The sequence below is a fragment of the Lutra lutra genome, chromosome 6, assembly GCF_902655055.1.
Source record: "Lutra lutra chromosome 6, mLutLut1.2, whole genome shotgun sequence".
Lineage (NCBI taxonomy): Eukaryota > Metazoa > Chordata > Mammalia > Carnivora > Mustelidae > Lutra > Lutra lutra.
The window spans coordinates 83,445,672-83,557,748 of record NC_062283.1 but is presented as its reverse complement, the minus strand read 5'-3'; the positions used below and the strand labels follow the sequence as shown (position 1 = coordinate 83,557,748).

The 112,077-nt window shown below is 39.0% G+C and overlaps 1 protein-coding gene across 1 annotated transcript; it reads right to left on the bottom strand.

The window, feature by feature from the left end:
- Window positions 1–29,750: 29,750 nt before the first annotated feature.
- On the bottom strand, window positions 29,751–106,077 carry ENPP3 (ectonucleotide pyrophosphatase/phosphodiesterase 3). Its single transcript, XM_047734475.1, has 25 exons — window positions 105,934–106,077; window positions 101,521–101,596; window positions 95,581–95,712; window positions 93,202–93,327; window positions 91,026–91,086; window positions 86,315–86,412; window positions 78,190–78,269; window positions 74,835–74,954; window positions 74,176–74,285; window positions 72,865–72,930; window positions 72,075–72,147; window positions 65,693–65,801; window positions 64,580–64,708; window positions 63,892–63,923; window positions 60,102–60,229; window positions 54,581–54,647; window positions 52,477–52,564; window positions 50,360–50,538; window positions 48,925–48,976; window positions 47,667–47,821; window positions 40,942–41,077; window positions 38,585–38,662; window positions 37,823–37,955; window positions 36,064–36,220; window positions 29,751–30,017 (listed from the first exon to the last, which is right to left on the bottom strand). Exons 1-25 carry the CDS (start codon window positions 106,009–106,011, stop codon window positions 29,847–29,849), a joined length of 2,634 nt encoding a protein of 877 aa, XP_047590431.1. The 5' UTR covers window positions 106,012–106,077; the 3' UTR covers window positions 29,751–29,846.
- Window positions 106,078–112,077: the final 6,000 nt, after the last annotated feature.

Here is a 112,077-nt window from a genome sequence, read left to right as displayed (position 1 = left end):
AACCCTCTCTGGCCTCCCTTCCTCTCCAGGAGCTTCATACCCTCACTCAGTAAACTCCGCTCTGCTGCCCACCAGTCTTTGTCTGGCCTACCTCTTCATTCTTGTAAGCGGCAGGACCAAGAACCGTGGGCACTAAGGGGACACAAAACCTGTAACAATTTAACCCTCACCTTTAGCTTTAAAGAGCCTGATCCCTGATGGACACAAGCATCTAACATCTCTCCTGGAGAGCAGGTAGAACATTGAAAGGCATCCCTTCCGGTAGCCAGTCCCACCTTCCCAGGGTCTGAATGACGGCTTTGGTATTATTAGCTGATTGTCATTGTTTGTAGAAGTTCCAAACAGTTAACATCAGGGACGATTCAGAAAGGGAAAAAAAGTATTTGACCTTGGGGGGGGGGGGCGCGAATGTTTAACTAAGAGATAGAGGTGAAGGAACCACTCCAGGAATCGTAAGTGACTTTGCAATCTGAAAGGACACGAGGAGTGCAGCCGGAAAGGCCACAGCAGCCTAATTCCATAGAAAATCCCACAGGGTATTCGGGGGCCTGCGCAGACACAGTGGTTGGCTGCCTTCCTAAATGGGACATGGGGCCTTTTGAAGTGTCTACTTGGAAAATGAGAGAAACTGGTATGCCTGGGTGGGAGAGTCCACTGGACTTCTGCACTTCAACAAACATTTCTGAATCAGGCTTCTATTCCTTCAAGAACCAGACTTACCTTCAAATTCATTTTGGCCTATGGAGGCCCTCCTTACCCGCTATGCTCACAAAGAAAGGAATCCTTTCAGGGAGACCTCAGAAAATATATGAAAAAGGTCTTTGAAAGCTGTCGCAGTTTGAAACTGACTTTCAATGAGCTACTGCTGACTGCTGTGATCGGTTTAAGTAGATTCGGTGGTTTTTCTTTATTTTTAGTATTTAACAGTACATTTTTTTTCCTACTCTTCTCAAATAACCTACATATTCTGAGCCTCCCGATGATCCCTTTACAAGGAAACTGACAGCATAAGGAGAAGCGTTCATTTTCCCTGGTAACGTTCCCGGCAGATTTCTGCACTGACGGCAGACCACAGTTAATGGGCATACATCTATAAGCATGACTTTAGGCACTATTCAAGAAAACGGACTTTTTACTACTTTTTACTGAAGTAGACGCCTAGGTGATTCTGGGTGGGTGGGGATCACATCCCCAGTGTGGCCCATTCTATTCATAAACTCCTCTTCCGTCCTTCCTCAGCACCTCTCACCAGAAGCAGGGCCAGCCTTAGCTCCCCAAACGGTTCTGTGCTTGTATTAACTTTTATTAAATATTTACTACACGCCAAGCATTGAGAGTGTGAAAGGCAAAGTAAAATAGAGTCACTTAAGTCAAGGAACATTTTTTTTTTAAAGTCAAGGAACTTTAAAATGGAGCCAGGAGTCCAGTAGAAAGTGGGCTGTGTCTGCCTTTGGCTCAGGTCATGATCCCAGTGTCCTGGGATGGAGCCCCGTGTCGGGCTCTCTGCTCAGCGGGGAGCCTGCTTCCTCCTCTCTCTATGCCTGCCTCTCTGCCTACTTGTGATCTCTGTCTGTCAAATAAATAAATAAATAATCTTAAAAAAAAAAAAAAGTGGGCTGTGAGCACGTCTTCACCAGATGGAACCATGAACTTTTAACCTGGGCCAAACCACAAATACTCCAAGGACTCTGCTTGAACACCTGCAGGTCGCTACAGGAAGGGACTTTTGCTTACTGATAGCCTTAGCAACCAATTATGTTTAGCTCAGATGAGTTTTGTTGCCAACCCGATCAAAATTCTTTGTAAAAAATGTATCCGAGTCTTCCTTTTTTGCTTTTGCTTGACTTTTGCTCCCTAACTGGGACACTATGACCCCGAATTGTAATTCTTTGATCTCAGATGAATGGTTTTGCTTCATTATTGCCTCCCAACAATTTTAGGTGGACCGAGAACACAATGCAATTTAATTAGCACAGGAACCGCTCCAATGGGTACGATTTGTATTCCTGCTTTACAAAGACAGAGGCTGAAGCTTGTACCTTCTGCTTAAACAATTGGCTGGTAAGTGGTGACTCAGGCTCGGAAACCTGTTCCTTCAGGCTGCACTGAAACACTTCTCTTTCCCAGTTCCTTCCACCTGGGATGGGTCCCTAAGTGCCTACATTTAATCGGAAGTGTCAGAATGAGAAGGATAATCCCAGGTAGGAAGTGAGTTAGTGGGACCCGGAATCTCTGGCCATTGGAAACGAAAAGGAGCAGGAAACAATAGGGGGCGTTAGGTGTGAGATTTGTTATTCTGGCTCGTTCACACCCAGCCGTGCAACAGCCTCAGCCTGGAAGAAGAGGTCAAGACTGGCCACACAAGCACAGAGGGGAGAATCTAATGCTTTATTGTTCTTTTTCTATTTCTACCTTTTCAGACTTGTGGGCCTTGGAAAAACATCAGAAAAGCCTGAGAACAGCCTTAGGTGAACTGTTGGCAACACCCCTAGGAGTTGTTAGCCAAAAGCTTCAGCCTCCCCTCCTCATCACTGAGAGAGAGAGAGAGAGAGAGACGGAGACGAGAGACCCGTCTGTTGGGAGCAGTTCAAGATATTCTTTCCACCAAGATAATTAGTTTAACAAAAAGGAGCCATTGTGGTTTAGAGAGCTCACCATTGATTACTAGGTCAAGATAAGGATTATTCTCTCCTTTTTCCCTCGGAGACCTTAGATAGTAAAGTACTTTTGACCTTGTGCAATAGAGATTTCTCTGTCCCCATTGAGAATAATGTGGGGAGGAGGGAAGAAGTCAATATCCATTGTACCACTTCTCTGTGCTCTTGTGTACACCGTCAGCCTTCGCTCAACCCACAACCCTGTGGCCCTCACCAGTGGAATCAGGACAAAAACATAACATTCCTAAGACCAGCAATGGCCCTGAAGGGGTCAGAACACACCACCCTGAGCTATGCTGCTTTGGCATAGGGACTATCTTGAGCTGAAGGCACTTGACAGACAGGAGGTGCAGGAAGCTCCCCCCTCCCCCTTTCTACCTGAAAGCATATCATAAAATTTACCATGAGAAGGATGTCCTCCCTGCACCAGGAAGAGAACATTTTTATCACCAGAGATGAACATACAAGCAAACCTACTAAAACAATTCTTATCTTCCATTAGTTTCTTCCATATATTTTTTCATCACTGCCTCACAGTTTACTGCCCTGGGCCCAAACTCCTTTGTCTTCTCACATCCCCACAATTTATCATTCATTGTTTAAAAAAATAATCTGGGGCACCTGGGTGGCTCAGTGGGTTAAAGCCTCTGCCTTCGGCTCAGGTCATGGTCCCGGTGTCCTGGGATTGAGCCCCACATCGGGCTCTCTGCTCTGCGGGGAGCCTGCTTCCACCTCTCTCTCTGTCTGCCTCTCTGCCTACTTGTGATCTCTGTCTGTCAAATAAATAAATAAAATCTTTAAAAAAAATAATAATCTAAGCTTCAGGACCTAATGGTTTCTTTTGGACACCATTTTCATTTTAAAGACTCACGTGTACAGATAAAAATATTAAATAAAATGTGTATGCTGTTCTCCTGTTGATCTATCTTCTGTCAGCCTATTTCTTAGACCCTGCCACAGAGCGCAGGAAGGCGGCAGAAAGTTTCCCCTTCCTGAGAGCCCTCCTGGAAAGCATGGAAACTCGTTTTTCCAAATAACTTGATGACAAAACTAGGCAAACTGGTGAAATGCCTCTTCAAAATACTTTTCCTCCTTTTTTGTTCTCAAACATGCTATTCACAATCACTGAAAAAAGTCTAGAAAATACAAACAAAAACAAAATGGGTAAATCAAAACAACTCAAAATACCACTGTGCAGAGGTAATTACCGTTAATACTTTAGTACAGATTCTCCCAAGCTTCTTCTGTTTGAGTTAAAACATACACTCCCTCATATACACGACATCATTTGTACATTTTTGAGTACTTGCCCACCATTATCTCCAAATCAATCACCAGAGCTGAAACCAGCATTTGTTAAGGTTTCTAAGACACTGTCCTCCAGAAAGATGGTATCCAGCAACATTTTCTGGAACCCACTGTTCCCCTAAGGCCCTTAGCACACCAAATCACCAGGCTCCAAGGATAATGCCAGAAGAGGGAAGAGACAGTTTTACCATTCAGCCAGGAGGCCCCTCCCCTGGGGCTCTTAGGCTTCACCAAGATTGTCGCTCTGTTGCCCCATCCCAAACATGTAAAATGAGACAGCTGCAGAGTCAAATTGGTATCCCAGAACATTGGAGAGTCCCAGGGCCTTTGGAGACGGCATTGTGGTGATGTGCAACGTTGTCAAGAAAACAGAGCAAAAGCCAGCCTTGGGTGTAAGGGGCTTGTCTTCCGCAGCTGGTAAAAGCGGCTGTGTCAGAGGAGCAGAATTTACTTATTAATCCAATATTACACCGCACTTACTAGGTGCCAGCCACTCTAGGTGCTTTTGATTCTTCTAACAATCCTGTATGAAGGCAGATAGCACCTTTAACCTCATTTGTACGTGGAGGTTAAGTAACTTCTTGGGATTAGTTGTAGAGTATGTGTGTCTAACCACAGAGCAATGTTGTCCATCAGGGAATGTCCTTGATCAAACTAAGAGCATCCCCATCCTTTCCCACATATACAGCATAGTAAATGCTCATTTTTTCCAATCAAGCAGAAAGCACCATTTAATTGGTATTGGAAAAGTAAAAACAATGAAAATGGAAATTTGCGCACAAAAAGCTACATAATACCCAAAATCACTAGAATGATTTTAGATAGTAACATGCTCCCTGCCCCTGATTTGGCCCTGGTTTCATCTGTCATTCATTAATTTTAACTTTTTCTTTTCTGGGGCAGAGTCCATTTTTTTCCTCAATAAATCAAAATTGGACTATTTAAGGCTGTATTTTTCCAAAACCCTGTGACATATCTCATCTTATTGATGAGAAGGTATCAAGGCTTAGAAAGGCTAAGTGATTTATTTGTGGTAACAGGGGGCAGATCACGAACACACCTTCCAACTATTTCCCCAGTCCATCATGTGTCCTGCCCTCTGTAATCCTGTAACGGGCATTGAAATCAAGCAAAAATGTGAAGAAATGTGCGTTATGTTAACAGACATAGGTAGTTAGATAGACAAATAAATATCTAGACACACGCACAACCATAATATTTCATGTATCTTGAATTCAACCATCTGGTGAATTCACCTCCTAGAACTCAAAATCACCTAATCCTTTTACCTGTGCATGCACGGATGGATGGATACAGTAGGTATGGATTTGTTCACTTCTAGTCCTCTTCCTCCTGCATACCTCACAGAAGGGTTTTTTTTTCTTTTATTTCTTTTTTTTTTTAATCATGGTAAGTGTACTCTTTAATCCCCATCACCTATTTCATCCATCACCATACTCACCTTTCTTCTCGTAACCATCAGTTTGCTCTCTATACTTGAGAGTCTATTTTTTGGTTTGTCTCTCTCTCTTTTCCCCTTTGCTTGTTTCATTTCTTAAATTCCACATATGAGTGAGATCATATGGTGTTTGTCTTTCTCTGACTGATTTTTCCTAGCATTATACTCTCTTGCTCTATCCATGTTGTTGCAAATGGCAAGATATTATTATTTTTTTTGGCAAGATATTATTTTTTATGGCTGAATAATATCTATATACCTATATATCTATATCTATGTGTATATCTATATCTATCTATATCTATATATCCATAGTTTGGCTATTGTAAATAATACGACAATAAACATAGAGGCGCATGTATCCCTCTGAATTAATGTATTTATATTTTGGGGTAAATAAGCAGTAGTGCAATTACTAAATCATGAGATAGTTCTATTTTTGATTTTTTGAGGAACCCCCATGCTCTTTGTCACAATGACTGCCCCGGTTTGCATTCCGGGTGACAATGCATGAGCGTTTCTTTTTCTCCACGTCCTCATCAACACTTATTGTTTCTTGTGTTTTTTTATTTATTTATTTATTTATTTTTAAAGATTTTATTTATTTATTTGTCAGAGAGAGCGAGGGAGAGAGAGCGAGCACAGGCAGACAGAATGGCAGGCAGAGGCAGAGGGAGAAGCAGGTTCCCTGACGAGCAAGGAGCCCGATGGGGGACTCGATCCCAGGACGTTGGGATCATGACCTGAGCCTAAGGCAGCTGCTTAACCAACTGAGCCACCCAGGCGTCCCATTTCTTGTGTTTTTTTATCTTAGCCCTTTTGACAGGTATGGGTGACCACAGAATTCCACAGGTCAAGCCCTCCTGCTTCTTTTCTCTCTGCAGTTGACAGAGAAAACTAAGGCCATCTTTCATTTATGTATTCATTTGTTCACTTATATGCATGAAACTGCCCTGGGACCTTCTACATGACTTACAAAAACACCCTCGGTCTCTTCCAACATAAACACACACACACACACACACACACACACACACACCCAGGCATGCATGCCTACACATACACACTCACATGTGTACCCATGAACACACTATGTTCTGCAGTCTTGAATTCCCTCTGGTTTCTAGAGCTTATAGATAAGATGTCAAATTCTCCTTTCATTCATTAAATATTCTATTATTTCAAGCAAACTCCAAGGCCCCATATACTAATTACCTAGGTTTGACAAATCTTAACATTGTACCTTATTTTTCTCTTTTACTGAAGGAATACAGCATTATCAATACTACAGGAGCTCATCTATGCCTCTCCTTGACCCCTTTTCTTTCTCTTCCTCATTGAAGGCAACCACTAACATGACTATATCCTATAGAGGGTGCACCTTTTATTATTGATCCATGCATTAATTAACACTATTTAATCTTTTGTATTCTTAAAATTTCCTTTAAAGGCAATGCTGTAGAACCATTCTGCTTTGGAAACGTATTCACAGTGATACATGTACTCATAGTTGGTTGTAATTGCATTTTAGTAGTGTGCTACCATATGTACATGTCACAATTTGTTCATGCTGTTGCCTCTTCATGAATATGTAAGTTATTTCTAATTTTTTCTTAATTATAAATTCTCATCTCCTGCTCCTTCATGGAAATGAAGATACTGGCCCCAAAGCTCGTAACCTCCCCCGAGACCGCTACAGACCCAGTTTACATGCTCCCTACCCCCGTGTTGAGTTATTTTTGGTGTATGGACCCTGGGGGTATCTCTTATTTTTTGCAAATTTAGCTACACATTTAAAGCCTGTTTGTCATATTTTATCCAGCATATTAGGTGTGACTTAGCAAGGGTGTTTTCTGGTTAGCAGTTCCTTCCCATTACCTGAAAGGGGAAAGCCACTCTTCTCTTTTCTAAACTTTCCTTTTCATCAGTGTCATCACATTCTATTGCTTCTCTCTCTTTTTCCCCTCTTCCCATTTCTTGTCCTTTAGATAACAGAATTATCATAAGGTTTGTCCTGACTCTTCTCACTCTAATGTGATCATTTTCACAAACTTAACTAACCCCTGTGTACTGATGACTCACAAATCAGGAACCCAGAATTCTCCAACCAGGATCTTCCTGACTTTCAGATCTGTATGTCCAATTACTTCCTGTTTATTTTCACCTGAATGGGCCACTGGCATGTTAAATTCAGTACTTCCAAAACTTAACTCCTTCCTCTCCCCAAATCGTCTCTGTTTTTTATCTCTAAGAGACAGACAATGTCATCCACCTGAGCCATGAAATTGGTCACTCTCAACTCCTCCCTTTACCTCAAGTCTTGGTTTCCTACATCCCACCAGAATCATTAACCACCAAATCCACTCACGTCCACCTCCTTTCTCCTCTACTCCGCCCTCCACTTTTTTTTTTTTTTTTCCTTTTTGGGCCTTTGTCATCTCTCTTTGAGCACTCATAAGAGCCATTTATTTCTGCCCTTGTGTTTTCCAGCTAGGGTTGTCAAATTTAGCAAATAAAAGTACAGAATGGTCAGTTAAATTCGAATTTCAGGTAAACAACAAATACTATTTTGGTGTAAATATTTCCAAAATACGGATGGGAACCAGAATTTATCTGGTAGCCCTACAAACACATCTTTAACATTGCTGTCAAAGTGAGCAAAAAATTTTACCATAGTATTTCTGGCCTCATGTTGTCAACGTTTCCTTGTTGTCCACAGACCGTCTTTGGACAAATCTTGACCTGGCACACAAAACCTTCCATGACTGGGCTACTCTATAAGTCTCCAATTTTCCTTACCTCTCTCCCTCATAGACTGTGTTCCAGGCACACTAGCTCTTCTCCTGGAATACATGGAGCTCTTTTCTGTCTCAGGAACATACAGGCCCATCTACCTGAATCACTGTTTCCCAGACTCTCATTTTTCAGAACTTAGCTAACTGTTACTTCTTCAGATAGCAGTGCCTGGTTACTCTTTATCTCATTCTTCCCCCTCCTCTTCTTCCTCTTCTTCTTCTCTTTCTTCACCTCCTCCTCCTTCTTCTTTTTAAGATTTTATATTTACTTATTTGTCAGAGAGAGAAAGTGAGCACAAGCTGTGGGGAGTGGCAGGCAGAGGGAGAAGCAGGCTCCCCACCAAGCAAGGAGCCCTATGTGAGACTTAATCCCAGGACCCTGGGATCCTGATCTGAGCCGAAGCCAGACGCTTAACCCCAACTGAGCCATCCAGGTATCCCTCTTCATCTCATTGTTGTTTCTTTTCTTTTCTTTTCTTTTTTTTAAGATTTTATTTATTTATTTGACAGACAGAGGTCACAAGTAGGCAGAGAGACAGGCAGAGAGAGAGGAGGGGAAGCAGGCTGCCTGCTGAGCAGAGAGCCCAATGCAGAGCTCGATCCCAGGACCCTGGGATCATGACCCGAGCCAAAGGCAGAGGCTTTAACCCACTGAGCCACCCAGGTGCCCCTCTTGTTTCTTTTCTTAATAACACTTTCACAGTCTGAGAGTATCTTGTTTGTTTGTTCATCAGTTTATTATCTAACTTCTCATTAGATCAAAAACTTAACTTGTTCACCACTGTACTTCCAAGGTTTAGTAGAGCTCCTAACACATGGTTGGCACCCAATTAAATATTTATAGAACAAATAAACAAATGAATAAGTGAATCAATGAATCAATGAATGAACAAGCAAGTGAAAAAATGAATGAATAGTTAAGCCCTCTAGCCATGAGTTCCTTTTGAGTCTTTGCTTATGCCCTATGCTTCATGCCCTATCTTAGTTTGCCATAACAAAATACCCTAGAGTGAGTGGTTTAAACAGTAGATATTAATAGTCCCACATTCTGGAGGCTAGAAGTTGAGATCAAGGTGTTAGCATGGCCAGTTTCTGGTGAGGACTCTCTTTATGACTTATAGAGTGTTGTCTTCTCACTGAATCCTCTCACAGTAGAGAGAGAGATAAGCAAGCTCTCTAGAATCTCTTCTTATAAGGGCACAAATCCCATCATAAAGGTCCCACCCTCATAACCTCATCTAAATCTAGTATCTTCCAAAGGCCCCAACTCCAAATACCATCTCGTGGGGTTAAGGGCTACAATATCTGAATTTGGGGAGACACGATTCAGTCCACAGCATGCCAAAAGTGTAGTGCCCACTCTTCCCTTCTGTGTGCTCAAGAATCACCATCTCCATACAGAGATTCCAGGTGAAATAAATCACTCCTTCCTTTGAACCTCACCAACATCCTATGTACCTGTTGTATTTTATTGTAACTGTTTCCCTCTCTGAGACTGTAAGTTCCCTGGGAGCTCTACCAACGCTTCAATGTACCATGTCTGGCATAATGTCTGGTACTATATTCCCAAATTTCAATACAACTCAACAAATATTCATTAACTGCATAGATAATTGGATGAATGAACAGTAGCATCTAGGAAGGCAGTATAAAATAATTTGGGTTAGATAGCCAATATTCATAAAAAAGCTCATAAAAAACTGCTCAAGAACCCAAGAACATAGAAAATATGTTCTTGGACTCTCAAAGTCTATTTATAGTTAGTTTCCATGGTATTCATTAATTTGGTTACATGATTTTCAAGTCAACTTGCATTAGTTTGCTGGGGTGGCCATAACAAAGTACCACAGAGTGGGTGGCTTTAACAATAGAAATTTATTTTCTCACAGTTTTGGAGATTAGAAATTCTAGATAAGGTATTGGCAGGATTGGCTACTTCTGGGGGCTCTGAGGGATCTGTTTCAGACTCTCTTCTTGGCTTATACATCCTCCCTGTGTCTTCACCTCCTCTTTCCTCTGTATGTTTCTGTGTCCATATTTTTGTTTCTTCTAAGGACTCTAGTCATTTGGATTAAGCCTACCCTAATGACCTCATCTTAACTTGATCACACTTGCAAAGGCTCTATTTTCAAGTAGAGTCCATTCTGAAGTTCTGGGGATTAGAACTTCAACATATAAATTTGGGGGGGGGGCATAATTCCGCCCATAACACAATCTCTGTAATGCAAACGAGAAAAGTGGCAGGCAGTGCTGGTCTAAGCGGTCACATATCTTCAGAGAAAGAAGTGACAACCAATCACCTGAAACCAAAAGACAGAAAATGGTGGACAGGGGGTGGGTGAGGTGTGGCAGTGGAAAACACATCAAAAAGTAAGCGCAACCTATATTTAAACTATATTTAAAACAAATATTAAACTATTAAACTATATTTAAGACCAAAAAAAAAAAAAAAGGCCGACCGAAAGGCAGAGTGTATTGCTGTTCAGGATAATAGAGTCTGTAGGACAATATCTGGTTCTGTATAGAACTTAAAGGGGCAGGAAGGGCTGTAATATATTTTATTTTATTTATTTTATTTTTTTAAAAAGATTTTTATTTATTAATTTGACAGAGAGAGATCACAAGTAGGCAGAGAGGCAGGCAGAGAGTGGGGGGAAGCAGGCTTTCCGCGGAGCGGAGAGCCTGATGCCGGGCTCGATCCCAGGACACTGGGATCATGACCTGAGTCGAAGGCAGAGGCTTTAACCCACTGAGCCACCCAAGTGCCCTGTAATATATTTTATAAAGTGGTCTTTCAAGCACAGTTACATTGTTTTAAACACTGCTTCTTAAATGTAAACCTCCAGGCACATAAAAAGTTTCATTATTCAGCCCTCCTGTGATCCCAGTGGTTCCTAATAACTCCCAACTCCAGGTGAATCACCATAGATCGTAGAGTAGAAATGAGATAACAAAATATCAAGTAGTTCCCAAAAATGGGTTAAAATACAGGAATATGTATTCAGATGAGAAACATCATGTGTACAATAAGACACTTTCTATCATTTAATTCTTATGCTTGCTCTTAATTTCTCCTTTGCCACCCACCTTCTGGAGGATCCTGGAAGAATGAATCACCATGTGTGAAGGAAACTCAGGAGTATTGGTTTCTTGGAAGTCTGGCAGGTGACTCATATTTCATAGATTTTTCTTAAACAATTTCATTTGGAAAAAAGCTTTCACATTTCCCAAATATACAGTATGTCCGTTAAAAAATTTAAATATAAAATAAATACAGATAAAATAATACCTAGCTTGTTAAAGCTGGGAAGTATTGTATACTTTCTGTAGTATAAGATAGTCTCATTTCATTATGTTGTCTTCTACACTAATGATTTTAACCATAACTACAATCAATAATTGTGTTAATTAAAGTAATGCTAATTGCTTTGGCAAGTACATGACCAAAATTATGTTTCTGTTCAAACACAGCCACCTTGAATATTTTACTGGGGACAACTCAGCTCTGTCTTTGGTGATTCTATCACTTCTATATTTGCAAATAAGTCAAGTATGAGGATACTTTCTATTATATTTCAATCAATAGAGAACTCTGTACATTGGATATTCCTGAATTCTTTCTTCTCTAAATTAGAAGGTTTAGTTTTGGTCTGGATTTCTCTATATTTCTGAAATCTCCTGGTGGAATTTTTCAACTTAGGCCAGTGTCTGGACTGAAGTAACAGTGGAGCTTACCAATTTAATGCATCACATGCCATAAATAGAGTGTTTTTGTAGCACTCCCAAAGGAATTAATTTCTACTTCTTTAAACAGCCAAGTATATTCACAAAAATGAGATAGCATTGATCTCCTGGTATAAAAAGAGGTTTAATGAAATACTGTATGTAGAGCATTTAGCACAGTACTATCATCTGCAGGAAACAGCAAATAGTTAATGTACAGAATATGACCTTATACAAGTGGCACTTAGAAGGATATGTATCCAGATGTCAGCAGTGATCTGCTCTGCTTGTTCCTATTTTGAGTGTTATTTCTTTTTCCTATCTGTATTTCTCTGCTATAAAAGCATTTACAGCTTTGTAACAAGATTAATAAGTGATTTTTTTCATTTTTAAGACAATATTTTAAATTCAGTGCAAGTATTTATTTATTAATTTTTCTACATCAGAAATTCCCCCATTGATTGGTTAGTCCAAACAACCCATTTGCAAAATGTGCCTTATTTCTCCATTGAGAGTCATGTGTTGAAATTTTTGTTAGTGGCATAAAGATACAATTGTAAGCATATATGAAAGGAAATGTTTTCTTGCCTACGAAAGCAGTCATCTTTTTCCTTCATGAGGCTATATTTGGAGGAAAAGTATTAACACCAGATAACCTGATAATCATAACAGCATTTCCAATTAAGATGAGTTGAATCACTGCAGGAAAGTCGAAATAACCAGATGTGCCTGAAATTCTGTGATGGCTCCCATTCTCATCCTGTGTCTACTCTGAAGCCAAACTCAGCTTTTTGCCACATCCTCAAAATAAATCCAACACTACAATGCATTCATAAGTAATACCAATTTTACTGGTGATTTCTGGGGGAAATGAGGAAAAGAAATTACATCGCCTATCGCCAAGAAAAGCTCAAAGGAAGTTAGTCTTCACTCTTTGTTCCCACATTCCCTTTCCTTACCTGCCAATCAAAGAATTCTGTTGTCTTAACATTCAATTCCAGCCTTTGGCTTGAATTCTTGATTATCAGAAAGAAACCCAAACAGGTGACGAGCAACGCCCTCCACAGACTATAGCCATCACCACCACAGTCAAAAAACAGATCAATAGTGTTAGTGAAGTCTCCCCTGGGGATGTTTCATGCTCCATCCCAAGCACTTTATCAAAATATTTACCCACCAAAGCCAGTGTGTGTGTGTGTGTGTGTGTGTGTGTGTGTGTGTGTGTGTGTGTGGTGGAAGTCGTCGTGAAATTCTACAGGCAAGAGAATATTGTTTCCACCAGGTAAATAAAAATGCAATATTGTCATAGATCCACAAACACAGTATGAAAGTGACAAGGATGCTTTCAGTTTTGCTCCCGACCTGTCTTTTCCCCCCAGCTTTGGCTTCTGATGAGAATGAGCTCCTGGTGCTGGGATGAGGACTCTTTGAAGGGAAGTTCCCTCTGTGTTGGGAGCTTTCTGGATGCCCTTTCAGAAAGAACATAGCAGTGGCTTCTGAGGACACATGGAGCCTCCCAGGGCAAGTACTTTTTAAGAAAACTTTTTTAAAACCTAAAAAAAAAAAAAGTTTTCTCTATACTTTTATATAACACACTTGACTGATCAACATGAATTTTAATTTGACATTTACCCAGCAAACTTCTTCTCCAATAGTCATGTGTCCTGTTGGAATACAAAGCTGTCTATAACATAAGAGTAAGAAATCTTACCTTGATAACTGTCATGAATCCAAATTCAAGCCTTTTTCCAACTATTGACGCCATCACTCAGCAGCCATTTACTAATTGCCTAGTTACTGTTTCCAAGTATGTGGGCTTTGGCTTGTAAGGTCACAGTGGGAAAGGAGGAAAACTCAGCCTACAAAGTTTCCATCAAATAAGTCTAAACTCCAGACATGTCTTGAGTCACTCTGACTCTACTTGGTTATTGAAATTATATGGAAACTTTTTCTACCCATTGGCACCGCTAAAACCTCCAGACAACTGGTTTCCAGCCTTATGGTACACAGTACTCTTTTTCCCTAATTGCTTTTTGAAACGTAAGAGAGTCTAATTCTTCCACTTTCTTCCATGCTGTTTTGAGGTTTCCAAATTTATGCTTGCATATTATCTAAGCTATTCTTATTTTGAAGTAAAGATGACTATAATTTTAGGTTGTTTTTTTTTAAGATTTTTTAATTTATTTACTTGACAGACAGAGATCACAAGTAGGCAGAGAGGCAGCAGAGAGAGAGGAGGAAGCAGGCTCCCCGCTGAGCAGAGAGCCCGATGCAGGGCTTTATCCCAGGACCCTGAGATCATGACCTGAGCCGAAGGCAGAGGCTTTAACCCACTGAGCCACCCAGGCGCCCCTATAATTTTAGGTTTTAATGTTCCCCTTCTTCATTTGGTGTTGCTTCTCAAAATCAAAGTCACCTGCCAGTCTAAGCCGGCCACATTTCATGGTTGTCTCAGACATCCCTGATGAACACAGCTTTCCTGCAGTGATCTGGGAACGGAAGTGCCTTTTCCCTGCCTGGCCCCAGGCTCTCCTTTTATGGATCCTTTCCCATTATCAGCATCTTACCCTCCAAGTTTTACCTAGAGATCTCAGGCAACAATCATCTCTAGAGATCCCCCCAAAAATACAATTCAAAATAAAGCCCATAGATTTAGGATGAATTTAACAAATCTTTGGTAGAAACAGTTCAGATTACAAAAGGAAAACATTTCAGGGCATACTTTTCAGAGGGGGACATCATACTAGAAGAGGAACGGTACTCTAAATTCTCTGAATTTCACTTGCTGCACCTGTACCTACTCTCAGGAGTGTGAAGAGAAGTGAGATGGTATAAGTAGAAATAAGTAGTATTGTGTAAATTCGTGTAAAAAGTTGTGAGATCTGAATATAACCAATAGGCTAGTTAACAGTATTATACAATGACATTTCCTGATTTTGATATTTTACTACAGTCATGTGAGATGTTATCACTGGGGAAAGCTGGGTGAAGGATATACTGGACTCATTGTTCTAATTTTTCAACTTCCTGTGATTCTCTAATTATTTCAAAAATACTTTGAAAAAGGGTGATAAAGAAATTTAAAGTCTTCCTAGAAAGGTACTAGGTGCTAAAGAAATAATACTAAAATCATACCTTACCTGCCTCATTTTCAGTTATCTTTTATGTCCCGAAGTGCAATGCGTATGATTTTAAAGTAACTAATAACTGGGAAACCTGGGTGGCTCAGTGGGTTGAGTGAGCTTGACTCTTGGTTTCGGTTTAGGGCGTGATGTCATGGGTCCTGAGATGGAGACCCAGGGCTCACTCTGTGCTCAGCGGGGAGTCTGCTTGAAGATTTGCTCCCTCTGCCCCTCCCCCAGCTTGTACATGGGGGCTCTCTGTCTCTCTCTATCAAATCAATCAATCAATCTTTAAAGTAACCAATAACTACCCCCTCAATACAATTCATTCAACAAGAAGCATCTTCAATCCTAAAAAAAAAATTTTTGGAAAACCATTAATGTGGTTTTTCTCTTTTGCCTGTTTTAAGCACAAGTATTCATCCTGACTTGCCCAAAGATGGAAGAGAGTAAAGTGAGGGAAATCAATATGTTTTTTTCATTCATTCACAAATATCAAATGAAACACTGAGGTTCTGATGTTCAAAAATAGGACTTTTCCGGGGCGCCTGGTTGGCTCAGTGGGTTGGGCCGCTGCCTTCGGCTCGGGTCATGATCTCAGGGTCCTGGGATCGAGCCCCGCATCGGGCTCTCTGCTCAGCAGGGAGCCTGCTTCCTCCTCTCTCTCTGCCTGCCTCTCTGCCTGCTTGTGATCTCTCTCTGTCAAATAAATAAATAAAATCTTAAAAAAAAAAAAAATAGGACTTTTCCCAGAGACCGGGTTCTTTCACCACAGATTATTATTTGGGGAAATGAGCACCTACATTCCTTGATCTCCCCTTCAACACACTCAAGAACTGACCTGACTGCCAAGACACAGAGTTTTCAGTGCAGGGGATTCAGAAGAAGGAGGGAAGGCTGCTCTTTATTGGCCTCATCAGACTGTGGAAAGGAGAAAACAGAAAGTGGTGACAGTCAGATGTGCATATCAGTTTTTACATCGCTGGGCTACTGACCAAATGTGTTAGGTTCATGACGAAATAGCTTTCAAAGGTACAGGGCAGGTGGCCAGGCACTGTGGCCCCAGAGAGGAAGCTGCCCGGAGCCCACGTAAGGCAATAGGGCATGGTCACCGAGACAGGGAGGAGAGGGAGTTCCTGAAGCTCACTTTCCTGAGCCACTCAGTTTCCCTGTGGCATGGATCCTGGTTTAGAGGCCACTTGTGTGGGAAAGGAAATCCCACATTCGGGGGTGGGATTGGATTTCCAGGCCAACTAGATGGAGAAGATGTGGTAAGAGACTCAGAGGCTGAGGTGTCTAAGCCAAATGGAAGGACCTCGAGCTCAGCACTGCTAGAGTTCAACACTGGGGACCAGTAGGGCAATTCCTCAGCAAGGCAGAGAGGAAGGTACGTCTCAGCACAGAAGATGTCAGCCAGAGCACACTCATGGACGATGGGAAGCCAGGGTTCTCCCCGCATAAGACCACAAGGCCACCAAGTCCACCTTTCTTTTGTTTAAACCTGGACATCATCCAAGAGAGGAAAAGAGAATGAAATATTTTCATCCTAGAGTGTCCCAACACCACCCCAAAAGATTGCTTTTACATTATAAGGTCACACAAAGCTTTAAACAGGATGAGGCTTGGGTTCAAGTTTTTCCCTGTCAGTCAGCAGATGGTGACTTCTCTGCACAATAAATTAAAGCATAATGAGTTATGAGGTAGATTTTTTTTTAGTCTGCTATATGCCTTGTCAACAACAGGAACTCTACAGGGTATCTGGGAAGCTACAGAAAAGAAGGAAGACTAAAGCTGAGCAGAATTTGTTCCCACTGGCATTTAACTATAGGGAGGACAAATCACGTTATTGCATCCTTATGTGTAAGATCTCTCTTAAGCATAGTTTAGTACAGCCAAAGTGGTTAAAGCTTTCCTAACAAGTTTAAATGGGCGCTGACAGTTTTGCTTAGCATTTAACGAGCCCCTTCTCGACCAGACAGCCTGATCCTGTACCAGTTGCTGGTATAAAGGTGAACGAGATAAGATTTCTACTCACAACTTGCTCACAAGCATATAAGTAAATAATTGTGATATCATGAAAGTTGGGACTCAAATTACTTTTAAGAGCAATGATGCCAACAGAAGTTCTGAAGTGAACAAAGATCCATCAGCCAGCCTTTCACCAAGACTCCAGTCAGCCATGTTATTGAATCACTAATATGTCTAGTAATAGCACCATCCATAGTGGTTCAAAGAATTACATTTTAAAATGTGCTGATTTGTATATTTTTAAAAAATGTGTTATTTTCCTGCAAGCGAATACTTAAGACTAGACTAAGTTCTTTCACATGGGGGTCTATAGTCCCAGGGTAATTTTCAGAACAAGTAACAGAGTATAGTAATGGCAGTTTTCCCTTTTTTAAGCATGTTTCATGTGTTAGCTCACTTAATCTTTACAGCAGGTATTAAACTGTCCAATTTTAGCAACAAAAATGAACCACACAGAGTTTGTGCCGTATGCTACAGGGGCCCCGCCTTTTAACTGGCGAGCTGTACTTCCCGTTCCCTGTCCTTTCTCCAAAGCACTTGGCAGGCCCTTCCGTGTACTACTTGTTTTACAAATTGGCTCCATCGCTCCACATTTACTAAGGATATTCTTCAGAACGCTAGCACTTTACGCACAGGTTGCTGGCCACCTTTTGTTTTAGTTACAAAGTTTTGTTTCTGTTTTTTTTTTTTTTTTTTTCTTTTACTGAAAAAACTCCTTGGAGCCTTTGATCTATTAATGAGCACGTATAGACTTCCAAAGGACATGATCGTGTTTAATGCTTCCCAAACATATAGACCATCTGGTAATAGATTAAACCTTTAAATCAGGTTTCTCCAGAGATATAGAATCAATAAGATACACATACCAATACACACACACGAATACACACACACATATGTACCCACACATTATATATTATATATATAATAAGATTTATTTTAAGAAACTGGCTCACATGGGGCACCTGGGTGGCTGAGCCAGTTAAGCATCTGACTCTTGATTTCAGCTTAGGTCATAATTCAGGGTCATGTGATTGAGTCCTGGATTGGCCTCCCTACCGGGTGGGGAGCCTACTTAAGATTCGCTCTCTCCCTCTCCCTCTGCCCCCAGTCCCTTTCCTCTTCCCCTTTCCCCTCCCCAAGCTCTCTCTCTGTCTAAAAAAAAAAAAAGAAAAACAAAGAAAGAAAAAAGGAAAAGAAAAACTGGCTCGTGCTGTTAAGGAAGCTAGAGAATCCAAAATCTGCAGGGTGTTTCTGGAAACCCAGGGAGGAGCAAGTTTGCAGTTCAAATCCAAAGCACTAATGTTGTAGATGAAGTCTGAAGACAGTCTTTTGGAGAATTCCCTCTTGCTTGGAGAAGTTTCTGTTCTAGTCAAGCCTTCAACTGATTGGGTGAGGCCCACCCACATTACAGAGGGCAATGCGCTTTTCTCAAAGTCCACCTACGTAATGCAAATTTTATCCAAAAACACCTACACAGAAACATCCAGAATAGATCCAGCCATGTTAACACATACAGTGAGACATCATACCTGAGTAGGATTCCACAGATGTTACCTTAGAAAACCCTGCCTCAGCTAGATTATCAGCTAGAAGGCAAGACCTGAGCTTTGAGATTCTTGTATCCTTCAATATCATGATTAATTGATAGTAATAGACTGTAATTATGGTAAAAATGGAATAAGCACTGAACTTGGAGCCAAAAAAAAAAAAAAAAAATGGAGTCCAATCCTGGATTAGCATTCTAGTAAATTTGAGGTCTTGAGTAAGTAATTCCAACTCCATTCTTACCAGGTTTGGTATATGTGAACTGGGAACAATCACAACTGTGTCAAAAGATTGTGGAATTAAATAGCGAGACAGGTGAAAGTGTGTGGTGCTTTTTATGAATTAGAAAGTGTTTCATATGGGGTGCCTGGGTGGTTCAGTGGGTTAAGACGCTGCCTTCGGCTCAGGTCATGATCTCAGGATCCTGGGATCGAGCCCCGCATGGGGCTCTCTGCTCAGCGGGGAGCCTGCTTCCTCCTCTCTCTCTGCCTGCCTCTCTGCCTGCTTGTGATCTCTCTCTGTCAGATAAATAAATAAAATCTTTAAAAAAAAAAAAAAGAAAGTGTTTCATAAAGCAAACAATTATAGCTCATGACAAAAGACTATGTCAAAATATGGCAATGCCAAAGCACATCTCTGAAAATCAAAACATTCCATCTTATTTTATTTCAATGTCACCAAAGCAGGGAAGGGGTTAAACGATGTGAAATTGTCAATGTTTAGCAGTTTTTTAAACTGAATGGCAATTTCTTAAGGCTTATCCTGATACCATAATATGAATAGAGTATAAAATGCAGAGTTATACTTGGGGTGATTGCTAACAGACTTGTTATTGCAAACTAGAACTTGATACACCCTATTCATTATTGTCTCTGCCTATAAGGAGATTTTACCCTGGAACAACGTGACTTAGAGTACCTATTAAACACAACAAAAAGAAAAAAAACTTGATCACTTTTTTTAGTTGGTTGCAACTTTAAAAATAATTTCCTTTATCTTCTTTCTTTCTTTCTTTCTTTTTTTTTTTTTTTTTTTTGGTAAGGTGGATCCCAGGAAATGGTGAAGAGAGGTTGTGGAGGTTGTGAAAGTTTTCCTAACAGCCACACTGGATTCCTACAGCTCCTTGAGCACACCAGTCATGTGCCTTTGTAACTTCCCCCATGAATCTGCCTGGTTAATGCCTTATCTCATTCAAGTCTGATTATATCTCACCTTCTCAAGGAAAGGTACCCTGACCACCTTATTTTATGTTTTTAGCAACCTGCCACCACAACCTATTTTCCTGATGCTTTTTCCTCTGACTTACTTTTTCTGTTTTTTCTTTTCTAGCACATATCACTTCCTCACACATATAATTTAATTTTCTTATCTGTTGTATCTATTATTTCTTGTATTCTTTGCTAGAATATAAGTTTCTCAAGGGCAAGGGTCTTTGTCAAGTTTGTTCATTGATCATATAAAGCCCCGGGAACAGCGCCTGGAACATAGGAACTCAATAAATGTTGGTTGAATTAATAGATTTAATGAGAAGATCTTGAATAGGTAAGACATGTTGTCAAATGACTAGGAAAAGGTAGTTGGTTCCAGATTCAAAAGAACAGTCAAGAGAGGAAGGTATTTAGTATCAAAGTCATCATTAAAGATTTGATTCTAAATTTCTTTTTTTAATTTTTGAAAAAACTTGCTAGACTGCCATAAGAGGTGGAGTTTGGAATCTGAGGGGATTCTTGATGAAATCTCTGTAGAATAAGCTTATTTTCTGAGATGAGATCCACAGAAATCTGGCAGAAACTCATGAAACTACCGCCAAGGCCAGTTGATCTGAGCCACTGTGGTCAATCCATTTCCTTTTTTTGTTTTTTGTTTTTTGTTTCTTCCCCTTTCCAATATCCCAGAGCAACAGGATTAACAATGCCATTGGGTCTTCTTCTCTCCCCTTAAATTCCTTATGTGGCCATAACTTTAAAAAGTATTCTTGGACTTACCCAATGGATAGGGATTGTAATAAAAGCAGGCCAAATTTAAAGATCAGGGCAACCACTAACCATGATGGGGGATGTTATTCATGTGACTAACTCATTCTGGCAGGAAATAGAGGAGTCAAAACTGCAAATCCCAGCCCAAAGAACAACCTGACACAATCCACAGATCTGAGTCACTGAGGCTATGCCTAAACCCAAGAGAAGCAGAAGCAATTGCCTGGTTAGTTCAAAATGAGTGCTTTCTATTTCCTTAGGAGACTAACAAACCTCCTAAGCACCACATTAAATAGACAAGACACTTGTAATCGTTAGGCAAATGTTCTTAGTTTCTAGAAACGGGAGAACTTTTTTATAAAGTTCATCCCTTTGAGACACAGAACATTATTCTTGAATTGAGTATACCTTAAAAGAGGGACTAACTGGCCTCTCCAGGTGTCTTCTAGATCCACACGTCTTTAATTTATCCGTGGACAAACATAATATTGTAGGAGAATTGAAGGGGCGTAGCTCTAAGTCTTGGTCCTGCTTTATTAGTTATCATCCAGCTGCCTTTATATTGTGAATCTGGGAGGCACAGTTGTACAAATTCACTGTCACTGGAAGACTGAGGTTTGTTCCTGTTTGGAAGTTTGTTCAAGCGTGAGTCCACTGATTGAAGCAGTGATTGTGGTCTGCCAAGGGTGCTGTGTAAAAAGGAAGTCGTTTCTTCCAACAGCCTTGTTTGTGTTTTCAAAACTGTTTCAGTTTATGTTCTGTTTCCATTCCCATGCTCAGCCCTCCCAAAGTAAACAGATGACAAGTAGTGGTGGTGGGATAGTGGTAAGGCAGGGGTGGGGATGGAGGTGGAGGAAGGAAAGAGATGTCCCCAGGGCAAGAGGATTTTCAAAGAACCCAAATGTAATTTGGAAATAAACTCAAGTGCCAAAAACCAGATGGGATTTATAGCCTCGAGATCAACCCAACAAATACAGACTCCTAGAAATTCCATTTACTTATTCTAAAATGACCAAACACTCCAGAACATTCTTTTTTTTTTTTTTAAAGATTTTATTTATTTATTTGACAGAGAGAGATCACAAGTAGACAGAGAGGCAGGCAGAGAGAGAGAGAGGGAAGCAGGCTCCCTGCCGAGCAGAGAGCCCGATGCGGGCCTCGATCCCAGGACCCTGAGATCATGACCTGAGCCGAAGGCAGTGGCTTAACCCACTGAGCCACCCAGGCGCCCACTCCAGAACATTCTTATACTAAACTGCAACTAAACTGGTGGCTGAAGATGAATCTTTGACATAGCAGTAGGTATACCTCTTTCTTCCATTCATCCCACCCATCCACTTCTGCTAGTCCAGAAAACTCATTCCTTTCTCAGACTTTCTAGAAGAATAGAGCATGAACTCCCTTAATTCCAACTATGGCACTACAAATTCTGAAAGTTTAAAAAAAAAAAAAAAGCTAAAATAGAAAAGAAAAAAAAAAAGGAAACAAATGCATTGAGAAAATAAACTTCCAAAATTTTAACTAATTCTGAAAAATAAGCCAACATTTAGAATTTTCTTTCTTTCCAAGTCTACTCCCAAGACCTTAGCTGACCTCACTTGGATTAGAAAGTTCTCTTTCTGCAAATGAAACTAATTGTAAACCTTGATTCAGTAGCACTGGAACTGACAAAAATCTTCCTTTAATGTACCTGTCTACCAAAATACATACAACTAAAAATAGCAGTAATATGTGGTTCCTCTGTTTAAAGGCAAATAATTCTATTGTATTAAATTATAACTCACATAGAAAGCACTTGTCAAAAATTAGTTGATCATGTATTTCTATGTCAGCAGAATAAAAAGAAAAGACAATTACATAATGTGAGATGACGTAGTTCTTTTGTCCAAGAGTAAAAAAATAACTATATATATATATATATATATAGTTATACAATTTATATAGTATTACAATGAGCATGTGTTACTTTCATGATTCAGAAAGCATAAATTATATCCATTTTGGTGGGGGAGAACTATATCTCATTAAACGTGGATTTTGAATATACCAATTTAGAAATCAAAGTTGTGCCAATATAGTACATTTGATTTTAGAAAATAAAACTACAAAAATATATGTTTGCCCACCTCCAGGAATTTTCCCAAAAGATCTACTTCCAAAAAAATTGCATGTGCATAAGATTATTCATTGCTGTATATTTATAACTACAAAATATTGGAAAAATCTAAGAGCTCTTACATAGGAGATTGGTTTAATAAACTATGGTAGCCCACAAATTTGATGACCTAGATGAAACAGACCAATTCTTTGAAAGACAAAATCTGCTAAAACCCACACAAGAAGAAATATATGATCTGACTAGACCTATATCTATTTTAAAAATTGAATCAATAGTTAATGACCCTTTAAAACATCAAGCACCAGGCCTAGATAGCTCACTGGTAAATTCTACTTAAAGAAGGTTTATACCAATTCTCTATTGTAAGCAACAGAGAATCTCTATAGAAGCACATAACATACCTCTAAACTCATTTCATGAGGATAACATTACCTTAATACCAAAACTAGATAGAGATATTATGAGAAAAGAAAGTTAAAGACCAATATCTCACATGAACATAGATTCAAAAACCCCCAACAAAATATTAGCAAATTGAATCCAACAATGTATGAAAATAATTGTACTCTATGACCAAGTGGGATTTATCCCAGGTATGCAAGGTTAGTTAAACATTTGGAAAACAGTTAATGTAATCCATCACACCAAAAGGCTAAAAAAGGGAATATTAATAATCATGTCAATGAATAGGTATTAATAGAAAAAAGAACTGGAATAGACTAGGAAAAAAGCATTTGACAAAATCCAATTTATGATGAATAACTCTCAGTAAACTAGAAACAGAGAAGAACTTCCTAAACTTGGTAAAGAATATCTACAGAAAAGCTACCACTAACATCATATATAATGGTGAGAAACTCAAAAAACTTCCCCACTAAGGTCAAGTACAAGGCAATGATGTCCCCTCCCCCCTCCCTTTTCCAACACCACACTGGAAGTTCTACCTAATGTAATAAGGCAGGAAAAAGAAATCAATTGTATACAAATTGGGAAGGAAGAAATAAAACTGTGTTGGTTCACAGATACTTTGATTGGCTATGTAGAACATCCAAGAGAATTAACAAAACAACTCTTGGAACTACTAAATGATTACAGTAAAGTTGCAAGATACAAGATTAATTTGCAAAAGTCAATCACTTTTGGAGGGCAGGGGCAGCAAAGCAAAGTTTATTGAGCAATAAACAAAGTGATAGGACAAAGATTCCAAGGAGGGAAGGGACCAGGAGGAGTTGCCGCCAGAGTTTTCTACATCTAGTGGTTTTTATAGGCTTGTTGGCAGACTGTTTTAAACTGATTAACTCTCCCTGTCCCTGTCATCCAATCAGAGTTTTGTCACGTGAGGGCTTCCTCCAGGGTGGTGTAAAATCCCTTTGAAGGTGGTTTCCTTTTAGGGCAGGGGGTGGCCTCTTGTCACTGCTTGACTCCCTTCCAAGTTTCCTTCATCATTTGCCACTCTGAAGAAGTAACCCTAACTGCTCTTAGGGAAGAAGGGCGACAATCAATAGTAGCTACTTCCTGCTGGTCAGGGGTGTTGGATGGGGCAGTAGTCAGCATTCCTCTCATCCAGATCCAACAAGGGGTCCCCTGTAGATGTCTGGTTTGACTTCCACATGAGGCTCAATCTGAATTACCACCATTTGGAGTTTGATGACCTTTATTGGTTAGTTGTCCTTAATGATGGTGAATATCCCAGACAAGCCACCATAAATGTTGCAGGATTTTTTCCCCATTGGTGCCTGCAGTTCTTGGTCACACCACTTCAAAGAACGAAGAGGTAGACCAGAGAGAGTGGTGGGCAGCAAAGCAAAGTTTATTGAGCAATAGCAAAGTGATAGTACAAAGCTCCAAGGAGGGAGGGGACTCGAAGGGGTTGCCCTCAATCACTTTTCTTAATGCCTGCAAAGAATGAGTGGAACTTGAAATTAGAAACACAATACCACTTACATTAGCAACCCCCAAAATGACATACTTAAGTATAAATCTAACAAAATATGTACAAAATCTAAATGAGGAAAACTATAAAAGTGGGGGATAAAACAAAGAATTAAATAAAGGAGAGATATTCCATGTTCATGAATAGGAGAATTCAATACTGTTAGGATGTTAGTTCTTCTACTTGTTCTATAGATTCAGTGAAATCCCAGTCAAAATCCCAGAAAATCTTTTATGGATATCAACAAACTGATTCTAAGTTTATAGAGAAGCAAAAGTCTCAGAAGAGCCAATATGATATAGAAAGAGAAGAACAGAGTTGGACGTTTGTTGCTATCTAACTTCAAGACTTACTGTAAAACTGAAGTAATCAAGACAGAGTGGTATTGGTGAAAGAATAGATCAATGAAAGAACAAAGAGCCCAGAAATAGACCCACATAAATATATTCAGCTGATCTTTGAAAAAGGAGAAAAGGCTATACAATGGGCAAAGATAGTCTTTTCAATAAATAGTCCTGGAACAAGTGGACATCCACATGCAGAAATATCAATCTACACAGACCTTACACCCTTTACAAAAGACTAACTCTAAATAGATCATTTACCTAAAAATGTAAAACTATAAAACTCTTAGAAGGTAACATAGGAGAAAATTTAGATGATCTTGAATTTGGTGATGACTTAGATACAACATGAAAGTCACAATCCATAAAAGAATTGGTTAATAAGCTGGACTTCACTACTGCTCTACAAAAGACAGCACCAAGAGAATTAGAAAACAGGCCACAGACTAGGAGAAAATATTTGCAAAAGATACATCTGATAAAGGACACTTATTCAAAATATACAAAGAACACTTAAAACTTAACAATAAGAAAACACTCTGATTAAAATATGGGTTGAAGACCTTACCAGACATTACACCAAAGAACATAGCAAATAAGCATGTGAAGGTTCTCTACATCATATATAATCTGAGAAATACAAATTGAAATAATAATGAAATACAACTACATACTTATTGAAATGGCCAAAATCCAGAACACTGACAACACCAAATGCTAGTAAGGATGGGGAGCAACAGGAACTTTCATTTTTGTTGTGGGAATGCAAAATGGTAGAGCCACTTTGGAAGACAGTTTGGCAGTTTCTTACAAAACTAAAGATGGGTGTCTGGGTGGCTCAGTGAGTTAAGTGTCAGTCTTAGGCTCAGGTCATGATCTCAGGGTCCTGGGATCAAGCCCTGTGTTGAGCTCCCCATTTGATGGTGAGTCTGCTTCTCCCTCCCGCTCTGCTCCCCACTTTCATGCTCTCTCTCAAATAAATAAATAAATACAATCTTAAAAAAAAAAATCTAAACATAGTCTTACCATATGATCCAACAATAATGCTCTTTGGTATTTACCCAAAGGAACTGAAAACCCAGGCCCACACAAAAACCTATATACGGGGGTTATAGCAGTTTTATTCATAATTGCCCAAGCTGAAAAGCAAACAAGCTATCTTTCATAGGTGAATGAATAGATTGAGTATATCCAGGCAATGGAATCATGGTTTTTTGTACACATAGTTGTAAATATGAGTAGAGACACAAATAGAGAGATCCTAGACAAGAAGATGTAGATAGAGATTGTACTTTTGTTGACTAAAGGGACATAGATTCCAGAAGTAATTATAGCACCAGTTCCCGCTAAATGGAATCAGGGCTCCTTGGAGAAATGGTTGATTTCAGAGTTAGTACAGAGAAAGTATAAGATGAGCCTAAACATTTTTTTATATCAGAAAGTAAGAAAGTGCCCTAAAAATGATGAGGATATGTCAAAAGACCCCATTGTACTTAGAAGAGTTCCCATAGGCAAAATCTGGGGCAATTTGAGTACCAAAATAAGTAACAATTATAGTGTATTTTAATTCATTGGAATAAAAAGAATTAGTGAGTTTATACAAATAACAAATAATGAACAAATAAACACATAAAGGAAAACTTTTCCTTACAGTAAAATGCTAATAAATGTAGGAGGAGTAATGGCAGTTTAAGAAATCACCTATCTGCAATTATCAGTTATCATAAAAATTTAATCAGCAAGAATTATTAATGTAGTTAAGGGCACTTGGGTGGTTCAGTCAGTTAAGCATCTGCCCTTGGCTCAGCTCATGATTCAGGGGTCCTGGGATCAAGCCCTGCATGGGGTTCCCTGTTCAGTGGGGAGTCTGCTTCTCCCTCTCCCTGCCCCTCCCCTTGCTTGTGCTCTCTGTCAATAAATGAATTAAATCTTAGAAGAATTATTAATGCATACTAAAGACAGTGGGTGATTTAATGAAAACCAGGGAGTTTATAGGGTCTCAAGTATCCCACACAGATAACCTATAAATTATAAATGGGAAAATACTATCTTTACAGAAGGGAAGCTGGGTGAACACCAACCTAACCAATTGATCAAATTTGGCATAAGTAACCATGGCATAATTGAACATCATGTACTTCCTGATACGAAGCTGAGAACACACCATGACCGATATCGTGTTCCTGCCAAAAATATAAAAACATCGATCTGATTACAAGGAAATGTCAGAAAACCCAATTTGAAGGACAGTCTACAAAAGAAATGACCTGGACTCATCAGAAATGTCAACATTATTTGGTAAAGGCTGAGGAACAGTTGTACATTATAAGAAACCAAAGTGGACAGAAAACAATGCAATGAACAATTCTGTTTGGGATTGCCAAAAATATTATATAGGTTATCACAGAAAATATGAGAAAACTTGAATTAGACCTATAAATTAAATAGTGTGATTCACCAACATTAAGCCCTCCAGCTACCATTGTATTAGTTTAATGTCCTTGATCTTAGGAAATACACATTTAAGTTTCAGGGGGAAATGGGTGTGAGGTCTAGCATGTACTCTCAAAGTTCACGGGAAAAAATGAGGAAATTAACAATTGGTAAAGCTGGGTGAAGGTTATATAAGAGTTCTTTATACCATTCTTGCAATCTTTCTATATCTTGGAAATTCTTTCTAAATAAATATTTTTTAATTTAATTTTTTCAGTGTTCCAAGATTCATTATTTATGCACCACAATTTTTCAAATGCAACTAACATTATTGTCTATATTTTCAGATTTTTAAATTTTTTTTTAAAGATTTTATTTATCTATTTGACAGAGAGATCATAAGCAGGCAGAGAGGGAAGCAGAGAGAGAGGAGGATGCAGGCTCCCTGCTGAGCAGAGAGCCCGATGCGGGGCTCGATCCCAGGACTCTGAGATCATGACCTGAGCCGAAGGCAGCGGCTTAACCCACTGAACCACCCAGGCGCCCCTATTTTCAGATTTTTAAAAAATAAAACGAGCTCATTGTAAAAAAAAAAAAAGTGACTATATAAAGTTGTAAAGTAGCAATTTCAAGACAAGGATAATTCCGTGTTTGCCAAATAACTGGTGTCCTTCCCTCAAAATGATTTCATAGTTATGTATTTCTTTTTAATAGGATAATGATTATACAAAAGGAAGGTATAGTATCACACAACCTCTACACAAGAAAAAGTAATTTTAATTTTTCTCTGACTGAAATTTGTATTTCTATGTTGTACGCCCATTTGACCTGATAATAGAAAACAACTTAGTTACCTTCAGAGAAATTCAGAAGCAATGAGGACATTCAGAGTTAAATTCAGTTCAGGGGTATAACCATCCTCCATTTGTCTCCTTATGGTGGAGTCTAAATTCAGGTGATCTTATCTAATTTCCAGGTTATGACGGTGCAGAGGAACATGAATTGGAGGAATTCTGTTTATATTCAGGGTATTAATGTTTCTGCCATGTAACTGGAAATGGTTTTCCATTTGTGTGTGCAGTTTTCACTGCATGCATTTTTAAACTAAATCTTACAAGTGGAGAAAATATCTAAAAAAAAACAAAAACAAAAACAAAAAACAAAAACCCAGTGGCATTTAAACTAACATTTCATTAGTTGTAATTAATGGCCACATTTCATTTGATCTCCTAAGAGAAATAGTTTATTTTTTTTAAGCCATGACTTTTTTTTTTTTTTTTTAATGTCACAGGATTTTTCATCACTAGCAAAGCCTTTGTCCCCTGGATCAACTGGTCTTTATATCAGAGAATCATTTGGAACATTGCTAGTCTAGCTACCCAAAAATCTGATCAATGGTATTGCCCCTCAGAAAGTATAGGATCTCCTTGATTAATAAGTTTTGAAAAATGATAAATAGACACAAAGTGACTTTTTAAAATTTTAAACAATGCCAAAGGTCACAAAACTAAAAATATATCTCCCTCTCTCTTTACCATTAATTCCTACCTCTCCCCACCCCAGCAATATTATATAAATCAGGCGTTGACAAAGGATAGCCCATCCATGGTTTGTTTCTTGATAAAATTTATTGTAGCCAAATCTAGCCCTCCATGTGTGTTTGCTTGTTTTTTTTGTAAATAAAGTTTTATTTGAACACAGCCACTCTAATTTCTTTTACATATTATCTATGACTACTTCCTTGATGTAATGGCAGAGCTAAGTAGTTGCAATAGGGACTGTATGGCCCAAGGCAATTTATCATCTGGCCCCTAAAACACAATAGCGTGCTATTTTACCTACTTCTCTGTTTAACAATAGACATATTTTCACTATATAGGTCTACTTCTTTCTTCACAGTATTGGAATAGCATTCCATCCCATTCTTTGTTTAAACAAATTCCATAATTTGTTCAACCAGCCTTTTAGGTTGTTTTCTGGTCTTTTCTACTGTAAAGATTTGTTGACAGTTTTTATAAGTGAAATTACTGAATGAGATAATGTGCTTCTTTTAATAAATATTGTCTAATTGTCAATGTTAACAGTTCTCGGTATAATGTTCACCAAAGTGACACTTCTCTCGGTCTCCCTTCTGTTTAGCTAATGCTGGGCATGAAAATATAGCTCAAGATTATAAATATAATAAGGCAGGTCTCACACAGCACAATCTCTGTGCAAAAAAAAAAAACATGTGACTTACAAAATAAAATTCACAATTATAGAGATGAAAAAGCAAGAAGGAAATAATGAAATTATGCCACATGGCTTTTTAAGGAGTTAAGGAAAATTGAAAACTTTATTTTGTGATTGTTTAACAGGGAAGAATCATTTACGTTCTGCCAGAAATCATTCATATATTAAGTTAAATAACAGTTTCAAATGTGGGTAAATATGTCTTTAGTTGCAAAATTTCAGAGACAGGCCGTAATTTTTCCTGGTAAAAGTCCAGTCCAGTAAGAAGTTCCACATCACGGACCCGAGCAATGTGGGCTTGCCATCTTTCTTCAATCCAAACAGCTTCTGGCTTATATTCCTGTGAAAGAGAAACAAAAGACTGTTTTTCACAGGGCATTATTTTTCATTAACAGAAAGATCTTTTATGATTTAGAAGTTTGCCTTTTTCCTGGGATTTTTATTGCCTTAAATCTTCACTTGATATACCTATATTTTGTTGTTTTCAAAAATATAAGGAAAACAAAAGTACGAAGTACATTAGAACAAATACCACCAGAAAGTCATAAAGTTTAGCTATTTTAATATTTACTTTATGGAAAAGAAATAAGATCTTACAGATGAAGCTAAATTCCCAATGTTCTTCTACTCAGCACTGAGCATTATCACGAGTTCACATGAATCTGGTCTGTGTTTTTAAACCTGCTGCACATCAGTATACAATACATAGCACTGACTTACGAGTTTCCAAATTTATATAAGTGATATTACAAGTGGCATTCTATAGTTACTTTCTCAATCAGTACGTTTGCAGTATATCCAAAGTGATATATCTAGAGCTAGTTAAATCTTTTGTTTTTAGCTGTGGTTTGTGGTAGCAGTTTTTTTTTTTCCCCACTGCCATATTGATAGTATTTTTGGCATTATAAATAATACCGTAATGAACAACTTGGCACATACCTCCTGTATTTGAGAATATGACTTTCTAAGATCTACACATGCGCTTGCTGGATCATAGAGTACATGCAACTTTAATTTTACCAGGTATCAAACCTTGCACTCCTCAAGGTGCTCATAGCAATTTACACTTGGCATTGTCAGTGGAAGATAATAACTGTTTCCCCACATCCTTGCCAAATCAGTGTGAAAGGTTCCATCTCTGTTTGATTTTATTACCCTGAGTACCATTATAGCTGAGCATCTTTTCAGACATTTCTTGGCCATCTGATTTCTTTTTAATTGCTTTGTTTTTTGTTTTTTTTTTTAAGATTTTTATTTATTTGACAGACCACAAGTAGGCAGAGAGGCAGGCAGAGAGAGAGAGGAGGAAGCAGGCTCCCCACTGAGCAGAGAGCCCGATGCGGGGCTCCATCCCAGGACCCTGGGACCATGACCTGAGCCGAAGGCAGAGGCTTTAACCCACTGAGCCACCCAGGTGCCCCGGCCATCTGATTTTTAATAGGTGTTTTACTATATAAAAATCAATTCAATCATTTAGAGCCATGGATTTCTACATAATCTTTTATTTTTTATATAACAGTTTTCTGATATTCATATGGTCTTGTTAATTTTCATTTCCATTTTTTTAAAAGGAAGCAAATTTGAAAGTTTAATTAGAAGAGTGTGTTCTGATAACTGTCATTTGATTTATGATGTTCTATATTCTGGCTAACTGAACTTAAAAAAAAAAAAACCTGTCATTTGACTTCAGTGTGGTAGTTAGCTTGTTTTTTAAATATGCAGGCTTAAAATAGGAAGCTATTATTTGAGCTAGAGGAAGTGTAAGAGGGAACTACGTCTTGTCTCTAACCCCCTAAGTACCCCTAACCTCCTAAGGGCTAATGATGCATGTTAATTTTTTAAAATAAATAAAATTTTAAAATAAATAAACACTGTATTAATTTGAGCTCAGATAGCCAATGGGAATCTAATTGATTAATTCGTTTTTCCCTGCCTTTACTAGTTTCCATTTCAGCAGCATTTAATGTTTCTTATCATGTTTTTCACAAAGTTCTCTCCCACTTGATTTATATTGCTCTGCTCTCTCATGACTTCCTTGGTGTCTTGCCGACTAAACGTTTACTTAACTCAAAAGGTCTATTCTCTTTTGAAATTGCAATTCAATGAACCTAATAAAGCACAACACATAACTCTATTTCGGCAGGGGGACTACTCGGTACAGGGTAAGGTCACCTGCACCGACCAGTGTGAACAGAAGCTACCCATAGACAATGTACGAGCGCATTCCATCGGAAGAGCAGCCTTGCATCCATGCTGTTCTTATGAGCTGTATTTAAATACCATCGACCCTTGGACAACTTGGGCTTACACTGTTAGGATCCATGTAGATGCAGATTTGTTTCAGTAAATACAGTACAGAACTGCAAAGGTCTTTCCCTTATGATTTTCTTAAAAACAACTTCACTTCTCTAGCTTACTTCATTGTAAGAATGCAGTACATGATACAGAGAAAATAAGTGCTTACCAGCTGTTTATGGTATTGTTAGGCTTTCAGTCGACAGTAGGCTATTGGTAGTTTGGTTTCGAGGGGGTGAAAAGTTATACATGGATTTGCAGCTGTGTAGGGGGCAGCACTTCTAACCCCCATATCATTCAAGAGTCAACTGTGTATGTGTTACAACTATTAGATGCCCCTAAAATATTACTCGCGTCGTTAGGTTTTTGAGGCAATATCAGTTTCAGTATTTTTCCATTCTAACTACTTCCTTATTTTCTCCCCTTAACCACATACAGTCTGGTTATTGCTGCTACCACACTAATGGAATCACTTTGGCAAGGATAACTTGAGTGGATTTTTTTTTTTTAAGATCCTTCACTTATTTGGTCACTCCACGCTTCTAAAATTTCCTTTTTTCTAACTTCTTACTTGTTCATTGACACTTTGTTTCCTCAACTGCTTCTGATGTTTTCTATCCTGGAACTATAGACATTTTCCTCAGTTTGATCTTTGGATCTCTTCTTTCCACTTTCTTCCCTTTCGCAACTTTATTTCACTCCCATAATTTAATACCAAATCTGTCTCCACAGTTCTGGTTTCTCTTCCAAGTTCCATACCTGTATTTTCCAGTATCTTTTGAACAAGCCACAGTAATAATTGCCACTTGGACTCATGACAACATACTCTTTCATCTGGCAGGAATTTAACTATATAAAGTTGAGAGTAAAAAAAGAGAAGTGAAAAGAAGGACAGAAAACATGGGAAAATAGGGAAGGAAGAAAATAAATAAGGCTATATAAATCTAGTCTCCTGGAACAAGTGTGAGGTAAGAGTTGTGAATCTATCATTTCTAAACTGGTGTCAGTTTCTTCAGGTCTCTTACAGTGGGGGTACCTCCCGCACTGAGTGGTTAGAATATTTGAAAGTGCAGTTTCCATACAGCATTCCCCTTAAAACAAGCCAACTATTTCGCTGAGTGCTCAAGACACGATTACCTTTCCTAATGCTAAGGGAAATACTGACTGATTCAGAACTTTTTTAGGTATAGTTTTATAAGTGCTGTACTTATTGGGTGATCTGATTAAAGAGGATTTTACTTGTATACAATCTCACTTTATATTGACTGTAGAATGTGTAACTAAAAGATGTGACTTCTTTAAAATGGCCACCATTTGCTTACTATGTATTGAGAATTCTTGGGGTTTTATATGAAATAACTTTTCTAATGCTCACAGCAATTTTATAAGGGAAGGTGAATTTTTGTTTTCAACTGAGGAGATTGACTTTCAGTTATTTACCCAAAGAGGCAATGTCAATAACTGAACACAGGGTGTGCAACTCCAAAATCCATGTGTTTAAGATCTATTCTATATTGCTTCTCATACATCTTCCCAGGTATTCAACTGGTTTCTGAGTTTGAAGACCACCAAGAGCAAATCCATCCTTCCCAAAAGTTGATTATCTCATAAATTTCCTAGTCAGTCATGCCTAAATTTTCAGTTACATTTGACCCTTTCTCATCTTGCCTCTCCCTTCCCTCTTGTCTACTGATAGCCACATCTTATCCACAATCTCCCTCATAATCATAGCATGGTTTAAGTTTGCTTTACACTCATCATATTTTGATGTCTCCTAATTACCTTTATAAATTTACTATAGTGCAAATTCCTTGAAATCTTAGATAATGTCCAATTCAGTAGTGTTGGTATCTTCTTCAATGGAGATGATACCCTAGTAATTTTGAGATCATCTTTACTTTGGATGTCTGAGGCTTTACACTATTTGTACCTTACCTTGAAGCCTAAGTAGAATTTTTAGCAGATGGAAAAGAAGGGCATACTAGGAAAGAAAAACATGAGCAATGATGTTGAGGAGGGAAACTCAAGATGCATCAAATAGTTTCAAGGACTTCTACAGGCCCACAACTTGGGTTTATAAGGCCAATTGAAGGTAAATTGTGAAAAGCCTTAAGTAAAAGCTAGAAGGTTTTTGTTTGCTTCTTTTTGTTTTTCATTCAGGGTAGATAAAGTTTTGGGATGAGAAAGCATGTCATAATAAAAATCTGAAGTTTAAGCTAAGTTGGTATACAGAGGTGAAGGGGAGGTAAAAAGAGGCAATGAAGCTACTTAGGCTGGTCTGACAAAAGGCAGTAAGAGCCTAGACCAGGGGTAGTTAATAGTTTCTTCTTTGCATACCCATTTTAATCAATCCATAGTAGCTACCTAGAACCTTCTATAAAGTACTACTTAATTCTGATTCAGTGGTAACTAGCACCACGGTGAATTAGTCACCACTTCTGCCATTGGAAGCATACATGAAGAATGATGGCTTATCCTTTTTTGGAAATACTTGCCCGCTCTAGGACTCTGAGAGAGCCACTGCTTAGCCTCTAACCTTTGCCCTCCATCTTTAGTCACTGAAAGACCATTCAAACATTCAAGTTCAAATCCTACCTTCAAGACCCAGTTAGAACGTCACCTTCCCTACTAAGAAATATTTCTCCTTTGAAATCCTACAGCAACTGTATTTGTCCCTCTTCATGCCACTTATCTCTTCTTTCTTCTATTGTACTAGGCATCTAAGGACTAGACTGTGAGCCGCTTTTCACAGAATTCATGTCTACTTTATCAGTGTATCTCCCATAATACATAGTAGGGTGAAGGCAGTTATGTGTTGAACACCTGAAAGAATAGAGATGAATTCCAATCTGACCTAGAACCTAAGCTTTAATTTCCAGTCTCTACTAGCCTGTGGGATTTTCCATGTGAACACCCATTTCTGCAAAGGACATGCCTAAACTTAACTATCTTATCTACCTGCCAAAATAATTCTCATTCCTAACTTCCCTCTCTCCATTTTTTTCCTAATTACCTACATTTAAAATCTCTGATTCATCTTCAAGTCTCCCTTTTTCTTTGGCTCTTTTCTTTGGCTTTTTTTTGCATCCAGTTACCAAATCTTTTCTCCTTTGAAAGTTCTTCTCAGTCCTCTCAATTTGTTCAGATTCTGCCCATTTTCAGGGCTGAACCTTATTCTCTCCTCATTTTAGATAACCCTCCTTTATAGATTATTCTAGTCAAATGTGTTTCAATCGTTGTATTACTTAGCCATTAGCCCAACTTTAGATTTAGCAATTAAAGCAACTTTGTGACATCTCATTTTAAAAATAATTTTTATATTATCAACTCACCCATTTATGTGTTTATATTTCATTTATCCTTATTTATACTTCATTTATATATCTCATTTATATGTCAAAGTTATATATGAACTCCTTGAGGGCAGAGACAATGTATTCTTCTTTAGTGCATTCTAAAAAGTTTTTTCCCAGTACTACGCACTTAATAGGTACTCAATATATTTGTTGAATAACTAATAAAACCCAATTACAAGAATACATATTTTTCCTATAAAAATTTATGCAAGTTTAAGTAACCGTTTACACACAATTTTCCTTGATCCATAAAGATGTTGAAGTAGACTAACACACGATGTTTTAAAAAAGTTTATTTTAACTCCTTGTCTGTGCATATGTAATTGATTTCAGACCTCATGTTTCAAGCTGATAGAGTTTTTATATTTACATATTCATTCAGGAAACATTAATTGAGTGCCAACATTGACATAGCACCATCAAGCTTCTGTGTTAAGAGGTAAAATATTAATAAGATACCACCCCTTTCCTTATGAGTTAGTGTGAATAAAACGTATATGTGTAAAATACGTAAGATACTCATATAAACACATGTTCATGTAGGCACATACATATTTAAATTTACATCAATTACATAAAGATCAGTAGTCTAAGGAAAAGTGTAAAAATGAGGTAATTTAGTACAACTCTACCCATGAAACAACTAAAAAAATATGTTGTAGTCAAAGCCACTTTTATGAAAGCTTGGAGAAGCTCATTTTTCACAGGTACTGAGGACTCTGTGAGCATACTTACTGGGCAGCTTTCCACGTTGGTAGGTCGGTGAGGGATAATAAAGGGTAGGACATCCAGCCCCCCAGGGCAGGCATCAGGGGTGTGGCTCTGATTTTTGCAACTGGTCAGCACCACAAAGTAGTGTGTTGGGATGGGAACGCTAGTGTTGCCTACATATCTAAAAACACAATTGAAAAGATTTTGTATTATTATATTTTTGCTTCTGAAACTTATAAATGTCATTATACATTTTTTAAAAGACATGCTAAAGTAAAAATACAGTCAAAGAAAGTAAATGAACAGAAAGTACAAAATCTCATCACATATTTCTACACTTCCATGAGCCAGAACAGAACTTTCTAGAAGTCTAAATTTGGTCATCATAAAACATTACAGGAAAATATGAGAATACAAAGAAAAGGAGACCATGATATTATGCCTCTTGTGTTTCCTAGTTTTGTTAACTTTATATGTCATTGTGACAATTTGCAATAGAGCAGGGACTGGAAACAAAGAACCCCCAGTTCCAACTCTAGCTGAACACTTCTGCTAGATGTCTGAGTGGGTGCTAATCCTCTCACATTCTATAACTTGGTAAGTTTCCTCAACTTGAACATGGAGGTGACCTCTACAACCAACTTCACAGGGTGGACATGGGGATAAATCCATGTAACTGATATGACAGTCCTTTGTTTCGTTTTAGATAATGAACATGAAAGTGTTTTTAAAAGTTTTAAGTGCAAAATAAAGGTAGGCTGAGTCCAGTAAAAGAAATATGACTGCTGTAAGTAGTGATACTACTATGAATTTAGGATTTCTACATGAACTCAGATGGTTTGTATCCTGGCTTTCCCATTTTTTCACTGTGGAACATAGACCAGATACTGAACCTCTCTGTACCTCAGTTTCTCCATCTCTATATGGGGGCTAACAAAATCTAATATAGGAATGTTTTGTGGACTAAATGAAATGTACGTGTTTAGAAAGTACTTAGCATGTAGTAAGGTACTATCAAAGTGTTTGCTAGAATTATTAAATGGTGAAATATAGGATTAATAAGCACTGAAATAAGACAAGACAAATGAAATGGGAAAAGGCCACACACTGAGTTGTCATAAATGTTACTCCATCAAAAGGTGAGGTAGACACTGTTGCTTTACACAGTCTAGGCTCAGATAGCACAGCTGTTTAGTTTGGCCCTTCATACACTTTGATAATAAAGAGAAATCATGAGTAAAACTAAACCTCTCTATTCCTATGTGCTGCATTCGAAGTAATTCTTAGCAACGTATTATGCCCAGGTTTAGTACAAAGATATACAGGTTAATAAGACAGGTTTCTAGGGGAAGCCTCTACCCTCCCCTGGGAGATATAGTATGAATCATCCACTATTGGACAATATTGTGAATCCTAACTACTTGATTTTCTTAAATTAATTGCTGGACAGGCTCTATATTTATTGATAGCACAGTTGAGTCTTTATCTCTTTAACCTTTACAAAATCACATTTTCCCTGTGCCCATTTGTTTAGAAATTTTCTAAATATACATTTTGTTGAGCTTTTCCTCAACATTTTTCCTTTGCCCAGCAGTGTAAATTTTTGCCATATAAAATTTTTGCAATGTATTTAGACTAGCTGAACATAGTCAATGATAACAACTCTATGTAAATACATTGTGTAATATTTAGAATACTAAGCTTTTATTTAGAGTACTAAGGTTTCCCCCTCTTGATACCCTATTGCTAAATCAAAAAGCCCATGTGTTTTCAAATTACTTACTCTGTAATTTCATCTGGAGCATCAAAATGACCATCATAATTATAATCAAATACTGGCCCACTAACTACATTTACTCCATTTCTTTCCATGGCATGTTTCACAAGAAGAACACGGTGGAAGTAATCCCACATTTCTAAAAATAATAGAATAAGATGTTAAAAATATCTACCTTTGCTGAACAGGGAAATATTTTCTGTTATAGAGAGGTACATTTTAATAGTGTCAAATTCTGCTTCAATAATTGTCAGGGGTAATTTGGTAAATTCTGCAAAATAGTCCATGTAACAAAAATAAATAAAAGTCACACTGATGGTACTTCCTGTTGCTGATGCAGTTGCAGACTTAACTTTACAGTAACAAATGTTTCCAAATTCCTTCCTAGTGTTGAGGTGCTTTTGGAACAGTGATACAAATTATGGTCAGAACATACATACTGTTTTATTAATTATGATTCCAGGGACAAACACCTTTCACTCACTTATGGTAAAGGTCAGTAAAAAATTTTTGTGCGTGTGAAGAGCCATTTAGAACTAAATTAGGATTAAAAACAAATTACTGAAGTTCTAACCACAAGGCACCCAAAGTTGAAGTTGAAAAAAAAAATCTATGTCAGAAATCCTTCCTAACTCTAAATTCAAAGCATTAAAACATAATGGCTCAATATCAGAGACAAACTGGAAAAAAAAAAAAAGATGTGTTTCGTTTATAAGTTCATAAAGTCACTTAGATATTTTTAAATTAATCATCTAAATGTATACTTACGTTTAAAGGCTTTATACATGGGGACAAAATTACTTGTGATTAAAGCATCATATTGACTATCCGAAGTTCTATTGTTTTCTACAAAATAAATGGATTCGATTAACTCTAGCCAGAAGAGAAAATATAACATACTACATAATAAGCAAAATACTATTACATACTAATGAAAATTTATTAGCAGTCAATACACAGGGATACTGAGTACCCTCCAGTAGAGGTTAACAATGCTGGCCGTTTTATGCATTTGATACCTGTAGGTTGAATGGTGACCCTCAAAAAGATATGTCCAAAGCCTAACCACGCTGTACCTGTGAATGTGATACATAGGAAAATTGGGTCTTTGCAGATATAATTGAATTAAAGTTCTCAAGAAGAGATTATCCTGGATTTAGAGTAGGCTTGTGTTCTTATAAAGAGAGAGGAGGTTCAGAAGAGGAGAGATTCAGGGGAGAAGTCACTGTGAAGACCGAGACAAAGACTGGAGTGATGTAGCCATAAGCCAAGTGATGCCGGGAGCTCCCAGAAGCTGAAGAGGTAAAGAAGGATTCTCCCCTAATTCTCTCCTTCAAAGGGAGCATGGCCCCACCAATATCTTGATATTGAACTTCTGGTCTCTACCTCTGTGAGATAATACATTTCTATTGTTTTAAGCCACCAGGGTTGTGGTAATCTGTTCCAACAGCCCTAGAAAACAAGCACTGAACCAGGATGAATGCATAGTTATTGAATGTGCACAAAATAATAATGCTGGTATAAATAACTCTTCCAAAATCAAATTTCCCTAAGGAATTGAGTTTTAACTCGATGAAGACTGCTGACGACACCACACACGACTGGTTTGAAGGACTCCTGGATGTGCAGTCTAGCATAGTGAGTGCTGGGTATGTGTGCTAGAGACCCGGGGTGGAAACCCAGCTCCATGGCCCACCAGCTGACCCACTCGAACAAAGGGCTCTGTCCCTCTGTGCTTCATTGTCTCATGACATCTAGATCATGGAAATATTGTGAGGATTAAAAAAAGCTGCAAGCCTATAAATGTTTTTTAAAAGGCTTTTTATATTTAAACTATACTTGGGTATGCTAATATTTAAATGAAAGGCCAATGACTGAGCACCAAAAAGCAAGGAAAAACAAGTTGTTGGGTTTTTTTCTTCCTTAAAATTTCACATGCTATTCACAGTCCTCAGAACCCTTAGAAGCTTTTTCTACTTTTTAAATTAAGCCCCGAAAGTTGGGATAGCAATCCATATAGCATTACCTCCTTTTCAGAGAAGAATAAGATTAGCGTACAATGGAATTTCTAACAAACAAATTAGTGGAGAGTTAGCAAAGAGTTTCATTTCGTGCTTAAGATTTTTTGAGACAAGTTGTTTTGTTATTAATTGCATTTTGTTGTCGAGTCAAACATTTACGTATCATCTGATGTCTTACAGCTCAACAGATACAATTTTATATGTCAATTAAAAAATTATTAATAAAATGTTGCAACTCCTTAAGGTTCATTCTAGTATCTGCATGAATTCGGGAACTCTGCAAATATTTTAATAAGATACATCAGTTTATTTACCCTAACTCTGTGTTAGGGGCATAAATTAGCATGCTACTTGTTTCACTGGGCCTCCCCCCGCCCCGCTTATGAATCCCTAAATTATAAATCTCTAAATGGACCTCTTAGGTCAGGGCTTCCAGAAAAAATGAAGCCAGATATTAGGAACAAACCCATTCCCAGAAGCGGAAATTGTTGAAAATCTCATGAGTGAGTTCATTAAACTGACATTTGCTGCTGCATAGGGAAGAGATGAGAGTTTAGAAAAACGACACTGGCTTTCGCATGTTCTCAAGAGAGATGCTTTCTTGAAAACAAAAACTGAAAACCTACAAACAACAAATGCAGAGTTCGTCCAGCTGCTTAACCCACGGTGTGTAATGGTTGGGTACAAGCACACTCCGTGTGCGACAGACCCAAATTCCAATTCCAGCCTGATTTCTCGCCACGGGCCGAGTGACGTGCTCCATGCAGGCCTTCGCTTGGGTAGCAGCCAGAAAAAATGTTTTTCTAGACGCTTTGCGTCCCTCTCCAAAGAATTTTCAGTTTTAAAATTAAACTTAAACCTGCCGAACTCTCTGAACATCTGGGCCAGATTACAGCTGATGTGCGGTTCACACTGCAAAATTTATTAGTCTTTATTATAGCTGTTGGGCTGCTTCGGGGCAGCCCGCAGCCGCTGGAAAACCTCCTGGGCAGCTAGTTAGCCCAAGCAGGTAGTTTGGGCAAGGAGCGTATGTTTAAGGCACATGCCCACATCCAGCTGATGAGGGCTTTCTAAGTCGCTGCCCTAAAAAAGCGTTCTACTAACCGGGAGGATAGAGGAAGCCGTGGGTGATATTCTCGTCTGCTAAATAGAAGGAACACTTTTGGCTTTCAGAGGGAGCAACCCTGACATCAGCCCGCAGACAGTCTGGGACAGTGGGAGGAAGAGGCGATGTGTCTCCCTGTTGAAAGAGAGAAAAAGAAAAAAAAAAAAAGTTACACCCACAGTTGTGGCTAACCCATTGCCTTATATGGTTTGTAACTTCCCTAGAATGTTTTTCATTTAACCTTTTCCTATTTTCTTAGTGAATCAGGTCTACGCAAGCAATGGAAATGGATGTCTTCAGTAATGTTTTCTTCTGTGGTTCCCTTCTGGTTAGGGACACTGGGAGGGCAAATCAAATACATCTTGGAAAGGAATATTTGCAGAATAAAACAGAATTGAGAGCAACCAAATAATGGGAGCTACTACTAAAAAACAAAATTCTTTTGAGGATCTAACTTTTAGGTAGCGATACATACGGTGTACTATAAGTATATATTGAAAATAAAATAAAAATGATTCATTTTTTAAAATACACATACATAACTAAAGATATTATTCTTCAGTTGGGCAATCTGAGATTAATTCAAAGAAGCTACAGTTGTCTGAACTTACGTGCTGACCTAAAAAAAATTGGTAGCTGTGCTTCATTTATCATGTAATATAGGAATATGTTTTTTACAATTTTCTTTGTAACTTTATTTATTTATTTATTTTTACTTAAAGATTTTATTTATTTATTTGTCAGAAAGAGAGCACAAACAGACTGAGCAGCAGGCAGAGGGAGACGCAGGCTCCCTGCCGAGCAAGGAGCCTAATATGGGACTTGATCTCAGGAGTCTGGGATCATGACCTGAGCTGAAGGCAGCTGCTTAAGCAACTGAGCCACCCAGTGGAACTCTATTTATATTTAAAGACTAATACAATAACTTATCCACTCATAGCCATCTTATAAATATGCTGCCAAACCCAAGTGTCTAAGGTAATACAGTATTAAATCATCATATTTCAATTAGCATGTAATCATAAGTAAACATTTTGCTACACATTTCATTTTTTTCAGATTTTGATTCATATATCCACTACTGCCCACAATGTATATTTTTCTTAACAACAAAAAAAGAAGGTTTAGTTAAATTAGGATGTCCTTCCCCTATTCACTGCATTGGGCTAAAAGTGAAAATTAACTGTGGTGTCTAAAATGTATATAGTGATCATTTTATAATATATGCATGTATGAAATCATCACATGGTACACTTCAAGCTTATACAATGTTCCATGCCAATTATAGCTCAATAAAGCTGGAGAAAAAGAAAATGTATATGATCAATTCACAAAGAAAAAGGCAAAAAACACTGTGCACTATATTTATAGGCAGGAGAGCACCATGATGAGGTACAGAACAGGTAGGAGATGAAGAGCGAAGTCTGAGGAAAGCCAACCAGAGAAGGTATTTCCCCAACACACTACACGACTCCAGCTGGAAAACACTATATAGAAGTTGAGTACCCTCCTCAACTAGACTGAGCACATTTGGGGCACCTGGGTGGTTCAGTTTTTAAGCATCTGCTTCAGCTCAGGTCATGATCCCAGGGTCCTGGGATTGAGCCCCGCACCAGGCTCCCTGCTTGGCGGGAAGCCTGCTTCTCCCTCTCCCTCTTCCCCTGCTTATGTTCCCTCTCTCGCTGTCTCACTCTCTCTCTCTGTCAAATAAATAAATAAAATCTTCAGATTGAACACATTTATCTCTGCTCCCTTCCAAAATCCCATTAAAAAAACATTAATGATGAAACACATCATGAATAATATGAAATTTTCAGAAGCTGGAAGTCAGATCAACACTTGTCTACTACTGTAACATGACTTAGTAGACCAGTAAATACTGACAACCAGAAGCCGTGATTGGGGAAAGCACAAAGAAGTGGATTCCTACTGCCAAAACCCAAGGGTAGAACTCGGAGTCTCCTAAAGATGAATAATGTACATAGGGCCGGGAAGAAGAAGACAGGATGAAAGTCTGTAAAAGAAGTTAGATGGAAAGTTTACTCACTGGAGAGGCTGAACTGGAAGGATGTTCAGACTGAAGGACACAACACAGTCCAGAGAGCAGACGTACCATATTGAAAGCAATGGGATTAAAAAAAAAAATCTATATACTGAATGCCTATATTCAACAGTTAAAATTATAAAAATGGGGACACTAGGTGGCTCAGTCAGTTAAGCATCTGCCTTTGGCTCAGGTCATAATCCCAGGGTCCTGGGATGGAGTCCTGCATGTGCTCTCCCTCTCGCTTTCTGATAAATAAATAAATAAATAAAATCTTTAAAAAAGAAATAAATTAAGGAATTATTAAAATGTTAAGGAAGGGGGGTGCCTGGGTGGCTTAGTGGGTTAAAACCTCTGCCTTCAGCTCAGGTCATGATCCCAGGGTTCTGGGATCAAGCCCTGCATCGGGTTCTCTGCTCAGCAGGGAGCCTGCTTCCCCTCTCTCTCTGCCTGCCTCTCTGCCTACTTGTGATCTTTGTCTGTCAAGTAAATAAATAAAATCTTTAAAAATAAATAAATAAATAATAAAATGTTAAGGAAGGAAGTGTATTATAATTTTTCATGAGGCTGCAGCTGTAGAAGTTATACTCACGTAACAGTTGGGCAAAAATACTTACTATTTTCTCAAAGGAGTACAGACTTTGAGTTGGGGGACATGGATCACCATGTCTTTAGTGGGAAAGTGCTAAAAAAAGTTATACTTTTTTTGTTTACTGAAAATCTTGTTTCTTACACACCAAACCTGAACCCCTAATATAAGTGCATCGAGACTAGGAAAGACAGGATGTGGCCTCCTTTATAAAGGAGAGATTATGCAATAGGCAGCCCTCTAGAAGGATGGAGGGGAGGTATGATGACGTCATTTCTGAGTCCTGGGCTCCTGAGCAAAGGCACAACGAACCGTCTCCCCACCTCCACACATAGAAACAGCTTCAAACCTGCTAGCTCTTTAGAGTTCTTCAGAGTTTTTTAAAAGCCAAGGGATAGAAAGTCAGGAAAACAATAAATAGAACTCAGACACTCAGATAAAATCAGAACTCCTTAGCTCTCAAAATTCTTCAAGAGAAGCAGATGATGAGCATACACAGGAAAGAGAGATGCTTTCATTCCTAGTCTGGCGTGGGGTTAAAATAAAACTTGAACAGTGGATGAAATTATTTTTATTGAAGTTATAGACTCTCTTTACCTATAGGCTGAACATAAAAGCTAACGTTATTTGTTTAAGATAGAATTGTTACCATCTGGTCTTATGGTAAGAATAATAACTATATACTTTTAAAATTATTTTTATGGGGGCGCCTGGGTGGCTCAGTGGGTTAAGGCCTCTGCCTTCAGCTCAGGTCATGATCCCAGGTCCTGGGATAGAGCCCCGCATCGGGCTCTCTGCTCAGCAGGGAGCCTGCTTCCTCCCCTCTCTCTCTCTCTGCCTGCCTCTCTGCCTACCTGTGATCTCTCTCTCTCTCTGTCAAATAAATAAAATCTTTAAAAAAAATTATTTTTATGATCATGGTTTTTTCCTATAGGGAAAAATATTTCTTATAGTTCCCCCCCAAAATGTTTACGATACATAGTAATGTTCCTAGTTTTTTAAAGAATCATAAAACATATGATTGAGCCATAATTTATAGTATTAGCGCTGACAAGCTTTGGAAACAAAAAAGGCTATTCAAAAATCCAATTATATGGGACCTGTATACACATATAGATTGAGAGAGAGGAAACATTTTTCACGTGTGCTCGATTTTCTTCTCTGAAAAAGTGCTTTGATTTACATTAGATTTATAATTTAAAATTTATAAAACACAATCATAATTCTTGCTCTTAATTTCAATTTTTCACCTAGCAACAGAAAGGGCAGTTCACACAGCCCTACTCAATGGGCCCAGAAGCAAAACCCATATACAGTCTAATCAACCCTAATAGTTTTTTTTTTTTTTAAAGATTTTATTTATTTATTTGTCAGAGAGAGCGAGGGAGAGAGAGGGAGCACAGGCAGACAGAATGGCAGGCAGAGGCAGAGGGAGAAGCAGGTTCCCCGACGAGCAAGGAGCCCGATGCGGGACTCGATCCCAGGACACTGGGATCATGACCTGAGCCGAAGGCAGCTGCTTAACCAACTGAGCCACCCAGGCGTCCCAACCCTAATAGTTTTGAAGCTGTTCTTGCAGGACCTTGATTTCAAATCACAGCTACTTCTCCAGAACCCTTTTGTGATAACAATAACAACAACAAAAATTAGAAAACCCACCAAAACCACAGAAAAACAAAAGCTTCATAAAACTTAAAGGCACAAGCCAATTGGGCCCATGCTCCAAAAAGCGCTTATTTAAAGTCTGATTTTTCAAACACAGGGCTGATTTACAACATTTTTATGTGAATCTCAAAACATCCTTGTATGTAATTTTCTTGAACCACAACATACTAACAGAGTAATTTCTGAATTAGAAAGCAGAAAATTGCTAGAATTCCATCCTGTCTCATGGAAGGAGAAATGCACAAGTAGTTCTGTGGGATCAGTGAAAGGACAGAAACTTTTGGTAACAAAGAAGCTAGTTTTAAAACAATAACAAAAAAGAATTGTACTAAACTCCTGGTCTAGGCCCACTTAAAATCTCTCCGCCTCTGGTTTCCGCCAAAGCTCATATAAATTCAGGAATTCGAGACAGCAGGGGAAAGTATTAAAAACATAAACATTCCCCTTAACTCCACACAATCCCTGCTACCTGAACTTTTCAAAACAGAGAATTGAATAATAACACTGGCCTTGGATCTACTGCCCTTCTCAAAACCAAAAAACAAATAGGAATTATTTTAAGGAATAAGTAAATTCATACTGTTGTTCCACAGTATGTGGAGGAAAGTCACAAACTGAAGATTTCACATAATAGGAAAGCGATGTTGCCATTAACCAGACACATGAACTCAGGTAACTGTTGGTAAAATATTTGCCCACATTGGGAAAAAACATCAGTGCTCTCCTACCAGGCACCACAATTAAACCATTGTCAGCAGTAGAGTTGGTGTTCAGAACACACAAAGCTTCAGTTAATAGTAGGAAAATATGCTTATTTTTCTCCAGAAATCTTGGATTGGAACAAGAATAGTAAGTAAACCAGATACAACCAATCACTTCTTGGCCATAAAAAATGTGGAGGGTCTCTACCCTTAACAAGAAAAGTAATAGGTTGAAGTTTATCATCTGAGTCTTTGGATCTAAGATATCAAGATTTTCTCAACAAGAACAGCTCCCTGGGGCGCCTGGGTGGCTCAGTGGGTTAAGCCTCTGCCTTTGGCTCGGGTCATGATCTCAGGATCCTGGGATCAAACCCCCGCATCGGGCTCTCTGCTCAGAAGGGAGCTTTCCTTCTCTGTCTGCCTGCCTCTCTGCCTACTTGTGATCTCTCTCCATCAAATAAATAAATCTTAAAAAAAAAAAAGAACAGCTTCCTGATTATTTATTTACCCTTCTAGTTGAAAGTCCTGCTTTCTCCTTAAGTCTTTAAAAATAATGGTTTGGGATTAATTTAGCCAATGCATTCATTCAGGAAACATTTACTGGGCAGCTCTATTGCGCTGGGATACATTAAGTAGAACCATCCCTGCCCCAAAGGGGTGTTTTGACTGATTTTTGGCAGACTTTGATTTTTGTTTTCATTTCTGTTTCCCTGATTGTGAATGAGGTTCAGTTGCTTGGCGCATAGTCACTGCCCATTTATTAACGAAGATGTTTGCCATTCTCTTGATTAGTGGAAGAGATTTATTAGCTATTCTGGATCCTAATTACCATTCTGGGTACTCATCTCTTGTTTCTTATGTACAATGCAAATACATTGTCTCATCCATAACTTTGTCTTTTTGTCACCTATTATATTAATATAGCCAAATTAGTCAATTTCCTCTGAATTTTTTGTTGTTGTTCTTATGTCCTTCTCTATGCCAAGGCCATCAAGATATACAGAAAGGAAAATATGGATTTGCTGCTCACATTTAGATCTATCAACCCACCAGCAATTTAATTTTGTATATGGTGTGAAATAGAGATCTATTTTCTTTCTTTTGGTAGCCCAATGTCCCAGGGTCACATATCAAAAGAGAGATTGCCAGACAGTGAAAAAGAAGAGAATTTCAACAGTTGGATTCTCAACTCTAGTCTAAAGAGATCTATGACATAGCCCATCTATAACTGTAAGTCTGGCCTGACCTATTAGAGTGCTGCATCCTTCAGGGATGGATTACGTCTTCCTCACACTAGGCTCCTTGTGCCCACCATAACACACAGCAGATAGAAAAATATTTGTTAAACAATCAAATAAATATAAAGCCCTTTATAATCTAGTTAGCCTCACATTCTAGGTGCACCTACCATGTACTTAGGATAGATGAAATAAATAGTGTGCCTCTATATTTCCTATTGCTTCTCTTGGAAAACTTTTCTACCTGCCTTACCAACTGGTCTGTGAACGCCTTTTAATTTCTCCGGGCAAAACACAACGTGTTCTCTTTTGCACCGACATAGCACCTATAAATATGTTTAAGGAATGCCTGGGACCTTGTTTTACAAGACACAGAGCAGTTAACACCCTTTGGGATCTCCACTGAAAATCAAAAGTCAATTCTGAGAATATTCAAGAACTACAAATCTTTTCCATCCTTCAGGGCTCAATGGACACAGGAACTCACTGGTTTCTGTACTGTATAGGAGCTCCAAATGGGCATCTTGAAAGCTTTTCCAAATCCGCTGACATATTCCCTATGATAGAGAAGACAGTGCTCCTTGTTCTTCTGCATAACCTTGGGCCTCCCAAATGGCAAATTTAGTTTCTCTGTCACTGTTACTAAAATGAAAAAAACAAAAAAAAAACAAAAAAAAACCCATAAAATAAAAATGTTTGTAAAATTAGCAAATATTTCTATGCATAAAACTATCATCTGGTGGTTTATTATGTGCCAGTTACTCTGATAATTACTTTTCATACTTAACCTCTTAATTGTTGTAACTCTGAGGCAAGTGTTATATTCCATTCTATATATTACAAAAGTAGAGTTTAGAAAAGTAATCTGGCCAAGGAGCTAACAGCTCACAGGACATATTTGAAGAGATACAACCTCAAAACCAAAAGGACATACTTTGTAACAAAGATGACCTACCTTAATAATTATCATAGGAAAGATTATGCAATTTTAAAGAACAGTATGTCCTAATGTACTTATTTATTTTTATTTGCCTATTATTTCTAAACACTCATCCATTATTGATAGTTTAAAAACCTACAAGGTATTTATGCCATGTAGCAATATGCAACAGATTATAAAAAGATTATCAGCCAACCTAGATATTTACTGAATTCTTACTGTGTGCCAGGCACTATTCTAAGTGCACACATATATTAACTCATTTAATTGTCCCAAAAACTCTATAAAGAAGGTATCCCCATTTTATAAATGATGAAACAGGCCTAGTGAGTTTAACACAAGAATACTTAAAAGATAACAGGTAATAATAATATTGCTGCGGCCAGGCACTATTCTAAATTATTTCCATGGAGTAACTTTTTCAGTCTTTACAACTGCATGAGGTGGGTGCCATTATCATAGATGAGGAGACTGAGACCCAGAGAGGTTAAGTGATTTGGCACAGTCACACAGGCAAGAAGCAATAGAGGTGGGCCATTTGGGCTACTCACATCTAAGAAAAGGAACACGCACAACCATTTCAAGGAATTTGTTGTGTTCTTGGGAGCACTGTAACTACCCCAGGCTTGTCATTGTTATTTAGATCTAGTTTTGTGGGTTTTTTTTTTTTTCTTCCAGTATATTGGCAATATAATCTTTATGTTCAAAAGCCTCTATGAGTTTATCTTAAGGAATCCCGAAAAGGCAATATTGTGTTTTGTTAGGCTTAAACACCAAAGACTTGACATGTTTTCTATTGACTTACTTTCATCTTGAGAGAGATTTAGCATTTGATTCACATGCTCTAGATCAATATCCTGCAAAACAATATGGGGAAGAGAGAAAGTGAAGTCAAAGTGATAAGACATGTTGTAAGGGGATCAGGATTATTTTTGCAGTAATACCCGAATGTTTTACTACTAAGCAAGGAAGCCAGACTAACTTGAGTTTAAATTCCAACTCTGCCACTTGCTCAGAGACAGAGATTCTACTACTGCTTGGGATACTTTGTGTGGGAGTTAACAAAGATACGATTGATAAGGAGGCAAAGTTATGACCACAGCTAGAATCAACTACTAAATTAGAATGACAACATCTCTGGGCTTCTCAGGCTTTTAATAGGAGTACAACTCACTTGAGGGGCTTGTTAAAATGCAGATTCTGATTTGTAATCCTGTGCCCAGTGGGGCCCAAGTTGCTGGATCTCTAACCTGCTTTTAAGAGGCAGATGCTACTCCTGTGACCACACTTCAAATAGCAAAGGGCATTCTTTACAAAGAAGAATTTGGAGGTTTGTAGTCAGGTAGATCAAATTTCTGTGACCTTGGACAGTTTACCTAGCTTCTTCTAACTCTTTGTTCCTAAAATGGAGATGAAAACACCCACATTTTAATGTTTAACATTATTATTATTTTAAATGGTGGTTCCATCCAGGTAAGCTGTAGGTAAGAAACCCACACCCCTACTCTGATCTGATCAAGCTGTGGACTTGATTTTTATTGGGAATCTTGGCTGGACTTTTGTCCTTTAAAGCCTCTTTTGGTCAGCATTTCTCTATATACTTATTGATCTATGTGGCATAATGTTATTTTGAGGATTAGAGAAAAGTCTTTGCTCGCTCCTGGCCATAAGGAGTAACTCTTACCAGAGGCAGCAGGTACTTATTTAACTCTACAACATTTTTAACCTGGCATCAAATGCACCTTGACATTGGTTTTAACTTGATCGACTCCTAATAACAGGCCTCCAATTCTATCCTGAAATCCCAGCCCCCATCCCTGTGCTCTGGTTCTCACAGGGAGGGTTGGTCCTTGGATTCTGAGCTCCTGTTCTGACTCCTTGCCTTCGGGGGGTAGGAGGACTCCTAGCGCCGGAATCTCCCCAGCTGTAAGAGGATAAGTTTACAAAGGAAACCAAAGACAACTTCAAGATTCTACTGCTTTGAACCGTTAAGGACACTTAGCCCACAAGGGAATTAATAATGTCCAAAGAGTGCTTTCCAGTTTACAAAGCATAGTCACATACTTAATCTTACAGTGCATCTCTCATCTCCAGACAAGCTTCAGAGAAAGCACATACACTTACTTAGTAAATATCTGAACTAGAACACAAACCTGGTGGTCAGCTACCCCTATTATAACCCTGGTTATAGATCAACTTGCCCCTTCACATTCTTATGAACATGTGAAGTTATTACTTACATTCTGTAGCTTGGAGCACAAACAGTCTAGAGTATCTGTGGGCAACGGAGTAGTAAAGCCACAAACAGAAGGCTTTGACACTTCCTCTGCATGGACTGGCTCATAAAAAGGTGCCTTCAGAAGATGGTTTAAACTACCGTGGGTGCCATTGTTTGGTGCTGGTTGAATGTGTAGAAGATCTGTTTTTAAAAATAAATTCAAAGTAGTTTTATTTTTTTTTAAGATTTTATTTATTTATTTGACAGAGAGAGAGATCACAAGTAGGCAGAGAGGCAGGCAGAGAGGCAGGCAGAGAGAGAGGAAGGGAAGCAGGCTCCCTGCTGAGCAGATAGCCCCATGCGGGGCTCGATCCCAGGATTGAAAGCAGAGGCTTTAACCCACTGAGCCACCCAGGCGCCCCTCGAAGTAGTTTTTGTTTTTTTTTTTTAAAGATTTTATTTATTTATTTGACAGAGAGAAATCACAAATAAGCAGAGAGGCAGGCAGAGAGAGAGGAGGAAGCAGGCTCCCCGCTGAGCAGAAAGCCCGATGTGGGGCTCGAACCCAGGACCTGGGATCATGACCTGAGCCGAAGGCAGCGGCTTAACCCACTGAGCCACCCAGGCGCCCCAAAGTAGTTTTAAATTAAAAGGCAACACCTGTCTAGCATTTGGAAGGAAACAAAACTTGCTTTAATAAATTCCGCTATAACGTGGTCTTGTATTGCATATGCCTTTAGGTTAGTGTCCCTTCCCTCAGGGATTTCTCTTGGGGGTGGGGGTGTGGCAAGGAGGGGGAGAGAGAGAGGGGGAGGAGAGAGAATCCCAAGCAGACTCCCCATGGAACACAGAGTCCATCCAACATGAGGCTCCATCCCATTACCCTAAGATCATGACCTGAGCCAAACCCTCTTAACCTACTGAACCACCCGGGCGCACATGCTCCCTCACCCCACCCCCCTTCCATAGTTTCTATCGTCTCCTCTTTCTGGACAATGGGAACATTTATTACATAAGCTACACACACCTTCAGGAACTGTTTCTGCTCCTCCAGAGAAAAGTATCATTGTTTAAATGGTCACTTTGTTCCTTAAGCATATCCTGGTTTTCTAGCATAAAAAGCTATATTTTTATCAGGAACAATTTTGAAGAATTTAATTTACAATCTTACTGATAGTATATTTACTTAGTTATATGAAACTTCTTTAAGGACAGGTATCTTTAAAAATTAAACTCATAAATTTTGTGTAATATTTAGATCACTTTTTCTATATTTTCCCTACAACAACCCAATATACAGATATTTTACAAACATAGTCTTTTAAGTGGTTCCTGGTGAATGTCACCAAATAGAACTCTCTTAGAGCTGAAATCCTATCTGGTTCCTTCTAAGCCTCCTCACAAAGGGCCAGCATCCTTGACCACAAACTCAGCTTGGGATCTGAGAGTCAAAGTCGTTAAGGCTACAACACATTATTTTCAAATGGATACTCTTTGGTTTCTAAGTCATATTCAATCACCACAGGCCTTTGGCAAGATTAGGGATGACAATTTTGAGTGAATTTACGTCAGAATTCCTAAAGCTCAAGGTGAAATTACAACTTACCCATTGCCTTGCCAAGACAAATGATTTAGTAGTACAATGCTCTTGAAGTAAGCATGTAGGCAGAAAAGTAGGGGAGATCCCCTAAAACTCTAATTCTTTAAGTTTTTTTTTTCTTTTTAAATACTAAGTGTAATCTGAAGCATCTGTCCAAGAAAATACTTCCTCTCATCCTTTTATGCTGTAAGTTTTTCTCTCTAATTACAAGAAAATACTTGTGCTTTTAGGGGTTCTTTGCCTGCTTTGAGAAGTTAGAAATGTAATTTTATTTATCTAAGTTTTATGAAATTTTCAAATAGTAACTGACAGAAAAGCTTGTCTCTGAGAGCTAATGTTTATCATTACCAACGAACAGAAAGACTTGACTCTTATGCCTGAATAATTCTGAATTTGATGATTCATTCTCATCTTTTCTCCTTTCTGTCTTCTTAGGGCAAAGCACCCATCTCTGGGATTCAATTTATTACCAATTACAAAACACATATTTTTAAAACTATATCCATATTTTGGTGTCAAATGTAAATAGATATACTCACCACACATTAGGTTATAGATTTCAATATTTTCAAATGGCTCAATTTCAGTCTTCTCTTTAAAACTTGGTCCATGTGCCAAGAAGATAGCCTAAGTGGCAACAGTCTATTGTTATTAGATGCCATCTAAACTCAAAAACATTTGTTAGAAAAGACCCAATTTTCCCTCTGTCCTAGCTCCCCAGTTGTGTCTGAGGCTATTGTAAGGAATTCTTGAAAATGATTTTTATATCATTTGCACCTGTTATTGGGATTCCAACCATCCCAGTCAAATATAATCTATATTGTATTTACTTTTGCTAAATGGACCTGCTTCCACAGCCCCTCTTATGTCAACAGATGAGGAAGAACAAGCAACAACAGACAACCAGGGTCAGCACAGTTCTACCGTATCTATGGTATAAATTAGAAATTCATCAAATAATACCAGATATTCTTCCACAGTCCTTTCATGTCATTGTTCAAATATGTTAGTAAGTGACAAAAACTGTTGAAGTCTCTAAACACTAAATTTTTTTTTTACAACTTATACTAACCCATTGATGTCTCAAATAAATCTCCCCTCTACTTTTTTTTTTTTTTTTTTTTGTCAGAGAGAGAGAGAGAGATTGAGCACAGGCAGACAGAGTGGCAGGCAGAGGCAGAGGGAGAAGCAGGCTCCCCACAGAACAAGGAGCCTGATGTGGGACTTGATCCCAGCACGCCGGGATCATGACCTGAGCCGAAGGCAGCGGCTTAACCAACTGAGCCACCCAGGCGTCCCCTCCCCTCTACTTTTAAGAAGAAGAAACCTAAATACTTTTATTTACATTTAATTAATTCATGTTAGATATATTATTAATAACACATCTAATACTTTCAGACTGTAAATAACTAGAAAAAAGTGTCAAACATAAATAATTATTTTTTGGTAATGGTGTCATATATCTTTTTTCCCAAGATAATTAGCAAAGAACAGGAGGCATAAGTATTTCTTATAGTAATTGGTTTAATTATCAAATATCAAATACCAGTAGTATTCTGCATCTCTCTGTCTCCAGAGACTTTTCACATGTTTACAAGGATCTATAGCTCATCATAACAATGTTAAAAGGCAGTATATTCAGAAAGAGCCCAAAACATTTTCTTTAATTGGGAAGGATGTGTATATGTGTGTGTATGTGTGTGTGTGTTGTGTGTGCGTTATTATTAATGGAAATAGGTAAGACAGCCAGTTGCGAAAAGTCATAAATGAAGCTTTATCTATGGGGGAGTATCAGTTATACTTTATTCAAACAGTCTCTTCCCTGGGTTTCCAGGACACACTACGCTCCTCCTGGTTTTCTTCCTTCGTTATTGGCTTTACTTCTAAGTGTCTTTGCTAGTGACTCTTTTTCTTTCAACTTCTTCAAGTAGAATTGCTTAGAGCTCAGTCCTTGGTCTTCCTTTCTACCTATATTCCCTCAGTTTCTGAAGACCGTCTCTAGTTGTGTATCTTTTAACTAATTTACACACCTAAAACTTAAATTTTTAAAATCTCTGAATAGACAGACTCTCTTTAGGTGCCCATAAAACTTCTCCACTTGAATGCCTAATAAATATTTTGAACTTAACATACCCAGTTGAACCCTCACTCCTTCCTCTCCAATCAGCCGCAGTTGAACATCCTTCCAATAGCCTATGACTCATCCCCAACATGTCAGGCACACTTGCCACCTTCAGGCCTTTGCACTGGCTGTTTCCTCAGCCTGGGACACTTGTCCCCTGAATATTTGAAAGGTAAATTCTATCAGCTTCTTCAAGTCTCTGTACAAACATCATAATGAATCTCACGCTCTCCACCTTGTGTAAAATAGCACACCACTCCCATGGTTCGCTGAAACATCCCCAATGTCTGCCAACTCTGCTTTACTTTCATGTCCCATGGTACCTACCCCTAACATACCAAATAATATACTACATTATTAACACCAATAGTCTATATTCCTCTGTTAGAATGAAAGCTTCGTGAGGGTAGGGATCCTTAGCTGTTTTGTTCAAAGCTGTATTCAAGAGTCCTGAAGACTGCCTATCACAAAGTAGCTACTCAATAAATATTTGTTAAAAAAAAAATGAAGCAGTAAATTACCTCCATGCTCTTAAATTCGTTGTTATAACCATGATTGCCTCCTCCACAGGATGAATATGCTTTACTCCTTTAAAGAAATAATAATGTTACATTGCAATAAATACATGGATATGAAATCTTACTCTTAACCTGAGCTTTAATGGATTTTTATGTACCTTCTGCTTTTATAGAAGTAAATTTTTCTGTCAACAACAGCATAAACATAGTTCTTTTCATGCTCAAATTCATAACCATAGAGGAACAAACAGAATGGTAGGAGAGAAGGGAGGAGAATTCCAGAATCTATAAATAGAATTCAAAAGCCTTTGACACTTAGACATTGACAAGATAAAAACAAAGGCATAGATTTAAAAAAAAAAAAAGAATTCGAAATGTAGTATTGTGTGTCAGCTACACATCAATAAAAAATTAAAAATATAAAAAAATTGTCTTCTAGCTTACCTGTATCTTTACACATTAATTAATGTCTGTGTGATTCAGAACAGTTTGACTAATATGCTACATAAAGCATTTCAGTACTTTAGAAATAAGTCTTTGAAACTGGGAAAAAATATTGATTCCTATTAAAAGTATAAAGAATATGGAGGGAAGTTAATTCTAACACTTGGTAAGAAAAAGCTAGTATATTCTTATAAATTCAGTTTATTTTTAATTTGGAGGCCATTCTTCCATAGGCTGTTGCCCTATTACTTAAAGGACTTTTTAAATGTAGTCTTTTGCCCACCCTCTCATACTTTAGTTTTTGAACTGAGCAGTATTAGCAATTTTATACATAGTTGGTTTTTATACATGAAAGCAAAATGGCAACAAATAAACCTAGATTTTTTTTTTTAAAGCAACAATGTCATAGGGGTTCAAATTAGGTCGCTAATGGAAAAAAAAGCCTCCTCTTCCCAACAGTTGGCCTTAAGATATTTTTCTCATTTGCTTTCTCACTCCTACCTCCCACTCCTCAGGCAAATACATGCATGCAGTGTTTTTGTTTGTTTTTATGTCGTAGGCAGGACTTAAGTGTCTTAAAAAATTAACTTTTAGAACAGTCATAAATGACTCCTACTCAGCTTAAATAAAAATAAATCACAAATTAAAAAATAAATTACAACACTGAGCAGGCTACACTCATCTCTACCTAAGAGATGAAAGAAAGGAGAGGGTAAGGACTAGCAGGAGTGGGAAAAAACAAGAGGAGTTCTATTCAAATTCAATTACCCAAGGTGCCAGTTCATTACTTTGGTTAATTCCAATAAAATATCGGACAGAAGGAAAGAGTTGTTTAAAAATATTTTTATCCTTATTTCAGTGATATTTGGTTCCATCTGATTATTGGAACTATATGGGGATAATTAAGTTTTAAATTCTGTGTGGGAAGCTAGAGGATTCATTAATTAAAGGGAAAAAGAGGTCTTTAGAACCAAGTCATTGGTAAAATTTTCTGAAGTTGATCCTTCCTTTATCTTTTATTTTCAGAAAAATATTTAGTATTTTCAACTTCTCACCGAACTCAATTAGGAAACTAGTCAATATGAAAGTCAATACTTACTCGGAAGTAAAAGGTAAAAAAAAAATAGTGTTCGAAAAACACGATTTTCTGTCCTTCTCAAGTGAAAATTCTAGAAACTGGCTTGCTCTTCCAACTCTTCCAACTGGTCCTGTTTATGCTTTCCAACCATTAGACTGGAAATTACATATGGAAAAACAGAAGCCAGCATTGGGAAAAGAGGAGTTGATTTTATCTATCCTGATTAAGCTCAACTTCCAGGTACCATATGAAATCTTCTGGAACAAATTCTCTTTTATCTTCTCCACGTCTAATTAGTAAATTTGAAATCAAGGCCAGTTTCTCCACCACAGTTGAGTAATGACATAGGTAGGAGATGAGCAAGGCCTCTTTCCTGACTCTCAGACAGCTGCCAAGTCCCATGCACCTGCGTAGTCCCTTTCACATTTTCCCCTGCTCTCCTCTTCTGCCGTGCTCAGCTAGATCCTTGTTACTTCTGGCCTGAACAAAGTTCCTAATTGGTCTAATTGGTTATCCTGACTGTGAATTTCAGAGTCTTCCCACATCACACACACGCACACGCACACACACACACACACACACACACCTCTTAGCCATATTGACACTGAGCTCTCTGAAATGCAAATGCTCATATCCACGTATTCACCTCTAGCCACCCTGTATCTACCAATGTCCTGCTTCCTTAATTGTCAAAAGTCACAGATTTTAGTCATGACAGTTCCTTTAGGAAGAGACCAACTCCATTCTCCCAGGGCTCTAGTGATGCAGAACTACTTGAAATTGCTGGAATCTAGTCCTTCAGCCTGTAAACCTGTTTCTACACTTCCTTGCCCCAGAGCAGCTGCTGGCTTTAAAAAGGTGCCCCATTGTTCTGGGCAGAGAATTTTGAGAAAGAAGCACCTCTGTGAATACAGCCTGGCAGTGCTGGAGGCTTAAGCTGATGGATGCCTTCCAGCAGAGTAAAGGGGTCTGTTTCCTCCTGCAAACATAGCCCCCTATCAGGGCTCAGTGAGCTGAGCAAGGGTTGTTTTCACTGCCTCTCTTCTTGGCTGAGTGCCTCTGGGCAGTGCACAGATTACACAACTACCTGGGGCAGACTGGCTGCATGTGACAGCATTTAGCTATCCATCCTGAGTCTTCAAAGCCCAGAGCAGTAATCACAGCCACCAGGAAGCTTCCTCTGATGTTCTCTGACATCTACACCTGGGCTGTGTAATCACTCTTTTTGTTTCCTTGCACATTGTACTTGATCCTCACGCAGCAATCCTCACGCAGCATTTATAACAATTGATTACAATTCTTGTCTTTCTCCTTGCCTGCACAAAGATCCTTAGGGTGGGGACTGTGTCTACCCCCATTTCTTAGAAAGGTACCTGGGAGGGACACCTGGATGGCTCAGTCAGTCAAGCGTCTGCCTTCGGCTCGTCACAATCCCAGAGTCCTTCAATAGAATCCTGCATTGGGCTCCCCACTCAGCAGAGAACCTGTTTCTCCCTCTACATCTGCTGCTCCCCCTGCTGGTGCTGTCTCTCTCTCTCTGACAAATAAGTAAAATCTTTTAAAAAATAAAATAAAATAAAATGATTTTTTAAAAAAAAAGAAGAAGAAGAAAAAGAAAGGTGCCTGGGAGTTATTTGTCACTTTTCAATCATAAAATGAAAAGCTATTATTCAAGTTCGTTTAGGGAGCACTTTAACAATACTTCAGTTGTAGTTTCAAATAATTGGGTTTCCTCAAATTAATAAAATCCAACACATTTTAGGCAAAATAAGGATGATGATGGTGAAAGATTACACTAAACGATGATATTTGCTATAATTCTGGAAAGGAGATCTAATCTAGTTATCAAATATCGGACATTATAACTAAAAACAGCATACTGTAATGTAGAGACCAGGCAGCCTGACACTCATGTGTTAAGGGTTGGAGGTAGAGCAAACCCAGGGCTTGATCAGATGAGACTCCCTGGTGGCTCGGGTTTGGGCTGTCGTCAACATTTCCCTTTGATATAAATGAGTTTACTTTAATATCAAGAGACTAATAAAACCACACTAATTTGGTGTTACAGACGATGAAGATGAAGTCCTGAGACATTAATTTGTTTATGTTCTCACAGTCTATGTGTGGAGGCGGGTCTTGAACCCTCAGTCTTGAACATCTTGCTGCTAGCGGTTACATTTAAAAAGCTCATACTTTGAGACTAGATATTAATGTGTAATACCCAGAGGTATTCTGGTGGCTGGACTCTCCTTCTATAACCCATCGGTCATGTTATAGGATGCATGGGCACTTCTGCATTTGTTACCAGTGACCTCTTTATTTCTTCCATCTCATACTCTCAACAGTAAATATTTGGAGCCATTTACCCACATTTGGACATATATTTGCTCACATGATACATGCCTACATTACTAAAAGCTTTATATACTTAATATTAGTAAAGCTTAGTCTTTTTAGTTCTTCTGGAGAATGCTACGGTGAGCCATGCAATAAAGCCACTCATCCTCGCAAAGGATTGTAAAACCCCAATCCCAAGGAGAGAGGCCAACGCCATCTAGTGGTCAGATGCAAGCACGCACACTCTCTGGCCTAACCGTGTACTGCTTAGGTTTCCTGTTATCTCATAGAACAGGTTTTGCCAAAACCCCAGTTCCTCATCCTGTACCCACTCATATTAGAGCCCAACTGCCTTATCTTTCTCTTGTTTCCCCTTTGTTAAACATGTCTTTCAGCGTCTGTATACCCACTGTCTTCTGTATCCTCTGGCATTAGACTGCACACAAATAAGGCCAGAAAACAATATGATCCTGATTCCATTTAAACCCACGTATGCACATGGAAAAACCACCACCACCACCACCACAACACTGGAATGAAATAAAGAAATAGGAAACATTAGTTGCACTACCAGAAAGTGTGTATGTATTTGTTTGCTGGCTTATTATCAGTCTTCATCATTGGACAAGAATCCTGTCTGTTATCCTTCAAATGCCTAAAACAAGGCCCAGCACACACAACAAACACCAGTGATTTTGTGAAACCAATGAATGAATTGGTTATCTTGGGATGAGGGGATTCAGAATGGTTTTTATTTTCACTAAACACAATTATAATTTACAAATGCTCAACAATCAACATGCATGGTAACTAGAAAAAAAGACCAAGCTAACCAATAGGTTAGCTTGGCCTCAGAGCCATAAAGGTGCTCCTTCATAAAAACGACAAAGATGACAGACAGCGATCTCGAGGAGCCACCCAATCAGTAACTTACTACCAACCTTCAGGACAACTGATATCATCTTTACATCCCATCTACCACCTTAAAATGACCTGAGTGGGGGTGTGCTGGTACTGACAGTTTCTGGAACGGTCTACAGTGTCAGTCTTCTTCCTCTTGCTCGTCTGTCTTGTGAGGATTAGGATGCTAAGACTGGCCCCCTAAGAACAGGCGTTTCAAATGCAGAAGTTCTAGGTGGCATATAAAAAGTCAAGGAAATATCAGTCCTCAGGGAAAAAAATCACAGGATCATAATAGCAGGGTAAAATTAAGTAAAGAAATGAAATCCTGCCATTTGCAACAACGTGGATGGAACTAGAAGGTATCATGCTGAGCGAAGTAAGTCAACCAGAGAAAGACAATTATCCTATGATCTCTCTGATATGAAGAACTTGAGAGGCAGGGTGGGGGGTTGTGAGGGGAAAATGAAGCAAGGTGGGATCGGAGGGAGACAAACCATAAGAGACTCTTAATCTCAGGAAACAAACAGGGTTGTTGGGGGGGGGGGTTGGAGGGGTAGGGAGAGGACACTGGATTATGGACCCTGGGGAGGGTATGTGCTATGGTGAGTGCTGTGAATTTTGTAAGCCTGACGATTCACAGACCGGTACCCCTGCTCAAAAAATACATCATATATTAATATAAATAATAAAAAAAATTAAGGTAATCTATACTGAAAGAGGGTTGTTAAAAGCATTACAAGACAAGTGAATAGATGCACAAACCTCACAGCCAGCCACTGCCGATCCACCAAAAGATGAACCTTGTCAATTCTAATATTTTTGGCAAAGTGGAGTCGTTTTGGCAAATCAGGAGTCAAATAGGGTTTGAAATGCTGATCAGGTTTCCGGCACTAAAAAATAGGTAAATTCTTTCTTCATGTAAGTTATAAAATATGCAAGCTAATTCAACAATAACATCTTCTAAGACAATTAAGCACTTTTTAAAATTAAGAGGATTTAAATTTGGCTTATAAAATAAGGATATGAGGGGCACCTGGGTGGCTCAGTGGGTTAGAGCCTCTGCCTTCGGCTCAGGTCATGATCTCAGAGTCCTGGGATCGAGCCCCGCATCGGGCTATCTGCTCAGCAGGGAGCCTGCTTCCCTCTCTCTCCCTGCCTGCCTCTCTGCCTACTTGTGATCTCTGTCTGTCAAATAAATAAATAAAATCTTTAAAATATGATAAAATAAGGATATGAAACCTGGTATCATTGTGGTCACATTCCCCAATTATGTTGTTTTTATTGTTGCAAGTTGTTGATTTAAATTATGAGTTGGTGTTTGATGTTCTAAGTTTTTCACCATAAACTTCCCCTCCTTTTTTGACAGACACTAGCTATGTCGAGATTTCGAGTGGCAATTACAACTTTTGGATTTAAATTACATATGAAGACTATATAACACAGTAAATATCACTAAAAATTTTAAGACTCAGTTTAATTGCACCAAAATCCTTTTACAATGGATTCAATTTACCCTTGAAATAACCTACATTTGCTTACTTCTCAAATCAAATCAAAAGTTTCTGATACCTGGCACAGGTTCTTTATCTTTAAAACTCATGGATCTCTTACAAACTAGAGGGAAATGTTTCCTTAATAATTAAATAATTAATAAGTAATAATTACTGCAGTAACTTGGTGGCATATTTTAAAACTGTGTAAAAATGCCACTCGGGGCACCTGGGTGGCTCAGTGGGTTAAAGTCTCTGCGTTTGGCTTGGGTCATGATCCCAGAGTCCTGGGATTGAGCCCCATGTGGGGCTCTCTGCTCAGCAGGGAGCCTGCTTCCTCCTTTCTCTGTCTGCCTCTCTGCCTACTTACGATTCTGTCAAATAAATAAATAAAATCTTAAAAAAAACTGTATAAAAATGCAACTCATAGACATCTAAAAAAAAAGGTGAGGAGACGAGAACTAGAACTAAAAATGAACTTTTTCTCCCTCATGACCTTTTTGAGAAACAAGAGAAAAAAATACAGGAAAGAATATGGGGAAATTAAATTTTTTCTACTTCCTCATTTTTATTTAAGCCTCAATCATCTCACAAATACTTTAAGTTTGTACTCATTACTATTTTGTGCTCAATTTATAGAAGAAAAAAAGACACCATGAAATTGAACAAAAAAAAAATTAAAAAGGAAAATGGACAATAGAGCAAGAGAGTTATAGGATGAAAAGGGGAAGAGAAATTATTTATTGCACACATATTTTGGCCATTTTTTTTCTTGCCTATTTTAGTTTCTTTACCAGGCCTCTTCTTCTTCTTTTTTTTTTTTTTTTTTTAAGATTTTATTTATTTATTTGAGAGAGAGAAAGAGAGCATGAGCAGGGGTCGGGAGAGGAAAAGCAGGATCCCCGCTGAGCAGGGAGCCTAATGCAAGGCTCGATCCCAGGACCCGAAGAACAAGATCTGAGCTGAAGGCAGAAGCTTAACTGACTGAGCCACCCAGGCAGCCCCATTGTTACTTCCTTCAGAAGCCAATATTTTTGTAACATTCAGGCAAGTACTTGATGGCAGCTCCTGGGTACGCAGCTTCCTCAAAGATAACACAGGACTAGACTGTACCCTCGAGGACCACAGGTCACGTGGCAGTCACACTCTCCTAGCTGGTGTGTAGCCAGAGTAAATCCCAAGGAAATGGGAGGCATGTTGCCAACTTCTGAAGGAAGAATGGGGTTATACTTTGCATTTGAGAATTTAGGCTGAAGACCCTAAAGTTGGGAAAGCTTAGGTCATTTTATCTAAGAACAAAGTTGATGTTGCTTTCTGTCATGCAGCCACAACACTGTTGAGCTAAAGAGCCACCCGTTCATGTTTGGTTATGTTTGTCCAATAAAAGCTCAATACGGGACCTGGGACCAGCATTACCAGGAATATATATTGCACTGCCAATGCAGTATTTCCTGGGAATAACAGACGACTTCATGAAATGGTGGTCCGTTCCTTCAGGGTTCTGTGGCTCCAGGCCCCGCCTATTCTTACAGTGCCAGGTAATGGATTTCCAAAGACTGTGGTAAATTCCCTGCACCATCAGAATTGTTAGAGATTTGCCCCTCCTCACCAACACAGCTTCAGCTATAGGGCTCGTGAGGTGATGAGGAAAGAGCAACAATATGTAGTTTTAGAGAGTCCACACACTGAAAATTCCCAAGTGCCCTCCCAATCAGCGTGGACACACAGCCTCTCTGCCTTTCACCAGCACGGGGTGAGATTGCCTACCCTGCGTACTCAAGATCAGCGTATCAGAAGGTGTAAGAGAAAAATGAGCGATTAAGACTAAAGAATTGCTGCTCTAGTAGTCATTTCAAAAATTTTTTTTTAGATTTTGTTCATTTATTGGACAGAGAGAGAGAGATAGAGAGAGAGAGCACAAGCCTGGGGAGTGGCAGACAGAGGGAGAAGGAGAAGGAGGCTCTCCGCTGAGCAGGGAGCCCAGCACGGCTCTATCCCGGGACCCTGGGACCCTGACCTGACCTGAGCGGAAGGCAGACGCTTAACCAACTGAGCCACCCAGGGGCCTCGCTAATGGTCTTTTCTACATCAGACGTGCCGTGGGTCCCAGGAGACAGTAACATTGCTCCCTCTGGGTTTTCCTCACTTTCAATCATTCACATTTCATCTTAACATTTTTTTACTATAATTGCATGCCGCCTATACTTAAATAAACCTAGCCCCATCCCAAGCAATGATAGGGTCATGAATCTCAGGTAATAGATAATATACTTGGGAATATGCCTTAAATACAGAATTATTAAAACTATACTTAAGAATTCGTCAGGCTGGGACGCCTGGGTGGCTCAGTTGGTTAAGCAGCTGCCTTCGGCTCAGGTCATGATCCCAGCGTCCTGGGATCGAGTCCCACATCGGGCTCCTTGCTTGGCGGGGAGCCTGCTTCTCCCTCTGCCTCTGCCTGCCATTCTGTCTGCCTGTGCTCGCTCGCTCTCCTCTCTCTCTGACAAATAAATAAAATCTTTAAAAAAAAAAAAAAAGAATTCATCAGGCTTCTCCAGGAGCAGCGAACATCACTTTGAAAAGCCCAGATGGCTTTAAGCTAGGTATCTGGAATTTGCCCTGCTCCTTTACTCACAACCCAGAATGTGGGAACCAATCAAAAGCAGTTGCAATTATACTTAGAGGGTGAAGGGATGATTTTTCTGACTCATATGAAAAGAACGGTAAGAGTTCATGATTCACTATTTTCCAATATTAAGTCAATTAAAACATGTGACAGGCAGTGCAGCCTGAGGCTCCCTGGCATGGCTCTTTTGCAGGGGACATCAGCCTGCTCAGTGAAAACCAGGAGCCCAGACTGATCTCCTGGAGGGGTGACAACTGCAAATGGAAACACCTAAGATAAAAGCAACTGATATGCATGTAAAATAATGTCAACGGAGGGTTTCATAAATAAATGACAAGTGGCTTGGGCTCAGAAATATAGAATAGATTTCTTTCAACTCAGATTTTAAGGACATTCTATTACCTTACATATATGTATTAGGACACTGTATACTTACACTGAGGTTCCTAACAATTTCTTCAGAATTAACTGTTTCAAAAGAAAAAAAAAAGAACCACATAACAAATGTGAACAACTCAGATGAATTTGACATATACATTTATTAATGACTATGAGCTGGTAAAATTGAGTAAAAAACTATTTTAAGCAAAGAATTATTCTAGAATTTAAGAATATATTTTAACCTACAAATAGTATACATTTTAAACTAACAATTAAGTAAAATATATTAAATTTTATTAATATTACTATTTTAATTTAATTAATTGATGTTTTAATTAATATAACTAGGATCATTAATGTAAGTAGACTGTATTTCATTATATATTATTTATTATAAATATCTACTTATATGGCTATAAGTAGAACATATTTTAACCTAACAATTAAGTAGAATATATTAATATTTTTATTATTATTAACATTTTGTTTTCATTAATACTTTATCAATATTAACACAATTAAGTAGAATATGTTTTAATTTGAGAATATTAAATATTACCATAGACTTTACAGGCTGACTATATTTAAACAAGGAAGGGGATTTCTCCTTTGCTTCTGTATGGTCTTCCCAAGAAGTCAGAAGAGGGGCCTGGCAATCTCTACATCCTCAGAACCATAAGGTGTGGTTATTCACTTTCGATTTTACCTTTTTTTTCACATGGCATCAGCATCTTCATACTTACAACTGTAAAAGTCATGAGGTATATTACGAGCTCTGATACGAGGGGCAGGCCCTTGGTACATGTAGAAGTTTATTTGAGGAAAATAATTAGTCATATATTCCATTTTGTCACAGTAAGTCTGATCCATTCCTGAATTTTAAAAAAAGTATGTATACCACTGAGTATAGATAGATAGATAGATAGTAACAGATGGTAACAATCTGTTGTCTTTGACCATTTCAAATCAGAGATATTCTATGTTACAGATCTCAAACCAAGTTTCACTGAGCACCTATACAACTGACCCTATGATTTCACTCTAAATGGCAGACCTTGAAAACCCTGGCAGTGGAGGAGAAGGGTCACATTTATAAGAGAAGAATAAACAAGAATTATGAACAGATCATTTGTTCAACATAAATCAACTAACTTCAAAGAAGAAAATCCTCTGGAGAAATTTAGTTATATTTTAAGTACATTATTTAAATTTATATAAGCATCATGCACTTTAAATTTATTTTGTTTTTTAAATTTCTTTTAACAAAATGGACATTAAAATGGTTCACTTTCATTTTAAAAACAGTAGGACAATGTGTTAAGAAAACATTTTAGAAATTTTTAAAATAAATTACTCTGTTTCTTGTTACCTTGATGTCATAAAATATGAACAAAATTTCTGTACACATAAAATCCTTTTCCTCCTCTCCTCCATGCCTCATTTCTTCAGAGTCTTTGGAGCTAAGCTTGACTAACCTAAGGAAAATCACCCCATTTCTGCTTTATGTACCTCCAAATACACCTTATCTAGTAAAGTACTTGACATTGAATAGGCACTCAAAAAATATTTGATTGAACAATAACCCAGCCATATCCCTTACTTTTTACAGAAAAGTAAGCATATGGATGGATTTTCAGAATGAATGTTAGAATAAACTATAAATTTTAGTTTTAGTCCTCTATTCCTCACAGCCTACCACAAAACTTGTTCCTCGCTCATTCAAGACGTTTTAAGACTGGAAGTAAACTCTAAAACATCACTATCCTTTTCGCATGTTCCTTGAAATGATAAGACATAATCAATGGTAAAATATGATTTAAAAAGAAAAGTATAAAAAAAAAGAAAAGAAAGTGTACCATGGTCGGCCAAAAGGATTATATTGACACAGTTGTGTAAGTTCCGCTGTTTTAAGCCTTCCATCAACATACCAAAAGCTTTATCTACCAACTGTAAGGCTTGAATTACCTGAGGGGGGAAAAATTAGAGTTAAGATTTTCTTCATGTGGGCGCCTGGGTGGCTCAGTGGGTTAAGCTGCTGCCTTCAGCTCAGGTCGTGATCTCAGGGTCCTGGGATCGAGTCCCACATCGGGCTCTCTGCTCAGAAGGGAGCTTGCTTCCCTCCCTCTCTCTACCTGCCTCTCTGTCTACTTGTGATCTCTCTCTGTCAAATAAATAAATAAAATCTTTAAAAAAAAAGATTTTCTTCATGAATTAAACATTAATTAATGAATCACTATCTAAGGGAATAAAAATTGAATAAATGTCCTCTGAAATTTCTGGATTTTGAAGTAGGACATCAGAGTCTAGCATCCATGCTACTACAAGGATTCCCTAAATTTCTATAAGCAAATTAAAAAAAAATTAAACCATGTTTCAACAAAGGAAAATAGACTATTGGCCAATAAATATCTAAGAGAAACATTCAACCTCCACAACATTACTCAGCTGCAAAGGCTTTCATGATCATGCCCAGTGTTGGGGAGGGGTTGTCATGGGTGCTGGGGGAATCACGTGACAATGCCTAACCAGAGAGTTAAAAAGACGCATACCCTATAACCTAACAGCTAACTTCTGGGCATTTGTCCTCATAAACACTGAGAGTACAAATGGAGATTTATACCTAAGCAGGGAGCCCTTTGTGGAGCTTCATCCTAGAACCCTGAGATCATGACCTGAGCCTAAGGCAGATACTTACCTGACTGAGCCATTCAAACGCCCCTCATTTTTAAATATATTTAACATTTCTCAGTAACATCTTTGCACAGAAAACGAAAAGGAAATATATCAAGATAGTATTAATAGTGGTTATCTCTGAACAGTGAACTGGAGTTCATGTCTATTTTATTGGTTACGTTCTTTTGTGTTTTTAAAATTTTTCTCCACTTCATCACCTTAGTGCATTGGACTGACAAGGTTTAAATGAATACATTTTAACTGACATAATTATTTTTTCAGTGACTAGGAAAATGTAATAGCAAGGGATTGGGAAAAAATGTGTAATCTCTTATAGTACTATTATAAAATGATAGCTTTTTTTTTTCTTTTTTGAGAAAGACTTTTACAAGCTTTTACTTTTACACTTTTGTCAAGAGCTTTAGTATATTACCTCATGAAATTGTCATGGTAATACGGTAATACGGTAATATGGTATGGTAATATGGTAATATGCATGGATGGTGTTATTTCCACCATCTGGAATTTCCAGGAGGAAAGACCAGGAAACTTGAGGTTTAAAGAAGTTAAGTAACATGTTCACGGTCCCACAGTTAATACGGGACTTGAATTCAAACCGGTTCAATCTACCACTAAATGCATCAACTCTTGAGTTGCTTTCCTGACTCCCGTTCTTTTCTTTTCTCTTCTTTTCTTTAAGATTTTATTTATTTACTTGGTGGGTAGAGAGGCAGTGGGAGAGGAGGGACAAGTAGACTACCTGCTGAGCTGGGAGCTAGCTAGGAGGCTGGATCCCAGGACCCCAGGATCATGACCAGAGCCAAAGGCAAATGCCTAACCCACTGAGCCATCCAGATGCCCATCCTGATTCCCATTCTTAAGGTGACCATGCACTCTGGTTTGTGATCATGAGTCACAATTCCCACCTGTTATGGCATAATTATGCCCCCTTTTGTGGTCATTCTACTCACTCTTCCCAACTGTACTAACAGCCCCTGTCCTCTGTCCTCTCCCAGCCTCCTGGCATCTGCTGCCATTGGACTTTCCACAGATTGAAATCATCTGTGCATGTGTCTGCCTCCCCAGGAAAGTATGAGCTCCCGCAGGGAAGAGACTCTGAGACCTAACTCATCACATGTTTCCCAAGCACAGAGTCTTTCATAAAGTATCCACTCAACAGATGGCACATTTTACTAAATGTTTAGTGTCTAGATGCTAGTCCCCTACTCTAGCCCAGACAAAGGAGAGAAACAAGAAATCTCTGTGACAGGCAGTAAGTGAACAGTTTTTTGGATGGTAAGGTAATAAATAGGAACAGAAATGTTTGAAGCTTTGGGAAAACCAAGTTCAGATTAGAAAACCTTGCTTCTTCCCCACAGAATCGTGATCATTCACTTTCGGAGTGGGTACTGTGGAAACAGCAGAATCAGTTCCGACACAATGAGCTAAATGATTAGACTCTGAATAAACAACTGTTTTCTGGATCTACAAGTTCCTTATTATAAAATGAAATTCAAGGTTGCAGAGGAGAATGCTAGTAGGAAGCTCTATGCAGCCTTAACACCACTGGCTTTTCAATAGGTAAAACATCCTTCCTGTGTATTCTACCTCCATGTGCTTCCCCCAAAAGTGGAGGCCCTTAGCACTCTAGAATCATTCTGTCCTGTTCATGAGCATTATCAACAATTTAAGTTGATTTGTACTTAATTCTAGGTTTCTTTTCCAAATTGAATTTTTCTTTTCAACTTTTCATTCCGTCTAAGATGTAATACTTTGTTTTTCAATAATGAATTAACAGCTGAAACTTGTTCAAGTATTAGACCATTATTTAAAGCTACCCACGACCAGTCAGGACATTCTGCACCTAATTCAACTTCCGTACTAGAGAATCCTTGGAACAAATTTGGTATCAAGAAGTTGCTGGTCTCACCAGACTTTAAATGTTTCTCTTACCATCTTCTACAACCTCATTTCATAAAGCCCTCTTCACTTATACCAGGCCACCATCAGCTTCCCATTTAAACACTGTTTAAGCTATCACATTTTTAAGGTTTCTTAAAATAAAAACTCCTTATACATTAACTCATTATTTCTTTTATTTGCCCCTTCCACATGGTTTCTGGGTAATGGCCTCATTTTCTTCACCCCTAAGAATGTCTTGCACAACATTAGGTCCACCAGAAACAGTTCAAAGTAGACTTTAAAGGGATAGAGGAGCAAGAGCAAGACGGTTTTGATGAGCGAAACATCTAGAACTTACTAAGCTTTCAACAACGTGAGTGAGCAAACTAAAACAGACTTTTTGATTTCAAGTTATGTCATAACTCTGAATTAAAGTATGTGATTAAAAATACCAGTAACAATAATAAAGCCATGAAGGCATCCAGTTTCTCCATCCACTTTGCCTCTTCTTCTAACTTTTAAATGAGGTGTGGTCTTCATCATTCTTTTGTTTTCACTCTTCACTTTCTCCCTAGGAGCTCTTTACTTCTATGCACCATCTACATGCTGACAAGCTGCTCAATCTTCATCTCCTCTGAGCTTTAATCCATGTTCAGTTGCCTTCTGGGCATCTTCCTTTGGACATCACAAGCAGCTTAAGCACACCATGATCTTCTCCTCCAGAATTAACCCCCTTCAGTCACCTCACTGGTGTAAATGGAAACACCTATAGCAGCTCATGATAGAAATCTGACAATTGTCCTTGATCCACCACCCCAACACCCAACTCCTAGAAAGCCATGCCAAATCTATTCCCAAATCCACCTCAAATGATCTCCTACCTTCCGTGATGGTTGCCTCTACCCTAATCCTAGACACAATGATCTCTTTCCAGGAAAGTTGTAAAAGCTAACTTGTCTCCCCTCACCTTCCCCGTTCCCTCTAACCCATTCCTCTCATACAGTAAAACTGATCTTTAAATACACACACGTCTGATTATGTCACTTGCCTCGGTGTTTCCATTGCACATTCCATGGCCAACAGGGATGTGCATGATTTGGTGCCCTGCCTCCTTCTCTAGATTTCCCCTTAGCCCTTGCCTCTGGGCTACTGCACTCTAGACATTGGTGAGAGATAATCCCCACACAGGGATTCCAACAGTGCCTGGCACAGAGGCGCACACAGGAAGAGTTAACTGCTATGATTATTAACTATTATATCATGTAGTCCATTCATCTAACCATTGGTCAATTTGCCTGTCTGTTCATTTGTTCATTCTGTGCATTCCTCGACTGTAATCAGCGACTCCCTCAACCAAGTCATTTGTGAACTTTTCTCTTTTTTTTTATTATTCAGAGAACTTTCTAAGCAGCCCCAGTCCCCACTACACCATAGACTAGGTTAGGACCTCCTCAACAATCTGTCAGGGTACCCTGATCTTTTCCTTTGCAGTACCTTTCAAAATTATACTTAAAATTTATTTGGGGACCAAACTAGAGCATTGACTAGAAGAAAAAGATATGGTACTTAATATTAAGTCAGGAGCAGTGGTCAGGCAAATGCAGATTATAGTGTCCCCTCTCAAATAATTATATCAAATATGGTTAAGAATTGGGGCGCCTAGGTGGCTCAGTGGGTTAAGCTGCTGCCTTCGGCTCAGGTCATGATCTCAGGGTCCTGGGATCGAGTCCCACATCAGGCTCTCTGCTCAGCAAGAAGCCTGCTTCCCTCTCTCTCTCTCTCTCTGCCTTCCTCTCCGTCTACTTGTAATCTCTCTCTGTCAAATAAATAAATAAAATCTTAAAAAAAAAAATATGGTTAAGAATTAAAATAGAGGGGCACCTGGGTGGTTGAGAGTTTAAGTATTGAGTTTGGCTCTGCTCATGATCTCAGGGTCGTGAGATCAAGCCCTGTGTCAGGTTCCAAGCTCATTGGGGGATCTGCTTGAGATTCTCTCTGTCCCTCTTACTCTCCCCCTCCCTTCCCCAGCTCACATGCACTTCCTTGCTTTCTTAGTCTCTCAAAAAAAGAAAAAAGAATTAAAATAGAAAAGAAGTGCTGAATATACTTCAGATAGGTACTATGCCACTCACCCTTAAAATAGCATGATTATATGTTAAATTCTGGGATATAGGGGCGCCAGGGTGGCTCAGTGGGTTAAGCCTCTGCCTTTGGCTCAGGTCATGATCCCAGGGTCCTGAGATAGAGCCCCACATCAGGCTCTCTGCTCAGTGGGGAGGAGAGCCTGCTTCCCCCTCTCTCTCTGCCTGCCTCTCTGCCTACTTGTGATATCTCTCTCTCTCAAATAAATAAATAAAAATCTTAAAAAATTTCTGAGATATAGTCAAAAGCAGTGTTGGAATGCAAAGGATGAAAAGGTTTAAAGTGGTAGGACTTGAGCAGAACCTTGTATAAGGAATCATTTTGGTTTAATGGGAAAAACTAAGAAGGACACTTCTGATGAACCACAAAGTCAGGGTGCCAGAATAAACATGCTTGTATTCCAAAGGAGGACAATTGTTACATTAAGCTTCTATGAAGCAGGAAAATGCCATACTCATGGAGGCCTCCACAGCTTTACATTATGTCCAGGACAACAGGGTCTTCAGTGGACTTTGGAGGACAGATGACTCTATTTTTTTTTAAGTAATATTTAAGGCTTACATTCCTATAGTAAAAATGTAGCATAATGGTTTAGATAATGGCAAAACTAGTATTTAAACATCGACTTCAGGGCTCCTGGGTGGCTCAGTTGGTTAAGCAACTGCCTTCAGCTAAGGTCATGACCCTGGAGTCCCAGGATTGAGTCCTGCATTGAGTCCCACATCAAACTCCCTGCAGGGAGTCTGCTTCTCCCTCTGACCCTCCTCACTCTCATGCTCTCTTTCTCTCTCTCACTCTCTCTCAAATAAATAAGTAAAAACCTTTAAAAAAAAAAGTCAACTTCAATAATACAGGCCCAGGAGGAGAGGAAGAACTCTGCCTGAGGCACTAGCATATTAAGTCCGATTATAAGGACCTTATGAATGGAAAAAAGGGCATGAATAGACAGCTGGGTAGTCCACCACGGACTTGTAGGTGACTTAGCTTGGAATGAGTGGTATTTCCATGTGGAACTGGCAGGCCGTATCTAGCCTTGCTGCTTCCACTGTATGAAATAACAGTGCAGCATCTAAGTCCCCAGCAAATGTCTATTGAATGAATCACGATGTAGCAAGTAAAGCAGGTATCTTTTTTCCTAGACTTTTAATTTTTTTATGGTTTAATAAGGTAGACATTCTTTTAGGCTGCTCACTATTTTAATGTCTTTTTTTTTTAAAGATTTATTTATTTATTTATTTGACAGAGAGAGAGCACAAGCAGGCAGAGAGGCAGGCAGAGAGAGAGGAGGAAGCAGGCTCCCTGCTGAGCAGAGAGCCCGATGCGGGGCTCGATCCCAGGACTCTGAGATCATGACTTGAGCCGAAGGCAGCGGCTTAACCCACTGAGCCATCCAGGCGCCCCACTATTTTAATGTCTTAATGTTTGTATCAAATACATTTTATTTAGTGGGAATTCAAGAATATTTTACATTGTGGGTTAGGGCTAGATCATTTTACATGTTGTTCCGTCAAACACACTTACCTTGCCACTGACCGGCCCACTGTTATGTCCTGCAGAATCAGGCTCTTCCACATAGATGGTATAAAAAGCAGGCCTAGGGGTGAAAGGGAAACGGAGAAAGCCATTATCAGCTGGGAATAAACTTGCAGGTGGGATCTGGGAAGTGTATACGTTTAGAACTTGGCGGCAGTTTCCTTCTCTTCCTCTGGCCTCTTTCTCTTGGTCCAAGCCCAGTGGTCCAGCTTGGCCCCAGCACAAAGTTCTTCTAACAGGAAGTCAGTGAGACCTTCTTGGGTGTGAGTGGGGCTCTGACTGGTTTAGGAAAATCTGTCTTGCTCTTGCTGCTGAGTCCTCTCCCGCTGTGCCCAGGCCTTTATGTTTGCCACCCTCTTGACTTTCAGCCCACTCTTTGTTCTGCCATTCTCCTTCTTTCTTTAAATGTCTGGTTTCTGCTGACCTTTTGCTTCTTGCATGATGCTCTGACTCCAAGCCTTTGCTGGGGCCCTGCTCTGGCACCTCGGGCTCCCTGAGTCTGTCCTCATAACAAAGGTTCCGATCTGCTCTCCATTCTGCCTCCAGGCTGTATCTGGTTCTGTGATACTTGCCTCTACTCTCTGTTACTGGCTCTATCTCTATTGCCCCATAATGCCCATCACATTCTCAAGAGCAAATAATTCTTGAAAATTTCTTAAAAAAAAAAAAAAGACATCCAAGTTTCTTTCAGAAATGGTCATTTGCAGTAAAGAAATAATTTTATATTATACCCACGAATATCCCAATAGGATACTACTTCTCTGATACTAGATAATACCTTTCAGCTTTGGGCAGGTCCAGCCATTTTAACAAGGTAAAGATCCTTTCTTCATATGGGATACTTCTGAAGAGGGAAAAATAATTTTCAAAAATTAATCAAGTTAGAAATAATTCCATTATATTCCTACTCAGGAAGGCAGGTTGATATTTTTAGATATCCATTTTGTGTTCATATGTGATCAGAATACTGAAGGGGACTCAGTATTACTCAAAGGGATGCCTGTTTTCAATAATTATATAGAGATATATTTGTCTCAATATAAATTAATGTATATTGTTCTCTTTCCTTCTTATCCTTCCCTCCTGCAGTTTTCCAACTGAAATAAAAGACTATTAATTATTATCCATTCATCTATTTTTATTTACTTCATTCATTTATACATTTATGTTATATTGAGCATCTAGTGTCACACACTATTAGTTCAATTTATACAAAATTTATTAGTGGGTAAACCAAAGATGCTTTCCTTTCTAGAGATGACATTCTAGTGAAGACAAACAATAAACAATAGATCTGATACACAAATAAATTATATAGTGTATCACAAGGTGACAAGTGTTATGTAGAAAAGACAAGACTATAGCACAGTAAGGGCACTACAAAACCAGGGTGGGGATGGTTTGGAGTTTGAAATCTTTGATCAGACCAAGACAATACTGGGAAAGTAATTTTTGTGCAACAGCCTGAAAGTGGTGAGGGAACAGGCTGTACAGATACATGGAGTGAGTTATCTCAGGCAGAGGGAACAATCAGCACAAAGGCCCTAAGTAGAGCAAGCCAGGTGTGTCAAAGCCCACCCAGGAGGTCAGAACCTGGTAGTGGGAGAGGAAGTCTGAGACACAGGGGGTTGGTTAGGGTCATACCAATAGGGCCCTGCAGGTTTCTACTGTGAATGGGACAGGGGGCCATGGAAGTTTTTGGTGCAAAGAAGTGTCCTAAGTGGACATGTTTTTTTTAAGTTACCATGCTGGTTGGGTGGATTAAGAGTAGATGATAGGAGACAAAAATAGAAGCAGGGAAATGTGCAAAGAGGCAAGTGCAGTAATATAGGCAAAAAGACAATGGTAGCTCCAACCACAGCAGTAATGCTGAAAATAATAGAAAGTTCTCAGACTGCATGTATTTTGAATTATAGCCACAAGCATTTACTGACAGACCAGATGAGGGTTGTAAGAGAGAGGAATCAATGATGACTTCAAGATTTTTGACCCAAACAACTGGAAAAACAGAATTACTATCAAGCTTAAGACCAAAAATGTCCTAATCATGGCTGCGTAGGTGGGATCATCTCTGCAAACACTTCACTACCTGTTGTATATCTTATATATGGAAGGAAAGGACCCATTGACAGCCACGTCTGATCCAGGCCAAAAGAAGCTACCAGCTTTTAAACCTTGATACATTGCTGTCAGCCAGATCTGTAAGAAGAAAAAATTTAAGATAAGTGAAGAGAATAATTAGTGTAGAACTGGTAGGAATGGTGCCATTTTTTTGAAATTAAACAGTATTGACAGTTGCAAAATTTAATTACCCAGCGATCTACCTCAAAAATCAAAAACATATTAAGGCAGTAAGAAAGATCTTTTTTTTCCCAAATTGGTGAAATTGTACAGTTCCTCCTTCCCTTTTAAAGGATCATAAAACAAAATTGTAGCGGGGGGCATTAACAGAAAATCCTTTGAGAAGTTTCTATATTGATATGTAGAATCTTCTTTGTAGATTCATTGTGGATTCATTGTGAATCAATGTGGATTCATTGATATGAATCCAAGTTTCAAAAGAAGGCAAGTTAGGTGAGCAATCATACATATTTAGAAGATTTCAATTATAAGTGGTGAAACACCTTCCCACCACCCTCCACCCTTAGAAATTAGAATGATAATGCAAAAGTGGAGAGGGGAAGTGTGATCCACTGTCACACTGAAGAATGGAGATTATTTTGGAGTCACATGTAGAATGCTACATACTGGTTGTCCTTGCCACCAAGCGGGATTATTTTTCTCCTTTGATGAAAGTGAAAAATTCAAGTTGAGGTTTACATCGTACATGTTATTGTCGATGATGCCATGGGATTCTGGATATAATCCCTAAAATGATCATTTCAAAAACAATTTAGAATAAAATGATGTATCAATAAAACACAGTTAAATTGAAATAGCATAAGATCTATAACTCAGGTCTTGGAAAGATGTCATATACCTTTCAAAATAAAACCTCTGAGTCTGAACCCAAATACCAAATATATATATATGTGCATGTGTGTGTGTGTGTGTGTGTGTGTGTACATACATAGGTATTGGTGTTAGGGTAGGTATAGGTGTAGGTATAAGTATAGGTATTTATACACATGTGTAGCTATTCTGGCTCTACCATAGTCTAGAGCAGAAAATGAATGACATTAGGCAGATGGCTTGTGCTGATGATGTTAATACAACTCTTATGTGATTAATTACTGTATATTAAAGTTTCCTGCATTATAATAATGATCAGCCACTGGTTATATTGGCAAAAATAGCAAGAAATGTACTACTTGGAAGCTTTTAAGTATCAAATATCTTGGATAAAGGAGTTAAATGTGTTACTAGCACTTTAGAATGGACCCTGCCTAGTCTCTAACCATCTTCCTTTCCACCCATCAATCAATCCAATAATTCTTACAATACGATCACACATATTTCTTTTTTCTATACATTTCACTGAATGCCTATGATAGCTCATGCATTTATAACCACTTTTAGGTAGATTAATTTAGAGATATTCCTTCAGAACATAGAATACATACATACAGTAAGTTATTAGCACTTATGTATAACCCCTTATTTATATATACATGTTATATGTGTGTTTATATATAATGTATGTATATTTATGTATGTGTCCATAGGTACATTCAATCCTTTTTTTATTGAAGCATGGCTGACATACTATGTTATAGCAGTTTCAGGTATAGAACATAGTGACTTGACAATTCTATTCAGGTGTACAACATAGTGATCTGACAATTCTATACATTACACTATGTCTACCATGGTAACTGTAGTCGCCATCTGTCACCATACATTATGATCTTATTGTTCGCTATACTCCTCATGCTGTAGTCTTTTTTTTTTTTTAAGATTTGTTTATTTGACAGAGAGAGATCACAAGTAGACAGAGAGGCAGGCAGAGAATGAGAGAGAGAGAGAGGGAAGCAGGCTCCCTGCTGAGCAGAGAGCCCGATGTGGGACTCAATCCCAGGACCCCGAGATCATGACCCGAGCCGAAGGCAGCAGCTTAACCCACTGAGCCACCCAGGTGCCCCCTCATGCTGTACTCTTCATCCCTGTGACTTATAACTGGAAGTTTGTATCTCTAAATCCCCCTCACTTATTTTATTAATCCCCCCAACTCCCTCCCCTCTGGCAACCACCACTTTGTACTCTGTATTTCTGATCTTGTTTCTGTTATTTTGGTTTTTGCTTGTTAGTTGTTCATTTGTTTTGGTTTTTAGACTCCTCGTAGGGTATTTGTCTTTCTCTGTCTGACCTGTTTCACTTGGCATAATACCCTCTAGGTTTAACCACGTTGTCACAAATGGCAAAATATTGTTCTTTTTTATAGATGAGTAATAGTCCCTATATACCATACACAGTGCAATATTACTCACCCATCAAAAAAAGAAACCTTGCCATTTGCAACAGACACTTACATACTTCTGTAACTTGGCTATTGTTGTAAATAATACTGCAACAAACATAGGAGTGTATGTCTTTTCACTTTAGTGCTTTCATTTTCTTTCCAGATCATATGCTATTTCTATTTTTAATTGTTTGCAGAAACTCCATATCGTTTTCCACAGTGACTGCACCTATTTACATTCCTACCAACAGTGAATGAAGTTTCCTTGTCCTCCACACCCTCGCTGATATTTGTTATTTCTTGTCTTTTTGATACTAGCCATCCTGGCAGGCATAAGGTGGTATCTCATTGTGGTTTTTACTGCATTTCCTTGTTGTCTCTAGTAATTACGTTCTATAAAGTTGCTGCAAACACTGAATTAGTGCATACTGAACCACTACACTTAGAGAAAATATAGGGATAGGTTCCTGCAAGCTTCTAGTCATAAGACTTTTGTCCGCTGATCAATACATAATCTTGTTTTTGTCTGTTTTTGTTTAAAGATACCTTATGTACCCTAGGTTATTGGTTCACTATAACTCAGAGGCCTGAATGTAACTTATCTAACACACATGTATCTTCTCTATGAGGCACATCACAGCCATTTTGCTTTAGTGCTTCAGCACTACGCTGGAGGGCTATTTTAAGCAGCAATTTAAAAATCAACAAAAAGCACAAACATGTAAAAACTCTGACACTAAACAGGCAGTAGACTGTGGAAACAACACTAGTTTACTGTATGAGAGTTACCATATGAAAGACAGAGTGTCGCCTTGGTAGACCTCAGGGGGGAGTATGTGAGCTATGAAATTTGAGTATTTAGGAAAATCTGCAAGTATATGTATGTATATATGCACTCATGTGTATAAATGTTTGTGTATATACATGTATATACATACACAAACAAGCATACATTCATAAATTACATATTATTACTTAAGAGTTAAAATTTAAATATTATAGTTACTGTTCCATAGCAATAAAAGTATAAATGCAAAGCAAAAAATAAAAGTAATAAAGTAATAAAGACATAAATATCTTTGTGTCTGGAAAGTAATACAAACACAATATCCTTTGGCCTTTGGTAATAAAGGTTGAGGTGAAGGACTCCTTAAGATGTGTTCTAGATCTATAAAAGTTATATAATTTTCTTTTCTTTTGAGTTCATTTTGATCATTTCACTTATTTCTTATCATACCTGAGAACTCACTTGCTTCACCTGCTTTATCTAAAGAGATCTAACCAGCATGAATTTATTTGAAACAGAAGGCTTTGTCCAGTTAAATATAATGAAAAGATTAGGAAAAAAAGAAATTTCCTACATCAAAGTGGCTGTCCCCACACATACCTACATTTCCCAGAAGACCTTCAGATAAATGGAGGCAAATCCAAAGATCAAAAGGAGAATGGTATTTCTCACCTCTGAGAAGCTATCCTAGTCTGTCACACAGGTGAATTAGCCTATTGCTGGGACATTCAGTCATACTTCACACCTCAGAGCACTGGACTGGCCTTGCAAATGAGATGCTACCTCCTAGCCTGAATGAAGCCATGAACTTATGAAACATGTAGCATGGGGATCAGCCACTTCCTACCTCAGTGGGTCTGTGGTGACCAGTTGCCTGTCTATGGGCTGTCTGACTTGCCACTGGGCCAAGCACTTACCGTGACAATCGTGTAATGATTTGGGAAGGTTTTGGTTGGATAGACAGCTCTCATGTATTTTGAATGAATTCCACATGTTTCTGCAACAAAGCACAACAAGAAATTAAGAAGCTGCAGTGCTCACAAAACCCTACTTGTAGTAGCTGTGGTGGCAGCAGCTCTCTGGACCCAGGAAGCCCACAGCCCCAAAGGTGAGGACCTGGGCTGCTTGGTGGGAGGCAGAGGGTACCTTGGCCCTCATCAACAATGGGTACCCCACCACCACCATATTGGACTGACTCTAACTCAAAGAACCCCCAGAGCTACCAGCTGGGTTGAGGGAAGGGATCCATCCTATTGTTCAGAAGCACCGAAGCACCACCTCCCTCCCCTAAATCAGGCTGAGAAGGAACCACCCAGCTCTTACTTCTGCCTGATTGTTTTTCTTTCCCACCCCAGGTTATTTTTTGCCTACCCTCTAGCCCCTACCTCTGAAGCCATTTTATAAACTATCATGCGCCACCCGAGCCTACAGTAAAAACAAAAACAGGCTTTTCCCATGGGGTGGGGGATAGAATTATTTTTTTCCTCAGAAGGTTATTTTTATAAATAAAAACTTAAACATAAAATTTTCCAGAGAAATAAAAAACTAAGAGTGGATTAAAGATGGAAAGAGGTCAAATTCTGACGTCTACAATTCCTCCATCCCAAGGAGTGTCAGTTTTTAGTAGAGAAGTGAGTCAAATCAAGGGTCTACATTTTTCTGTAAAGACCTGATAATAAATATGTTGGGCATTGCAACTCCATATGGTCTGTTGAGGCCCAAAAGCATCCACAGGCACTACGTGAACAAATAAGAATGGCTGTCCTCCAATAAAAATTAATGGATGTTGAAATTTGAATTTCACATAATTTGTACCTATCACAAAGTATTCTCTTCTTTTTCCCCCCAACCATTTAAGAATGTAAAACAATTCTTACCATTTAACAGACCACACAAAAACAGAGTGGGCCACATTTTGACCACAGGTAATTATATACTACCACCAGCTTTGTTTTTACTGCTCCCCTCCTTCTGAACCAGATCATTAGGATGAGAATTTCTAGATCACATTTGCATCTCAGCTAATGGTTCTTAAATGACAATATCCCATATGACAAAAGTCAACACAACTATCCAGGCAACTGAGAAGGATTTGACTTGTATCAAGAGCATAAGCCCATGTCATGTAGTAACATTTACCAAATGAGCTAACTTCACTACTCATTATTTTTACCACAGTTTCCATCGGATCACTACAGTTTCCTGCTCTGTTTTCCACGAAGCATGGCGTCAATTTTGCTTTCAAATGTTCTGTTGTTTTTGGTCTGTGCAATGACCCTGCTGAAGGAGGTCAGAACCATTACAACATTGCTGTTCCCTCTGCAACAGTGACTTGTGAGAAATTTCCCATACCCAAATCCTGTCAGCTCAAATTCTACAAGAAAACTTCACCATTATTGATTCTATATAGGTGAAAAAATAAAGCAAAAATGATTACTGTAAAGCAAGTAACAAATTTAGCAGCTGGAAATAATGAATGTTTGCTCAAATAGCCTTGGAGTTGGTCCAATATGCAGTGTTCCCAATATGGAAATTTCATATTGGGATGACCTCCTTCAGAACCTCCTTGGGCTACATATCAAGTTTACTAAATAGGACTCTGGTAGGAATGGAAGAGTAAGTGGAAGGTGAAGAAAAGGGAGCTCAATCAACCAATCAATCAATCAATCTACATTTGTGGTTAGCATCCCAAGTGGTTCTGATGTACCTAAGTTTGAGGTATGCCTTGCAATTTGATTCTTAAGTTTAATTAAAGATTAAAATAATCTTTTTCTTCTTTTTTTAGTCAATACTACCAACAAATAAATCTCGACCTCAGAGAAAGGTACATGTATTATTGTTAGGAAGTCATATGATAAGAAAATAAAATGAGACCCAATTGATTATACAATGAAAAGAATTTAAGTAGGGGAAAAAACATAAAGAATAAACAGAAATACAAAGTCAGTTTCTGTTTTTATTTCCTTCAAACATGGGTAACGTAATTAAACCCTTACATGCCTAAAGGCACGGAGTATAAAATAAAATATAAACTAAGCTACTGGTAATGGAAGGACATGACACCTCCCTCTTGAGAATGTCCCAAATAGGCCACACCTGCTGACTATCCATGACTCAGACTACCATTTGGATCACTGGACTTTGAACCAGAGCTATTGTAGAACAGCTCACAGAAAGCAAAATCTTCAACTGTTTCTTCTAGAACTTAACAATCTAAATTAAAGCTAAAAGAATAATTCTGGAAGGGCACACAATAAACCAATAATAGTCACTTCTTTAGAGATAAGCTAGAAATCAGGAAAGAGTTTTATTGTTTGTTGGCTGGTTGTTGTTTTTCTATTATACACATATTTTTCCCTACTATATACATTTTAATATGTTTTTAAAAGTTTATCATTTGTACAATTTGTTCCTTAAAAAAACTTTTTAAAAGGGATGTACCAACCAAAAAAATCTGAAAATATAAATGGAATAAACACATACCCCCAGTAACTATAAACTGTAAGGAGCAGAAAACTAAATGGATGAGTAGGGGAACAGCTGACAGATGTAGCAAAAGCAGTACTAGGATGGAAGTGTATAGCAACAAACACCTACATTAAAAAAGAACTTTTAAATAAACAACCTTACTTTCTACCCCAAGGGACTAGGAAAAGAACAAAAGGAACCCAAGCAGAAGGAAGGAGACAATAAAGATTACAGCAGACATAAATAAAATAAAAAATAGAAAAATAATTTTAAAAATTACAAAAACTAAACTTGGTTTTTTGAAAAGATAAAATTAATAAACCTTTAGCTAGACTATACCTTTCAAAAGAGAAAAGCCTAAGATTAGAAGACTTCGCTGCTGAATTCCATCAAACATTTAAAAAGAATTAATTTCAATCATTCTTAAACTCTTCCAAAACATTAAAAAAAAACCACCCAAACTCATTTTATGAGGACGGTGTTAAGCCAGACAAAGACACCACAAGGAAAGGAAACTACAGGAAAATACGCTTGAGGAACATAGATGCAAAAATCTTAATGTGATATACCACATTAATATAATACAGCATAAAAATCACATGATCATATCTCAACAGATGCAGAAAAGGCATTTGATAAAATTCAATACCCTTTCATGATAAAAACTCTCAACAAACTGGAAATAGAGGGATAATAAAGGCCATCTCTGGAAAGCCCACAGCTAACATCATACTCCACAATGAAAAACCAAGCTTTTCCAGTAAGATACTGGAGCCTTTCATACACCACAAATAATAACTAACTCAAAATGAGCTAAAGACTCAAAATATAAGGCCTGAAACTGTTAAAGTCTTAGAACAAAAGAGGAGGAAAGATTCATGACATTGTTTTAGTAATGATTTCATGAATATGATACCAAGAGCACAAACAACAAAAGCAAAAATAGACTAGCAGGACTATATCAAACTAAAAAGCTTTTGTGCAACAGAGGAAACCATCAACGGAAACAACATATGGAATGGAAGAAAATATTTACAAATTGTGTATCTGATAAGGAATTGATTCCTAAAATATATAATGAATTCTTACAACTCTAGAAAAAAAAAAACCCCACTTAAAAATGCACTAAGGATTTGAATAACCATTTCTCTGAAGAAGACCTATAAATGACCAATACATAAGGAAAAGATGATCAGGGATGCCTGGGTGGCTCAGTTGATTAAGCATCTGCCTTCAGCTCAGGCCATGATCCTAGGGTCCTGGATCGAGTCCTGCATTAGGCTCCTTGCTCAGCAGGGAGCTTGCTTCTCCCTCTGCCTGCCGCTCGCTCGCCTTGCTTATGCGCACTCTCTCTTTTCTTTCTTTGACAAATAAATAAATAAAATCTTTTTTAAAAAAGAAGTACAATGTAACTGAACATCATGAAAATGCAAATCAAAACCACAATGAGTTATCACTGCACACCTGTTAGGATGGCTATTATCAGAAACACAAAAGATGAGTGTTGGTAAGGGAATGGAGAAGTTGCAACCTTTTTAACTTTTATTTACGTTATGTCACCATAGAGTACATCATTAGTTTTTGATGTAGTGCTCCATTATTCATTGTTTGTGTATAATACCCAGTGCTCCATGCAAACATGCCCTCCTTAATACCTATCACTGCGCTAACCCATCCTCCAACCCCCTCCCCTCTAAAACCCTCAGTCCCTTTCCCAGCGTTCATGGTCTATCATGGTTCATGTCCCCCTCTGATTTGTCCCCTTCATTTTTCCCTTCCTTCTCCTAATGTCTTCATGCTATTTCTCATGTTCCACAAATAGGTGAAACCATGTAATAATTGACTTTCTCTGCTTAACTTATTTCACTTAGCATAATCTCCTCCAGTCCCATGCATGCTGATGCAAAAGCTGGGTATTCATCCTTTCTGATGGCTGAGTAATATATGGACCACATCTTCTTTATCCATTCCTTTGTTGAAGGGCATCTCTGATCTTTCCACACTTTGGCTATTGTGGGCATTGCTGCTATGAACAGTGGGGTGCATATGGTCCTTCTTTTCACTACATCTGTATCTTTGGGGTAAATACCCCAAAAATGCAATTGCTGGGTCATAGGGTAGCTCTATTTTTAATTTTTTGAGGAATCTCCACACTGTTTTCCGAAGTAGCTGCACCAACTTGCATTCCCACCAACAGCGTAGGAAGGTTCCCCTTTCTCCACATCCTCTCCAACATTTGCTGTTTCTTGCCTTGTCAATTTTTGCCTTTCTAACTGGTGTAAGCTGGTATCTCAATGTAGTTTTGATTTGAAATTCCCTGGTGGCTAGAGATGATGAACATTTTTTCATGTGTCTGTTAGACATTTGTATGTCTTCTTTGGAGAAGTGTCTGTTCATATCTTCTGCCCATTTTTTGACTTGTTATTTGTTTTCTGGGTGTTAAGTTCTAGAAGTTCTTTATAGAACTTGGTTATCAGCCCCTTGTCTGTAGTGCCATTTGCAAATATCTTCACCCATTCTGTGGGTTGCCTGTTTGTTTTGTTGACTGTTTCCTTTGCTGTGCAGAAGTTTTTTTTATTTTGATGAAGTCCCAAAAGTTCACTTTTGCTTTTGTTTCCTTTGCCTTTGGAGATGTGTTTTGAAAGAAGTTGCTGTGGCCAATGTCAAAGAGGCTACTGCCTATGTTCTCTAGGATTTTGATGGATTTCTGTCTCACATTGAGGTCTTTCATCCATTTAGAGTTTATCTTTGTGTATGATGTAAGCAAATGGTTAAGTTCAACCATTTGAGACTACAAAATAATATAGCCACTGTAGAAAACAGTATGAAGGTTTCTCAAATCATTAAAAATACAACTACACTATGATCCAGCAATCCTACTTCCAGATGTTTATCCAAAAGAATTGAGATCAAGATCTTGAAGAGCTATTAATACTCTCATGTTCAACATAACAGCATTCACAATAGCCAAGATGTAGAAACAATCCAAATATCCATCAACTGATAAATGCATTTTTAAAAGATTTTATTTATTTATTTGACAGAAGAGATCACAAGTAGGCAGAGAGGCAGGCAGAGAGAGAGGAGGAAGCAGGGTCCCCGCGGAGCAGAGAGCCCGATGTGGGACTCGATCCCAGAACCCTGAGATCATGACCTGAGCCGAAGGCAGAGGCTCAACCCACTGAGCCACCCAGGAGCGCCGATAAATGCATTTTAAGTGTAATATATAATAATGTATTTCAGCCTTAAAAAAGAGAAGGAAATTCTACCACGTACAACCATATAGATGAACCTTGGGGATATTAAAAAAAGATAAATATACATGATTCCACTTACATGAGACATCTAAAAGATCCAAACTCATAGAAGCAAAGAATAGAAGGGTGGTGCTAGGGTCTGTGGGGAGGAGAAAGTGGAGAGTTGCTAATCAATGGGTATAAAATTTCATTTACATGAGGTGAATAAACTCTAGAGATCTGCTATAAAACATTGGGCCTATAGATAACAATATTGCATTCTATATTTAAAAATCTATTAAGTGGCTAGGTCTCATGTTAAGTGTTTTTACCAAAATAAATTTAAAAAGGAAGAGGAGGAGGAGTCAGACAGATAATGGCATCTGGAGAATTTGTTCTGTTGTTCATGAATTTTAAACTTGGTAACTCTAATCTTCAAAACTCAGCAAATGTTGCCTGCTAAATACACCTGTTCTACTAGTCTTAGTCTATCCCCAGTTTCTCACCCAACTTTCAGGAAACCTGACTTAAGCCAAATCACCTCTCTCTTACTTGACAGTTTCCTGTTCTTGGGCCTCACTCCTTTTTTTTTCCTGCTCCCACCCACACAGACAAGACAATGACCTGCTCACTGGAGTTGAGTCTGAGTCCTTTTAACTATCACAAATTTGACTCAAGGTGCTGTGCGGTATTAGCTCATGTCAGTTTCCATGACCACTGTCACTGTCACCCAACCCAGGGAGCTTGATAGGATACTGGAGATGGGGTACTAGAAGGTTCTTAAAGTGATGCCTGTTGTCACATACCTCACCTCAAGCCTACCATTTGCAGGAGGTACTAATCCTAAGTCTTATCACATCTACTCTCAATGAGGCCTCCTGAAAGCTAATAGCCCATTTTGCCTTGGTAGGCCCAGTTAGTGATATCTACACATTGAAAGGATCAAAATCTTGTCTGCGTGACTTAAAAAATACATATTAAACCTTAAAAGGGAACACTCTCTATGGCCCAATATTTCACTGGTGTCACTTCCAACTCTGAGTGGGATGAGCAAATCAAATAATTCTACTTCAAAAGGGGTTCGGCTAAATTCTCTTTGGATACAGAATTTGATATCCAGCTCATTAATGAAAATGCAGATAAGGAAATAAAAAGTGTGGGAAATATTAATTAACTTTCTGGGCCAAAATAACTCAGCGTTTCAATGGCAAGCACCGAATTTGGAGCCGGTTCTGTCAGAATCCCAAACTCTTCATGTTTTTGCTAAGGCTATATCTCAGAGAGTGAGAGAAAAGCTGAAGCGACAAAGCACCTTGTGTTAGAGGGGGAAGCAGTCCAACATGGGATTTTATAGCTGAAATAAACAGTAGAGATCATTAGCACTAACCCTCTCATTTTGCAAGTGAGGATACTGAGACCCAGACAAGGGAATGGACTTACTCAGGCTCAAATAGTTATTTTTAATTATTTGTAGAAAAATAAAAAGAGACACCAGTAAAATTGTGATAAACTTTGAGGCTCTTGGAAGCAAAAGAGGGCCTGGCAGAAGGGGGACAAAAGAAAGAAGGGGTAGGGAAGCCTATAGACCCGGGAGCGAACCCTCTGGCCCTAACTGATACTTCTTAGCTCTGTGTCCTTAGGTACTTGGTTTCTCTTTATTAATAACCTTATAACATCATATGAGGACCAACTTTCCTGAAGAGAAGTGTAACATCCTGCTTAAGATGACAATTAAGACCAATAATCATAATAATACCTTAAAGTCATTCAGTGTGTACTACATTTATGTTCTCACAGTAGTCCCAACAGGTAGGAAGTGGCCATTTTACAACTCAAGAGAATGGGCACCAGTAGGTGAGATAAGCTTGCCCATGCTCTCACAGCTAATAAGCAGTGGAGCCAGTTTCCAGGCAGTTTAATTCTAGAATCAGACATAGATACTGGACCTTTTGCCTTCTGGAACACTGGTACATGCTGGCTCGGTTCTGCACTCAGGCTCCTTCAGGATCCTGTCCTTGCTATTCACGTTGCTAAGACCCAGGACCCAAGTCTGACAAACACCGCTTGTAAGACAGTGTATGTGAACAGATTTCCATAGGATAGAACTTACATTCAAATACAAAACAAATCACAATAAACAAAAAGGTGAACGGGTTACAAAAAAAGGAGGAGCCTACAAGTATGAAAATAGTTACTGAGTGGGAAATTCCTCATGATCTTCAGAGGAGCTGGGAGAAGCCAAATGACTGATAAGGAAGGTCAGGAAGGAAGGTACCCATCTACAAATTGGCTAACTATTGTCCTTACCCTTGTGTGCCTATGGTTGTGGAAGACTTACTCAGTTTATTAATATTAGGTATGAGGGTGTGCCATGTCTGCAAATATTCAGCTCTAAATCCATCCATGGAAAACAAAATAACTGGTGGTAGTTCAAATCTGAAAATGGAAAACAAAATATTAGTCTATTATTTTGATTGTAAAAAAAAAATAAAGACACTTTGCTGTACTACATACAATTCTCTAAATTAGAAAATGCTTAGAAAGTATGCTAAGAAAACAATCCTGGGTCAATTTTTTTCTTTCTCTTTTAAAAAACTGTTATCTCTTGGGGCACCTGTGTGGCTCAGTTGGTTAAGTGGCTGCCTTCAGCTGAGGTCGTGATCCCGAGTCCCAGGATTGAGCCCCATATGGGGATCTCTGCTCAATGGAAAAGTTTGCTTCTCCTTCTGACCCTTCTCCTTCTCACGCTCTCGCACTCTCTCTCTCTCTCAAATAAATCTTTAAAACAATTTAGAAATAAAAATTGTTATCTCCCTTAAGCATCAGTTCTTCCAGTATGTAAGGAACCTTTATTTTTATTATTTTTTTAAAGATTTTATTTATTTATTTGACAGAGAGAGATCACAAGCAGGCAGAGAGGCAGGCAGAGAGAGAGGAGGAAGCAGGTTCTCTGCTGAGCAGAGAGCCCAATGGGGGGCTCCATCCCAGGACCCTGAGATCATGACCCAAGCCGAAGGCAGCGGCTTAACCCGCTAAGCCACCCAGGCGCCCCTGTAAGGAACCTTTAATTAGCTGCTAGTAATGACAGCAGGTCAGTAATCCCTTAGCTTCATTCAGTCTTTAGCATCTATTGAACCCTAAGCAGTTACTTAAACTCTCATAACGCAGTCCTGACCCACTCACCTAATACTTTGGAATCACTATAACAGAACATTAGTATCATTGCCTTACCTCAAAATACATTTGGTATTTTACAGTGGTTAAGTATACATGGAGCTTATTAATTGCAATTTTTCAACAGAGGTCAATATCATTCAAGCAGAACATTAATAAAACATCCCCAGAGATGGGACTGTTAATCTCAGACCTTTCACGGACCTGAGTTTGCTAAAGAGTCAAGAGTTATGATTACTGAATTGAAGGCTCAAACTCAAAATCTGTTGAAGTTCTAATTCTACTAATTATTACTAATTAGTACTAATTATAATTCTACTAATTCTACTATATTTCAGATATAAGTATGATATAAAATTTAGGAACTCTACAGCTTATGAGGTTATTATTTTAAAGTGCTACCCTTTGATTCTCTATCTAATATCCCACTAGATTAATATTAACATCAAAAGCATTACAATCTTTTTTTTATATCCATATTTAAGCTAAAGTGATGGAAGGTTTAACTCTCAGGATATAGCCAGAGGTTGTCTTTTCTTCGTTTAATTTTTTTTCACTTTTAAAATTTTACTTGTATATAATTTATATACAGACACACCCACACACACATTTCACAGATGTATAGTTTGATAAATGTTTCCTAATTTCCTAACTGAACTCCACTGTGAACTTGATCACCCAAATCAAGAAACAGAATACCAGCACCCTAGAATCCTCTCCTCGGGCTCCTTTCCACTTAATAGCCTCTGCAAAACACACCCCCACCAAGGGTGAGCAGAACCTTGACCTCAAACAAATAGATTTATATTTACATGCACATGGGATAATACAGGATGTATCCTGGCGTGACTGGCTTTTTTTTACTGAACATTATGTTTGAGATTAATTCATACTGTTACATGGAGCTGTAGACCATTCATTCTCATGGCTGTCTTATATTCCAGTGAATGAATAAACCACAACTTAGTCATCCTACTGTTGCTGGACATTTGGGTAATTTCCACTTTGGAGCTATTAGGAATAGAAGCTATAAACACCAACATTTGTTTTAAATTCCAAATACACTGCATGCAACTGATAATGGGAGGCTCATATTTCACTTTAGATGTGAATTTTAAGTTTTTATACAGGGGGGATTGGGTGGTTGGGTGATGGACATTGGTGAGGGTGAGTGTTGGGTGTTACGGACCTGTCCCCCTGAAACAAATAAAACATTATATGTTAATTTAAAATTTTTTTAATTAAAAACATAAATTTTTAAACAAAAACACACTTTTCCAAGAAACTTGATTGGAATTGTCCTTAAAAATTCTGATGAATATCCAATATTATTATGGAGAAAATTCTGAATGCTAATATCAACTATTTCTTTAAAGATTTATTTATTTGAGAGAGAGATTGAAAGAGTACAAGTGAATAGGGGGAGGGGCAGAGGGAGAGAGAGAGAAAGAAATTCAAACAGACTTCCTGCTGAGCACAGAGCCTGATGCGGGGCTCACCCACTACCCATGAGATTGTGACCTAAACTGAAATCAAGAGTCTGACACTCAACTGACTGAGCTACCTAGAAGCCCTTAATACAAACTATTAATAAGAAAAATAATTTCTATGTTTTTCAAGGTGCTGAGTAAAGCTAGAAAAATATCACCCTGGCCATCTAATTCCACATTGTAAGAGAAACTGAGGAGAGTCTGGAGGACAGTTCTATATGGTTTCCCAGAATACACATTTACTGTAGAGTAATTCATTTAACAAATATTTGAGTCAGACATTATACTAGGTATAGAAAATAAAGGCATGAAGGGATTACAGCCCTAACCTAAGGGATGAAATTGAGAAGTAAACAGGAGTGGTTAAAGGTTAGATTTGATTACACAATGCTACTCAACTACATAGGGGATGTCAGATTTGACCTTTATAAGGTAAGAACAGACGCATGAACTTGGCCCTAAAGAACGAATAGAAATAATATGAAAAGAGAATGGGATCAATGTGTTAATCAGAAAAAAAATATGCTGTGCAAAAGCCCATGTGAGAGATATGGTACACACACGCAATAACATTTATGAGTCTCAAAATCACTGGATTAAGAAAAATGACACAAGGGAACATAAGGGATGATTCCATTTATATGAAATTCTAGAACAGGAATCTATGGTGACAGATATTAGTACATAAGGCATCTTTCTGGGGTGATGGAAATATTCTTTATCTTTGAAATACTCTTTATCTCTGGGTTATATGTGTTTCTGGATTTCCAAATCTTATTATACTGTAAACATAAATGTGAACCTTTCAATATATACAGATTATATCTCAAAACAAAATGGAAAATTCAGATTGTTTTAACTACAATATATAGAAAACTCATCAAGAAGTTCAAGCAGTGCAGGGGCGCCTGGGTGGGTCAGTGGGTTAAGCCTCTGTTTTGGCTCAGGTCATGATCTCAGGGTCCTGGGATCAAGTCCCGCATCAGGCTCTCTGCTCAGTGGGGAGCTTGCTTCCCTGCTCTCTCTGCCTGCCTCTCTGCGTACTTGTGATCTCTCTCTCTCTGTCAAATAAATAAATAAAGTCTTAAAAAAAGAAGTTCAAATAGTGCATTACAATTTGCATTGGAAATACTTATTTTTCATAAATTCATTAGCAAAGGGCTGTTAAAACTTTTATATTCATAAATATGCCATCAAAATAAACTTGCAGCTTAAAAACAAGGTCAGACATCTAAGAGATCAAGATGTTGACTTCTCACATGAAATCTTCTGAACTTGGCATTATGATTATGATAATGATTTTTACAGCTACTAATACTATTTTATAGAGGAAGCTTAGAGAATTGACTAAAGCAAAGACACTCAAATATCCATTTTATTCTAATTTTTTTGCTCTTCCACCCAGAAGCCACTGAACAGGGCAGCTGGATCTGGGGATTGGGAAACCAAAGTCACATGGTACAAAAACAGACACACACATTCTTTAAATAAAATAATACTATCTAAAAATGACTCCACCAATACTTTCTGTCGCCAGATATTCCATTTTTCTTTATCCCACCATCTTCTTTCCCCTCCTTGGGCCAAAAGAATGAAGTTGGTGAAGGGCAGAGAGGCAACTGGACAGGAAATCCACCCTGACTGAGAGATGACGTGGGGCGTGTTTCCAGAACTGAGAAAAGTCCAGCAGCAGCCATTATAAATATGTGGAGGAGATGTGCGGGAGGGGTGAGGGGTTTTGCCTCATGCGTTCCTCACTCATGTACATGTGATAAAGTCCTTATCCACTTTCCCTTGTGAGGCCTTCAATGGACAAACTTTCCTTTTCCTCAGTGAATATCAATTCAAAGTTCCAGGATATCAGTAGGAAAGATTCTGCATGGAGTAATTCAGATCTAAATCCTAATCCTGACCAGAGGACCTTGAGAATGTTAAAATTTAATACTTCACCTATTTTTTAAGTCATTTTTATAAGACATGAATGTAAAAATTTAATTAAAATTGCTTTTGTAAACAATGATGTGAACAAAAGTCCAAGTTTGAAGCCACCAGGAATCCTAATAGTTGGTTAGGTATATTGGCTTTTCTGGTTTTGTTTTGTTTTTTTAAAGATTTTATTTATTTATGTGTGAGAGAGAGAGAGAGAGAGAGGATGAGAGGGGAGAAAGTCAGAGAGAGAAGCAGACTCCCTGCTGAGCAGGGAGCCCAATGTGGGACTCGATCCTGAGACTCCAGGATCACGACCCGAGTTGAAGGCAGTGCTTAACCGAGTCACCCAGGTGCCCAAGTGTATTGTTTTAAAATATAAATAAAGTGGAGGAAATGTAGCTACTTCTCAGCTACATTCCATGTTAAAGGAAGATTAGAAACTCCCCATATTCTCACCCTTCTGGACACTGAGACTGTTGGGCTGTGCCACACTCTTCTTTCACCCATGAGGTTTCTCCTGAAAAACAAAATCGAAATCTTTAGACAGGTGCACCACAGAAAAGAAAAGAGAAACAAATGTGCAATGAACTTGATCTTTCCAAACTACTTCATTCTTGTTATTCCAATGACTAAATTCTTCTAGAATGTGTTAAGTGCCATTTCGCATGTTGAAAAGATCAGTGTGTCCAGAGATTTGCACAGATTGAATACCAAGAAGCTCATCTTTACTAAGAAAAACAAAGGGCATTCTTTTAGCTGGAAAGGGACAATTAGAAAAAAATGACTTTAATAAATATAGATATACCATCTAAAGAATAGAGAAAAGAAATCATGGCAGGGTTTGGGGGGACAGAAGCAGCCAATGAGAGTAACTGATTTCAATTGGGAAAAATTGAACCAAGAAATTTTTAAGATCTTAACTACAAAATTTTTACTTCAATGTTTCTGTTTATAGAACATTCCAGCTAACCAATGAAGTAGAAATGATAGAGTATAAATATTATCACTTGTATCCCTTGATAGATACAGGCAATGATCATCAATGGCTAACATCCCAGAAAAAGCAACAAGCAGACAAGATGTGTCTCTTAACAGAAGTAATACCACCATCTATGGTGTATACTTGCAAAATAAATAAACACATTTCCTTTTCTAAAAAAATATTTTATTTATTATTTATTTGACAGAGATCACAAGTAGGCAGAGAGGCAAGCAGAGAGAGAGGAAGGGAAGCAGACTCCCTGCTGAGCTGAGAGCCTGATGCAGGGCTAGATCCCAGGACCCTGGAATCATGACCTGAGCCAAAGTCAGAGGCTTTAACCCACTGAGCCACCCAGGCACCCCTAAATAGATACACTTCTATTAAATTTCAGCAATGTTATGCAATGAATCCACTGGTAGAATTTACCATATGACTCAAGGATCAGTCTTGATATAAAAAGTTAAAAGAGTTATATATTTGAGGTAGAAAGTGGGAAAATAGGGGCACCTGGGTGGCTCAGTGGGTTAAGCCTCTGCCTTCAGCTCAGGTCATGATCTCAGGGTCCTGGGATCGAGCCCCATATCGGGCTTCCTGCCCAGCGGGAGCCTGCTTTCCTCCTCTCTCTGTCTGCCTCTCTTCCTAATTGTAATCCCTCCTGCTGTCAAATAAATAAATATATTTAAAAAAAAAAAGAAAGTGGGAAAATAGAGTGGTCAGAGGCAGTGTGGTCAGTGACCTTATAGAATTAAGCAAACAAGAAAGCGCAGCGCCCTCATGAATTTAGCAGAATTTTTAATGATGCACTATTAAATGTCAAACAATAATTACTTGGAAAAGAAGTTACCATTTCAGGCATCTATTTTTCCTTTTTGATAGCTCTTTTTAGTTGCTTTCAATTATATTTTCTAATAAAAATTGACTCATTCATTAGTGTAAAATCTATTTTCTACTAAGATGTTATAGTTAATGTTTCTTCTATAACATCTTCTTCCTATTCAAGAAAAATCAGAATTCAACCTAATCTCATTCTTTTGGTCTAGAAATATTAAAAGTATAAGTTACTTACTTTTATTGGTTGTGGCATTATGAAAAAGGGGTTGTTAACTTGAAGCAATTTTGTTGCTGTGTGTTTATGTGCACTTTTTATAAATTTCATTACATGTTCCGAGGGATTGGTAATTTAAAAATATATCTATCTGCAGTATGTCACTTACAGCTGGAACCAGGAGTTGAATAATCTGTATCCTTATCTTGGCTCTGCATTAACTCTCCAAAGGTCCCTAATCAGTCATTTGATCACTCAGGACACAGTCATCAGAACAGTAACATCGGTTTAACGGACTGCTAGATGGGCCAGATAACCTCTTTCATCAACTCTGCCATCTGGTATCTCAAACCACAGATATTTCTAGCAGAGTTATTATTGGACTGGAGAAGACCTTGCTTTACCAATGAATATGGAACTTTTATCTTTTTCTTCTTTTCTATAGTATCTATGCTATGAGCTCCCTCTCTGTATAGTGAACAAGCCACATTTTTTGCCATCGTAAACATGTTGTCTCCGACTTGATTCAATTTATGCAGCCTGGGTCAGCCAGCTCTGGGGTCAATGAACACACAGAGGCGAACAGGTCAACCTCCTCTGCTTACCTTGGCAGACACTCTTGTAGTCAGCACAGCAGTCTTTCCTCTGCAGACAGTCATCCGAACAGGAGCAGAGGCTGGACTCTAATCTGGTCTCCCCACAACGGAATCTATTGCATGTCCATATTCGAGCTGGAAAAGCACACAATTCAGTTCCCAGCATTTAACTTAAATACTTCAGTATCTAATAGCAAACATAAATTCCATGCATCTATCTCTGGATAGTTGTAAAGTCAAATTCTTGGCTTCTCTGCATTAATAAATGAAAATAGGTAATACAAACAAGGGGGCAATGCATCCCTTGTCTTCATTTGGCATGAGCAGCAGAGAGAAAGGTGGTTTTATAAGCTACAGCCCTGGTCTGCCTGGCAGGTACATCTCTGAATTTGGAGAGACTCTGAACACTGGCTCTATTCCCATCCAAAAGTAGGAGCTCCCAGTGGAGATGACCCACTAGTGATGGGTGCCACCCAAGAGCAGTTTTGTTTAAGGACAGGCAGCAAGGAAGAGGCAGTGCAACAGAAGTAACAGGAAGAGGGTGAGGTCTTAAGAAAGTAGGCAGGTCAGGGCACCTTCCAGCTGAGGGTGACAGAGGGCAAGATGAGTCTCCACCAGGCCTCTGCAGCTCTCCCAGGCTACGACGTCCTCAGTATGAGATCAGTGTAAATAAACATCAGTGCTAAAAACAGCAAGAGGCTGTCCCATGGCTGTTTCCTAGCACTGTCTGCTAGGAATCAGTGTCTAAAATCAACATCAGCCCTGTGCTTAGACAAATGCATCGGACAGATGACTGCTGTGTGCTTTTGTCTTGCATAGAGTTCTTCATTGTCCATTATTTATCATTTACTTAGGAAGGATTTGGGGAGATTAAGTAAAGGGAATAGAGATCTTATCTATACTAAGTTATCCCTTCCCCCTTGCCCTTTTCAGAAAATATAATGTAAGAAGCTCTACTATTCTAATCTTTACTCTATGAACCACTAGCCAACCCCCTACATACATGCCTTCACTGATTTCTTAAAAAATTAAACATTGAGAACTTTCTCTTCTACCCAGAGAACAGCGTTTCTCAAGTTGTGTTCTGTGGAGTGCTGGCATCAGAATCACCAAGGATCACCAGCTTTCCAAGTAAGCCTTACGCACCCTGAAACCTGAGAACCACTGCCCATGAAACTGATTAAGATGCTTAACTTGAGCCATAGTGAAACTGCATCGAGATGTGTACTTCCGGCAACACATATGGCATTTCGTTTACTGGAGACCATTAGTCCTCGACCTCAGTCAAATCAAGTGTGAACTCTGTTTAGCACTGCAGAAGGGGAAACGATAATCCTGTACACAAGCTGTTATGGGCTGAATACTGTCCTCTCAAAACGCTGGAGTGCTAGCCCACACTGCCACGGATGTGACTTTCCCTAGGAAAAGATCTTTGTTGGGGTGCCTGAGTGGTTCAGTGGGTTAAGCGTCTGCCTTTGGCTCAGGTCATGATCTCAGGGTCCTGGGATCAAGCCCCATATCGGGCTGCTTGCTCAGCATGCAACCTGCTTCTCCCTTTTCCTCTGCTGCTCTCCCTGCTTGTGCTCTCTCTGCGTGTCAAATAAATAAATAAAATTTTTTTAAAGAGCTTTTTTTTAAAAGAGCTCAAATATTTGTAATAAAATATATAATCATTGGTATAATTTATTTCATTGTGTGTGACTTCTGTCTCAAAGTGGATAGCTGGAGAGATGGAGGCAGGGACTCTTCTCCCATGTTGTAAGGAGTACTCATCTCAGAGTCTTATTGACAGGAATAATGTTTTTGACATTGTAGTAGAAGCCAAAATAAACCATGTTGAAAACTCCGTGACGTCCCAAAGTTGCTGTAAATCCTTTGTTGAGGCCCTGGAATCCCAAGCCTTCCTTCTTAATGATGTGTCTTGCATAACTCAAGTTCAAATGAGGTCATTACAGTGGTCCCTAACCAGTGCAACTGGTATTCTTATAAAAAGGGGAAATTTGGACATGCGCACACACACACACACACACACACACAGGGGAGACTGTGAAGACACAACAGAACTCGGTGAAGACAAAGGCAGAGTTTGGGGTTATGCTGCCAAAAGTCAATGACCGCCAATGACTTATAAGCCACCAGAAGTTAAGAGAAGGGCAAGGAATGGATCTCCCTCATAGCCCTTAGGAAGAACCAACCCTGATGCAACTTGCATCTTGGATTTCTAGCCTCTAGAACTGAGAAAAAGAATTTCTGTTGTTTAAGCCCCCCAGATTCTGTGTTATGGTAACCCTAGTAAACCAATACACAAGATGTGTGGGGAGCACTTAGACATGCGTTAATGACAGCACAACCAACATGCTAGAGTGAACTTATCCTCAGAATCCATACTTGATTCCACACAGGTGTCTTCAAAATCCCAGCAGCAGTCGCCTCTGTGTTTGCATTCTGTATCACACCGGCAGTTCTCCAGTCCTCTAAATGAAGAATCGAAGCATTTCTTCCTGCAACTGCCTGTAGGAGCTGAGGAAATAAGGAAAACAGTGCTTAGAAGTGATCTGAGGGGCACCTGGGTGGCTCAGTCAGTTGACCACCCAACTCTTGATTGTGGCTTAGGTCATGATCTCAGGGTTGTAAGATCGAACTCATGTCAGGGTCTATGCTCAGAAGGGAGTCTGCTTGAGATTCTCTCCCTCACCCTCTACCCCTCCTTCCATGCTCTCTCTCTATCAAATAAATAAAATCTTAAAAGAAAAAAAAACAAGTTATCTGATGTCTCAGAGCTAGATGGTAGAAGCACACAGAAGATATACCTAGTGCAAACTAGGTCAGACAAATAGACATTTTTTAATTGTGATGTATGATTTATCAGTGCAAAGTGATAAATAGTAGGTGATTTTTCCCCAGGACTCTAGAGAGTACCCAGACTCAGAACACCAGGCACCATTAGGTAAAGGTAGGAGAGACAGGCAGAGGCTTAATAAAGTGAAACTGATTTAAAGTATGGAGATGGAGCAGCAATGATCCACCCCACCTCTCACTTGATAGAAGGCTTATAATCTAGAAGAATTTAGGAAAAGTAGCTTTCATCACAGAGGCAGACATAGAGAACAGCTAGGATGAGAAAAGATGAACACGCCATACTCACAAATGTGAACAAATGGTTATCAGACATTTGAAGATAGTGAAACACAATCCAACATAAAAACAAAGACCAAAACAAAAAAGAAAACTTGACTGAAAAAGAAACAATTTAAGGAACAGAAGAGTTAAACACACACACACACACACACGCGCACGCACACACGCACGCGCGCGCGCGCGCGCGCAGCTAATAGTAAGATCTTCAGAAAAGACAATATTGTATCCATGAAATGAGAAAGCTATAATTTCAAAAAGAGAAATAATGTTCAGGGTACTCTTCGAAATAGAAACATGAAAGCAGTAACGAAAAATTCAACAGAAGGGTGTGGTAGGCAGAATGATGGTTTCAGAGAAGATTTCACACCCTAATCCCCAAGACTGAATATGCTACATTGTTTCACATGGCAAAGAGTTTTTGCAGATACAATCAAGGCTGCTACACAGCTGACCTTTAAAAGGAAGGTAGTACCAAAAAGTGAAAACAGAAAAAATAACATATTATAAAATTTCCCAGAACTGAAAAGTATAAATTATTACATCAACATTTCCCAGGCCAAAACTCACACAACAGGGTCAGAACAATAGGTATAAAGAGATCTTGAAAGTTCCCGGAGAGAGATCATGAGCAATCTATCAAAGATCACAAGTCAGGGGCGCCTGGGTGGCTCAGTGGGTTAAGCTGCTGCCTTCGGCTCAGGTCATGATCCCAGGTCCTGGGTTCGAGCCCCGCATCGGGCTTTCTGCTCAGCAGGGAGCCTGCTTCCTCCTCTCTCTCTGCCTGCCTCTCTGCTTACTTGTGATTTCTCTCTGTCAAATAAATAAATAAAATCTTTAAAAAAAAAAAAGATCACAAGTCAGAATTGCATCACATTTCTTGAAAGCAACAGTGAAAACCAGAAGATGGGAAAGCAATGTCTTCATATTTCTAGAGGAAATTTATGTTCATCTCAGAATTCAGTGTCTAGCCAAACTATCAAGTATTAGGTTAGGATGGTGAAAATGTTTTTAGATAGATAAGAACTCAAGTTGTATCTTTTATCAAAGATATAGTATCCTATTTTAAGAAGCTATTATAAGATGTTCTTTAGCAAAATGAGGAAGTAAAACAAAGAGATCCAAAAAATAATGAGATCCAACACAATGGAGGGTCTAAGGAAACAGCAAACAAACCAAGAGAGCAACCAACACAGACTGGAGCAGCAGGGCAGAGAAATAAAAGTTAAAGTAAAAGATATCACACTATAACTAAGTTCACATTGCCAAAAATGAGAGAGCCAGATAATGCCAAGTGTTGCTGGAGATCCATGGTAAAGACAGAGAATAAGCAGCCATTCCAGAAAGTACACTGGGGCTACTCACCCAAGTTATAATACAGACCCTAAGACCTAGGAGTCTATTCCTGGGTAGATGATGGATGATGAAGCAATCTCACACAGGTCCGTAAGGGAACCTGCAGGATGGATGTGATGTAAAGGAACTAAAATCAACCTGGATACCCAGCACTGGTTGGAGGGGGGGCAGGCTGCGCATAGGTCAAATAGTATATTGCTATACATGCTAAAAAATACTATGTAGTTGGGATGCCTGGGTGGCTCAGCTGGTTAAGCGTCAGCCTTTGACTCGAGCCACAATCCCAGAGTGTGGGATTGAGTCCCACATCAGCGTCCTTGCTTGGCAGGAAGCCTGCTTCTCCCTCTGCCTGCTGCTCCCCGACTTGTGCTCTCTCTCTGACAAATAAATAAATAAAATCTTTTTTTTTTAAAGCTCTACTCTAGTAAGTAGATAGATGCCAAAGAATAGAAGAATGCATAACAATTTAGATGGATCTTAAGAAACATTCAATGAAGAGGTAACCAAAAAAAGTTTATATACCACTTGTACATAAGGCCTTTACATTTTTATATTCACAGTCCTACTTTGAAACATTTTCTGCACATGGCTTCCGGGACACAACAATCACCTGGCTTTCCTCCCACATCCCTGACCAATTCTTCTTAGAATTCATCCATGCCACACCCCCAACCACATCCTCCCTATTTTTAAGGTTAGTGTGTTCCAGTCATGTTGCTTTAATTCCACATATGATGCTGATAACTGCCACACTGCATGTCCATATAGGATCTCCATTCAAAGTCAACCTCATATATCCAACTACCTTCTGGCTTTCACTTGGACACCTAGTAGATATTTCAAACTTAAAACATGTCCAAAACAGAGTTCCTGATTATTCTCCCCAAATCAGCTTCTTCTGTAGTGTTCCCCATCTCAATTTTGGGAATTCTGTATTTCCAGATGTTCATACCAAAAATCTTGAAGTCATTCTCAACTTCTCTCTTTCTCCATATCCGTTCTGTGGATAATATCTGTCTACCACATCCAAAGATATCCAGGATCCAAATACTTCTCACAGTTACAATGTTACCACCCTAGTTCAAGACATAGAGCTTGTGTGGATTATTGCAATAATTCCCTAACTGGTGTCTCCACATCTGATTTCACTCTGCCATTTACTCCTAACACAGCAGCCTAAGTGCGTGCGTGAAAAAGCAAACCAACGGGGCGCCTGGGTGGCTCAGTGGGTTGAGCCGCTGCCTTCGGCTCGGGTAATGATCTCAGGGTCCTGGGATCGAGTCCCACATCGGGCTCTCTGCTAAGCAAGAAGCTTGCTTCCCTCTCTCTCTCTCTCTCTCTCTCTGCCTTCCTCTCCGTCTACTTGTGATCTCTCTCTGTCAAAATAAATAAATAAAATCTTTAAAAAAAAAAAAAAGAAAAGAAAAAGCAAACCACCGCATGTCACTTCTCTGTTCAAAACTCCAATCACTTCCCATCACTCTCAGAATGAAAGCCTACAGCCAGAATGGACCTGACAACCTCACTGGCTTGGCTTCTCTTCCGTCCTTTGGTTGATCTCATTTTATGACTACCCTCCTTCTTGTCCTCTTAGTTCCAACTCACCAACCTTGTTATTCTTTAAATGAACTTGCCAGGCAAGATCCTGCCTTAGGCCTTTGCCCTTGTTCTTTCCTCCTGCCTGGAATGTTCTTCCCCCAAATATCTCTATTTCTCCCTCACTTTAGCTCTTTACAAAAGTCATTTCACATACATCCCCCATCCCACCCTAACTCCGTATTTTATAATCTTTTCAGTTTTACTTATCCCTTAGCACTCTCCTTATCATATTATACATATTTTGGCTTATTTATATTTTTAGTGTCTGTCTTCCTGCTGGACTGTAAACTCTCAGATGGATGTGTCCATTTTCTTCACCACTGCATTCCCAGTAATTAAATTGTACCTAGCATACAGTCAAGTGCCCAATTGTTGAAGAATAAGTAAAAAGGATGTGGACATAAATGGATAAATTTGTAACAACACATAAAAACTCAAACCAGAAAAATAGCTTAAAAACTCACACCAGAAAAAACATACTATGCTTACAAAAAGTGGGTTAATTGGAGTGGAGAATGGTGAAAATGGTCCGGGTTGGGGATTAGGAATCAGTCATGGAAGAATGAGGGGATGACTATTTCAAGGAAGCTGGCAAAGGAGGGGCTGGAGTTAAGTCCCAAGGCCCTGGGTGGGAAGGGGTGATGCCACATGAGGGCTGGTAACCTGAGATAAAAGGACAAGAATAGGGAGCAGTGACACTGGGAAGCCAGCCAGTAGGTGTACTAAAGTAAGGAAGGGAGAGAAAGAGCCAAAATAATCAGAGATTTTGTTCAGAGATTGCTACATTCCTCTTCCAATTAATTTACATGATTTGGGGGTAAGACAACCAAGAAGTGATGCATTCCTGTGCACACGAACATCGGAATAATATAGCAAAGTGGCCCACCTACCTGTGTCAGGTCTAGGACTGGCACCGTAGTTCAGAAACCCAACAGCCAAGCAACCCCAAAAAAGACAGTAATTTTCCAGGTAAGGCCCACCTTTCCAGTTCCACCGTGTTCCCATGTTATGCCACGGGTACTGAGTGTTAATTCTTAAGTGAAAACATACCTGGAAAAGTGGCTATTAATCTCACCAAGAGTCTCCCTAAACAAAGAAGCAATAAGACCTTCCCCAAGAAAGTCAAACCAGAACTTAATCAACCAAATTAAAAAGGAGAGTAAATTACCTAACATTTGACCTCATACCTCCCCTTTGTAAAAGTACCAAAATGATACATAACAGGATTTAGAAAATACTTTTCATAGAGCCGCTTATAAATGGTTTATGTACTGTTCATACTGATCAGATATGGCAAAAGAGATATGACCTCTATCTCCTATTTTTTTCTTTGCCTTTTTTTTTTAAGATTTTATTTATTTATTTGACAGACAGAAATCACAAGTAGGCAGAGAGGCAGGCAGAGAGAGAGGGGGGAAGCAGGCTCCCTGCTGAGCAGAGAGCCCAACACGGGGCTCGATCCTGAAACCATGACCTGAGCTGAAGGCAGAGGCTTTAACCCACTGAGCCATCCAGGTGCCCCTCTTTGCTTTTTTTTTTTTTTTTTTTTTAGATTCGTTTTTATGACAGAAGGAGGGTGGAAGGGCTAGCACAGAGGGAGAGGGAGAAGCAGACTTCCCGCTGAGCAGAGAGCCCATTGCCCCGCTGGATCCTAGGATCCTGAGATCAAGATGTGAGCCAGAGACAGAGGCTTAACCCACTGAGCCACCCAGGCATCTCTTTCTCTGCTTCTTGTGAGGAAAAATAAATAAGTGTGAAGTTTTTACTCTGTACTACATTTAAGACTGTGGCATTGCCTAACTAAGAAATAGTGAGATTTCAGGGAGCGTGCAGTACTAACAGGGCAGGAGGTCATGGGAGGGAAGCAACCAAAACCTTTGAGACCAAGTTTATCAGCGGATAAGAATGAGTAGAGTAGGGGCTGGGACGGGAGTCTTTGACCCAGTTATCAGAGTCCTCTACAAAGGTGAGGACAAATAAGAGGAACAGACAGGAATGATAGGAATCTCAAAGGAGCAGGGGTGAGGGCAAAAGGGTAAAGTCCAGAAATGAGAGGGGATAACGCTCACCACGTTGTGGGCTCCTAGTAAGGGCAACGTGGGAAAAGGAGAGGCCTAGGAAGAGAATGCTCCCCTGAGAAGAGCAGAGCTCCAGAAAGGGGCACTTTCGGTTTCAAGGGGTAAAGGAGAGGAGAAAGGAGATATAAGGAACTGTGTTGAGAAAACACCAAGAGTATACCTTGCTCTTCTTGTTGCCTGAGTCCAAGCCCCAGCCCCAATCCTAGTGACACAATCACCAACAAAGCAAGAAGAACCTATTATGAAAAAAAGGAAACGTAACCTTTACAATTGAAAAAAAAATGTAAAAAGGTACAAAGATACCCTCCTCCCTCTCTCAGTCAATATTAAGGACACAGAGCACACCAGCTCCAACAATGATAGGGGCATGTACTTTTTTTTTTTCCAAAGATTTTTTTTTTTTTTAGATTTTATTTATTTATTTGACAGAGATCACAAGTAGGCAGAGAGGCAGGCAGAGAGAGAGAGAGAGGGAGGGAGGAAGGGAAGCAGGCTCCCTGCTGAGCAGAGAACCCGAAGCGGAAGCGGGGCTCAATTCCAGGACCCTGGGATTATGACCTGAGCTGAAGGCAGGGGCTTTAACCCACTGAGCCACCTAGGCACCGCACTTTTTTTCTTTTTAATGTCTGAAAATAAGAAAGCTTTGGGAAGAATTTTAAAATGCTATTATTACAGAACTTCAAATTCAAATACATTGGTTAGCTTAACCAATGGTTAGCTAACAGTCCTGGTTAGCTTAACCCCAAATAGAGTTAAAATATGAATGAAACCATGGGAGCTATTTACCTTTGCCCATTTCTCATTCTTAACTAGATAGCGATTTGGAGATCATTTATCTAAAAGCATTCCCCAACTGTGAAATTTTAACTACCTCACTCCTCAGGAGCAGAGGTTCCCACCTCCCCCGTCCCTGCCCAGCTCTGTCCTACCTAGGTACGAAAATAACTAACGCATGTAAAAATGTAGTTTCAAATAATTAATTGACAAATGATCTGTTATGATCTATAGCTCAGACCAATGAGGTGAAAGTTCTGTGAGGAAAGACTGTGTGTGTCATTTATTATCTCTACTGTTGACCAGGCTCTTCAGTGTAGTGCAATTTATGCGATACCTGGAATTAAACTGTCATATAGTTAAGGAGAATTCTCCCCACTGACCTTTTTCCCCACTCAGTAAGTCCAATGATAAGTACGCTGGATAACAGAACTTGCATAACATACAGCCATAAACTATGAATGCAACAGACCCATCAATTACTTAGGAAGGTATCTTAAAACACCAATAACCTTCATTCTGACTTAAAAAAAAAACTCACAACATCAAAATTGCTTAGATAGTAAAGATCTACATAAACATTGTGTTTGTTTTCATTTTGAAAATCAACTGGGTTAACCTAATCAACCTAGGTTAACTTTTACCATAGAAATGGATTCAACAATTGAGAAAATACTTTAAAATGCTGTAAAAACGATTTTTTAATGAAATCTGAAAGTGAACCCAAGTTTCAGTGACCTTCCAGCAGGTATGGATTCAGTGGAGAGAATGGAGGGGGAAAAGTGAACATAAACGGTTACTAAGTAGCATGACTAGTACTTAGCCCCTCGTTATGATGCTCAAAAACCACAGGTGACCAAGACTGGGAACACAAAGTAGCAAAACAGGGAAATAGTCCTACCATAAACCTCATGCATAGATTTACCATAGTCCTGTGGTAAACCATATATATTTTCATATTGGTATTATTTTGGCTTTATATCCTATCTTTGGTCCTTTTGCCATTCAAATTTGATGGGAAAATAAACAGCATCTAGCTGTCCATAGGATCCTTTCAAACTTCCTCCTGTTAAATCTTCGTGTCTGTTTCATGATTGTACTTTTTCCATACATTTTTTACTTCTTCCCTGCATTATTCTGTAAGTTCCTCAAGAAAAAGGTTCATTTTTAATCTCATATAATCATTACCTTTAAATATGTAGTAATTCTTAATAGGCTTCTCTTTTTTTTCTTTAAGGATTTTATTTGTCGGTGGGGGGATGGCACGTGCAACAGAGGGAAAAGCAGGCTCCCACATTGGGAGCCCAATGTGGGACTCGATCCCAGCACCCCAGGATCATGAAGCTGAAGGTAGACACTTAACTAGCTGAGCTACCCAGGCATCCCCGGAATAAGCTTCTTGATATTGAGGTGCATATGTATCTTAAACTATCGACAAGGTAGAGAGGGGAGAAGCTCTGGGCTCCAAAAACCACTGAGAATCCACTATTTGGCTTTAGATGGCTGAACAAAGACTGTTAAAAACACATTAGATACTGGTAAAGTTTTTTAAATGAAGCTTGTGTTAAAATTTGGAAACAGGGTACTTTCTTTTTTTTAAGATTTTATTTATTTATTTGACAGACAGATCACAAGTAGGCAGAGACGCAGGCAGAAAGAGAGAGAGAAAGAGAGAGGAGGAAGCAGGCTCCCTGCAAAGCAGAGAGCCCAACAGGATCCTGAGATCATGACCCGAGCTGAAGGCAGAGGCTTTAACCCACTGAGCCACCCAGGTGCCCAACAGGGTACTTTTGAAACTATGATTTTATTTATTTATAAAGATTTTATTTATCTATTTGAGAAAGAGACAGTGAGAGCAAGCATGAGAAAGGAGAAGATCAGAGGAGAAGCAGACTACCTGTGGAGCTGGGAGCCCGATGGCGGACTCGATCCCCAGACTCCAGGATCATGACCTGAGCCAAAGGCAGTCGCTTAACCAACTGAGCCACCCAGGTACCCTGAAACTATGATTTTAAAATGTTGAGCTTCTATTATAGATAGTAGTAAACCATTAGAAGGATACAAGGAAGGAAAATGAATGATGTCAAAATTTTGCTTCCACGGAGTTTATAATTTCTTAAATTTGTAAGATGGCATAAATATAATAAATGGCATAGAAGTGAACACTCCAAAGTTCCCAGAAGGATAATGAATAAATAGAATTTATCTTGACAGTTTACTTCGTTATAGTTACTGGGCTCAATGCTTACATACACAGTTTCATTTGCTTCTAGAAACAATGCTTGAGGGACAGAATGGTGGTGACATTAACTAACATAAGGAACTAAGGAGAAAACTGCAACCTGATAAGTGTGAGAAATTAATCAGTTGGTTTTTGCCTTGTGATACTGGACAATAAGTCAGCAAGAAAGGGTTTGAAATTGTGTGACTCAAACTCAGTGAGAAGTCAGACCTCCTGGCTTGCTTGAAATTCTTGGTTAAGAATGTCACTTTTTAGGGGCGCCTGGGTGGCTCAGTGGGTTAGGCCGCTGCCTTCGGCTCGGGTCATGGTCTCAGGGTCCTGGGATCGAGTCCCACATCGGGCTCTCTGCTCAGCAAGAAGCCTGCTTCCCTCTCTCTCTCTCTCTGCCTGTCTCTCTTCCTGCTCATGATCTCTGTCTGTCAAATAAGTAAATAAAATCTTTGAAAGAAAATCTTTAAAAAAAAGAATGTCACTTTTTAAAAAATCATGAAAAGATGAGGGGCATCTGTGTGGTTCAGTGGGTTAAAGCCTCTGCCTTTGGCTCAGGTCATGATTCCAGGGTCCTGGGATAGAGTCCCACATTGGGCTCTCTGCTCAGCAGGGAGCCTGCTTCCCCTTCTCTCTCTCTCTGCCTGTCTCTCTTCCTGCTCATGATCTCTGTCTGTCAAATAAGTAAATAAAATCTTTAAAAAAAGAAATCATGAGAAGATGAAATCGCCTACAGAGAAGATCTTTAGACAGGGTTCAGTGGAAAGAGAAGAGAAATCAGCCAAGAATGCAGATAACGAGAAATGTCATGAAAGTAGAGCCTATCAATGCCATTAGGAAAGCAAGAGGAGAGAATAATTTGAGATGAGGAGATGAGAAAATTATAATAATAATCACCATCATCATCATCATCATCATATGCTATAGTATTATTGTTATGGAGACGCAGCAGGACACCGACAGAGGAAGGACTGACTATCAGGACAGTAATAACAAGCAGAACAGAGAATGGTTGGGTGATAAGAAAACCAAGGCAGTGGGTGGACTACTCAGAGTAACTCTCTACTCTTAAAGATATTCATGCAGTATAAAAGGGTGACTTGGGGGGCTGATGATAATCATACTAAAATCAATGCTGCAAAGTGTTTCAACACAGATCCCCACTTTTTAGATTGATCAAATATTAATTTGTTGTTACTCATATTTCTTAAGCAAAACATGATTAAAAGTATTAACTGGCATCACAGTTGTCCGAAGGGATAAAGCTACGTATAATCACTTAAAAACTTTACACTTAAATAGCAACACAGATATAAATGGGGATTTATACACTTAACATTGTCATAAAGCTACAAAGACTAGGTGGCTCCGGGGGTTAAGCCTCTGCCTTTGGTTTAAGTCATGATCTCAGGGTCCTGGGATCTAGCCCCACCTCAGGCTCCCCAGGGAGACTGCTCCCCACTCTCTCTCTCTCTGCCTGCGCTTCTGCCTACTTATGACCTTCTTTCTCTCTGTCAAAAAAAAAAAAAAAAAAAGGCTACAAAGACTATCATTAAAAATTATACTTACAATACAAATTATTTTATATTTCTTAACACTGCTCCTCTCAACAGGCTGTTCCGTTGGTAAAGCCAGCATAGACTCCATTAGCCGTAGAAACCTGTTTTACTAGAAGACAGCTGTACTCCTTCCTCTCTCTAGTCCAGCAAAGAGAAACTGAATGAGTTACATGGCTGTGACTAACTTTTAAGTGTTTGGGAAGATTATAGCTCTTCAGTGATTGGACGATCAAAAGAGAGGGAAATATTCAAATAATATTAGCATCAAGAGATGAAAGTCCTTTTCTGGGACACTGTAGACAAACATTAAATACTAATAAAAACACAGGTAACAAGAATAATACTATAGTCAAATTTTAATATGATCTGATTATTTGTTTTCTTCTAAAATAACCCAAAACAAAAAGCCTCTTTAGGGAAATTCCAGAAGGTTTCTATATTTGTATAAACTTCACAGCACAGCTAAAAACCAACATATTAAAAAAATGCTTTAGGGATGCCTGGATGGCTCAGTCGGTTAAGCGTCTGCCCTCAGCTCAGGTCATGATTCCAGGGTCCTGGGATGGAGCCCCTGCATGGGGCTCCCTGATCAGTGGGGGATCTGCTTCTCCTTCTCCCTCTGTCCTCCCCCACAGCTTGTACTCCCTCTTGCTCTGCTTACTCTCTCTCTCAAGTAAGTAAATAAAATCTTAAAAAAAAAAAAAGAACACATTATTTGGATGCCTTTGGCACATAGTTCTCTGCACTCGATAAACTTAGAAACATCCAGAATACTCTTTTAATTTTCATTTTTATTTTTGAAATTCTGAGGCCCAGGCCCCACTTCAACTGCATTAGAATCTTCTGGATTTGGGGCTAAATTACCCCAAAGATGCTTAACCAAGCCATTTTATATGTAGCCAAGTTCAGTGGAGATACTTCACTTTGAGCAGTGCACGCACTTTTGAATTCTCTTCTGCAAACATTTACTCTGGATTCTATTTAAACTTGCCAATTTTGCAGATAAAACTAGAGGACCTCTAGAGCTTGAGTAGTTGCCCAAGGTCACCTTGGGTAGCGCTATCTCAGAAGTGAGACTCCACCTGGTATTGAAACTCCTGCTTCAGGGGATGCTATTGTTATCATTGCTGTAGTGGCAAACTGAGAGTGAGAAAGAAAAATCAAGTGTACATCACAATTGGCATCAAAATTAGGAGATTCCTAGTAATTAGGGCCATTATTTAGTCATCTGACATACAACTTCAATTCTTCTATCTGCATTTATGACAACCTACTCAACCCGCCTTGACTCCCATCAACAGTTCTGCTTTTACTATCCTTTCTATGATGGTAGTTTTGTGCAACAATTTGGCTAAGCTATCATTTCCAGCTATTGAATCAAAATCAAATCTAGGGTGTTGTCACAATGGTATTTTGTAAATGTGGAAACATCTACAATCAATTGACTTTTAAATAAAGGGGAATACCCTCAATAATGTTGGTGGGTTTCACCCAAACAGTTTAAGGCTAAAACAAGAAATTTTGCCTCAAGACTCTATACCATTAGTCCTCCTTTCCAGCCTATCAGCTCGCACTGCCCTTTGGATTTCAGACTTGCCAGCGCCAACAATCAAGGGAGTCAATTCCTTTTTTTCTCTCTCCCTCACTCCATCTTCACCTTGTTCTGTTTCTTTGGAGGACCTTGACTGATATATCTTTTGAACATCTCAGATTTTTCCTTCTTTTTAAGACTTTGCTCTATTTTAACCTCTCCTATTTGGACCTCCAGAATCTGTTATCTTGGCTTCTGTCTTCTTGATTTTTTTTTTTTTTTTAAGATTTTATTTATTTAGGGATGCCTGGGTGGCTCTGTTGGTTAAGCGTCTATGTTCAGCTCAGGTCATGATCCCAGGGTCCTGGGATAGAGTCCCACATTGGGCTTTTTGCTCAGTGGGGAGTCTGCTTCTCCCTCTCTCTGCCTTGCAGGTCCCACTGCTTGTGCTTGTTCTCTCATTATCTCTGACAAATAAATAAATAAAATCTTTTAAAAAATTAAAAAGGATTTTAAAAAAGATTTTTATTAAAAAAAAAGATTTTATTTATTTATTTGTCAGAGAGAGGGAGGGAGGGAGGGAGGGAGTGTACATGTGTAGGAGTGTTGTACCCGAGTTTTTGTGTCCAAGAGACCACCAAGGAGCCAACGCCGATGCAATCACTTTATTCGACAAGCTTAAGCTTGGGCCCAAGTATACCCAACACAGCAGAGTAGGGACTTGGACCCCGAGCTTAGTTAAGGCAGGGGTATTTATGGGTTCCTGTTACTAAAGCAGGGTGGGGATTCCTGTTACTAAAGCAGGATGGGGGTTCCTGGAACCAAAGCAGGGTGGGGGTCTCTGGAACTAAAGCAGGGTGGGGCTTCTTAGAACTAAAGTAAAGTAGGGGAAAGTTAAGCCCTTGGGCACAGGGGTCTGAGATGGCTGCTGGAGCTAAGATGGCTGTGCTTATGCTAAGGCTAAAACTGCGGTGGGATGGCCTTAATTTTTCTCACCTCCACAAGAGTTGGTGGCGGGGGGTGGTGCAGAGGATGAGGGGAAAAGCAGACTCCCCGCTGAGGGGGCTCATTCCTAGTCCCTGAGATCATGACCTAAGCTGAAGGCAGATGCTTAACGGATTGAGGCACCCACATGTCCTTCTGTCTTCCTGATTTTTAACTGTTTGTCTTGATATTTTCTACAATAATTTGTATACCTCGACTCCAGCATGCTTACCTGGCACCGATTCCCCAGCTGCGCTCAGACGCGGCTTCCAGGTACGCGCCATGGTGTCACGTGATCCTATACCAGCTTTGCTCACCAGAGTATCACTGACTCTGACTCCCTATTTTTATTATGGTCGTGCCCGCGCTGCGAAGGCTCACACCCGAGTTGGATCTTTCCGCCGTGTCAGCTTTATTCAGTCATAAAGCAAAGTTAAACCGCAAAGATAAAGCAGGTTCAGGATTCCAGACTCAATGACAGTTCACCCTGCTATTAAACTCGGCGTCCTCCACAGCGCACGGAGCAGGACAGAAGGCGAGTCACGCCACAAACGAGGTAACAGAAGGGTGGGTGGAGGAAGGAAGTGAACAAACGCCAAGTCCGCCTGCGGGCGCACAGCGGAGATAAGGCCTGCAGTCCCTTTCTGCTCTAGGCACTGACTGCTTCTGAGGTACCAGCAGGGAAGGCTGCGGGTTCTGTTCGCGGGTGCATCAGGCAGAGCCTTCAGCCGCGGTTGCCCTTTTTAAGTGATCAGATGTAGACGAGTCGTGCTGAGGAGTCCGACAGTTTGCTGCCCAAATCCTCCCCTTTTTAGAGGGATTTGATCAGTTTGGGGCCTCTGCAGATGTCCTCTGGTTCTGCTCCTTATCAGCTGTGGGGTGTCAGCTGACTTGGTCTGGGTGTTACCTTCGAGCTAGTTCAACCTCTTAAGTCAGGCCTTGACAAGGGCTCCTGCCTGACGCGAGAGACTCCATTTTGCTCTCTACGATTACATCATTCATTGCCTCCCCCCACTGCCAAAACATCCTTCCTCTCTTCTTCCACCCTCATCTGCCACCTCTTTCAACACGGTGAACACAAAAATACTAGATAAGAAAGTCAAGAGGCCTCTGATACAATCTTGTCTTTCTCACAAGTTAACTGACTCTTGACATTATTCATTTTTAAGGGGGTCTCAGTTTATCTCTAAATTACTAAATTAATGGAAAAATAACTTAGTGCTTTAGGTCCTGAGGTGAGTAAACCTCAGGGGCTCTACCTGGGGCACACACATGCAGTTATGGTAGAGATGTTATTAGCATCTCTAATATCTCTAACATCTACTGTAGCAATTCCCCTAAATGAGCCCTAAACCCCAACCTCTTTTGAGTGTCCCAAGTCTTAGAAACTTAGTCCCAACAGTTCACCTGAGCACTGGACACTGACCAAATAAATCTACAACCCCCGCAATGCAACTTAGACTTCGGAATACACTGTCTGGTTACCTTGATCGGATCCTATACTCTAAGTCTCTTGAACCTTGAAAGCCATGCTATTCTTTTCCCCTATAAACTTTATTTTAAGAAATATATATAATTATTTATTTCTTTGACAGAGAAAGACAGAGAGAGACAGAGACAGAGACAGAGACAGAAGCAGGGTGAGTGAGAGAGGGAGAAGCAGGATGCCCACCAAGCAGGGAGCTCAATGTGGGGCTCAATCCCAGGACCCTGGGATCATGACTTAAGCCAAAGGCAGGCACTTAATCGACTGAGCCACCCAGGTGTACCCCCCACCCTTTAAACTTTAGAACAATCTGCACCTTCTGGGTTCTGAAATCTTCTTCCTAGAACATTTATGCTCTGGTAGGCAGCTATCATTACATCTCCCACCAGTCCTAAATATTTCTCACACTCTACAAGGTCATCATGATTTCTGAGAGCTTTTCTGAAACCACAGAAAACCTATTTGCTGCTGTATCGGGAAAGCGCCAGGGACTGCCAGCATCAACTTTCTTAAGTCACGTAAACCTGCCCTTTCTGGTTCCCACCCTAGACCTTGAGTGGTAGTTGGACGAGCCAGACTGGGAAGGTCCAGAGAAACTAGATCCACTGAGAGAGGTGGGGGAGGTGAGGTAGATACTAGGCTCAGGTCCAGCAGCAGGAAGGAGTCTGTCAAGGTTGAGAGACCTCAAATAACATAATAACAAGGGGGCAGGTGGCCAGCTTCAAGGAGGGCCTGTCATAAGGAAAAGGCAGAAAAACACAGAGATACTGATGAGCATGCCTAACAAGCAGAAAGTTACACAAATGGGCAGTTAGTATAAGAAGGGCAGATGCCAGACCTTGGCAAGTGAAGATCCAGCACTGGAGCTCATTAGCAGTCCAGGTGGGACTGGTGTTAGCAAGGCTGAACCAGGGCTGAGAGACAAGATTTTACATGAAGGTCAAGGTTAAAAACTTGGCATGGGCTATAGGACCCAAGTTCTTGAAACCGAAATATAAGTAGAGTGTCTGGGTTATTAGACATCCAAACAATGATGATGATAAAGTAGAATCAGAGCCTATAGATTGATATCAGTATTTTGCAATACCTATGAGTGTGAAAAGACATTTTCCAAGATGAAATACATAAAATCTCATTGCTAGTCAACACAGTTGAACATTTATGATTAACTTAGAGATAGAGAATGGTCATTTTGAACTTCGGTTAAACAAAAATTTTCTCCCAACCCTGGAGGGGGAAAGAGAGTTCCATACTTCTTATCAGGAAACACTTATTACCAAGAAGGGAGAAAAAAAAGGTACCCTATTATTATTACTTTTTAAATTTTATCAATAAAAATTTGCAAGGATTTATTTCTTAACTTATTTATAAATACATACGCATCTCTGATTTTATACACATAACTACATAATTTCTTTAGTTTTGCTTCTGGCCCACAAAGCATAAAATACTTACTAACTGGCCCTTTGTAGTACTGTTAATCCCTAATCTACCCCGAATTTCTTCCATCTTTCAAAGGCTGCCACTAATGTATTTGGCCAGAGAAACTTGAGCCAACTTGTCACTTGAACCACCAATTACTACTTATGAATCAGAAGTCAGAAACCTGGCTGATGCCTCCTATGGCATTTCTGTTGTTTTCTACTGAACAATCAACACTTCTAAGGTTGTCTCTAGGACCTGGAGCACTGTTTCTCTTACTTTGCCTCAAGTGCATAAATAAAACCCAGTAATGTAAGAATTTTAAGAGTCTTTCTTATTTGTTTCAAAACTCAGGAATAATATTACTGCCAAAAATTTTCCAAGTTCTGATAGGCTCTTCTTATTTTCAGTGTTCTCAAGTAGAGATCATTTGTGACTGAAATTCTGGAGACATATCCAGAAAAGACAACCTACAACCAGAGTGTTATCATGCTACCTGAATTCTCCAAGGCTCTCCAAGGTCCATGAAAGTATAGGCTCTGGGTTCATTCTACTTCCCTGAAACCTGGCAGGAATGGATTATTTCCCAAGACTCTGGAATCTCTCTGGCATGCAGGAACAAGTTCAGTTTTGGCTCCCCACTTGGTCCAGTATCTATTATAATGCCCAGCACCTAGAAGACATTCAATAGACACTTGTAAAATAAATCATTAATGGTTTCAAAAATAACC

Bases quoted from the DNA above. Each gene is read 5' to 3' on its own strand.
- ENPP3 (XM_047734475.1), bottom strand. From the start codon at position 106,011: ATGGAGTCTATGCTGGCTTTACCAACGGAACAGCCTGTTGAGAGGAGC. The intron at 48,977-50,359 runs GTAAGTAATAAC...ATTGTTTTGCAG, and splicing joins TGTGCTCCAAGCTACAGAAT to GATATTGATCTAGAGCATGT. The intron at 41,078-47,666 runs GTGAGTTCCTGT...CTCTTTCAACAG, and splicing joins CCTATACAGTACAGAAACCA to GGAGACACATCGCCTCTTCC.